Source organism: Oryctolagus cuniculus, unplaced genomic scaffold (genome assembly GCF_964237555.1).
Source record: "Oryctolagus cuniculus unplaced genomic scaffold, mOryCun1.1 SCAFFOLD_40, whole genome shotgun sequence".
NCBI lineage: Eukaryota > Metazoa > Chordata > Mammalia > Lagomorpha > Leporidae > Oryctolagus > Oryctolagus cuniculus.
In genome coordinates this window covers 827,742-971,920 of record NW_027208345.1, presented here as the reverse complement: position 1 = coordinate 971,920, position 144,179 = coordinate 827,742, and positions in this window count along the sequence as shown.

The window sequence follows — 144,179 nt, the reverse complement described above, 5'->3', positions numbered from 1 at the left end:
AAAATGCATTCAAAACCTTAAAGTCCATAGAGAATATCCAGAAAACACAAACACACACAGAGGCTATAGCAAGATCTGGGATTGAGATAGCTACAAATCACCAGATAGTTTTGTTTTCATCCAGGAGTATCTGGACAAATTGTTGTGGATTTCAGGTGAAATTTAACCAAAAATCACCGTGAAAGTGGTTTTGGAGAAAAGCACAATCTTTCTGTTCTGCAAATGTATCCAATGTCATGTTTACAGAAAGAAATATCATGTTTTCTCAGGTTTCTGAAGCTTTCTTCCTAGAAAACTCGAATGTGTGGAGGATTTGAATCCAGGGGGAACCAATTAGCGTTTGCCAGCAGAAAACAAAAACTTACATGCGAAAATGCATTCAAAACCGTAAAGTCCATAGACAATGTCCAGAAAACACAAACACACACAGAGGCTGTAGCAAGATCTGGGATTGAGATAGCTACAACACACCAGATAGTTTTGTTTTCCTCCAGGAGTATCTGGACAAATGGTTGTGGATTTCGGGTGAAATTTAACCAAAAATCACCATGAAAGTGGTTTTGGAGAAAAGCGCAATCTTCCTGTTCGGCAAATGCATCCAATGTAATGTTTACAGAAAGAAATAGCATGTTTTCTCAGGTTTCTGGAGCTTTCTTCCTAGAAAACTCGAATGTGTGGAGTATTTGACTCCAGGTGGAACCAATTAGCGTTCACCAGCAGAAAACAAAAAGGGTCCTGCTAAAATGCACTCAAAACCTTAAAGTCCATAGAGAATATCCAGAAAACACAAACACACACTTAGGCTGTAGCAAGATCTGGGATTGAGATAGCTACAAATCACCAGATAGTTTTGTTTTCATCCAGGAGTATCTGGACAAATTGTTGTGGATTTCGGGTGAAATTTAACCAAAAATCACCATGAAAGTGGTTTTGGAGAAAAGCACAATCTTCCTGTTCGGCAAATGCATCCAATGTAATGTTTACAGAAAGAAATAGCATGTTTTCTCAGGTTTCTGGAGCTTTCTTCCTAGAAAACTCGAATGTGTGGAGTATTTGACTCCAGGTGGAACCAATTAGCGTTTGCCAGCAGAAAACAAAAAGGGTCCTGCTAAAATGCATTCAAAACCTTAAAGTCCATAGAGAATATCCAGAAAACACAAACACACACTTAGGCTGTAGCAAGATCTGGGATTGAGATAGCTACAAATCACCAGATAGTTTTGTTTTCATCCAGGAGTATCTGGACAAATTGTTGTGGATTTCGGGTGAAATTTAACCAAAAATCACCGTGAAAGTGGTTTTGGAGAAAAGCGCAATCTTCCTATTCGGCAAATGCATCCAATGTCATCTTTACAAATAAAAATATCATGTTTTCTCAGGTTTCTGAAGCTTTCTTCCTAGAAAACTCGCATGTGTGGAGGATTTGAATCCCGGTGGAAACAATTAGCGTTTGGCAGCAGAAAAGAAAAAGGGTCCTGCTAAAATGCACTCAAAACCTTAAAGTCCATAGAGAATATCCAGAAAACACAAACAAACACAGAGGCTGTAGCAAGATCTGGTGTTGAGATAGCTACAACACACCAGATAGTTTTGTTTTCATCCATGAGTATCTGGACAAATTGTTGTGGATTTCGGGTGAAATTTAACCAAAAATCACCATGAAAGTGGTTTTGGAGAAAAGCACAATCTTCCTGTTCGGCAAATGTATCCAATGTCATGTTTACAGAAAGAAATATCATGTTTTCTCAGGTTTCTGAAGCTTTCTTCCTAGAAAACTCGAATGTGTGCAGTATTTGACTCCAGGTGGAACCAATTAGCGTTTGTAAGCAGAAAACAAAAAGGGTCCTGCGAAAATGCATTGTAAACCGTAAAGTCCATAGAGAATGTCCAGAAAACACAAACACACACTTAGGCTGTAGCAAGATCTGGGATTGAGATAGCTACAACACACCAGATAGTTTTGTTTTCATCCAGGAGTATCTGGACAAATGGTTGTGGATTTCGGGTGAAATTTAACCAAAAATCACCGTGAAAGTGGTTTTGGAGAAAAGCACAATGTTCCTGTTCAGGAAATGCATCCAATGTCATGTTTACAGAAAGAAATATCATGTTTTCTCAGGTTTCTGAAGCTTTCTTCCTAGAAAACTCGAATGTGTGGAGGATTTGACTCCAGGTGGAACCAATTAGCGTTTGGCAGCAGAAAACAAAAAGGGTCCTGCTAAAATGCATTCAAAAGCTTAAAGTCCATAGAGAATGTCCAGAAAACACAAACACACACAGAGGCTGTAGCAAGATCTGGGATTGAGATAGCTACAAATCACCAGATACTTTGGTTTTCATCCAGGAGTATCTGGACAAATTGTTGTGGATTTCGGGTGAAATTTAACCAAAAATCACTGTGAAAGTGGTTTAAGAAAAGCACAATCTTCCTGTTTGGCAAATGCATCCAATGTCATGTTTACAAATACAAATGTCATGTTTTCTCATGTTTCTGAAGCTTTCTTCCTGGAAAACTCGAATGTTTGGAGGATTTGACTCCAGGTGGAACCAATTAGCGTTTGCCAGCAGAAAACTAAAAGGGTCCTGCTATAATGCATTCAAAACCTTAAAGTCCATAGAGAATGTCCAGAAAACACAAACACACACAGAGGCTGCAGCAAGATCTGGGATTGAGATAGCTACAACACACCAGATAGTTTTGTTTTCATCCAGGAGTACCTGGACAAATTGTTGTGGATTTCGGGTGAAATTTAACCAAAAATCACCGTGAAAGTGGTTTTGGAGAAAAGCACAATCTTTCTGTTCTGCAAATGTATCCAATGTCATGTTTACAGAAAGAAATATCATGTTTTCTCAGGTTTCTGAAGTTTTCTTCCTAGAAAACTCGAATGTGTGGAGGATTTGACTCCAGGTGGAACCAATTAGCGTTTGCCAGCAGAAAACAAAAACTTACATGCTAAAATGCATTCAAAACCGTAAAGTCCATAGAGAATGTCCAGAAAACAAAAACACACACAGAGGCTGTAGCAAGATCTGGGATTGAGATAGCTACAACACACCAGATAGTTTTGTTTTCATCCAGGAGTACCAGGACAAATTGTTGTGGATTTCGGGTGAAATTTAACCAAAAATCACCATGAAAGTGGTTTTAGAGAAAAGCACAATCTTCCTGTTCGGCAAATGCATCCAATGTAATGTTTACAGAAAGAAATATCATGTTTTCTCAGGTTTCTGGAGCTTTCTTCCTAGAAAACTCGAATGTGTGGAGTATTTGACTCCAGGTGGAACCAATTAGCGTTTGCCAGCAGAAAACAAAAAGGGTCCTGCTAAAATGCACTCAAAACCTTAAAGTCCATAGAGAATATCCAGAAAACACAAACACACACTTAGGCTGTAGCAAGATCTGGGATTGAGATAGCTACAAATCACCAGATAGTTTTGTTTTCATCCAGGAGTATCTGGACAAATTGTTGTGGATTTCGGGTGAAATTTAACCAAAAATCACCGTGAAAGTGGTTTTGGAGAAAAGCGCAATCTTCCTATTCGGCAAATGCATCCAATGTCATCTTTACAAATAAAAATATCATGTTTTCTCAGGTTTCTGAAGCTTTCTTCCTAGAAAACTCGCATGTGTGGAGGATTTGAATCCCGGTGGAAACAATTAGCGTTTGGCAGCAGAAAAGAAAAAGGGTCCTGCTAAAATGCACTCAAAAACTTAAAGTCCATAGAGAATATCCAGAAAACACAAACACACACAGAGGCTGTAGCAAGATCTGGGATTGAGATAGCTACAAATCACCAGATAGTTTTGTTTTCATCCAGGAGTATCTGGACAAATGGTTGTGGATTTCGGGTGAAATTTAACCAAAAATCACCATGAAAGTGGTTTTGGAGAAAAGTACAATCTTCCTGTTCGGCAAATGCATCCAATGTAATGTTTACAGAAAGAAATATCATGTTTTCTCAGGTTTCTGGAGCTTTCTTCCTAGAAAACTCGAATGTGTGGAGTATTTGACTCCAGGTGGAACCAATTAGCGTTCGCCAGCAGAAAACAAAAAGGGTCCTGCTAAAATGCACTCAAAACCTTAAAGTCAATAGAGAATATCCAGAAAACACAAACACACACAGAGGCTGTAGCAAGATCTGGGATTGAGATAGCCACAAATCACCAGATAGTTTTGTTTTATTCCAGGAGTATCTGGACAAATTGTTGTGGATTTCGGGTGAAATTTAACCAAAAATCACGGTGGAAGTGGTTTTGGAGAAAAGCACAATCTTCCTGTTTGGCAAATGCATCCAATGTCATGTTTACAGAAAGAAATATCATGTTTTCTCAGGTTTCTGAAGGTTTCTTCCTAGAAAACTCGAATGTGTGGAGTATTTGACTCCAGGAGGAACCAATTAGCGTTTGCCAGCAGAAAACAAAAACTTACATGCTAAAATGCATTGTAAACCTTAAAGTCCATAGAGAATGTCCAGAAAACACAAACACACACAGAGGCTGTAGCAAGATCTGGGATTGAGATAGCCACAAATCATCAGATAGTTTTTTTTTTTTTCATTCAGGAGTATCTGGACAAATTGCTGTGGATTTCAGGTGAAATTTAACCAAAAATCACCGTGAAAGTGGTTTTGGAGAAAAGCACAATTGTCCTGTTCGACAAATGCATCCAATGTCATGTTTACAGAAAGAAATATCATGTTTTCTCAGGTTTCTGAAGCTTTCTTCCTAGAAAACTCGAATGTGTGGAGTATTTGACTCCAGGTGGAACCAATTAGCGTTTGGCAGCAGAAAACAAAAAGGGTCCTCCTAAAATGCATTCAAAACCTTAAAGTCCATAGAGAATATCCAGAAAACACAAACACACACAGAGGCTGTAGCAAGATCTGGGATTGAGATAGCTACAAATCACCAGATAGTTTTGTTTTCATCCAGGAGTATCTGGACAAATTGTTGTGGATTTCGGGTGAAATTTAACCAAAAATCACCGTGAACGTGGTTTTGGAGAAAAGCACAATCTTCCTGTTCGGCAAATGCATCCAATGTCATGTTTACAAATAAAAATATCATGCTTTCTCGGGTTTCTGAAGCTTTCTTCCTGGAAAACTCGAATTTGTGGAGTATTTGAATCCAGGTGGAAACAATTAGCGTTTGGCTGAGGAAACAAAAAGGGTCCTGCTAAAATGCACTCAAAACCTTAAAGTCCATAGAGAATATCCAGAAAACACAAACACACACAGAGGCTGTAGCAAGATCTGGGATTGAGATAGCTACAAATCACCAGATAGTTTTGTTTTCATCCAGGAGTATCTGGACAAATTGTTGTGAATTTCAGGTGAAATTTAACCAAAAATCACCGTGAAAGTGGTTTTGGAGAAAAGCACAATCTTCCTGTTCGGCAAATGCATCCAAGGTCATGTTTACAGAAAGAAATATCATGTTTTCTCAGGTTTCTGAAGCTTTCTTCCTAGAAAACTCGAATGTGTGGAGTATTTGACTCCAGGTGGAACCAATTAGCGTTTGCCAGCAGAAAACAAAAACTTACGTACTAAAATGCATTCAAAACTGTAAAGTCCATAGAGAATGTCCAGAAAACACAAACACACACAGAGGCTGTAGCAAGATCTGGGATTGAGATAGCCACCACAAACCAGATAGTTTTGTTTTCATCCAGGAGTATCTGGACAACTTGTTGTGGATTTCGGGTGAAATTTAACCAAAAATCACCGTGAAAGTGGTTTTGGAGAAAAGCACAATCTTCCTGTTCGGCAAATGCATCCAATGTCATGTTTACAGAAAGAAATAGCATGTTTTCTCAGGTTTCTGGAGCTTTCTTCCTAGAAAACTCGAATGTGTGGAGTATTTGACTCCAGGTGGAACCAATTAGCGTTTGCCAGCAGAAAACAAAAAGGGTCCTGCTAAAATGCATTCAAAACCTTAAAGTCCATAGAGAATATCCAGAAAACACAAACACACACTTAGGCTGTAGCAAGATCTGGGATTGAGATAGCTACAAATCACCAGATAGTTTTGTTTTCATCCAGGAGTATCTGGACAAATTGTTGTGGATTTCGGGTGAAATTTAACCAAAAATCACCGTGAAAGTGGTTTTGGAGAAAAGCGCAATCTTCCTATTCGGCAAATGCATCCAATGTCATCTTTACAAATAAAAATATCATGTTTTCTCAGGTTTCTGAAGCTTTCTTCCTAGAAAACTCGCATGTGTGGAGGATTTGAATCCCGGTGGAAACAATTAGCGTTTGGCAGCAGAAAAGAAAAAGCGTCCTGCTAAAATGCACTCAAAACCTTAAAGTCCATAGAGAATATCCAGAAAACACAAACAAACACAGAGGCTGTAGCAAGATCTGGTGTTGAGATAGCTACAACACACCAGATAGTTTTGTTTTCATCCATGAGTATCTGGACAAATTGTTGTGGATTTCGGGTGAAATTTAACCAAAAATCACCGTGAAAGTGGTTTTGGAGAAAAGCACAATCTTCCTGTTCGGCAAATGTATCCAATGTCATGTTTACAGAAAGAAATATCATGTTTTCTCAGGTTTCTGAAGCTTTCTTCCTAGAAAACTCGAATGTGTGGAGGATTTGACTCCAGGTGGAACCAATTAGCGTTTGTAAGCAGAAAACAAAAAGGGTCCTGCGAAAATGCATTGTAAACCGTAAAGTCCATAGAGAATGTCCAGAAAACACAAACACACACTTAGGCTGTAGCAAGATCTGGGATTGAGATAGCTACAACACACCAGATAGTTTTGTTTTCATCCAGGAGTATCTGGACAAATGGTTGTGGATTTCGGGTGAAATTTAACCAAAAATCACCGTGAAAGTGGTTTTGGAGAAAAGCACAATGTTCCTGTTCAGGAAATGCATCCAATGTCATGTTTACAGAAAGAAATATCATGTTTTCTCAGGTTTCTGAAGCTTTCTTCCTAGAAAACTCGAATGTGTGGAGGATTTGACTCCAGGTGGAACCAATTAGCGTTTGCCAGCAGAAAACAAAAAGGGTCCTGCTAAAATGCATTCAAAAGCTTAAAGTCCATAGAGAATGTCCAGAAAACACAAACACACACAGAGGCTGTAGCAAGATCTGGGATTGAGATAGCTACAAATCACCAGATACTTTGGTTTTCATCCAGGAGTATCTGGACAAATTGTTGTGGATTTCGGGTGAAATTTAACCAAAAATCACTGTGAAAGTGGTTTAAGAAAAGCACAATCTTCCTGTTTGGCAAATGCATCCAATGTCATGTTTACAAATACAAATGTCATGTTTTCTCATGTTTCTGAAGCTTTCTTCCTGGAAAACTCGAATGTTTGGAGGATTTGACTCCAGGTGGAACCAATTAGCGTTTGCCAGCAGAAAACTAAAAGGGTCCTGCTATAATGCATTCAAAACCTTAAAGTCCATAGAGAATGTCCAGAAAACACAAACACACACAGAGGCTGCAGCAAGATCTGGGATTGAGATAGCTACAACACACCAGATAGTTTTGTTTTCATCCAGGAGTACCTGGACAAATTGTTGTGGATTTCGGGTGAAATTTAACCAAAAATCACCATGAAAGTGGTTTTGGAGAAAAGCACAATCTTCCTGTTCGGCAAATGCATCCAATGTAATGTTTACAGAAAGAAATATCATGTTTTCTCAGGTTTCTGGAGCTTTCTTCCTAGAAAACTCGAATGTGTGGAGTATTTGACTCCAGGTGGAACCAATTAGCGTTTGCCAGCAGAAAACAAAAAGGGTCCTGCTAAAATGCACTCAAAACCTTAAAGTCCATAGAGAATATCCAGAAAACACAAACACACACTTAGGCTGTAGCAAGATCTGGGATTGAGATAGCTACAAATCACCAGATAGTTTTGTTTTCATCCAGGAGTATCTGGACAAATTGTTGTGGATTTCGGGTGAAATTTAACCAAAAATCACCGTGAAAGTGGTTTTGGAGAAAAGCGCAATCTTCCTATTCGGCAAATGCATCCAATGTCATCTTTACAAATAAAAATATCATGTTTTCTCAGGTTTCTGAAGCTTTCTTCCTAGAAAACTCGCATGTGTGGAGGATTTGAATCCCGGTGGAAACAATTAGCGTTTGGCAGCAGAAAAGAAAAAGGGTCCTGCTAAAATGCACTCAAAAACTTAAAGTCCATAGAGAATATCCAGAAAACACAAACACACACAGAGGCTGTAGCAAGATCTGGGATTGAGATAGCTACAAATCACCAGATAGTTTTGTTTTCATCCAGGAGTATCTGGACAAATGGTTGTGGATTTCGGGTGAAATTTAACCAAAAATCACCATGAAAGTGGTTTTGGAGAAAAGTACAATCTTCCTGTTCGGCAAATGCATCCAATGTAATGTTTACAGAAAGAAATATCATGTTTTCTCAGGTTTCTGGAGCTTTCTTCCTAGAAAACTCGAATGTGTGGAGGATTTGACTCCAGGTGGAACCAATTAGCGTTCGCCAGCAGAAAACAAAAAGGGTCCTGCTAAAATGCACTCAAAACCTTAAAGTCAATAGAGAATATCCAGAAAACACAAACACACACAGAGGCTGTAGCAAGATCTGGGATTGAGATAGCCACAAATCACCAGATAGTTTTGTTTTCATCCAGGAGTATCTGGACAAATTGTTGTGGATTTCGGGTGAAATTTAACCAAAAATCACGGTGGAAGTGGTTTTGGAGAAAAGCACAATCTTCCTGTTTGGCAAATGCATCCAATGTCATGTTTACAGAAAGAAATATCATGTTTTCTCAGGTTTCTGAAGCTTTCTTCCTAGAAAACTCGAATGTGTGGAGTATTTGACTCCAGGTGGAACCAATTAGCGTTTGCCAGCAGAAAACAAAAACTTACATGCTAAAATGCATTGTAAACCTTAAAGTCCATAGAGAATGTCCAGAAAACACAAACACACACAGAGGCTGTAGCAAGATCTGGGATTGAGATAGCCACAAATCATCAGATAGTTTTTTTTTTTTCATTCAGGAGTATCTGGACAAATTGCTGTGGATTTCAGGTGAAATTTAACCAAAAATCACCGTGAAAGTGGTTTTGGAGAAAAGCACAATTGTCCTGTTCGACAAATGAATCCAATGTCATGTTTACAGAAAGAAATATCATGTTTTCTCAGGTTTCTGAAGCTTTCTTCCTAGAAAACTCGAATGTGTGGAGTATTTGACTCCAGGTGGAACCAATTAGCGTTTGGCAGCAGAAAACAAAAAGGGTCCTCCTAAAATGCATTCAAAACCTTAAAGTCCATAGAGAATATCCAGAAAACACAAACACACACAGAGGCTGTAGCAAGATCTGGGATTGAGATAGCTACAAATCACCAGATAGTTTTGTTTTCATCCAGGAGTATCTGGACAAATTGTTGTGGATTTCGGGTGAAATTTAACCAAAAATCACCGTGAACGTGGTTTTGGAGAAAAGCACAATCTTCCTGTTCGGCAAATGCATCCAATGTCATGTTTACAAATAAAAATATCATGCTTTCTCAGGTTTCTGAAGCTTTCTTCCTGGAAAACTCGAATTTGTGGAGTATTTGAATCCAGGTGGAAACAATTAGCGTTTGGCTGAGGAAACAAAAAGGGTCCTGCTAAAATGCACTCAAAACCTTAAAGTCCATAGAGAATATCCAGAAAACACAAACACACACAGAGGCTGTAGCAAGATCTGGGATTGAGATAGCTACAAATCACCAGATAGTTTTGTTTTCATCCAGGAGTATCTGGACAAATTGTTGTGGATTTCAGGTGAAATTTAACCAAAAATCACCGTGAAAGTGGTTTTGCAGAAAAGCACAATCTTCCTGTTCGGCAAATGCATCCAAGGTCATGTTTACAGAAAGAAATATCATGTTTTCTCAGGTTTCTGAAGCTTTCTTCCTAGAAAACTCGAATGTGTGGAGTATTTGACTCCAGGTGGAACCAATTAGCGTTTGCCAACAGAAAACAAAAACTTACGTACTAAAATGCATTCAAAACTGTAAAGTCCATAGAGAATGTCCAGAAAACACAAACACACACAGAGGCTGTAGCAAGATCTGGGATTGAGATAGCCACCACAAACCAGATAGTTTTGTTTTCATGCAGGAGTATCTGGACAACTTGTTGTGGATTTCGGGTGAAATTTAACCAAAAATCACCGTGAAAGTGGTTTTGGAGAAAAGCACAATCTTCCTGTTCGGCAAATGCATCCAATGTCATGTTTACAGAAAGAAATATCATGTTTTCTCAGGTTTCTGAAGCTTTCTTCCTAGAAAACTCGAATGTGTGGAGTATTTGACTCCAGGTGGAACCAATAAGCATTTGCCAGCAGAAAACAATAAGGGTCCTGCTAAAATGCATTGTAAACCTTAAAGTCCATAGAGAATGTCCAGAAAACACAAACACACACAGAGGCTGTAGCAAGATCTGGGATTGAGATAGCTACAAATCACCAGATAGTTTTGTTTTCATCCAGGAGTATCTGGACAAATTGTTGTGGATTTCGGGTGAAATTTAACCAAAAATCACCGTGAAAGTGGTTTTGCAGAAAAGCACAATCTTCCTGTTCAGCAAATGCATCCAATGTCATGTTTACAGAAAGAAATATCATGTTTTCTCAGGTTTCTGAAGCTTTCTTCCTAGAAAACTCGAATGTGTGGAGGATTTGACTCCAGGTGGAACCAACTAGCGTTTGCCAGCAGAAAACAAAAAGGGTCCTGCTAAAATGCATTCAAAACCTTAAAGTCCATAGAGAATATCCAGAAAACACAAACACACACAGAGGCTGTAGCAAGATCTGGGATTGAGATAGCTACAAATCACCAGATAGTTTTGTTTTCATCCAGGAGTATCTGGACAAATTGTTGTGGATTTCGGGTGAAATTTAACCAAAAATCACCGTGAAAGTGGTTTTGGAGAAAAGCACAATCTTCCTGTTCGGCAAATGCATCCAATGTCATGTTTACATATCCAAATATCATGTTTTCTCAGGTTTCTGGAGCTTTCTTCCTAGAAAACTCGAATGTGAGAGGATTTGACTCCAGGTGGAACCAATTAGCGTTTGCCAACAGAAAACAAAAAGGGTCCTGCTAAAATGCACTCAAAATCTTAAAATCCATAGAGAATATCCAGAAAACACAAACACACACAGAGGCTGTAGCAAGATCTGGGATTGAGATAGCTACAACACACCAGATAGTTTTGTTTTCATCCAGGAGTATCTGGACAAACTGTTGTTTTGAAGTGAAATTTAACCAAAAAATCACCATGAAAGTGGTTTTGGAGAAAAGCACAATCTTCCTGTTCGGGAAATGCATCCAATGTCATGTTTACATATACAAATATCATGTTTTCTCAGGTTTCTGAAGCTTTCTTCCTAGAAAATTCGAATGTTTGGAGGATTTGACTCCAGGGGGAACCAATTAGCGTTTGCCAGCAGAAAACAAAAAGGGTCCTGCTAAAATGCATTCAAAACCTTAAAGTCCATAGAGAATGTCCAGAAAACACAAACACACACTTAGGCTGTAGCAAGATCTGGGATTGAGATAGCTACAACACACCAGATATTTTTGTTTTCATCCAGGAGTACCTGGACAAATTGTTGTGGATTTCGGGTGAAATTTAACCAAAAATCACCGTGTAAGTGGTTATGGAGAAAATCACAATCTTCCTGTTCGGCAAATGCATCCAATGTCATGTTGACAGAAAGAAATATCATGTTTTCTCAGGTTTCTGCAGCTTTCTTCCTAGAAAACTCGAATGTGTGGAGGATTTGACTCCAGGTGGAACCAATTAGCCTCTGGCAGCTAAAAACAAAAACTTACATGCTAAAATGCATTCAAAAACCTTAAAGTCCATAGAGAATGTCCAGAAAACACAAACATACACAGAGGTTGTAGCAAGATCTGGGATTGAGATAGCCACAAATCACCAGATAGTTTTGTTTTCAACCAGGAGTATCTGGACAAATTGTTGTGGATTTCGGGTGAAATTTAACCAAAAATCACTGTGAAAGTGGTTTTGGAGAAAATCACAATCTTCCTGTTCGGCAAATGCATCCAATGTCATGTTTACAGAAAGAAATATCATGTTTTCTCAGGTTTCTGAAGCTTTCTTCCTAGAAAACTCGAATGTGTGGAGGATTTGACTCCAGGTGGAACCAATTAGCGTTTGCCAGCAAAAAACAAAAACTTACGTACTAAAATGCATTCAAAACTGTAAAGTCCATAGAGAATGTCCAGAAAACACAAATACACACTTAGGCTGTAGCAAGATCTGGGATTGAGATAGCCACCACAAACCAGATAGATTTGTTTTCATCCAGGAGTATCTGGACAACTTGTTGTGGATTTCGGGTGAAATTTAACCAAAAATCACCGTGAAAGTGGTTTTGGAGAAAAGCACAATCTTCCTGTTCGGCAAATGCATCCAATGTCATGTTTACAGAAAGAAATATCATGTTTTCTCAGGTTTCTGAAGCTTTCTTCCTAGAAAACTCGAATGTGTGGAGGATTTGACTCCAGGTGGAACCAACTAGCGTTTGCCAGCAGAAAACAAAAAGGGTCCTGCTAACATGCATTCAAAACCTTAAAGTCCATAGAGAATATCCAGAAAACACAAACACACACAGAGGCTGTAGCAAGATCTGGGATTGAGATAGCTACAAATCACCAGATACTTTGGTTTTCATCCAGGAGTATCTGGACAAATTGTTGTGGATTTCGGGTGAAATTTAAGCAAAAATCAACGTGAAAGTGGTTTTGGAGAAAAGCAGAATCTTCCTGTTCGGCAAATGCATCCAGTGTCATGTTTACAAATAAAAATATCATGTTTTCTCAGGTTTCTGAAGCTTTCTTCCTGGAAAACTCGAAAGTGTGGAGGATTTGTCTCCAGGTGGAACCAATTAGCCTCTGGTAGCTAAAAACAAAAAGGGTCCTGCTAAAATGCATTCAAAACCTTAAAGTCCATAGAGAATATCCAGAAAACACAAACACACACAGAGGCTGTAGCAAGATCTGGGATTGAGATAGCCACAACACACCAGATAATTTTTGTTTTCATCCAGGAGTATCTGGACAAATTGTTGTGGATTTCGGGTGAAATTTAACCAAAAATCACCGTGAAAGTGGTTTTGGAGAAAAGCACAATCTTCCTGTTCAGCAAATGCATCCAATGTCATGTTTACAGAAAGAAATATCATGTTTTCTCAGGTTTCTGAAGCTTTCTTGCTAGAAAACTCGAATGTGTGGAGGATTTGACTCCAGGTGGAACCAATTAAATTTGGGAGCAAAAACAAAAACTTACATGCTAAAATGCATTCAAAACCTTAAAGTCCATAGAGAATGTCCAGAAAACACAAACACACACAGAGGTTGTAGCAAGATCTGGGATTGAGATAGCCACAACTCACCAGATAGTTTTGTTTTCATCCAGGAGTATCTGGACAAATTGTTGTGGATTTCGGGTGAAATTTAACCAAAAATCACTGTGAAAGTGGTTTTGGAGAAAATCACAATCTTCCTGTTCGGCAAATGCATCCAATGTCATGTTTACAGAAAGAAATATCATGTTTTCTCAGGTTTCTGAAGCTTTCTTCCTAGAAAACTCGAATGTGTGGAGGATTTGACTCCAGGTGGAACCAATTAGCGTATACCAGCAGAAAACAAAAACTTACGTACTAAAATGCATTCAAAACTGTAAAGTCCATAGAGAATGTCCAGAAAACACAAAGACACACAGAGGCTGTAGCAAGATCTGGGATTGAGATAGCCACCACAAACCAGATAGTTTTGTTTTCATCCAGGAGTATCTGGACAACTTGTTGTGGATTTCGGGTGAAATTTAACCAAAAATCACCGTGAAAGTGGTTTTGGAGAAAAGCACAATCTTCCTGTTCGGCAAATGCATCCAATGTCATGTTTACAGAAAGAAATATCATGTTTTCTCAGGTTTCTGAAGCTTTCTTCCTAGAAAACTCGAATGTGTGGAGTATTTGACTCCAGGTGGAACCAATTAGCGTTTGCCAGCAGAAAACAAAAAGGGTCCTGCTAAAATGCATTGTAAACCTTAAAGTCTATAGAGAATGTCCAGAAAACACAAACACACACAGAGGCTGTAGCAAGATCTGGGATTGAGATAGCTACAAATCACCAGATAGTTTTGTTTTCATCCAGGAATATCTGGACAAATTGTAGTGGATTTGGGGTGAAATTGAACCAGAAATCACCGTGAAAGTGGTTTTGGAGAAAAGCACAATCTTCCTGTTCAGCAAATGCATCCAATGTCATGTTTACAGAAAGAAATATCATGTTTTCTCAGGTTTCTGAAGCTTTCTTCCTAGAAAACTCGAATGTGTGGAGGATTTGACTCCAGGTGGAACCAATTAGCGTTTTCCAGCAGAAAACAAAAAGGGTCCTGCTAAAATGCATTCAAAACCTTAAAGTCCATAGAGAATATCCAGAAAACACAAACACACACAGAGGCTGTAGCAAGATCTGGGATTGAGATAGCTACAAATCACCAGATACTTTGGTTTTCATCCAGGAGTATCTGGACAAATTGTTGTGGATTTCGGGTGAAATTTAACCAAAAATCAACGTGAAAGTGGTTTTGGAGAAAAGCACAATCTTCCTGTTCGGCAAATGCATCCAATGTCATGTTTACAAATAAAAATATCATGTTTTCTCAGGTTTCTGAAGCTTTCTTCCTGGAAAACTCGAAAGTGTGGAGGATTTGTCTCCAGGTGGAACCAATTAGCCTCTGGTAGCTAAAAACAAAAAGGGTCCTGCTAAAATGCATTCAAAACCTTAAAGTCCATAGAGAATATCCAGAAAACACAAACACACACAGAGGCTGTAGCAAGATCTGGGATTGAGATAGCCACAACACACCAGATAATTTTTGTTTTCATCCAGGAGTATCTGGACAAATTGTTGTGGATTTCGGGTGAAATTTAACCAAAAATCACCGTGAAAGTGGTTTTGGAGAAAAGCACAATCTTCCTGTTCAGCAAATGCATCCAATGTCATGTTTACAGAAAGAAATATCATGTTTTCTCAGGTTTCTGAAGCTTTCTTGCTAGAAAACTCGAATGTGTGGAGGATTTGACTCCAGGTGGAACCAATTAGCTGTTGGCAGCTAAAAACAAAAACTTACATGCTAAAATGCATTCAAAACGGTAAAGTCCATAGAGAATGTCCAGAAAACACAAACACACACAGAGGCTGTAGCAAGATCTGGGATTGAGATAGCCACAAGACACCAGACAATTTTGTTTTCATCCAGGAGTATCTGGACAAATTGTTGTGGATTTCGGGTGAAATTTAAGCAAAAATCACCGTGAAAGTGGTTTTGGAGAAAAGCACAATCTTTCTGTTCAGCAAATGAATCCAATGTCATGTTTACAAATACAAATATCATGTTTTCTCAGGTTTCTGGAGCTTTCTTCCTAAAAAACTCGAATGTGTGGAGTATTTGACTCCAGGTGGAACCAATTAGCGTTTGCCAGCAGAAAACAAATGCTAAAGTGCATTCAAAACCTTAAAGTCCATAGAGAATGTCCAGAAAACACAAACACACACAGAGGCTGTAGCAATATCTGGATTTGAGATAGCTACAAATAACCAGATAGTTTTGTTTTCATCCAGGAGTATCTGGAAAATTTGTTGTAGTTTTGAAGTGATATTTAACCAAAAATCACCGTGAAAGTGGTTTTGGAGAAAAGCACTATCTTTCTGTCCAGCAAATGAATCCAATGTCATGTTGAAAAATACAAATATCATGTTTTCTCAGGTTTCTGGAGCTTTCATCCTAGAAAACTCGAATGTGTGGAGGATTTGACTCCGGGTGGAACCAATTAGCGTTTGCCAGCAGAAAATAAATGCTAAAATGCATTCAAAACCATAAAGTCCATAGAGAATGTACAGAAAACACAAACACACACAGAGTCTGTAGCAAGATCTGGGATTGAGATAGCTACAAATCACCAGATAGTTTTGTTTTTATTCATGAGTATCTGGACAAATTGTTGTGGATTTCGGGTGAAATTTAACCAAAAATCAACGTGAAAGTGGTTTTGGAGAAAAGCACAATCTTCCTGTTCGGCAAATACATCCAATGTCATGTTTACAGAAAGAAATATCATGTTTTCTCAGGTTTCTGAAGCTTTCTTCCTAGAAAACTCGAATGTGTGGAGGATTTGACTCCAGGTGGAACCAATTAGCGTTTGCTAGCAGAAAACAAAAAGGGTCCTGCTAAAATGCATTCAAAACCTTAAAGTCCATAGAGAATATCCAGAAAACACAAACACACACAGAGGCTGTAGCAAGATCTGGGATTGAGATAGCTACAAATCACCAGATAGTTTTGTTTTCATCCAGGAGTATCTAGACAAATTGTTGTGGATTTCGGGTGAAATTTAAACAAAAATCACCCTGAAAGTGGTTTTGGAGAAAAGCACAATCTTCCTGTTCGGCAAATGCATCCAATGTCATGTTTACAAATAAAAATATCATGTTTTCTCAGGTTTCTGAAGCTTTCTTCCTAGAAAACTCGAATGTGTGGAGTATTTGACTCCAGGTGGATCCAATTAGCGTTTGCCAGCAGAAAACAAAAAGGGTCCTGCTAAAATGCATTCAAAACCTTAAAGTCCATAGAGAATATCCAGAAAACACAAACACACACAGAGGCTGTAGCAAGATCTGGGATTGAGATAGCTACAAATCACCAGATAGTTTTGTTTTCATCCAGGAGTATCTGGACAACTTGTTGTGGATTTCGGGTGAAATTTAACCAAAAATCACCGTGAAAGTGGTTTTGGAGAAAAGCACAATCTTCCTGTTCGGCAAATGCATCCAATGTCATGTTTACAAATAAAAATATCATGTTTTCTCAGGTTTCTGAAACTTTCTTCCTAGAAAACTCGAATGTGTGGAGTATTTGACTCCAGGTGGAACCAATTAGCTTTTGGCAGCTAAAAACAAAAACTTACATGCTAAAATGCATTGTAAACCTTAAAGTCCATAGAGAATGTCCAGAAAACACAAACACACACAGAGGCTGTAGCAAGATCTGGGATTGAGATAGCTACAAATCACCAGATAGTTTTGTTTTCATCCAGGAGTATCTGGACAAATTGTTGTGGATTTCGGGTGAAATTTAACCAAAAATCACTGTGAAAGTGGTTTTGGAGAAAAGCACAACCTTCCTGTTCGGCAAATGCATCCAATGTCATGTTTACAGAAAGAAATATCATGTTTTCTCAGGTTTCTGTAGCTTTCTTCCTAGAAAACTCGAATGTGTGGAGGATTTGACTCCAGGTGGAACCAATAAGCCTCTGGCAGCTAAAAACAAAAAGGGTCCTGCTAAAATGCATTCAAAACCTTAAAGTCCATAGAGAATGTCCAGAAAACACAAACATACACAGAGGTTGTAGCAAGATCTGGGATTGAGATAGCCACAACACACCAGATAGTTTTGTTTTCAACCAGGAGTATCTGGACAAATTGTTGTGGATTTCGGGTGAAATTTAACCAAACATCACCGTGAAAGTGGTTTTGGAGAAAAGCACAATCTTCCTGTTCAGCAAATGCATCCAATGAGATGTTTACAGAAAGAAATATCATGTTTTCTCAGGTTTCTGAAGCTTTCTTCCTAGAAAACTCGAATGTGTGGAGGATTTGAGTCCAGGTGGAACCAATTAGCGTTTGCCAGCAGAAAACAAAAAGGGTCCTGCTAAAATGCATTCAAAACCTTAAAGTCCATAGAGAATGTCCAGAAAACACAAACACACACAGAGGCTGTAGCAAGATCTGGGATTGAGATAGCTACAAATCACCAGATAGTTTTGTTTTCATCCAGGAGTATCTGGACAAATTGTTGTGGATTTCGGGTGAAATTTAACCAAAAATCACCGTGAACGTGGTTTTGGAGAAAAGCACAATCTTCCTGTTCGGAAAATGCATCCAATGTCATGTTTACAAATAAAAATATCATGTTTTCTCAGGTTTCTGAAACTTTCTTCCTAGAAAACTCGAATGTGTGGAGTATTTGACTCCAGGTGGAACCAATTAGCTTTTGGCAGCTAAAAACAAAAACTTACATGCTAAAATGCATTCAAAACGGTAAAGTCCACAGAGAATGTCCAGAAAACACAAACATACACAGAGGTTGTAGCAAGATCTGGGATTGAGATAGCTACAAATCACCAGATAGTTTTGTTTTCATCCAGGAGTATCTGGACAAATGGTTGTGGATTTCGGGTGAAATTTAACCAAAAATCACTGTGAAAGTGGTTTTGGAGAAAAGCACAACCTTCCTGTTCGGCAAATGCATCCAATGTCATGTTTACAGAAAGAAATATCATGTTTTCTCAGGTTTCTGGAGCTTTCTTCCTAGAAAACTCGAATGTGTGGAGTATTTGACTCCAGGTGGAACCAATAAGCCTCTGGCAGCTAAAAACAAAAAGGGTCCTGCTAAAATGCATTCAAAATCTTAAAGTCCATAGAGAATGTCCAGAAAACACAAACATACACAGAGGTTGTAGCAAGATCTGGGATTGAGATAGCTACAAATCACCAGATAGTTTTGTTTCCAACCAGGAGTATCTGGATATATTGTTGTGGATTTCGGGTGAAATTTAACCAAAAATCACGGTGTAAGTGGTTTTGGAGAAAATCACAATCTTCCTGTTCGGCAAATGCATCCAATGTCATGTTTACAGAAAGAAATATCATGTTTTCTCAGGTTTCTGAAGCTTTCTTCCTAGAAAACTCGAATGTGAGGAGGATTTGACTCCAGGTGGAACCAATTAGCGTTTGCCAGCAGAAAACAAAAAGGGTCCTGCTAAAATGCATTCTAAACCTTAAAGTCCATAGAGAATGTCCAGAAAACACAAACACACACAGAGGCTGTAGCAAGATCTGGGATTGATATAGCTACAAATCACCAGATAGTTTTGTTTTCATCCAGGAGTATCTGGACAAATTGTTGTGGATTTCGGGTGAAATTTAACCAAAAATCACCGTGAAAGTGTTTTTGGAGAAAAGCACAATCTTCCTGTTCAGCAAATGCATCCAATGAGATGTTTACAGAAAGAAATATCATGTTTTCTCAGGTTTCTGAAGCTTTCTTCCTAGAAAACTCGAATGTGTGGAGGATTTGAGTCCAGGTGGAACCAATTAGCGTTTGCCAGCAGAAAACAAAAAGGGTCCTGCTAAAATGCATTCAAAACCTTAAAGTCCATAGAGAATATCCAGAAAACACAAACACACACAGAGGCTGTAGCAAGATCTGGGATTGATATAGCTACAAATCACCAGATAGTTTTGTTTTCATCCAGGAGTATCTGGACAAATTGTTGTGCATTTCGGGTGAAATTTAACCAAAAATCAGCGTGAACGTGGTTTTGGAGAAAAGCACAATCTTTCTGTTCGGCAAATGCATACAATGTCATGTTTACAAATAAAAATATCATGTTTTCTCAGGTTTCTGAAGCTTTCTTCCTAGAAAACTCGAATGTGTGCAGTATTTGACTCCAGGTGGAACCAATTAGCGTTTGTAAGCAGAAAACAAAAACTTACATGCTAAAATGCATTCAAAACGGTAAAGTCCATAGAGAATGTCCAGAAAACACAAACATACACAGAGGCTATAGCAAGATCTGGGATTGAGATAGCTACAAATCACCAGATACTTTGGTTTTCATCCAGGAGTATCTGGACAAATTGTTGTGGATTTCGGGTGAAATTTAACCAAAAATCACCATGAAAGTGGTTTTGGAGAAAAGCACAATCTTCCTGTTCGGCAAATGCATCCAATGTCATGTTTACAGAAAGAAATATCACGTTTTCTCAGGTTTCTGAAGCTTTCTTCCTAGAAAACTCGAATGTGTGGAGCATTTCAGTCCAGGTGGAACCAATTAGCGTTTGCCAGCAGAAAACAAAAAGGGTCCTGCTAAAATGCATTCAAAACCTTAAAGTCCATAGAGAATATCCAGAAAACACAAACACACACAGAGGCTGTAGCAAGATCTGGGATTGAGATTGCTACAACACACCAGATAATTTTGTTTTCATCCAGGATTATCTGGACAAATGGTTGTGGATTTCGGGTGAAATTTAACCAAAAATCAGCGTGAACGTGGTTTTGGAGAAAAGCACAATCTTCTTGTTCGGCAAATGCATCCAATGTCATGTTTACAAATAAAAATATCATGTTTTCTCAGGTTTCTGAAGCTTTCTTCCTAGAAAACTCGCATGTGTGGAGGATTTGAGTCCAGGTGGAACCAATTAGCTTTTGGCAGCTAAAAACAAAAACTTACATGCTAAAATGCATTCAAAACGGTAAAGTCAATAGAGAGTGTCCAGAAAACACAAACATACACAGAGGTTGTAGCAAGATATGGGATTGAGATAGCTACAAATCACCAGATAGTTTTGTTTCCAACCAGGAGTATCTGGATATATTGTTGTGGATTTCGGGTGAAATTTAACCAAAAATCACCGTGTACGTGGTTTTGGAGAAAATCACAATCTTCCTGTTCGGCAAATGCATCCAATGTCATGTTTACAGAAAGAAATATCATGTTTTCTCAGGTTTCTGAAGCTTTCTTCCTAGAAAACTCGAATGTGTGGAGGATTTGAATCCAGGTGGAAACAATTAGCTTTTGGCAGCAGAAAACAAAAACTTACGTACTAAAATGCATTCAAAACTGTAAAGTCCATAGAGAATGTCCAGAAAACACAAACACACACAGAGGCTGTAGCAAGATCTGTGATTGAGATAGACACCACACACCAGATAGTTTTGTATTCATCCAGGAGTATCTGGACAACTTGTTGTGGATTTCGGGTGAAATTTAACCAAAAATCACCGTGAAAGTGGTTTTGGAGAAAAGCACAATGTTCCTGTTCGGCAAATGCATCCAATGTCATGTTTACAGAAAGAAATATCATGTTTTCTCAGGTTTCTGAAGCTTTCTTCCTAGAAAACTCGAATGTGTGGAGTATTTGACTCCAGGTGGAACCAATTAGCGTTTGCCAGCAGAAAACAAAAAGGGTCCTGCTAAAATGCATTGTAAACCTTAAAGTCCATAGAGAATGTCCAGAAAACACAAACACACACAGAGGCTGTAGCAAGATCTGGGATTGAGATAGCTACAAATCACCAGATAGTTTTGTTTTCATCCAGGAGTATCTGGACAAATTGTTGTGGATTTCGGGTGAAATTTAACCAAAAATCACCGTGAACGTGGTTTTGGAGAAAAGCACAATCTTCCTGTTCGGAAAATGCATCCAATGTCATGTTTACAAATAAAAATATCATGTTTTCTCAGGTTTCTGAAACTTTCTTCCTAGAAAACTCGAATGTGTGGAGTATTTGACTCCAGGTGGAACCAATTAGCTTTTAGTAGCTAAAAACAAAAAATTACATGCTAAAATGCATTCAAAACGGTAAAGGCCATAGAGAATGTCCAGAAAACACAAACATACACAGAGGCTATATCAAGATCTGGGATTGAGATAGCTACAAATCACCAGATAGTTTTGTTTTCATCCAGGAGTATCTGGACAAATTGTTGTGGATTTCGGGTGAAATTTAACCAAAAATCACCGTGAACGTGGTTTTGGAGAAAAGCACAATCTTCCTTTTCGGAAAATGCATCCAATGTCATGTTTACAAATAAAAATATCATGTTTTCTCAGGTTTCTGAAACTTTCTTCCTAGAAAACTCGAATGTGTGGAGTATTTGACTCCAGGTGGAACCAATTAGCTTTTGGCAGCTAAAAACAAAAACTTACATGCTAAAATGCATTCAAAACGGTAAAGTCCATAGAGAATGTCCAGAAAACACAAACATACACAGAGGCTATAGCAAGATCTGGGATTGAGATAGCTACAAATCACCAGATAGTTTTGTTTTCATCCAGGAGTATCTGGACAAATTGTTGTGGATTTCGGGTGAAATTTAACCAAAAATCACTGTGAAAGTGGTTTTGGAGAAAAGCACAACCTTCCTGTTCGGCAAATGCATCCAATGTCATGTTTACAGAAAGAAATATCATGTTTTCTCAGGTTTCTGGAGCTTTCTTCCTAGAAAACTCGAATGTGTGGAGGATTTGACTCCAGGTGGAACCAATAAGCCTCTGGCAGCTAAAAACAAAAAGGGTCCTGCTAAAATGCATTCAAAATCTTAAAGTCCATAGAGAATGTCCAGAAAACACAAACATACACAGAGGTTGTAGCAAGATCTGGGATTGAGATAGCTACAAATCACCAGATAGTTTTGTTTCCAACCAGGAGTATCTGGATATATTGTTGTGGATTTCGGGTGAAATTTAACCAAAAATCACGGTGTAAGTGGTTTTGGAGAAAATCACAATCTTCCTGTTCAGCAAATGCATCCAATGAGATGTTTACAGAAAGAAATATCATGTTTTCTCAGGTTTCTGAAGCTTTCTTCCTAGAAAACTCGAATGTGTGGAGGATTTGAGTCCAGGTGGAACCAATTAGCGTTTGCCAGCAGAAAACAAAAAGGGTCCTGCTAAAATGCATTCAAAACCTTAAAGTCCATAGAGAATATCCAGAAAACACAAACACACACAGAGGCTGTAGCAAGATCTGGGATTGATATAGCTACAAATCACCAGATAGTTTTGTTTTCATCCAGGAGTATCTGGACAAATTGTTGTGCATTTCGGGTGAAATTTAACCAAAAATCAGCGTGAACGTGGTTTTGGAGAAAAGCACAATCTTCCTGTTCGGCAAATGCATACAATGTCATGTTTACAAATAAAAATATCATGTTTTCTCAGGTTTCTGAAGCTTTCTTCCTAGAAAACTCAAATGTGTGGAGTATTTGACTCCAGGTGGAACCAATTAGCTTTTGGCATCTAAAAACAAAAACTTACATGCTAAAATGCATTCAAAACGGTAAATCCATAGAGAATGTCCAGAAAACACAAACATACACAGAGGCTATAGCAAGATCTGGGATTGAGATAGCTACAAATCACCAGATAGTTTTGTTTTCATCCAGGAGTATCTGGACAAATTGTTGTGGATTTCGGGTGAAATTTAACCAAAAATCACCATGAAAGTGGTTTTGGAGAAAAGCACAATCTTCCTGTTCGGCAAATGCATCCAATGTCATGTTTACAGAAAGAAATATCACGTTTTCTCAGGTTTCTGAAGCTTTCTTCCTAGAAAACTCGAATGTGTGGAGGATTTGACTCCAGGTGGAACCAATTAGCGTTTGCCAGCAGAAAACAAAAAGGGTCCTGCTAAAATGCATTCAAAACCTTAAAGTCCATAGAGAATATCCAGAAAACACAAACACACACAGAGGCTGTAGCAAGATCTGGGATTGAGATAGCTACAAATCACCAGATACTTTGGTTTTCATCCAGGAGTATCTGGACAAATTGTTGTGGATTTCGGGTGAAATTTAACCAAAAATCACCGTGAAAGTGGTTTTGGATAAAAGCAGAATGTTCCTGTTCGGCAAATGCATCCAATGTCATGTTTACAAATAAAAATATCATGTTTTCTCAGGTTTCTGAAGCTTTCTTCCTGGAAAACTCGAATGTGTGGAGGATTTGACTCCAGGTGGAACCAATTAGCCTCTGGCAGCTAAAAACAAAAAGGGTCCTGCTAAAATGCATTCAAAACCTTAAAGTCCATAGAGAATATCCAGAAAACACAAACACACACAGAGGCTGTAGCAAGATCTGGGATTGAGATTGCTACAACACACCAGATAGTTTTGTTTTCATCCAGGATTATCTGGACAAATGGTTGTGGATTTCTGGTGAAATTTAACCAAAAATCAGCGTGAACGTGGTTTTGGAGAAAAGCACAATCTTCTTGTTCGGCAAATGCATCCAATGTCATGTTTACAAATAAAAATATCATGTTTTCTCAGGTTTCTGAAGCTTTCTTCCTAGAAAACTCGCATGTGTGGAGGATTTGAGTCCAGGTGGAACCAATTAGCTTTTGGCAGCTAAAAACAAAAACTTACATGCTAAAATGCATTCAAAACGGTAAAGTCCATAGAGAGTGTCCAGAAAACACAAACATACACAGAGGTTGTAGCAAGATATGGGATTGAGATAGCTACAAATCACCAGATAGTTTTGTTTCCAACCAGGAGTATCTGGATATATTGTTGTGGATTTCGGGTGAAATTTAACCAAAAATCACCGTGTACGTGGTTTTGGAGAAAATCACAATCTTCCTGTTCGGCAAATGCATCCAATGTCATGTTTACAGAAAGAAATATCATGTTTTCTCAGGTTTCTGAAGCTTCCTTCCTAGAAAACTCGAATGTGTGGAGGATTTGAATCCAGGTGGAACCAATTAGCTTTTGGCAGCAGAAAACAAAAACTTACGTACTAAAATGCATTCAAAACTGTAAAGTCCATAGAGAATGTCCAGAAAACACAAACACACACAGAGGCTGTAGCAAGATCTGGGATTGAGATAGACACCACACACCAGATAGTTTTGTTTTCATCCAGGAGTATCTGGACAACTTGTTGTGGATTTCGGGTGAAATTTAACCAAAAATCACCGTGAAAGTGGTTTTGGAGAAAAGCACAATGTTCCTGTTCGGCAAATGCATCCAATGTCATGTTTACAGAAAGAAATATCATGTTTTCTCAGGTTTCTGAAGCTTTCTTCCTAGAAAACTCGAATGTTTGGAGTATTTGACTCCAGGTGGAACCAATTAGCGTTTGCCAGCAGAAAACAAAAAGGGTCCTGCTAAAATGCATTGTAAACCTTAAAGTCCATAGAGAATGTCCAGAAAACACAAACACACACAGAGGCTGTAGCAAGATCTGGGATTGAGATAGCTACAAATCACCAGATAGTTTTGTTTTCATCCAGGAGTATCTGGACAAATTGTTGTGGATTTCGGGTGAAATTTAACCAAAAATCCCCGTGAACGTGGTTTTGGAGAAAAGCACAATCTTCCTTTTCGGAAAATGCATCCAATGTCATGTTTACAAATAAAAATATCATGTTTTCTCAGGTTTCTGAAACTTTCTTCCTAGAAAACTCGAATGTGTGGAGTATTTGACTCCAGGTGGAACCAATTAGCTTTTGGTAGCTAAAAACAAAAAATTACATGCTAAAATGCATTCAAAACGGTAAAGTCCATAGAGAATGTCCAGAAAACACAAACATACACAGAGGCTATAGCAAGATCTGGGATTGAGATAGCTACAAATCACCAGATAGTTTTGTTTTCATCCAGGAGTATCTGGACAACTTGTTGTGGATTTCTGGTGAAATTTAACCAAAAATCACCGTGAAAGTGGTTTTGGAGAAAAGCACAATGTTCCTGTTCGGCAAATGCATCCAATGTCATGTTTACAGAAAGAAATATCATGTTTTCTCAGGTTTCTGAAGCTTTCTTCCTAGAAAACTCGAATGTGTGGAGGATTTGACTCCAGGTGGAACCAATTAGCGTTTGCCAGCAGAAAACAAAAAGGGTCCTGCTAAAATGCATTGTAAACCTTAAAGTCCATAGAGAATGTCCAGAAAACACAAACACACACAGAGGCTGTAGCAAGATCTGGGATTGAGATAGCTACAAATCACCAGATAGTTTTGTTTTCATCCAGGAGTATCTGGACAAATTGTTGTGGATTTCGGGTGAAATTTAACCAAAAATCACCGTGAACGTGGTTTTGGGGAAAAGCACAATCTTCCTGTTCGGAAAATGCATCCAATGTCATGTTTACAAATAAAAATATCATGTTTTCTCAGGTTTCTGAAACTTTCTTCCTAGAAAACTCGAATGTGTGGAGGATTTGACTCCAGGTGGAACCAATTAGCTTTTGGCAGCTAAAAACAAAAACTTACATGCTAAAATGCATTCAAAACGGTAAAGGCCATAGAGAATGTCCAGAAAACACAAACATACACAGAGGCTATAGCAAGATCTGGGATTGAGATAGCTACAAATCACCAGATAGTTTTGTTTTCATCCAGGAGTATCTGGACAAATTGTTGTAGATTTCGGGTGAAATTTAACCAAAAATCACTGTGAAAGTGGTTTTGGAGAAAAGCACAACCTTCCTGTTCGGCAAATGCATCCAATGTCATGTTTACAAATAAAAATATCATGTTTTCTCAGGTTTCTGGAGCTTTCTTCCTAGAAAACTCGAATGTGTGGAGGATTTGACTCCAGGTGGAACCAATAAGCCTCTGGCAGCTAAAAACAAAAAGGGTCCTGCTAAAATGCATTCAAAATCTTAAAGTCCATAGAGAATGTCCAGAAAACACAAACATACACAGAGGTTGTAGCAAGATCTGGGATTGTGATAGCCACAACACACCAGATAGTTTTGTTTTCATCCAGGAGTATCTGGACAAATTGTTGTGGATTTCGGGTGAAATTTAACCAAACATCACCGTGAAAGTGGTTTTGGAGAAAAGCACAATCTTCCTGTTCGGCAAATGCATCCAATGTCATGTTTACAGAAAGAAATATCATATTTTCTCAGGTTTCTGGAGCTTTCTTCCTAGAAAACTCGAATGTGTGGAGGATTTGACTCCAGGTGGAACCAATTAGCGTTTGCCAGCAGAAAACAAAAACTTACATGCTAAAATGCATTCAAAACCGTAAAGTCCATAGAGAATGTCCAGAAAACACAAACACACACAGAGGCTGTAGCAAGATCTGGGATTGAGATAGCTACAAATCACCAGATAGTTTTGTTTTCATCCAGGAGTATCTGGACAAATTGTTGTGGATTTCGGGTGAAATTTAACCAAAAACCACCGTGAAAGTGGTTTTGGAGAAAAGCACAATCTTTCTGCTCAGCAAATGAATCGAATGTCATGTTTACAAATACAAATATAATGATTTTCAGGTTTCTGAAGCTTTCTTCCTAGAAAACTCGAAGGTGTGGAGGATTTGACTACAGGTGGAACCAATTAGCTTTTGCCAGCAGAAAACAAAAAGGGTCCTGCTAAAATGCATTCAAAACCTTAAAGTCCATAGAGAATGTGCAGAAAACACAAACACACACAGAGGCTGTAGCAAGATCTGAGATTGAGATAGCTACAAATCACCAGATAGTTTTGTTTTCATCCAGGAGTATCTAGACAAATTGTTGTGGATTTCGGGTGAAATTTAACCAAACATCACCGTGAAAGTGGTTTTGGAAAAAAACACAATCTTCCTGTTCGGCAAATGCATCCAATGTCATGTTTACAAATAAAAATATCATGTTTTCTCAGGTTTCTGAAGCTTTCTTCCTAGAAAACTCGAATGTGTGGAGGATTTGACTCCAGGTGGAACCAATTAGCGTTTGCCAGCAGAAAACAAAAAGGGTCCTGCTAAAATGCATTCAAAACCTTAAAGTCCATAGAGACTATCCAGAAAACACAAACACACACAGAGGCTGTAGCAAGATCTGGGATTGAGATAGCCACAACACACGAGATAGTTTTGTTTCCAACCAGGAGTATCTGGATATATTGTTGTGGATTTCGGGTGAAATTTAACCAAAAATCACCGTGAAAGTGGTTTTGGAGAAAATCACAATATTCCTGTTCGGCAAATGCATCCAATGTCATGTTTACAGAAAGAAATATCATGTTTTCTCAGGTTTCTGAAGCTTCCTTCCTAGAAAACTCGAATGTGTGGAGGATTTGAATCCAGGTGGAACCAATTAGCTTTTGGCAGCAGAAAACAAAAACTTACGTACTAAAATGCATTCAAAACTGTAAAGTCCATAGAGAATGTCCAGAAAACACAAACACACACAGAGGCTGTAGCAAGATCTGGGATTGAGATAGCCACCACACACCAGATAGTTTTGTTTTCATCCAGGAGTATCTGGACAAATTGTTGTGGATTTCGGGTGAAATTTAACCAAAAATCACCGTGAAAGGGGTTTTGGAGAAAAGCACAATGTTCCTGTTCGGCAAATGCATCCAATGTCATGTTTACAGAAAGAAATATCATGTTTTCTCAGGTTTCTGAAGCTTTCTTCCTAGAAAACTCGAATGTGTGGAGTATTTGACTCCAGGTGGAACCAATTAGCGTTTGCCAGCAGAAAACAAAAAGGGTCCTGCTAAAATGCATTGTAAACATTAAAGTCCATAGAGAATGTCCAGAAAACACAAACACACACAGAGGCTGTAGCAAGATCTGGGATTGAGATAGCTACAAATCACCAGATTGTTTTGTTTTCATCCAGGAGCATCTGGACAAATTGTTGTGGATTTCAGGTGAAATTTAACCAGAAATCACCGTGAAAGTGGTTTTGGAGAAAAGCAGAATATTCCTGTTCGGCAAATGCATCCAATGTCATGTTTACAGAAAGAAATATCATGTTTTCTCAGGTTTCTGAAGCTTTCTTCCTAGAAAACTCGAATGTGTGGAGGATTTGACTCCAGGTGGAACCAATTAGCTTTTGGCAGCTAAAAACAAAAACTTACATGCTAAAATGCATTCAAAACGATAAAGTCCATAGAGAATGTCCAGAAAACACAAACATACACAGAGGTTGTAGCAAGATCTGGGATTGAGATACCTACAAATCACCAGATAATTTTGTTTTCATCCAGGAGTATCTGGACAAATTGTTGTGGATTTCGGGTGAAATTTAACCAAGCATCACCGTGAAAGTGGTTTTGGAAAAAAACACAATCTTCCTGTTCGGCAAATGCATCCAATGTCATGTTTACAAATAAAAATATCATGTTTTCTCAGGTTTCTGAAGCTTTCTTCCTAGAAAACTCGAATGTGTGGAGGATTTGACTCCAGGTGGAACCAATTAGCGTTTGCCAGCAGAAAACAAAAAGGGTCCTGCTAAAATGCATTCAAAACCTTAAAGTCCATAGAGAATATCCAGAAAACACAAACACACACAGAGGCTGTAGCAAGATCTGGGATTGAGATAGCCACAACACACGAGATAGTTTTGTTTCCAACCAGGAGTATCTGGATATATTGTTGTGGATTTCGGGTGAAATTTAACCAAAAATCACCGTGAAAGTGGTTTTGGAGAAAATCACAATCTTCCTGTTCGGCAAATGCATCCAATGTCATGTTTACAGAAAGAAATATCTTGTTTTCTCAGGTTTCTGAAGCTTCCTTCCTAGAAAACTCGAATGTGTGGAGGATTTGAATCCAGGTGGAACCAATTAGCTTTTGGCAGCAGAAAACAAAAACTTACGTACTAAAATGCATTCAAAACTGTAAAGTCCATAGAGAATGTCCAGAAAACACAAACACACACAGAGGCTGTAGCAAGATCTGGGATTGAGATAGCCACCACACACCAGATAGTTTTGTTTTCATCCAGGAGTATCTGGACAAATTGTTGTGGATTTCGGGTGAAATTTAACCAAGCATCACCGTGAAAGTGGTTTTGGAAAAAAACACAATCTTCCTGTTCGGCAAATGCATCCAATGTCATGTTTACAAATAAAAATATCATGTTTTCTCAGGTTTCTGAAGCTTTCTTCCTAGAAAACTCGAATGTGTGGAGGATTTGACTCCAGGTGGAACCAATTAGCGTTTGCCAGCAGAAAACAAAAAGGGTCCTGCTAAAATGCATTCAAAACCTTAAAGTCCATAGAGAATATCCAGAAAACACAAACACACACAGAGGCTGTAGCAAGATCTGGGATTGAGATAGCCACAACACACGAGATAGTTTTGTTTCCAACCAGGAGTATCTGGATATATTGTTGTGGATTTCGGGTGAAATTTAACCAAAAATCACCGTGAAAGTGGTTTTGGAGAAAATCACAATCTTCCTGTTCGGCAAATGCATCCAATGTCATGTTTACAGAAAGAAATATCTTGTTTTCTCAGGTTTCTGAAGCTTCCTTCCTAGAAAACTCGAATGTGTGGAGGATTTGAATCCAGGTGGAACCAATTAGCTTTTGGCAGCAGAAAACAAAAACTTACGTACTAAAATGCATTCAAAACTGTAAAGTCCATAGAGAATGTCCAGAAAACACAAACACACACAGAGGCTGTAGCAAGATCTGGGATTGAGATAGCCACCACACACCAGATAGTTTTGTTTTCATCCAGGAGTATCTGGACAAATTGTTCTGGATTTCGGGTGAAATTTAACCAAAAATCACCGTGAAAGTGGTTTTGGAGAAAAGCACAATGTTCCTGTTCGGCAAATGCATCCAATGTCATGTTTACAGAAAGAAATATCATGTTTTCTCAGGTTTCTGAAGCTTTCTTCCTAGAAAACTCGAATGTGTGGAGGATTTGAGTCCAGGTGGAACCAATTAGCGTTTGCCAGCAGAAAACAAAAAGGGTCCTGCTAAAATGCATTCAAAACCTTAAAGTCCATAGAGAATATCCAGAGAACACAAACACACACAGAGGCTGTAGCAAGATCTGGGATTGAGATAGCTACAAATCACCAGATAGTTTTGTTTTCATCCAGGAGCATCTGGACAAATTGTTGTGGATTTCAGGTGAAATTTAACCAGAAATCACCGTCAAAGTGGTTTTGGTGAAAAGCAGAATATTCCTGTTCGGCAAATGCATCCAATGACATGTTTACAGAAAGAAATATCATGTTTTCTCAGGTTTCTGAAGCTTTCTTCCTAGAAAACTCGAATGTGTGGAGGATTTGACTCCAGGTGGAACCAATTAGCTTTTGGCAGCTAAAAACAAAAACTTACATGCTAAAATGCATTCAAAACGGTAAAGTCCATAGAGAATGTCCAGAAAACACAAACATACACAGAGGTTGTAGCAAGATCTGGGATTGAGATAGCTACAAATCACCAGATAATTTTGTTTTCATCCAGGAGTATCTGGACAAATTGTTGTGGATTTCGGGTGAAATTTAACCAAAAATCACCGTGAAAGTGGTTTTGGAGAAAAGCACAATCTTCCTGTTCGGCAAATGCATCCAATGTCATGTTTACAGAAAGAAATATCATGTTTTCTCAGGTTTCTGGAGCTTTCTTCCTAGAAAACTCGAATGTGTGGAGGATTTGACTCCAGGTGGAACCAATTAGCTTTTGCCAGCAGAAAACAAAAAGGGTCCTGCTAAAATGCATTCAAAACCTTAAAGACCATAGAGAATATCCAGAAAACACAAACACACACAGAGGCTGTAGCAAGATCTGAGATGGAGATAGCTACAAATCACCAGATAGTTTTGTTTTCATCCAGGATTATCTGGACAAATGGTTGTGGATTTCGGGTGAAATTTAACCAAAAATCACCGTGAACGTGGTTTTGGAGAAAAGCACAATCTTGCTGTTCCGCAAATGCATCCAATGTCATGTTTACAGAAAGAAATATCATGTTTTCTCAGGTTTCTGAAGCTTTCTTCCTAGAAAACTCGAATGTGTGGAGGATTTGACTCCAGGTGGAACCAATTAGCTTTTGGCAGCTAAAAACAAAAACTTACATGCTAAAATGCATTCAAAACGGTAAAGTCCATAGAGAATGTGCAGAAAACACAAACATACACAGAGGTTGTAGCAAGATCTGGGATTGAGATAGCTACAAATCACCAGATAGTTTTGTTTCCAACCAGGAGTATCTGGACAAATAGTTGTGGATTTCGGGTGAAATTTAACCAAAAATCACCCTGTAAGTGGTTTTGGAGAAAATCACAATCTTCCTGTTCGGCAAATGCATCCAATGTCATGTTTACAGAAAGAGATATCATGTTTTCTCAGGTTTCTGAAGCTTTCTTCCTAGAAAACTCGAATGTGTGGAGGATTCGAATCCAGGTGGAACCAATTAGCTTTTGGCAGCTAAAAACAAAAACTTACAAGCTAAAATGCATTCAAAACCATAAAGTCCATAGAGAATGTCCAGAAAACACAAACATACACAGAGGCTATAGCAAGATCTGGGATTGAGATAGCTACAAATCACCAGATAGTTTTGTTTCCAACCAGGAGTATCTGGACAAATTGTTGTGGATTTCGGGTGAAATTTAACCAAAAATCACCGTGAAAGTGGTTTTGGAGAAAAGCAGAATGTTCCTGTTCGGCAAATGTATCCAATGTCATGTTTACAGAAAGAAATATCATGTTTTCTCAGGTTTGTGAAGCTTTCTTACTAGAAAACTCGAATGTGTGGAGTATTTGACTCCAAGTGGAACCAATTAGCGTTTGCCAGCAGAAAACAAATGCTAAAATGCATTCAAAACCGTAAAGTCCATAGAGAATATCCAGAAAACACAAACGCACACAGAGGTTGTAGCAAGATCTGGGATTGAGATAGCTACAAATCACCAGATAGTTTTGACTTCATCCAGGAGTATCTGTACAAATTGTTGTGGATTTCGGGTGAAATTTAAACAAAAATCACCGTGAAAGTGGTTTTGGAGAAAAGCACAATCTTTCTGTTCGGCAAATGAATCCAGTGTCATGTTTACAAATACAAATATAATGTTTTCTCAGGTTACTGGAGCTTTCTTCCAAGAAAACTCGAATGTGTGGAGGATTTGACTCCAGGTGGAACCAAGTAGCGTTTGCCAGCAGAAAACAGAAAGGGTCCTGTTAAAAAGCATTCAAAACCTTAAAGTCCATAGAGAATATCCAGAAAACACAAACACACACAGAGGCTGTAGCAAGATCTGGGATTGAGATAGCTAAAAAAACACCAGATAGTTTTGTTTTTATTCCAGGAGTATCTGGACAAATTGTTGTGGATTTCGGGTGAAATTTAACCAGAAATCACCGTGAAAGTGGTTTTGGAGAAAAGCACAATCTTCCTGTTCAGCAAATTAATCCAATGTCATGTTTACAAATACAAATATCATGTTTTCTCAGGTTTCTGGAGCTTTCTTCCTAGAAAACTCAAATGTGTGGAGGACGTGACAACAGGTGGAACCAGTTAACATTTGCCAGCTGAAAACAAAAACTTACGTGCTAAAATGAATTCAAAACCGTAAAGTTCATAGAGAATGTCCAGAAAACACAGACACAGAGGTTGTAGCAAGATCTGGGATTGACATAGCCACAACACACGAGATAGTTTTGTTTTCATCCAGGATTATGGGACAAATTGTTGTGGATTTCGGGTGAAATTTAACCAAAAATCACCGTGAAAGTGGTTTTGGAGAAAAGCACAATCTTCCTGTTCGGCAAATGCATCCAATGTCATGTTTACAGAAAGAAATATCATGTTTTCTCAGGTTTCTGGAGCTTCCTTCCTAGAAAACTCGAATGTGTGGAGGATTTGACTCCAGGTGGAACCAATTAGCGTTTGCCAGCAGAAAACAAATGCTAAAATGCATTCAAAACCTTAAAGTCCATAGAGAATGTGCAGAAAACACAAACACACACAGAGGCTGTAGCAAGATCTGGGATTGAGATAGCTACAAATCACCAGATAGTTTTTTTGTTTTCATCCAGGAGTATCTGGTCAAATTGTTGTGGATTTCGGGTGAAATTTAACCAAAAATCACCGTGAAAGTGATTTTGGAGAAAAGCACAAACTTCCTGTTCAGCAAATGCATCCAATGTCATGTTTACAGAAAGAAATATCATGTTTTCTCAGGTTTCTGAAGCTTTCTTCCTAGAAAACTCAAATGTGTGGAGTATTTGACTCCAGGTGGAACCAATTAGCGTTTGTCAGCAGAAAACAAATGCTAAAACGCATTCAAAACCTTAAAGTCCATAGAGAATGTCCAGAAAACACAAACGCACACAGAGGCTGTAGCAAGATCTGGGATTAAGATAGCTACAAATCACCAGATAGTTTTGTTTTCATCCAGGAGTATCTGGACAAATTGTTGTGGATTTTGCATGAAATTTAACCAAAAATCCCCGTGAAAGTGGTTTTGGAGAAAAGCACAATCTTCCTGTTCGGCAAATGAATCCAGTGTCATGTTTACAAATAAAATATAATGTTTTCTCAGGTTTCTGGAGCTTTCTTCCTAGAAAACTCGAATGTGTGGAGTATTTGAGTCCAGGTGGAACCGATTAGCGTTTGCCAGCAGAAAACAAAAAGGGTGCTGCTAAAATGCATGCAAAACCTTAAAGTCCATAGAGAATATCCAGAAAACACAAACACACACAGAGGCTGTAGCAAGATCTGGGATTGAGATAGCTACAAATCACCAGATAGTTTTTTGTTTTCATCCAGGTGTATCTGGTCAAATTGTTGTGGATTTCGGGTGAAATTTAACCAAAAATCACCGTGAAAGTGGTTTTGGAGAAAAGCACAATCTTCTTGTTCGGCAAATGTATCCAATGTCATGTTTACAGAAAGAACTATCATGTTTTCTCAGGTTTCTTAAGCGTTCTTCCTAGAAAACTCGAATGTGTGGAGTATTTGACTCCAGGTGGAACCAATAAGCATTTGCCAGCAGAAAACAAAAACTTACATGCTAAAATGTATTGAAAACCTTAAAGTCCATAGAGAATATCCAGAAAACACAAACACACACAGAGGCTGTAGCAAGATCTGGGACTGAGATAGCTACAAATCACCAGTTAGTTTTGTTTTCATCCAGGAGTGTCTGGACAAATTGTTGTGGATTTCGGGTGAAATTTAACCAAAAATCACCGTGAAAGAGATTTTGGAGAAAAGCACAATCTTCCTGTTCGGGAAATGCATCCAATGTCATGTTTACAGAAAGAAATATCATGTTTTCTCAGGTTTCTGAAGCTTTCTTCCTAGAAAACTCAAATGTGTGGAGAATTTGACTCCAGGTGGAACTAATTAGCGTTGGCCAGCTGAAAACAAATCTTACATGCTAAAATGTATTCAAAACCGTAAAGTCCATAGAGAATGTCCAGAAAACACAAACACACACAGAGGCTGTAGCAAGATCTGGGATTGAGATAGCCACAACACACGAGATAGTTTTGTTTTCATCCAGGAGTATCTGGAGAAATTGTTGTGGATTTCGGGTGAAATTTAACCAAAAATCACCGTGAAAGTGGTTTTGGAGAAAAGCGCAATCTTCCTGTTCGGCAAATGTATCCAATGTCATGTTTACAGAAAGAAATATCATGTTTTCTCAGGTTTCTGAAGCTTTCTTCCTAGAAAACTCGAATGTGTGGAGGATTTGACTCCAGGTGGAACCAATTAGCGTTTGCCAGCAGAAAACAAATGCTAAAATGCATTCAAAACCTTAAAGTCCATAGAGAATGTCCAGAAAACACAAACGCACACAGAGGCTGTAGCAAGATCTGGGATTGAGATAGCTACAAATCACCAGTTAGTTTTGTTTTCATCCAGGAGTATCTGGACAAATTGTTGTGGATTTCGGGTGAAATTTAACCAAAAATCACCGTGAAAGTGGTTTTGGAGAAAAGCACAATCTTCCTGTTCGGCAAATGAATCCAGTGTCATATTTACAAATACAAATATAATGTTTTCTAAGATTTCTGGAGCTTTCATCCTAGAAAACTCGAATGTGTGGAGGATTTGACTCCAGGTGGAACCAAGTAGCGTTTGCCAGCAGAAAACAAAAAGGGTCCTCCTAAAATGCATTCAAAACCTTAAAGTCCATAGAGAATATCCAGAAAACACAAACACACACAGAGGCTGTAGCAAGATCTGGGATTGAGATAGCTACAAATCACCAGATAGTTTTGTTTTCATCCAGGAGTATCTGGACAAATTGTTGTGGATTTCGGGAGAAATTTAACCAAAAATCACCGTGAAAGAGATTTTGGAGAAAAGCACAATCTTCCTTTTCAGCAAATGCATCCAATGTCATGTTTACAGAAGGAAATATCATGTTTTCTCAGGTTTCTGAAGCTTTCTTCCTAGAAAACTCAAATGTGTGGAGAATTTGACTCCAGGTGGAACCAATTAGCGTTTGCCAGCTGAAAACAAATCTTACATGATAAAATGTATTCAAAACCGTAAAGTCCATAGAGAATGTCCAGAAAACACAAACAGACACAGAGGCCGTAGCAAGATCTGTGATTGAGATAGCCACAACACACGAGATAGTTTTGTTTTCATCCAGGAGTATCTGGACAAATTGTTGTGGATTTCGGGTGAAATTTAACCAAAAATCACCGTGAAAGTGGTTTTGGAGAAAAGCGCAATCTTCCTGTTCGGCAAATGTATCCAATGACATGTTTACAGAAAGAAATATCATGTTTTCTCAGGTTTCTGAAGCTTTCTTCCTAGAAAACTCGAATGTGTGGAGGATTTGACTCCAGGTGGAACCAATTAGCGTTTGCCAGCAGAAAACAAATTCTAACATGCATTCAAAACCTTAAAGTCCATAGAGAATGTCCAGAAAACACAAACGCACACAGAGGCTGTAGCAAGATCTGGGATTGAGATAGCTACAAATCACCAGTTAGTTTTCTTTTCATCCAGGAGTATCTGGACAATTTGTTGTGGATTTCGGGTGAAATTTAACCAAAAATCACCGTGAAAGTGGTTTTGGAGAAAAGCACAATCTTCCTGTTCGGCAAATGAATCCAGTGTCATATTTACAAATACAAATATAATGTTTTCTAAGATTTCTGGAGCTTTCATCCTAGAAAACTCGAATGTGTGGAGGATTTGACTCCAGGTGGAACCAAGTAGCGTTTGCCAGCAGAAAACAAAAAGGGTCCTCCTAAAATGCATTCAAAACCGTAAAGTCCATAGAGAATATCCAGAAAACACAAACACACACAGAGGCTGTAGCAAGATCTGGGATTGAGATAGCTACAAATCACCAGATAGTTTTGTTTTCATCCAGGAGTATGTGGACAAATTGTTGTGGATTTCGGGTGAAATTTATCCAGAAATCACTGTGAAAGTGGTTTTGGAGAAAAGCACAATCTTCCTGTTCGGCAAATGCATCCAATGTCATGTTTACAGAAAGAAATATCATGTTTTCTCAGGTTTCTGAAGCTTTCTTCCTAGAAAACTCGAATGTGTGGCTGATTTGACTCCAGGTGGAACCAATTAGCATTTGCCAGCAGAAAACAAATGCTAAAATGCATTCAAAACCTTAAAGTCCATAGAGAATGTCCAGAAAACACAAACGCACACAGAGGCTGTAGCAAGATCTGGGATTGAGATAGCTACAAATCACCAGATAGTTTTGATTTCATCCAGGAGTATCTGGACAAATTGTTGTGGATTTCGGGTGAAATTTAACCAAAAATCACCGTGAAAGTGGTTTTGGAGAAAAGCACAATCTTCCTGTTCGGCAAATGAATCCAGTGTCATGTTTACAAATACAAATATAATGTTTTCTCAGGTTACTGGAGCTTTCTTCCAAGAAAACTCGAATGTGTGGAGGATTTGACTCCAGGTGGAACCAAGTAGCGTTTGCCAGCAGAAAACAGAAAGGGTCCTGTTAAAAAGCATTCAAAACCTTAAAGTCCATAGAGAATATCCAGAAAACACAAACACACACAGAGGCTGTAGCAAGATCTGGGATTGAGATAGCTACAAATCACCAGATAGTTTTGTTTTTATTCCAGGAGTATCTGGACAAATTGTTGTGGATTTCGGGTGAAATTTAACCAAAAATCACCGTGAAAGTGGTTTTGGAGAAAAGCACAATCTTCCTGTTCAGCAAATTAATCCAATGTCATGTTTACAAATACAAATATCATTTTTTCTCAGGTTTCTGGAGCTTTCTTCCTAGAAAACTCAAATGTGTGGAGGACGTGACAACAGGTGGAACCAGTTAACATTTGCCAGCTGAAAACAAAAACTTACATGCTAAAATGCATTCAAAACCGTAAAGTCCATAGAGAATGTCCAGAAAACACAAACAAACACAGAGGCTGTAGCAAGATCTGGGATTGACATAGCTATAAATCACCAGAAAGTTTTTTGTTTTCATCCAGGAGTTTCTGGACAAATTGTTGTGGATTTCGGGTGAAATTTAACCAAAAATCACCGTGAAAGTGGTTTTGGAGAAAAGCACAATCTTCCTGTTCGGCAAATGTATCCAATGTCATGTTTACAGAAAGAAATATCATGTTTTCTCAGGTTTCTGGAGCTTCCTTCCTAGAAAACTCGAATGTGTGGAGGATTTGACTCCAGGTGGAACCACTTAGCGTTTGCCAGCAGAAAACAAATGCTAAAATGCATTCAAAACCTTAAAGTCCATAGAGAATATGCAGAAAACACAAACACACACAGAGGCTGTAGCAAGATCTGGGATTGAGATAGCTACAAATCACCAGATAGTTTTTTGTTTTCATCCAGGAGTATCTGGTCAAATTGTTGTGGATTTCGGGTGAAATTTAACCAAAAATCACCGTGAAATTGATTTTGGAGAAAAGCACAAACTTCCTGTTCAGCAAATGCATCCAATGTCATGTTTACGGAAAGAAATATCATGTTTTCTCAGGTTTCTGAAGCTTTCTTCCTAGAAAACTCAAATGTGTGGAGTATTTGAGTCCAGGTGGAACCAATTTGCGTTTGCCAGCAGAAAACAAATGCTAAAACGCATTCAAAACCTTAAAGTCCATAGAGAATGTCCAGAAAACACAAACACACACAGAGGCTGTAGCAAGATCTGGGATTGAGATAGCTACAAATCACCAGATAGTTTTGTTTTCATCCAGGAGTATCTAGACAAATTGTTGTGGATTTTGCGTGAAATTTAACCAAAAATCACCGTGAAAGTGGTTTTGGAGAAAAGCACAATCTTCTTGTTTGGCAAATGAATCCAGTGTCATGTTTACAAATACAAATATAATGTTTTCTCAGGTTTCTGGAGCTTTCTACCTAGAAAACTCGAATGTGTGGAGTATTCGAGTCCAGGTGGAACCAATTAGCATTTGCCAGCAGAAAACAAAAAGGGTGCTGCTAAAATGCATGCAAAACCTTAAAGTCCATAGAGACTATCCAGAAAACACAAACACACACAGAGGCTGTAGCAAGATCTGGGATTGAGATAGCTACAAATCACCAGATAGTTTTTTGTTTTCATCCAGGTGTATCTGGTCAAATTGTTGTGGATTTCGGGTGAAATTTAACCAAAAATCACCGTGAAAGTGGTTTTGGAGAAAAGCACAATCTTCCTGTTCGGCAAATGTATCCAATGTCATGTTTACACAAAGAAATATCATGTTTTCTCAGGTTTCTTAAGCTTTCTTCCTAGAAAACTCGAATGTGTGGAGTATTTGACTCCAGGTGGAACCAATAAGCATTTGCCAGCAGAAAACAAAAACTTACATGCTAAAATGTATTGAAAACCTTAAAGTCCATAGAGAATATCCAGAAAATACAAACACACACAGAGGCTGTAGCAAGATCTGGGATTGAGATAGCTACAAATCACCAGATAGTTTTGTTTTCATCCAGGAGTGTCTGGACAAATTGTTGCGGATTTCGGGTGAAATTTAGCCAAAAATCACCGTGAAAGTGATTTTGGAGAAAAGCACAATCTTCCTGTTCGGGAAATGCATCCAATGTCATGTTTACAGAAAGAAATATCATGTTTTCTCAGGTTTCTGAAGCTTTCTTCCTAGAAAACTCAAATGTGTGGAGTATTTGACTCCAGGTGGAACCAATTAGCGTTTGCCAGCTGAAAACCAAAACTTACATGCTAAAATGTATTCAAAACCGTAAAGTCCATAGAGAATATGCAGAAAACACAAACAGACACAGAGGCTGTAGCAAGATCTGGGATTGAGATAGCCACAACACACGAGATAGTTTTGTTTTCATCAAGGAGTATCTGGACAAATTGTTGCGGATTTCGGGTGAAATTTAACCAAAAATCACCGTGAAAGTGGTTTTGGAGAAAAGCGCAATCTTCCTGTTCGGCAAATGTATCCAATGTCATGTTTACAGAAAGAAATATCATGTTTTCTCAGGTTTCTGAAGCTTTCTTCCTAGAAAACTCGAATGTGTGGAGGATTTGACTCCAGGTGGAACCAATTAGCGTTTGCCAGCAGAAAACAAATGCTAAAATGCATTCAAAACCTTAAAGTCCATAGAGAATATCCAGAAAACACAAACACACACAGAGGCTGTAGCAAGATCTGGGATTGAGATAGCTACAAATCACCAGATAGTTTTTTGTTTTCATCCAGGTGTATCTGGTCAAATTGTTGTGGATTTCGGGTGAAATTTAACCAAAAATCACCGTGAAAGTGGTTTTGGAGAAAAGCACAATCTTCCTGTTCGGCAAATGTATCCAATGTCATGTTTACAGAAAGAAATATCATGTTTTCTCAGGTTTCTGGAGCTTTCTTCCTAGAAAACTCGAATGTGTGGAGGATTTGACTCCAGGTGGAACCAATTAGCGTTTGCCAGCAGAAAACAAATGCTAAAATGCATTCAAAACCTTAAAGTCCATAGAGAGTGTCCAGAAAACACAAACGCACACAGAGGCTGTAGCAAGATCTGGGATTGAGATAGCTACAAATCAGCAGTTAGTTTTCTTTTCATCCAGGAGTATCTGGACAAATTGTTGTGGATTTCGGGTGAAATTTAACCAAAAATCACCGTGAAAGTGGTTTTGGAGAAAAGCACAATCTTCCTGTTTGGCAAATGAATCCAGTGTCATATTTACAAATACAAATATAATGTTTTCTAAGGTTTCTGGAGCTTTCTTCCTAGAAAACTCGAATGTGTGGAGGATTTGACTCCAGGTGGAACCAAATAGCGTTTGCCAGCAGAAAACAAATGCTAAAATGCATTCAAAACGTAAAGTCCATAGAGAGTGTCCAGAAAACACAAACGCACACAGAGGCTGTAGCAAGATCTGGGATTGAGATAGCTACAAATCACCAGATAGTTTTTTGTTTTCATCCAGGAATATCTGGGCAAATTGTTGTGGATTTCCGGTGAAATTCAACCAAAAATCACCGTGAAAGTGGTTTTGGAGAAAAGCACAATCTTCCTGTTTCATAAATGGATCCAATGTCATGTTTACAGAAAGAAATATCATGTTTTCTCAGGTTTCTGGAGCTTTCTTCCTAGAAAACTCGAATGTGTGGAGGATTTGACTCCAGGTGGAACCAATTAGCGTTTGCCAGCAGAAAACAAATGCTAAAATGCATTCAAAACCTTAAAGTCCATAGAGAGTGTCCAGAAAACACAAACGCACACAGAGGCTGTAGCAAGATCTGGGATTGAGATAGCTACAAATCACCAGTTAGTTTTCTTTTCATCCAGGAGTATCTGGACAAATTGTTGTGGATTTCGGGTGAAATTTAACCAAAAATCACCGTGAAAGTGGTTTTGGAGAAAAGCACAATCTTCCTGTTTGGCAAATGAATCCAGTGTCATATTTACAAATACAAATATAATGTTTTCTCAGTTTTCTGGAGCTTTCTTCCTAGAAAACTCGAATGTGTGGAGGATTTGACTCCAGGTGGAACCAAGTAGCGTTTGCCAGCAGAAAACAAAAAGGGTCTTGCTAAATTGCATTCAAAACCTTAAAGTCCATAGAGAATATCCAGAAAACACAAACACACACAGAGGCTGTAGCAAGATCTGGGATTGAGATAGCTACAAATCACCAGATAGTTTTTTGTTTTCATCCAGGAGTATCTGGACAAATTGTTGTGGATTTCGGGTGAAATTTAACCAAAAATCACCGTGAAAGTGGTTTTGGAGAAAAGCACAATCTTCCTGTTCCATAACGGATACAATGTCATGGTTACAGAAAGAAATATCATGTTTTCTCAGGTTTCTGGAGCTTTCTTGCTAGAAAACTCGAATGTGTGGAGTATTTGACTCCAGGTGGAACCAATTAGCTTTTGGCAGCTAAAAACAAAAACTTACATGCTAAAATGCATTCAAAACCGTAAAGTCCATAGAGAATGTCCAGAAAACACAAACACACACAGAGGCTGTAGCAAGATATGGGATTGAGATAGCTATGAATCACCAGATAGTTTTGTTTCCAACCAGGAGTATCTGGACAAATTGTTGTGGATTTCGGGTGAAATTTAAACAAAAATCACTGTGAAAGTGGTTTTGGAGAAAATCACAATCTTCCTGTTCGGCAAATGCATCCAATGTCATGTTTACAGAAAGAAATCCCACGTTTTCTCAGGTTTCTGAAGCTTTCTTCCTAGAAAACTCGAATGTGTGGAGTATTTGAATCCAGGTGGAACCAATTAGCGTTTGCCAGCAGAAAACAAAAAGGGTCCTGCTAAAATGCATTCAAAACCTTAAAGTCCATAGAGAATGTCCAGAAAACACAAACACACACAGAGGCTGTAGCAAGATCTGGGATTGAGATAGCCACAACACACGAGATAGTTTTGTTTTCATCCAGGAGTATCTGGACAAATTGTTGTGGATTTCGGGTGAAATTTAACCAAAAATCACCGTGAAAGTGGTTTTGGAGAAAAGCACAATCTTCCTGTTCGGCAAATGCATCCAATGTCATGTTTACAAATAAAAATAATATGATTTCTCAGGTTTCTGGAGCTTTCTTCCTGGAAAACACGAATGTGTGGAGGATTTGACTCCAGGTGGAACCAATTAGCCTCTGGCAGCTAAAAACAAAAACTTACATGCTAAAATGCATTCAAAACGGTAAAGTCCATAGAGAATGTCCAGAAAACACAAACTTACACAGAGGTTGTAGCAAGATCTGGGATTGAGATAGCTAAAAATCACCAGATAGTTTTGTTTCCAACCAGGAGTATCTGGACATGTTGTTGTGGATTTCGGGTGAAATTTAACCAAAAATCACCGTGAAAGTGGTTTTGGAGAAAAGCACAATCTTCCTGTTCGGCAAATGCATCCAATGTCATGTTTACACAAAGAAATATCATGTTTTCTCAGGTTTCTGAAGCTTTCTTCCTAGAAAACTCGAATGTGTGGAGGATTTGACTCCAGGTGGAACCAATTAGCTTTTCGCAGCTAAAAACAAAAACTTACATGCTAAAATGCATTCAAAACCGTAAAGTCCATAGAGAATATCCAGAAAACACAAACATACACAGAGGATGTAGCAAGATCTGGGATTGTGATAGCCACAACACACCAGATAGTTTTGTTTTCAACCAGGAGTATCTGGACAAATTGTTGTGGATTTCGGGTGAAATTTAACCAAAAATCACTGTGAAAGTGGTTTCGGAGAAAAGCACAATGTTCCTGTTCGGCAAATGCATCCAATGTCATGTTTACAGAAAGAAATATCATGTTTTCTCAGATTTCTGAAGCTTTCTTCCTAGAAAACTCGAATGTGTGGAGGATTTGCCTCCAGGTGGAACCAATTAGCGTTTGCCAGCAGAAAACAAAAAGGGTCCTGCTAAAATGTATTCAAAACCTTAAAGTCCATAGAGAATGTCCAGAAAACACAAACACACACAGAGGCTGTAGCAAGATCTGGGATTGAGATAGCCACCACACACCAGATAGTTTTGTTTTCATCCAGGAGTATTTGGACAAATTGTTGTGGATTTCGGGTGAAATTTAAACAAAAATCACCGTGAAAGTGGTTTTGGAGAAAAGCACAATCTTCCTGTTCGGCAAATGCATCCAATGTCATGTTTACAGAAAGAAATATCATGTTTTCTCAGGTTTCTGAAGCTTTCTTCCTAGAAAACTCGAATGTGTGGAGGATTTGACTCCAGGTGGAACCAATTAGCGTTTGCCAGCAGAAAACAAAAAGGGTCCTGCTAAAATGCATTCAAAACCTTAAAGTCCATAGAGAATGCCCAGAAAACACAAACGCACACAGAGGCTGTAGCAAGATCTGGGATTGAGATAGCCACAAAACACCAGATAGTTTTGTTTTCATCCAGGAGTATCTGGACAAATTGTTGTGGATTTCGGGTGAAATTTAACCAAAAATCACCGTGAAAGTGGTTTTGGAGAAAAGCACAATGTTCCTGCTCGGCAATTGCGTCCAATATCATGTTTACCAATAAAAATATCATGTTTTCTCAGCTTTCTGGAGCTTTCTTCCTAGAAAACTCGAATATGTGGAGTATTTGACTCCAGGTGGAGCGAATTAGCGTTTGCCAGCAGAAAACAAAAAGGGTCCTGCTAAAATGCATTCAAAACCTTAAAGTCCATAGAGAATGTCCAGAAAACACAAACACACACAGAGGCTGTAGCAAGATCTGGGATTGAGATAGCTACAAATCACCAGATAGTTTTGTTTCCAACCAGGAGTATCTGGACATATTGTCGTGGATTGCGGGTGAAATTTAACCAAAAATCACCGTGAAAGTGGTTTTGGAGAAAAGCACAATCTTCCTGTTCAGCAAATGCATCCCATGTCATGTTTACAGAAAGAAATATCATGTTTTCTCAGGTTTCTGGAGCTTTCTTCCTAGAAAACTCGAATGTGTGGAGGAATTTACTCCAGGTGGAACCAATTAGCGTTTGCCAGCAGAAAACAAAAAGGGTCCTGCTAAAATGCATTCAAAACCTTAAAGTCCATAGAGAATGTCCAGAAAACACAAACACACACAGAGGCTGTAGCAAGATCTGCGATTGAGATAGCTACAAATCACCAGATAGTTTTGTTTTCATCCAGGAGTATCTGGACAAATTGTTGCGGATTTCTGGTGAAATTTAACCAAAAATCACCCTGAAAGTGGTTTTGCAGAAAAGCACCATCTTCCTGTTTGGCAAATGCATCCAATGTCATGTTTACAGAAAGAAATATCATGTTTTCTCAGGTTTCTGAAGCGTTCTTCCTAGAAAACTCGAATGTGTGGAGTATTTGACTCCAGGTGGAACCAATTAGCGTTTGCCAGCAGAAAACAAAAAGGGTCCTGCTAAAATGCACTCAAAACCTTAAAGTCCATAGAGAATATCCAGAAAACACAAACACACACAGAGGCTGTAGCAAGATCTGGGATTGAGATAGCTACAAATCACCAGATAGTTTTGTTTTCTTCTAGGAGTATCTGGACAAACTGTTGTTGTTTTGAAGTGAAATTTAACCAAAAAATCACCGTGAAAGTGTTTTTGGAGAAAAGCACAATCTTCCTGTTCGGCAAGTGCATCCAATGTCATGTTTACAGAAGGAAATATGTTTTCTCAGGTTTCTGGATCTGTCTTCCTAGAAAACTCGAATGTGTGGAGGATTTGACTCCAGGTGGAACCAATTAGCGTTTGCCAGCAGAAAACAAAAAGGGTCCTGCTAAAATGCATTGAAAACCTTAAAGTCCATAGAGAATATCCAGAAAACACAAACACACACAGAGGCTGTAGCAAGATCTGGGATTGAGATAGCTACAAATCACCAGATAGTTTTTTGTTTTCATCCAGGAGTATCTGGACAAATTGTTGTAGTTTTGAAGTGAAATTTAACCAAAAATCACCGTGAAAGTGGTTTTGGAGAAAAGCACAATCTTTCTGTTCGGCAAATGAATCCAACGTCATGTTTACAAATACAAATATCATGTTTTCTCAGTTTACTGGAGCTTTCTTCCAAGAAAACTCGAATGTGTGGAGTATTTGACTCCAGGTGGAACCAATTAGCGTTTGCCAGCTGAAAACAAAAACTTACATGCTAAAATGCATTCAAAACCGTAAAGTCCATAGAGAATGTCCAGAAAACACAAACACACACAGAGGCTGTAGCAAGATCTGGGATTGAGATAGCTACAAATCACCAGTTTTTTGTTTTCATCCAGGAGTATCTGGACAAATTGTTGTGGATTTCGGGTGCAATATAACAAAAAATCACCGTGAAAGTGGTTTGGAGAAAAGCACAATCTTCCTGTTTGGGAAATGCATCCAATGTCATGTTTACAGAAAGAAATATCATGTTTTCTCAGCTTTCTGAAGCTTCTTTCCTAGAAAACGCGAATGTGTGGAGTATTTGACTCCAGGTGGAACCAATTAGCGTTTGCCAGCAGAAAACAAATGCTAAAATGTATTTAAACATTAAAGTCCATAGAGAATGTCGAGAAAATACAAGCACACACAGAGGCTGTAGCAAGATCTGGGATTGAGATAGCTACAAATCACCAGATAGTTTTGTTTACATCCAGGAGTACCTGGACAAATTGTTGCAGTTTTGAAGTGAAATTTAACCAAAAAATCACCGTGAAAGTGGTTTTGGAGAAAAGCACAATCTTTCTGTCCAGCAAATGAATCCAATGTGATGTTTACAAATACAAATATCATGTTTTCTCAGGTTTCTGAAGCTTTCTTCCTAGAAAACTCGAATGTGTGGATGATTTGACTCCAGGTGGAACCAATTAGCTTTTGGCAGCTAAAAACAAAACTTACATGCTAAAATGCATTCAAAACCTTAAAGTCCATAGAGAATGTCCAGAAAACACAAACACACACAGAGGCTGTAGCAAGATCTGGGATTGAGATAGCTGCAAATCACCAGATAGTTTTGTTTTCATCCAGGAGTATCTGAACAAATTGTTGCAGATTTCTGGTGAAATTTAACCAAAAATCACCCTGAAAGTGGTTTTGGAGAAAAGCACCATCTTCCTGTTCGGCAAATGCATCCAATGTCATGTTTACAGAAAGAAATATCATGTTTTCTCAGATTTCTGAAGCGTTCTTCCTAGAAAACTCGACTGTGTGGAGGATTTGACTCCAGGGGAACCAATTAGCGTTTGCCAGCAGAAAACAAAAAGGGTCCTGCTAAAATGCACTCAAAACCTTAAAGTCCATAGAGAATATCCAGAAAACACAAACACACACAGAGGCTGTAGCAAGATCTGGGATTGAGATAGCTACAAATCACCAGATAGTTTTGTTTTCTTCTAGGAGTATCTGGACAAACTGTTGTTGTTTTGAAGTGAAATTTAACCAAAAAATCACCGTGAAAGTGTTTTTGGAGAAAAGCACAATCTTCCTGTTTGGCAAGTGCATCCAATGTCATGTTTACAGAAGGAAATATGTTTTCTCAGGTTTCTGGAGCTTTCTTCCTAGAAAACTCTTATGTGTGGAGTATTTGACTCCAGGTGGAACCAATTAGCGTTTGCCAGCAGAAAACAAAAAGGGTCCTGCTAAAATGCATTCAAAACCTTAAAGTCCATAGAGAATATCCAGAAAACACAAACACACACAGAGGCTGTAGCAAGATCTGGGATAGAGATAGCTACAAATCACCAGATAGTTTTGTTTTCATCCAGGAGTATCTTGACAAATTGTTGTGGATTTCGGGTGAAATTTAACCAAAAATCACCGTGAAAGTGGTTTTGGAGAAAAGCACAATCTTCCTGTTCGGCAAATGCATCCAATGTCATGTTTACAGAAAGAAATATCATGTTTTCTCAGGTTTCTGCAGCTTTCTGCCTAGAAAACTCGAATGTGTGGAGTATTTGACTCCAGGTGGAACCAATTAGCGTTTGCCAGCAGAAAACACAATCTTACATGATAAAATGCATTCAAAACCAAAAAGACCATAGAGAATGTCCAGAAAACACAAACACACACAGAGGCTGTAGCAAGATCTGGGATTGAGATAGCTACAAATCACCAGATAGTTTTGTTTTCATCCAGGAGTATCTGAACAAATTGTTGGGGATTTCTGGTGAAACTTAACCAAAAATCACCATGAAAGTGGTTTTGGAGGAAAGCACAATCTTCCTGTTTGGGAAATGTATCCAATGTCATGTTTACAGAAAGAAATATCATGTTTTCTCAGGTTTCTGAAGCTTTCTTCCTAGAAAACTCGAATGTGTGGAGTATTTGACTCCAGGTGGAACCAATTAGTGTTTGCCAGCAGAAAACAAAAACTTACATGCTAAAATGCATTCAAAACCTTAAAGTCCATAGAGAATATCCAGAAAACACAAACACACACAGAGGCTGTAGCAAGATCTGGGATTGAGATAGCTACAAATCACCAGTTAGTTTTGTTTTCATCCAGGAGTATCTGGACAAATTGTTGTGGATTTCGGGTGAAATTTAACCAAAAATCACCGTGAAAGTGTTTTTGGAGAAAAGCACAATCTTCCTGTTCGGCAAATGCATCCAATGTCATGTTTACAAAAAGAAATATCATGTTTTCTCAGGTTTCTGAAGCGTTCTTCCTAGAAAACTCGAATGTGTGGAGTATTTGACTCCAGGTGGAACCAATTATCGTTTGCCAGCACAAAACAAATGCTAAAATGCATTCAAAACCTTAAATTCCATAGAGAATATCCAGAAAACACAAACACACACAGAGGCTGTAGCAAGTTCTGGGACTGAGATAGCTACAAATCACCAGATAGTTTTGTTTTCATCCGGGAGTATCTGGACAAATTGATGTGGATTTCAGGTGAAATTTAACCAAAAATCACCGTGAAAGTGGTTTTGAAGAAAAGCACAATCTTCCTGTTTGGCAAATGCATCCAATGTCATGTTTACAGAAAGAAATATCAAGTTTTCTCAGGTTTCTGAAGCTTTCTTCCTAGAAAACTCGAATGTGTGGAGGATTTGACTGCAGGTGGAACCAATTAGCGTTTGCCAGCAGAAAACAAAAAGCGTCCTGCTAAAATGCATTCAAAACCGTAAAGTCCATAGAGAATGTCCAGAAAACACAAACACACACAGAGGCTGTAGCAAGATCTGGGATTGAGATAGCTACAAATCACCAGATAGTTTTGTTTTCATCCAGGAGTATCTGGACAAATTGTTGTGGATTTCGGGTGAAATTTAACCAAAAATCACCGTGAAAGTGGTTTTGGAGAAAAGCACAATCTTCCTGTTTGGCAAATGTGTCCAGTGTCATGTTTACAGTAAGAAATATCATATTTTCTCAGGTTTCTGAAGCTTTCTTCCTAGAAAACTCGAATGTGTGGAGTATTTGACTCCAGGTGGAACCAATTAACGTTTGCCAGTAGAAAACAAAAAGGGTCCTGCTAAAATGCATTCAAAACCTTAAAGTCAATAGAGAATATCCAGAAAACACAAACACACACAGAGGCTGTAGCAAGATCTGGGATTGAGATAGCTACAAATCACCAGATAGTTTTGTTTTCATCCAGGAGTATCTGGACAAATTGTTGTAGTTTTGAAGCGAAATTTAACCAAAAAATCACCGTAAAAGTGGTTTTGGAGAAAACCACAATCTTTCTGTTGGGCAATGAATGCAATGTCATGTTTACAAATACAAATATCATGTTTTCTCAGGTTTCTGGAGCTTTCTTCCTAAAAAACTCGAATGTGTGGAGTATTTGACTCCAGGTGGAACCAATTAGCGTTTGCCAGCAGAAAACAAATGCTAAAGTGCATTCAAAACCTTAAAGTCCATAGAGAATGTCCAGAAAACACAAACACACACAGAGGCTGTAGCAATATCTGGATTTGAGATAGCTACAAATAACCAGATAGTTTTGTTTTCATCCAGGAGTATCTGGAAAATTTGTTGTAGTTTTGAAGTGATATTTAACCAAAAATCACCGTGAAAGTGGTTTTGGAGGAAAGCACTATCTTTCTGTCCAGCAAATGAATCCAATGTCATGTTGAAAAATACAAATATCATGTTTTCTCAGGTTTCTGGAGCTTTCATCCTAGAAAACTCAAATGTGTGGAGGATTTGACTCCGGGTGGAAGCAATTAGCGTTTGCCAGCAGAAAACAAATGCTAAAATGCATTCAAAACCATAAAGTCCATAGAGAATGTACAGAAAACACAAACACACACAGTGTCTGTAGCAAGATCTGGGATTGAGATAGCTACAAATCACCAGATAGTTTTGTTTTTATTCATGAGTATCTGGACAAATTGTTGTGGATTTCGGGTGAAATTTAACCAAAAATCAACGTGAAAGTGGTTTTGGAGAAAAGCACAATCTTCCTGTTCGGCAAATGCATCCAATGTCATGTTTACAGAAAGAAATATCATGTTTTCTCAGGTTTCTGAAGCTTTCTTCCTAGAAAACTCGAATGTGTGGAGGATTTGACTCCAGGTGGAACCAATTAGCGTTTGCCAGCAGAAAACAAAAAGGGTCCTGCTAAAATGCATTCAAAACCTTAAAGTCCATAGAGAATATCCAGAAAACACAAACACACACAGAGGCTGTAGCAAGATCTGGGATTGAGATAGCTACAAATCACCAGATAGTTTTGTTTTCATCCAGGAGTATCTGGACAAATTGTTGTGGATTTCGGGTGAAATTTAAACAAAAATCACCCTGAAAGTGGTTTTGGAGAAAAGCACAATCTTCCTGTTCGGGAAATGCATCCAATGTCATGTTTACAGAAAGAAATATCATGTTTTCTCAGGTTTCTGAAGCTTTCTTCCTAGAAAACTCGAATGTGTGGAGGATTTGACTCCAGGTGGAACCAATTAGCGTTTGCCAGCAGAAAACAAAAAGGGTCCTGCTAAAATGCATTCAAAACCTTAAAGTCCATAGAGAATGTCCAGAAAACACAAACGCACACAGAGGCTGTAGCAAGATCTGGGATTGAGATAGCTACAAATCACCAGATAGATTTTTGTTTTCATCCAGGAGTATCTGGACAAATTGTTGTGGATTTCAGGTGCAATATAACAAAAAATCACCGTGAAAGTGGTTTGGGAGAAAAGCACAATCTCTCTGTCCAGCAAAGGAATCCAATGTGATGTTTACAAATACAAATATCATGTTTTCTCAGGTTTCTGGAGCTTTCTTCCTAGAAAACTCGAATGTGTGGAGTATTTGACTCCAGGGGGAACCAATTAGCGTTTGCCAGCTGAAAAAAAAACTTACATGCTAAAATGCATTCAAAACCGTAAAGTCCATAGAGAATGTCCAGAAAACACAAACACACACAGAGGCTGTAGCAAGATCTGGGATTGAGATAGCTACAAATCACCAGATAGTTTTGTTTTCATCCAAGAGTATCTGGACAAATTGTTTTGGATTTCGGGTGAAATTTAACCAAAAATCACCGTGAAAGTGGTTTTGGAGAAAAGCACAATCTTCCTGTTCGGCAAATGCATCCAATGTCATGTTTACAGAAAGAAATATCATGTTTTCTCAGGTTTCTGAAGCTTTCTTCCTAGAAAACTCGAATGTGTGGAGTATTTGACTCCAGGTGGAACCAATTAGCTTTTGGCAGCTAAAAACAAATGCTAAAATATATTCAAAACCGTAAACTCCCTAGAGAATGTCCAGAAAACACAAACACACACAGAGGCTGTAGCAGGATCTGGGAATGAGGTAGCTACAAAGCACCACATAGTTTTGTTTTCATCCAGCAGTATCTGGACAAATTGTTGTAGTTTTGAAGTGAAATTTAACCAAAAATCACCGTTAAAGTGGTTTTGGAGAAAAGCACAATCTTTCTGTCCAGCAAATGAATCCAATGTCATGTTTACAAATACAAATATCATGTTTTCTCAGGTTTCTGGAGCTTTCTTCCTAGAAAACTCGAATGTGTTGAGTATTTGACTCCAGGTGGAACCAATTAGCGTTTGCCAGCAGAAAACAAAAACTTACATGCTAAAATGCATTCAAAACATTAAAGTCCATAGAGAATATCCAGAAAACACAAACACACAGAGGCTGTAGCAAGATCTGGAATTGATATAGCTACAAATCACCAGATAGTTTTTTGTTTTCATCCAGGAGTATCTGGACAAATTGTTGTGGATTTCGGGTGAAAATTAACCAAAAATCACCGTGAATGTGGTTTTGGAGAAAAGCACAATCTTCCTGTTCGGGAAATGCATCCAATGTCATGTTTACAGAAAGAAATATCATGTTTTCTCAGGTTTCTGAAGCTTTCTTCCTAGAAAACTCGAATGTGTGGAGTATTTGACTCCATGAGGAATCAATGAGCGTTTGCCAGCAGAAAACAAAAAGGGTCCTGCTAAAATGCATTCAAAACCTTAAAGTCCATAGAGAATATCCAGAAAACACAGACACACAGAGGCTGTAGCAAGATCTGGGATTGAGATAGCTGCAAATCACCAGATAGTTTTTTGTTTTCATCCAGGAGTATCTGCACAAACTGTTGTGGATTTCGGGTGAAATTTAACCAAAAATCACCGTGAAAGTGGTTTTGGAGAAAAGCACAATCTTCCTGTTAGGCAAATTTATCCAATGTTATGTTTACAGAAAGAAATATCATGTGTTCTCAGGTTTCTGAAGCTTTCTTCCTAGAAAACTCGAATGTGTGGAGTATTTGACTCCAGGGGGAACCAATTAGCGTTTGCCAGCAGAAAAGAAATGCTAAAATGCATTCAAAACCGTAAAGTCCATAGAGAATATCCAGAAAAGACAAACACACACAGAGGCTGTAGCAAGATCTGGGATTGAGATAGCTACAAATCACCAGATAATTTTGTTTTCATCCAGGAGTATCTGGACAAACTGTTGTTGTTTTGAAATGAAATTTAATCAAAAATCACCGTGAAAGTGGTTTTGGAGAAAAGCACAATCTTCCTGTTCGGGAAATGCATCCAATGTCATGTTTACAGAAAGAAATATCATGTTTTCGCAGGTTTCTGGAGCTTTCTTCCTAGAAAACTCGAATGTGTGGAGGATTAGACTCCAGGGGGAACCCTTTAGCGTTTGCCAGCAGAAAACAAAAAGGGTCCTGCTAAAATGCATTCAAAACCTTAAAGTCCATAGAGAATATCCAGAAAACACAAACACACACAGAGGCTGTAGCAAGATCTGGGATTGAGATAGCTACAAATCACCAGATAGTTTTGTTTTAATTCATGAGTATCTGGACAAATTGTTGTGGATTTCGGGTGAAATTTAACCAAAAATCAACGTGAAAGTGGTTTTGGAGAAAAGCACAATCTTCCTGTTCGGCAAATGCATCCAATGTCATGTTTACAGAAAGAAATATCATGTTTTCTCAGGTTTCTGCAGCTTTCTTCCTAGAAAACTCGAATGTGTGGAGTATTTGACTCCAGGTGGAACCAATTAGTGTTTGCCAGCAGAAAAGAAAAAGTTACATGCTAAAATGCATTCAAAACCGTAAAGACCATAGAGAATGTCCAGAAAACACAAACGCACACAGAGGCTGTAGCAAGATCTGGGATTGAGATAGCTGCAAATCACCAGATAGTTTTTTTGTTTTCATCCAGGAGTATCTGGACAAATTGTTGTGGATTTCGGGTGAAATTTAACCAAAGATCACCGTGAAAGTGGTTTTGGAGGAAAGCACACTCTTCCTGTTTGTCAAATGTATCCAGTGTCATGTTCACAGTAAGAAATATCATGTTTTCTCAGGTTTCTGGAGCTTTCTTCCTAGAAAACTCGAATGTGTGGAGTATTTGTCTCCAGGAGAACCAATTAGCGTTTGGGAGCAGAAAACAAAAAGGGTCCTGCTAAAATGCATTGAAAACCGCAAAGTCCATAGAGAATATCCAGAAAACACAAACACACACAGAGGCTGTAGCAAGATCTGGGATTGAGATAGCTACAAATCACCAGATAGTTTTTTGTTTTCATCCGGGAGTATCTGGACAACTTGTTGTGGATTTCGGGTGAAATTTAACCAAAAATCACCGTGAAAATGGTTTTGGAGAAAAGCACAATCTTCCTGTTCGGCAAATGCATCCAATGTCATGTTTACAGAAAGAAATATCATGTTTTCTCAGGTTTCTGCAGCTTTCTTCCTAGAAAACTCGAATGTGTGGAGGATTTGACTCCAGGTGGAACCAATTAGCTTTTGGCAGCTAAAAACAAATGCTAAAATATATTCAAAACCGTAAACTCCCTAGAGAATGTCCAGAAAACACAAACACACACAGAGGCTGTAGCAGGATCTGGGAATGAGGTAGCTACAAAGCACCACATAGTTTTGTTTTCATCCAGCAGTATCTGGACAAATTGTTGTAGTTTTGAAGTGAAATTTAACCAAAAATCACCGTTAAAGTGGTTTTGGAGAAAAGCACAATCTTTCTGTCCAGCAAATGAATCCAATGTCATGTTTACAAATACAAATATCATGTTTTCTCAGGTTTCTGGAGCTTTCTTCCTAGAAAACTCGAATGTGTTGAGTATTTGACTCCAGGTGGAACCAATTAGCGTTTGCCAGCAGAAAACAAAAACTTACATGCTAAAATGCATTCAAAACGTTAAAGTCCATAGAGAATATCCAGAAAACACAAACACACAGAGGCTGTAGCAAGATCTGGAATTGATATAGCTACAAATCACCAGATAGTTTTTTGTTTTCATCCAGGAGTATCTGGACAAATTGTTGTGGATTTCGGGTGAAAATTAACCAAAAATCACCGTTAATGTGGTTTTGGAGAAAAGCACAATCTTCCTGTTCGGGAAATGCATCCAATGTCATGTTTACAGAAAGAAATATCATGTTTTCTCAGGTTTCTGAAGCTTTCTTCCTAGAAAACTCGAATGTGTGGAGTATTTGACTCCAGGAGGAATCAATGAGCGTTTGCCAGCAGAAAACAAAAAGGGTCCTGCTAAAATGCATTCAAAACCTTAAAGTCCATAGAGAATATCCAGAAAACACAGACACACAGAGGCTGTAGCAAGATCTGGGATTGAGATAGCTGCAAATCACCAGATAGTTTTTTGTTTTCATCCAGGAGTATCTGCACAAACTGTTGTGGATTTCGGGTGAAATTTAACCAAAAATCACCGTGAAAGTGGTTTTGGAGAAAAGCACAATCTTCCTGTTAGGCAAATTTATCCAATGTTATGTTTACAGAAAGAAATATCATGTGTTCTCAGGTTTCTGAAGCTTTCTTCCTAGAAAACTCGAATGTGTGGAGTATTTGACTCCAGGGGGAACCAATTAGCGTTTGCCAGCAGAAAAGAAATGCTAAAATGCATTCAAAACCGTAAAGTCCATAGAGAATATCCAGAAAAGACAAACACACACAGAGGCTGTAGCAAGATCTGGGATTGAGATAGCTACAAATCACCAGATAATTTTGTTTTCATCCAGGAGTATCTGGACAAACTGTTGTTGTTTTGAAATGAAATTTAATCAAAAATCACCGTGAAAGTGGTTTTGGAGAAAAGCACAATCTTCCTGTTCGGGAAATGCATCCAATGTCATGTTTACAGAAAGAAATATCATGTTTTCGCAGGTTTCTGGAGCTTTCTTCCTAGAAAACTCGAATGTGTGGAGGATTAGACTCCAGGGGGAACTCTTTAGCGTTTGCCAGCAGAAAACAAAAAGGGTCCTGCTAAAATGCATTCAAAACCTTAAAGTCCATAGAGAATATCCAGAAAACACAAACACACACAGAGGCTGTAGCAAGATCTGGGATTGAGATAGCTACAAATCACCAGATAGTTTTGTTTTCATCCAGGAGTATCTGGACAAATTGTTGTGGATTTCGGGTGAAATTTAACCAAAAATCAACGTGAAAGTGGTTTTGGAGAAAAGCACAATCTTCCTGTTCGGCAAATGCATCCAATGTCATGTTTACAGAAAGAAATATCATGTTTTCTCAGGTTTCTGAAGCTTTCTTCCTAGAAAACTCGAATGTGTGGAGTATTTGACTCCAGGGGGAACCAATTAGTGTTTGCCAGCAGAAAAGAAAAAGTTACATGCTAAAATGCATTCAAAACCGTAAAGACCATAGAGAATGTCCAGAAAACACAAACGCACACAGAGGCTGTAGCAAGATCTGGGATTGAGATAGCTGCAAATCACCAGATAGTTTTTTTGTTTTCATCCAGGAGTATCTGGACAAATTGTTGTTGATTTCGGGTGAAATTTAACCAAAGATCACCGTGAAAGTGGTTTTGGAGGAAAGCACACTCTTCCTGTTTGTCAAATGTATCCAGTGTCATGTTCACAGTAAGAAATATCATGTTTTCTCAGGTTTCTGAAGCTTTCTGCCAAGAAAACTCGAATGTGTGGAGTATTTGTCTCCAGGAGAACCAATTAGCGTTTGGGAGCAGAAAACAAAAAGGGTCCTGCTAAAATGCATTGAAAACCGCAAAGTCCATAGAGAATATCCAGAAAACACAAACACACACAGAGGCTGTAGCAAGATCTGGGATTGAGATAGCTACAAATCACCAGATAGTTTTTTGTTTTCATCCAGGAGTATCTGCACAAATTGTTGTGGATTTCGGGTGAAATTTAACCAAAAATCACCGTGAAAATGGTTTTGGAGAAAAGCACAATCTTCCTGTTCGGCAAATGCATCCAATGTCATGTTTACAGAAAGAAATATCATGTTTTCTCAGGTTTCTGCAGCTTTCTTCCTAGAAAACTCGAATGTGTGGAGGATTTGACTCCAGGTGGAACCAATTAGCGTTTGCTAGCAGAAAAGAAATGCTAAAATGCATTCAAAACCGTAAAGTCCATAGAGAATGTCCAGAAAACACAAACGCACACAGCGGCTGTAGCAAGATCTGGGATTGAGATAGCTACAAATCACCAGATAGTTTTGTTTTCATCCAGGAGTATCTGGACAAATTGTTGTGGATTTCGGGTGAAATTTAACCAAAAATCACCCTGAAAGTGGTTTTGGAGAAAACGACAATCTTTCTGTTAGGCAATGAAGGCAATGTCACGTTTACAAATACAAATATCATGTTTTCTCAGGTTTCTTAAGCTTTCTTCCAAGAAAACTCGAATGTGTGTATGATTTGACTCCAGGTGGAACCAATTAGCGTTTGCCAGCTGAAAACAAAAAGGGTCCTGCTAAATGCATTCAAAACCTTAAAGTCTATAGAGAATATCCAGAAAATACAAACACACACAGAGGCTGTAGCAAGATCTGGGATTGAGATAGCTACAAATCACCAGATAGTTTTGTTTTCATTAAGGATTATCTGGACAAATTGTTTTGGATTTCAGGTGAAATTTAACCAAAAATCACCGTGAAAGTGGTTTTGGAGAAAAGCACAATCTCTCTATCCAGCAAATGAATCCAATGTGATGTTTACAAATACAAATATCATGTTTTCTCAGGTTTCTGAAGCTTTCTTCCTAGAAAACTCGAATGTGTGGAGTATTTGAGTCCAGGTGGAACCAATTAGCGTTTGCCAGCTGAAAACAAAAAGGGTCCTGCTAAAATGCATTCAAAACCTTAAAGTCTATAGAGAATATCCAGAAAACACAAACACACACAGAGGCTGTAGCAAGATCTTGGATTGAGATAGCTACAAATCACCAGATAGTTTTGTTTTCATCCAGGAGTATCTGGACAAATTGTTGTGGATTTCGGGTGAAATTTAACCAAAAATCACCGTGAAAGTGGTTTTGGAGAAAAGCACAATCTTCCTGTTCGGCAAGTGCATCCAATGTAGTGTTTACAGAAAGAAATATCATGTTTTCTCAGGTTTCTGCAGCTTTCATCCTAGAAAACTCGAATGTGTGGAGGATTTGACTCCAGGGGGAACCAATTAGCTTTTGCCAGCAGAAAACAAAAACTTACATGCTAAAATGCATTCAAAACCTTAAATTCCATAAGGAATATCCAGAAAACACAAACGCACACAGAGGCTGTAGCAAGATCTGGGATTGAGATAGCTACAAATCACCAGATAGTTTTGTTTTCATCCAGGATATCTGGACAAACTGTTATTGTTTGGAAGTGAAATTTAACCAAAAAAATCACCGTGAAAGTGGTTTTGGAGAAAAGCACAATCTTCCTGTTCGGCAAGTGCATCCAATGTCATGTTTACAGAAAGAAATATCATGTTTTCTCAGGTTTCTGAAGCTTTCTTCCTAGAAAACTCGAATGTTTGGAGTATTTGACTCCAGGTGGAACCAATTAGCGTTTGCTAGCAGAAAAGAAATGCTAAAATGCATTCAAAACCTTAAAGTCCATAGAGAATGTCCAGAAAACACAAACGCACACAGAGGCTGTAGCAAGATCTGGGATTGAGATAGCTACAAATCACCAGATAGTTTTGTTTTCATCCAGGAGTATCTGGACAAACTGCTGTTGTTTTGAAGTGAAATTTGACCAAAAATCACCGTGAAAGTGGTTTTGGAGAAAAGCACAATCTTCCTGTTCGGGAAATGCATCCAATGTCATGTTTACAGAAAGAAATATCATGTTTTCTCAGGTTTCTGGATCTTTCTTCCTAGAAAACTCGAATGTGTGGAGTATTTGACTCCAGGTGGAACCAATTAACGTTTGCCAGCAGAAAACAAAAAGGGTCCTGCTAAAATGCATTCAAAACCTTAAAGTCCATAGAGAATATCCAGAAAACACAAACACACACAGAGGCTGTAGCAAGATCTGGGATTGAGATAGCTACAAATCACCGGATAGTTTTGTTTTCATCCAGGAGTATCTGGACAAATTGTTGTGGATTTCGGGTGAAATTTAACCAAAGATCACCGTGAAAGTGGTTTTGGAAGAAAGCACAATCTTCCTGTTTGTCAAATGTGTCCAGTGTCATGTTCACAGTAAGAAATATCATTTTTTCTCATGTTTCTGAAGCTTTCTTCCAAGAAAACTCGAATGTGTGGAGTATTTGACTCCAGGAGAACCAATTAGCGTTTGCCAGCAGAAAACAAAAAGGGTCCTGCTAAAATGCATTCAACACCTTAAAGTCCATAGAGAATATCCAGAAAACACAAAAACACACACAGGCTGTAGCAAGATCTTGGATTGAGATAGCTACAAATCACCAGATAGTTTTGTTTTCATCCAGGAGGATCTGGACAAATTGTTGTGGATTTCGGGTGAAATTTAACCAAAAATCACCGTGAAAGTGGTTTTGGAGAAAAGCACAATCTTCCTTTTCGGCAAATGCATCCAATGTCATGTTTACAGAAAGAAATATCATGTTTTTTCAGGTTTCTGCAGCTTTCTTCCTAGAAAACTCGAATGTGTGTAGTATTTGACTCCAGGTGGAACCAATTAGCTTTTGCCAGCAGAAAACAAAAACTTACATGCTAAAATGCATTCAAAACCTTAAAGTCCATAAAGAATATCCAGAAAACACAAACACACACAGAGGCTGTAGCAAGATCTGGGATTGAGATAGCTACAAATCACCAGATAGTTTTTTGTTTTCATCCAGGAGCATCTGGACAAATTGTTGTGGATTTCGGGTGCAATATAACAAAAAATTACCGTGAAAGTGGTTTTGGAGAAAAGCACAATCTTCCTGTTTGGCAAATGTGTCCAGTGTCATGTTTACAGAAAGAAATATCATATTTTCTCAGGTTTCTGAAGCTTTCTTCCTTGAAAACGCGAATGTGTGGAGTATTTGACTCCAGGTGGAACCAATTAACGTTTGCCAGCAGAAAACAAATGCTAAAATGCATTAAAAACCATAAAGTCCATAGAGAATGTCCAGAAAACACAAACACACACAGAGGCTGTAGCAAGATCTGGGATTGAGATAGCTACAAATCACCAGATAGTGTTTTGTTGTCATCCAGGAGTTCTGGACAAATTGTTGTGGATTTGGGGTGAAATTTAACAAAAATCACCGTGAAAGTGGTTTTGGAGAAAAGCACAATCTTTCTGTTCAGCAAATGCATCCAATGTCATGTTTACAGAAAGAAATATCAGGTTTCCTCAGGTTTCTGAAGCTTTCTTCCTAGAAAACGCGAAATTGTGGAGTATTTGACTCCAGGTGGAACCAATTAGCTTTTGGCAGCTAAAAACAAATTCTAAAATGTATTCAAAACCGTAAAGTCCATACACAATGTCCTGAAAACACAAACACACAGAGAGGCTGTAGCAGGATCTGGGATTGAGATAGCTACAAATCACCAGATAGTTTTTTGTTTTCATCCAGGAGTATCTGGACAAATTGTTGTAGTTTTGAAGTGAAATTTAACCAAAAAATCACCGTGAAAGTGGTTTTGGAGAAAAGCACAATCTTTCTGTTAGGCAATGAATGCAATGTCATGTTTACAAATACAAATATCATGTTTTCTCAGGTTTCTGGAGCTTTCTTCCTAGAAAACTCGAATGTGTGGAGTATTTGACTCCAGGTGGAACCAATTAGCGTTTGCCAGCAGAAAACAAAGGCTAAAAAGCATTCAAATCCTTAAAGTCCATAGAGAATATCAAGAAAACACAAACACACACAGAGGCTGTAGCAAGATCTGGGATTGAGATAGCTACAAATCACCAGATAGTTTTGTTTTCATCCAGGAGTATCTGGACAAATTGTTGTAGTGTTGACGTGAAATTTAACCAAAAATCACCGTGAAAGTGGTTTTGGAGAAAAGCACAATCTTTCTGTCCAGAAAATGCATCCAACGTCATGTTTACAGAAAGAAATATCATGTTTTCTCAGTGTTCTGAAGCTTTCTTCCTAGAAAACGCGAATGTGTGGAGTATTTGACTCCAGGTGGAACCAATTAACGTTTGCCAGCAGAAAACAAATGCTAAAATGCATTAAAAACCATAAAGTCCATAGAGAATGTCCAGAAAACACAAACACACACAGAGGCTGTAGCAAGATCTGGGATTGAGATAGCTACAAATCACCAGATAGTGTTTTGTTGTCATCCAGGAGTTCTGGACAAATTGTTGTGGATTTGGGGTGAAATTTAACAAAAATCACCGTGAAAGTGGTTTTGGAGAAAAGCACAATCTTTCTGTTCAGCAAATGCATCCAATGTCATGTTTACAGAAAGAAATATCAGGTTTCCTCAGGTTTCTGAAGCTTTCTTCCTAGAAAAATCGAAATTGTGGAGGATTTGACTCCAGGTGGAACCAATTAGCTTTTGGCAGCTAAAAACAAATGCTAAAATGTATTCAAAACCTTAAAGTCCATACACAATGTCCCGAAAATACAAACACACAGAGAGGCTGTAGCAGGATCTGGGATTGAGATTGCTACAAATCACCAGATAGTTTTGTTTTCATCCAGGAGTATCTGGACAAATTGTTGTAGTTTTGAAGTGAAATTTAACCAAAAAATCACCGTGAAAGTGGTTTTGGAGAAAAGCACAATCTTTCTGTTAGGCAATGAATGCAATGTCATGTTTACAAATACAAATATCATGTTTTCTCAGGTTTCGGGAGCTTTCTTCCTAGAAAACTCGAATGTGTGGAGTATTTGACTCCAGGTGGAACCAATTAGCGTTTGCCAGCAGAAAACAAATGCTAAAGTGCATTCAAAACCTTAAAGTCCATAGAGAATGTCCAGAAAACACAAACACACACAGAGGCTGTAGCAAGATCTGGGATTGAGATAGCTACAAATCACCAGATAGTTTTGTTTTCATCCAGGAGTATCTGGACAAATTGTTGTGGATTTCGGGTGAAATTTAACCAAAAATCACCGTGAAAGGGGTTTTGGAGAAAAGCACAATCTTCCTGTTCGGCAAATGCATCCAATGTCATGTTTACAGAAAGAAATATCATGTTTTCTCAGGTTTCTGAAGCTTTCTTCCTAGAAAACTCGAATGTGTGGCGTATTTGACTCCAGGTGGAACCAATTAGCGTTTGCCAGCAGAAAACAAAAAGGGTCCTGTAAAATGCATTCAAAACCTTAAAGTCCATAAAGAATATCCAGAAAACACAAACACACACAGAGGCTGTAGCAAGATCTGGGATTGAGATAGCTACAAATCACCAGATAGTTTTTTGTTTTCATCCAGGAGTATCTGGACAAATTGTTGTGGATTTCGGGTGCAATATAACAAAAAATTACCGTGAAAGTGGTTTTGGAGAAAAGCACAATCTCCTTGTCCAGCAAATGAATCCAATGTGATGTTTACAAATACAAATATCATGTTTTCTCAGGTTTCTGGAGCTTTCTTCCTAGAAAACTCGAATGTGTGGAGTACTTGACTCCAGGGGGAACCAATTAGCGTTTGCCAGCTGAAAACAAAAACTTACATGCTAAAATGCATTCAAAACCGTAGTCCATAGAGAATGTCCAGAAAACACAAACACACACAGAGGCTGTAGCAAGATCTGGGATTGAGTTAGCTACAAATCACCAGATAGTTTTGTTTCCAACCAGGAGTATCTGGACAAATTGTTGTGGATTTCGGGTGAAATTTAACCAAAAATCACCGTGAAAGTGGTTTTGGAGAAAAGCACAATCTTCCTGTTCGGCAAATGCATCCAATGTCATGTTTACAGAAAGAAATATCATGTTTTCTCAGGTTTCTGAAGGTTTCTTCCTAGAAAACTCGAATGTGTGGAGGATTTGACTCCAGGTGGAACCAATTAGCGTTTGCCAGCAGAAAACAAAAAGGGTCCTGCTAAAATGCATTCAAAACCGTAAAGTCCATAGAGAATGTCCAGAAAACACAAACACACACAGAGGCTGTAGCAAGATCTGGGATTGAGATTGCTACAAATCACCAGATAGGTTTTTGTATTCACCCAGGAGTATCTGGACAAATTGTTGTGGATTTCGGGTGAAATTTAACCAAAAATCACCGTGAAAGTGGTTTTGGAGAAAAGCACAATCTTTCTGTTAGGCAATGAATGCAATGTCATGTTTACAGAAAGAAATATCATGTTTTCTCAGGTTTCTGAAGCTTTCTTCCTAGAAAACGCGAATGTGTGGAGGATTTGACTCCAGGTGGAACCAATTAGCGTTTGCCAGCAGAAAACAAAAAGGGTCCTGCTAAAATGCATTCAAAACCTTAAAGTCCATAGAGAATGTCCAGAAAACACAAACACACACAGAGGCTGTAGCAAGATCTGGGACTGAGATAGCTACAAATCACCAGATAGTTTTGTTTTCATCCAGGAGTATCTGGACAGATTGGTGTGGATTTCCTGTGAAATTTAACCAAAAATCACCGTGAAAGTGGTTTTGGAGAAAAGCACAATCATTCTGTCCAGAAAATGCATCCAATGTCATGTTTACAGAAAGAAATATCATGTTTTCTCAGTTTTCTGAAGCTTTCTTCCTAGAAAACTCGAATGTGGAGTATTTGACTCCAGGTGGAACGAACTAACGTTTGCAAGCAGAAAACAAATGCCAAAATGCATTAAAAAACAAAAAGTCCATAGAGAATGTCCAGAAAACACAAACACACACAGAGGCTGTAGCAAGATCTTGGATTGAGATAGCTACAAATCACCAGATAGTTTTGTTTTGATCCAGGAGTATCTGGACCAATTGTTGTGGATTTCGGGTGAAATTTAACCAAAAATCACCGTGAAAGTGGTTTTGGAGAAAAGCACAATCTTCCTGTTCGGCAAATGTATGCTTTGTCATGTTTACAGAAAGAAATATCATGTTTTCTCAGGTTTCTGAAGCTTTCTTCCTAGAAAACTTGCATGTGTGGAGGATTTGACTCCAGGTGGAACCAATTAGCGTTTGCCAGCAGAGAACAAAAAGGGTCCTGCTAAAATGAATTCAAAACCTTAAAGTCCATAGAGAATATCCAGAAAACACAAACACACACAGAGGCTGTAGCAAGATCTGGGATTGAGATAGCTACAAATCACCAGATAGTTTTTTGTTTTCATCCAGGAGTATCTGGACAAATTGTTGTGGATTTCGGGTGAAATTTAACCAAAAATCACTGTGAAAGTGGTTTTGGAGAAAAGCACAATCTTCCTGTTAGGGAAATGCATCCAATGTCATGTTTACAGAAAGAAATATCATGTTTTCTCAGTTTTCTGAAGCTTTCTTCCTAGAAAACGCGAATGTGTGGAGTATTTGACTCCAGGGGGAACCAATTAGCGTTTGCCAGCAGAAAACAAATGCTAAAATGCATTTAAAACTGTAAAGTCCATAGAGAATGTCCAGAAAACACAAACGCACACAGAGGCTGTAGCAAGATCTGGGATTGAGATAGCTACGAATCACCAGATAGTTTTTTGTTTTCATCCAGGAGTATCTGGACAAATTGTTGTGGATTTCGGGTGCAATATAACAAAAAATCACCGTGAAAGTGGTTTTGGAGAAAAGCACAATCTTTCAGTCCAGCAAATGAATCCAATGTGATGTTTACAAATACAAATATCATGTTTTTTCAGGTTTCCGGAGCTTTCCTCCTAGAAAACTCGAATGTGTGGCGTATTTGACTCCAGGTGGAACCAATTAGCGTTTCCCAGCTGAAAACAAATGCTAAAATGCATTCCAAACCGTAAAGTCCATAGAGAATGTCCAGAAAACACAAACACACACAGAGGCTGTAGCAAGATCTGGGATTGAGATAGCTACAAATCACCAGATAGTTTTGTTTTCATCCAGGAGTTTTGGACAAATTGTTGTGGATTTGGGGTGAAATTTAACAAAAATCACCGTGAAAGTGGTTTTGGAGAAAAGCACAATCTTTCTGTTCAGCAAATGCATCCAATGTCATGTTTACAGAAAGAAATATCAGGTTTCCTCAGGTTTCTGAAGCTTTCTTCCTAGAAAAATCGAAATTGTGGAGGATTTGACTCCAGGTGGAACCAATTAGCTTTTGGCAGCTAAAAACAAATGCTAAAATGTATTCAAAACCTTAAAGTCCATACACAATGTCCCGAAAATACAAACACACAGAGAGGCTGTAGCAGGATCTGGGATTGAGATTGCTACAAATCACCAGATAGTTTTGTTTTCATCCAGGAGTATCTGGACAAATTGTTGTAGTTTTGAAGTGAAATTTAACCAAAAAATCACCGTGAAAGTGGTTTTGGAGAAAAGCACAATCTTTCTGTTAGGCAATGAATGCAATGTCATGTTTACAAATACAAATATCATGTTTTCTCAGGTTTCGGGAGCTTTCTTCCTAGAAAACGCGAATGTGTGGAGTATTTGACTCCAGGTGGAACCAATTAGCGTTTGCCAGCAGAAAACAAATGCTAAAGTGCATTCAAAACCTTAAAGTCCATAGAGAATGTCCAGAAAACACAAACACACACAGAGGCTGTAGCAAGATCTGGGATTGAGATAGCTACAAATCACCAGATAGTTTTGTTTTCATCCAGGAGTATCTGGACAAATTGTTGTGGATTTCGGGTGAAATTTAACCAAAAATCACCGTGAAAGTGGTTTTGGAGAAAAGCACAATCTTCCTGTTAGGGAAATGCATCCAATGTCATGTTTACAGAAAGAAATATCATGTTTTCTCAGTTTTCTGAAGCTTTCTTCCTAGAAAACACGAATGTGTGGAGTATTTGACTCCAGGGGGAACCAATTAGCGTTTGCCAGCAGAAAACAAATGCTAAAATGCATTTAAAACTGTAAAGTCCATAGAGAATATCCAGAAAACACAAAGACACACAGAGGCTGTAGCAAGATCTGGGATTGAGATAGCTACAAATCACCAGATAGTTTTTTGTTTTCATCCAGGAGTATCTGGACAAATTGTTGTGGATTTCAGGTGCAATATAACAAAAAATCACCGTGAAAGTGGTTTTGGAGAAAAGCACAATCTTTCAGTCCAGCAAATGAATCCAATGTGATGTTTACAAATACAAATATCATGTTTTTTCAGGTTTCTGGAGCTTTCCTCCTAGAAAACTCGAATGTGTGGCGTATTTGACTCCAGGTGGAACCAATTAGCGTTTCCCAGCTGAAAACAAATGCTAAAATGCATTAAAAACCATAAAGTCCATAGAGAATGTCCAGAAAACACAAACACACACAGAGGCTGTAGCAAGATCTGGGATTGAGATAGCTACAAATCACCAGATAGTTTTGTTTTCATCCAGGAGTTCTGGACAAATTGTTGTGGATTTGGGGTGAAATTTAACCAAAAATCACCGTGAAAGTGGTTTTGGAGAAAAGCACAATCTTTCTGTTCAGCAAATGCATCCAATGTCATGTTTACAGAAAGAAATATCAGGTTTCCTCAGGTTTCTGAAGCTTTCTTCCTAGAAAAATCGAAATTGTGGAGGATTTGACTCCAGGTGGAACCAATTAGCTTTTGGCAGCTAAAAACAAATGCTAAAATGTATTCAAAACCTTAAAGTCCATACACAATGTCCCGAAAATACAAACACACAGAGAGGCTGTAGCAGGATCTGGGATTGAGATTGCTACAAATCACCAGATAGTTTTGTTTTCATCCAGGAGTATCTGGACAAATTGTTGTAGTTTTGAAGTGAAATTTAACCAAAAAATCACCGTGAAAGTGGTTTTGGAGAAAAGCACAATCTTTCTGTTAGGCAATGAATGCAATGTCATGTTTACAAATACAAATATCATGTTTTCTCAGGTTTCGGGAGCTTTCTTCCTAGAAAACTCGAATGTGTGGCGTATTTGACTCCAGGTGGAACCAATTAGCGTTTGCCAGCCGAAAACAAATGGGTCCTGCTAAAATGCATTCAAAACCTTAAAGTCCATAGAGAATGTCCAGAAAACACAAACACACACAGAGGCTGTAGCAAGATCTGGGATTGAGATAGCTACAAATCACCAGATAGTGTTTTGTTTTCATCCAGGAGTATCTGGAAAAATTGTTGTGGATTTCGGGTGCAATATAACTAAAAATCACCGTGAAAGTGGTTTTGGAGAAAAGCACAATCTCCCTGTCCAGCAAATGAATCCAATGTGATGTTTACAAGTACAAATATCATGTTTTCTCAGGTTTCTGGAGCTTTCTTCCTAGAAAACTCGAATGTGTGGAGTATTTGACTCCAGGGGGAACCAATTAGCGTTTGCCAGCTGAAAACAAAAACTTACATGCTAAAATGCATTCAAAACCGTAAAGTCCATAGAGAATGTCCAGAAAACACAAACACACACAGAGGCTGTAGCAAGATCTGGGATTGAGATAGCTAAAAATCACCAGATAGTTTTGTTTTCATCCAGGAGTATCTGGACAAATTGTTGTAGTTTTGACGTGAAATTTAACCAAAAATCACCGTGAAAGTGGTTTTGGAGAAAAGCACAATCTTTCTGTCCAGAAAATGCATCCAACGTCATGTTTACAGAAAGAAATATCATGTTTTCTCAGTGTTCTGAAGCTTTCTTCCTAGAAAACGCGAATGTGTGGAGTATTTGACTCCAGGTGGAACCAATTAACGTTTGCCAGCAGAAAACAAATGCTAAAATGCATTAAAAACCATAAAGTCCATAGAGAATGTCCAGAAAACACAAACACACACAGAGGCTGTAGCAAGATCTGGGATTGAGATAGCTACAAATCACCAGATAGTTTTGTTTTCATCCAGGAGTTCTGGACAAATTGTTGTGGATTTGGGGTGAAATTTAACCAAAAATCACCGTGAAAGTGGTTTTGGAGAAAAGCACAATCTTTCTGTTCAGCAAATGCATCCAATGTCATGTTTACAGAAAGAAATATCAGGTTTCCTCAGGTTTCTGAAGCTTTCTTCCTAGAAAAATCGAAATTGTGGAGGATTTGACTCCAGGTGGAACCAATTAGCTTTTGGCAGCTAAAAACAAATGCTAAAATGTATTCAAAACCTTAAAGTCCATACACAATGTCCCGAAAATACAAACACACAGAGAGGCTGTAGCAGGATCTGGGATTGAGATTGCTACAAATCACCAGATAGTTTTGTTTTCATCCAGGAGTATCTGGACAAATTGTTGTAGTTTTGAAGTGAAATTTAACGAAAAAATCACCGTGAAAGTGGTTTTGGAGAAAAGCACAATCTTTCTGTTAGGCAATGAATGCAATGTCATGTTTACAAATACAAATATCATGTTTTCTCAGGTTTCGGGAGCTTTCTTCCTAGAAAACGCGAATGTGTGGAGTATTTGACTCCAGGTGGAACCAATTAGCGTTTGCCAGCAGAAAACAAATGCTAAAGTGCATTCAAAACCTTAAAGTCCATAGAGAATGTCCAGAAAACACAAACACACACAGAGGCTGTAGCAAGATCTGGGATTGAGATAGCTACAAATCACCAGATAGTTTTGTTTTCATCCAGGAGTATCTGGACAAATTGTTGTGGATTTCGGGTGAAATTTAACCAAAAATCACCGTGAAAGTGGTTTTGGAGAAAAGCACAATCTTCCTGTTAGGGAAATGCATCCAATGTCATGTTTACAGAAAGAAATATCATGTTTTCTCAGTTTTCTGAAGCTTTCTTCCTAGAAAACACGAATGTGTGGAGTATTTGACTCCAGGGGGAACCAATTAGCGTTTGCCAGCAGAAAACAAATGCTAAAATGCATTTAAAACTGTAAAGTCCATAGAGAATATCCAGAAAACACAAAGACACACAGAGGCTGTAGCAAGATCTGGGATTGAGATAGCTACAAATCACCAGATAGTTTTTTGTTTTCATCCAGGAGTATCTGGACAAATTGTTGTGGATTTCAGGTGCAATATAACAAAAAATCACCGTGAAAGTGGTTTTGGAGAAAAGCACAATCTTTCAGTCCAGCAAATGAATCCAATGTGATGTTTACAAATACAAATATCATGTTTTTTCAGGTTTCTGGAGCTTTCCTCCTAGAAAACTCGAATGTGTGGCGTATTTGACTCCAGGTGGAACCAATTAGCGTTTCCCAGCTGAAAACAAATGCTAAAATGCATTAAAAACCATAAAGTCCATAGAGAATGTCCAGAAAACACAAACACACACAGAGGCTGTAGCAAGATCTGGGATTGAGATAGCTACAAATCACCAGATAGTTTTGTTTTCATCCAGGAGTTCTGGACAAATTGTTGTGGATTTGGGGTGAAATTTAACCAAAAATCACCGTGAAAGTGGTTTTGGAGAAAAGCACAATCTTTCTGTTCAGCAAATGCATCCAATGTCATGTTTACAGAAAGAAATATCAGGTTTCCTCAGGTTTCTGAAGCTTTCTTCCTAGAAAAATCGAAATTGTGGAGGATTTGACTCCAGGTGGAACCAATTAGCTTTTGGCAGCTAAAAACAAATGCTAAAATGTATTCAAAACCTTAAAGTCCATACACAATGTCCCGAAAATACAAACACACAGAGAGGCTGTAGCAGGATCTGGGATTGAGATTGCTACAAATCACCAGATAGTTTTGTTTTCATCCAGGAGTATCTGGACAAATTGTTGTAGTTTTGAAGTGAAATTTAACCAAAAAATCACCGTGAAAGTGGTTTTGGAGAAAAGCACAATCTTTCTGTTAGGCAATGAATGCAATGTCATGTTTACAAATACAAATATCATGTTTTCTCAGGTTTCGGGAGCTTTCTTCCTAGAAAACTCGAATGTGTGGCGTATTTGACTCCAGGTGGAACCAATTAGCGTTTGCCAGCCGAAAACAAATGGGTCCTGCTAAAATGCATTCAAAACCTTAAAGTCCATAGAGAATGTCCAGAAAACACAAACACACACAGAGGCTGTAGCAAGATCTGGGATTGAGATAGCTACAAATCACCAGATAGTGTTTTGTTTTCATCCAGGAGTATCTGGAAAAATTGTTGTGGATTTCGGGTGCAATATAACTAAAAATCACCGTGAAAGTGGTTTTGGAGAAAAGCACAATCTCCCTGTCCAGCAAATGAATCCAATGTGATGTTTACAAGTACAAATATCATGTTTTCTCAGGTTTCTGGAGCTTTCTTCCTAGAAAACTCGAATGTGTGGAGTATTTGACTCCAGGGGGAACCAATTAGCGTTTGCCAGCTGAAAACAAAAACTTACATGCTAAAATGCATTCAAAACCGTAAAGTCCATAGAGAATGTCCAGAAAACACAAACACACACAGAGGCTGTAGCAAGATCTGGGATTGAGATAGCTAAAAATCACCAGATAGTTTTGTTTTCATCCAGGAGTATCTGGACAAATTGTTGTAGTTTTGACGTGAAATTTAACCAAAAATCACCGTGAAAGTGGTTTTGGAGAAAAGCACAATCTTTCTGTCCAGAAAATGCATCCAACGTCATGTTTACAGAAAGAAATATCATGTTTTCTCAGTGTTCTGAAGCTTTCTTCCTAGAAAACGCGAATGTGTGGAGTATTTGACTCCAGGTGGAACCAATTAACGTTTGCCAGCAGAAAACAAATGCTAAAATGCATTAAAAACCATAAAGTCCATAGAGAATGTCCAGAAAACACAAACACACACAGAGGCTGTAGCAAGATCTGGGATTGAGATAGCTACAAATCACCAGATAGTTTTGTTTTCATCCAGGAGTTCTGGACAAATTGTTGTGGATTTGGGGTGAAATTTAACCAAAAATCACCGTGAAAGTGGTTTTGGAGAAAAGCACAATCTTTCTGTTCAGCAAATGCATCCAATGTCATGTTTACAGAAAGAAATATCAGGTTTCCTCAGGTTTCTGAAGCTTTCTTCCTAGAAAAATCGAAATTGTGGAGGATTTGACTCCAGGTGGAACCAATTAGCTTTTGGCAGCTAAAAACAAATGCTAAAATGTATTCAAAACCTTAAAGTCCATACACAATGTCCCGAAAATACAAACACACAGAGAGGCTGTAGCAGGATCTGGGATTGAGATTGCTACAAATCACCAGATAGTTTTGTTTTCATCCAGGAGTATCTGGACAAATTGTTGTAGTTTTGAAGTGAAATTTAACGAAAAAATCACCGTGAAAGTGGTTTTGGAGAAAAGCACAATCTTTCTGTTAGGCAATGAATGCAATGTCATGTTTACAAATACAAATATCATGTTTTCTCAGGTTTCGGGAGCTTTCTTCCTAGAAAACTCGAATGTGTGGAGTATTTGACTCCAGGTGGAACCAATTAGCGTTTGCCAGCAGAAAACAAATGCTAAAGTGCATTCAAAACCTTAAAGTCCATAGAGAATGTCCAGAAAACACAAACACACACAGAGGCTGTAGCAAGATCTGGGATTGAGATAGCTACAAATCACCAGATAGTTTTGTTTTCATCCAGGAGTATCTGGACAAATTGTTGTGGATTTCGGGTGAAATTTAACCAAAAATCACCGTGAAAGTGGTTTTGGAGAAAAGCACAATCTTCCTGTTCGGCAAATGCATCCAATGTCATGTTTACAGAAAGAAATATCATGTTTTCTCAGGTTTCTGAAGCTTTCTTCCTAGAAAACTCGAATGTGTGGCGTATTTGACTCCAGGTGGAACCAATTAGCGTTTGCCAGCAGAAAACAAAAAGGGTCCTGCTAAAATGCATTCAAAACCTTAAAGTCCATAGAGAATGTCCAGAAAACACAAACACACACAGAGGCTGTAGCAAGATCTGGGATTGAGATAGCTACAAATCACCAGATAGTGTTTTGTTTTCATCCAGGAGTATCTGGAAAAATTGTTGTGGATTTCGGGTGCAATATAACCAAAAATCACCGTGAAAGTGGTTTTGGAGAAAAGCACAATCTCCCTGTCCAGCAAATGAATCCAATGTGATGTTTACAAATACAAATATCATGTTTTCTCAGGTTTCTGGAGCTTTCTTCCTAGAAAACTCGAATGTGTGGAGTATTTGACTCCAGGGGGAACCAATTAGCGTTTGCCAGCTGAAAACAAAAACTTACATGCTAAAATGCATTCAAAACCGTAAAGTCCATAGAGAATGTCCAGAAAACACAAACACACACAGAGGCTGTAGCAAGATCTGGGATTGAGTTAGCTACAAATCACCAGATAGTTTTGTTTCCAACCAGGAGTATCTGGACAAATTATTGTGGATTTTGGGTGAAATTTAACCAAAAATCACCGTGAAAGTGGTTTTGGAGAAAAGCACAATCTTCCTGTTCGGCAAATGCATCCAATGTCATGTTTACAGAAAGAAATATCATGTTTTCTCAGGTTTCTGAAGGTTTCTTCCTAGAAAACTCGAATGTGTGGAGGATTTGACTCCAGGTGGAACCAATTAGCGTTTGCCAGCAGAAAACAAAAAGGGTCCTGCTAAAATGCATTCAAAACCTTAAAGTCCATAGAGAATATCAAGAAAACACAAACACACACAGAGGCTGTAGCAAGATCTGGGATTGAGATAGCTACAAATCACCAGATAGTTTTGTTTTCATCCAGGAGTATCTGGACAAATTGTTGTAGTGTTGACGTGAAATTTAACCAAAAATCACCGTGAAAGTGGTTTTGGAGAAAAGCACAATCTTTCTGTCCAGAAAATGCATCCAACGTCATGTTTACAGAAAGAAATATCATGTTTTCTCAGTGTTCTGAAGCTTTCTTCCTAGAAAACGCGAATGTGTGGAGTATTTGACTCCAGGTGGAACCAATTAACGTTTGCCAGCAGAAAACAAATGCTAAAATGCATTAAAAACCATAAAGTCCATAGAGAATGTCCAGAAAACACAAACACACACAGAGGCTGTAGCAAGATCTGGGATTGAGATAGCTACAAATCACCAGATAGTTTTGTTTTCATCCAGGAGTTCTGGACAAATTGTTGTGGATTTGGGGTGAAATTTAACCAAAAATCACCGTGAAAGTGGTTTTGGAGAAAAGCACAATCTTTCTGTTCAGCAAATGCATCCAATGTCATGTTTACAGAAAGAAATATCAGGTTTCCTCAGGTTTCTGAAGCTTTCTTCCTAGAAAAATCGAAATTGTGGAGGATTTGACTCCAGGTGGAACCAATTAGCTTTTGGCAGCTAAAAACAAATGCTAAAATGTATTCAAAACCTTAAAGTCCATACACAATGTCCCGAAAATACAAACACACAGAGAGGCTGTAGCAGGATCTGGGATTGAGATTGCTACAAATCACCAGATAGTTTTGTTTTCATCCAGGAGTATCTGGACAAATTGTTGTAGTTTTGAAGTGAAATTTAACCAAAAAATCACCGTGAAAGTGGTTTTGGAGAAAAGCACAATCTTTCTGTTAGGCAATGAATGCAATGTCATGTTTACAAATACAAATATCATGTTTTCTCAGGTTTCGGGAGCTTTCTTCCTAGAAAACTCGAATGTGTGGAGTATTTGACTCCAGGTGGAACCAATTAGCGTTTGCCAGCAGAAAACAAATGCTAAAGTGCATTCAAAACCTTAAAGTCCATAGAGAATGTCCAGAAAACACAAACACACACAGAGGCTGTAGCAAGATCTGGGATTGAGATAGCTACAAATCACCAGATAGTTTTGTTTTCAGCCAGGAGTATCTGGACAAATTGTTGTGGATTTCGGGTGAAATTTAACCAAAAATCACCGTGAAAGTGGTTTTGGAGAAAAGCACAATCTTCCTGTTCGGCAAATGCATCCAATGTCATGTTTACAGAAAGAAATATCATGTTTTCTCAGGTTTCTGAAGCTTTCTTCCTAGAAAACTCGAATGTGTGGCGTATTTGACTCCAGGTGGAACCAATTAGCGTTTGCCAGCAGAAAACAAAAAGGGTCCTGCTAAAATGCATTCAAAACCTTAAAGTCCATAGAGAATGTCCAGAAAACACAAACACACACAGAGGCTGTAGCAAGATCTGGGATTGAGATAGCTACAAATCACCAGATAGTGTTTTGTTTTCATCCAGGAGTATCTGGACAAATTGTTGTGGATTTCGGGTGCAATATAACCAAAAATCACCGTGAAAGTGGTTTTGGAGAAAAGCACAATCTCCCTGTCCAGCAAATGAATCCAATGTGATGTTTACAAATACAAATATCATGTTTTCTCAGGTTTCTGGAGCTTTCTTCCTAGAAAACTCGAATGTGTGGAGTATTTGACTCCAGGGGGAACCAATTAGCGTTTGCCAGGTGAAAACAAAAACTTACATGCTAAAATGCATTCAAAACCGTAAAGTCCATAGAGAATGTCCAGAAAACACAAACACACACAGAGGCTGTAGCAAGATCTGGGATTGAGTTAGCTACAAATCACCAGATAGTTTTGTTTCCAACCAGGAGTATCTGGACAAATTATTGTGGATTTCGGGTGAAATTTAACCAAAAATCACCGTGAAAGTGGTTTTGGAGAAAAGCACAATCTTCCTGTTCGGCAAATGCATCCAATGTCATGTTTACAGAAAGAAATATCATGTTTTCTCAGGTTTCTGAAGGTTTCTTCCTAGAAAACTCGAATGTGTGGAGGATTTGACTCCAGGTGGAACCAATTAGCGTTTGCCAGCAGAAAACAAAAAGGGTCCTGCTAAAATGCATTCAAAACCGTAAAGTCCATAGAGAATGTCCAGAAAACACAAACACACACAGAGGCTGTAGCAAGATCTGGGATTGAGATTGCTACAAATCACCAGATAGGTTTTTGTATTCACCCAGGAGTATCTGGACAAATTGTTGTGGATTTCGGGTGAAATTTAACCAAAAATCACCCTGAAAGTGGTTTTGCAGAAAAGCACAATCTTCCTGTTTGGCAAATGTGTCCAGTGTCATGTTTACAAAAACAAATATCATCTTTTCTGAGGTTTCTGAAGCTTTCTTCCTAGAAAACTCGAATGTGTGGAGGATTTGACTCCAGGTGGAACCAATTAGCGTTTGCCAGCAGAAAACAAAAAGGGTCCTGCTAAAATGCATTCAAAACCTTAAAGTCCATAGAGAATGTCCAGAAAACACAAACACACACAGAGGCTGTAGCAAGATCTGGGACTGAGATAGCTACAAATCACCAGATAGTTTTGTTTTCATCCAGGAGTATCTGGACAAATTGTTGTGGATTTCCTGTGAAATTTAACCAAAAATCACCGTGAAAGTGGTTTTGGAGAAAAGCACAATCATTCTGTCCAGAAAATGCATCCAATGTCATGTTTACAGAAAGAAATATCATATTTTCTCAGTTTTCTGAAGCTTTCTTCCTAGAAAACTCGAATGTGGAGTATTTGACTCCAGGTGGAACGAACTAACGTTTGCAAGCAGAAAACAAATGCCAAAATGCATTAAAAACCAAAAAGTCCATAGAGAATGTCCAGAAAACACAAACACACACAGAGGCTGTAGCAAGATCTTGGATTGAGATAGCTACAAATCACCAGATAGTTTTGTTTTGATCCAGGAGTATCTGGACAAATTGTTGTGGATTTCGGGTGAAATTTAACCAAAAATCACCGTGAAAGTGGTTTTGGAGAAAAGCACAATCTTCCTGTTCGGCAAATGTATGCTTTGTCATGTTTACAGAAAGAAATATCATGTTTTCTCAGGTTTCTGAAGCTTTCTTCCTAGAAAACTTGAATGTGTGGAGGATTTGACTCCAGGTGGAACCAATTAGCGTTTGCCAGCAGAGAACAAAAAGGGTCCTGCTAAAATGAATTCAAAACCTTAAAGTCCATAGAGAATATCCAGAAAACACAAACACACACAGAGGCTGTAGCAAGATCTGGGATTGAGATAGCTACAAATCACCAGCTAGTTTTTTGTTTTCATCCAGGAGTATCTGGACAAATTGTTGTGGATTTCGGGTGAAATTTAACCAAAAATCACCGTGAAAGTGGTTTTGGAGAAAAGCACAATCTTCCTGTTAGGGAAATGCATCCAATGTCATGTTTACAGAAAGAAATATCATGTTTTCTCAGTTTTCTGAAGCTTTCTTCCTAGAAAACGCGAATGTGTGGAGGATTTGACTCCAGGGGGAACCAATTAGCGTTTGCCAGCAGAAAACAAATGCTAAAATGCATTTAAAACTGTAAAGTCCATAGAGAATGTCCAGAAAACACAAAGACACACAGAGGCTGTAGCAAGATCTGGGATTGAGATAGCTACGAATCACCAGATAGTTTTTTGTTTTCATCCAGGAGTATCTGGACAAATTGTTGTGGATTTCGGGTGCAATATAACAAAAAATCACCGTGAAAGTGGTTTTGGAGAAAAGCACAATCTTTCAGTCCAGCAAATGAATCCAATGTGATGTTTACAAATACAAATATCATGTTTTTTCAGGTTTCTGGAGCTTTCCTCCTAGAAAACTCGAATGTGTGGCGTATTTGACTCCAGGTGGAACCAATTAGCGTTTCCCAGCTGAAAACAAATGCTAAAATGCATTCCAAACCGTAAAGTCAATAGAGAATGTCCAGAAAACACAAACACACACAGAGGCTGTAGCAAGATCTGGGATTGAGATAGCTACAAATCACCAGATAGTTTTGTTTTCATCCAGGAGTTCTGGACAAATTGTTGTGGATTTGGGGTGAAATTTAACCAAAAATCACCGTGAAAGTGGTTTTGGAGAAAAGCACAATCTTTCTGTTCAGCAAATGCATCCAATGTCATGTTTACAGAAAGAAATATCAGGTTTCCTCAGGTTTCTGAAGCTTTCTTCCTAGAAAAATCGAAATTGTGGAGGATTTGACTCCAGGTGGAACCAATTAGCTTTTGGCAGCTAAAAACAAATGCTAAAATGTATTCAAAACCTTAAAGTCCATACACAATGTCCCGAAAATACAAACACACAGAGAGGCTGTAGCAGGATCTGGGATTGAGATTGCTACAAATCACCAGATAGTTTTGTTTTCATCCAGGAGTATCTGGACAAATTGTTGTAGTTTTGAAGTGAAATTTAACCAAAAAATCACCGTGAAAGTGGTTTTGGAGAAAAGCACAATCTTTCTGTTAGGCAATGAAAGCAATGTCATGTTTACAAATACAAATATCATGTTTTCTCAGGTTTCGGGAGCTTTCTTCCTAGAAAACTCGAATGTGTGGAGTATTTGACTCCAGGTGGAACCAATTAGCGTTTGCCAGCAGAAAACAAATGCTAAAGTGCATTCAAAACCTTAAAGTCCATAGAGAATGTCCAGAAAACACAAACACACACAGAGGCTGTAGCAAGATCTGGGATTGAGATAGCTACAAATCACCAGATAGTTTTGTTTTCATCCAGGAGTATCTGGACAAATTGTTGTGGATTTCGGGTGAAATTTAACCAAAAATCACCGTGAAAGTGGTTTTGGAGAAAAGCACAATCTTCCTGTTCGGCAAATGCATCCAATGTCATGTTTACAGAAAGAAATATCATGTTTTCTCAGGTTTCTGAAGCTTTCTTCCTAGAAAACTCGAATGTGTGGCGTATTTGACTCCAGGTGGAACCAATTAGCGTTTGCCAGCAGAAAACAAAAAGGGTCCTGCTAAAATGCATTCAAAACCTTAAAGTCCATAGAGAATGTCCAGAAAACACAAACACACACAGAGGCTGTAGCAAGATCTGGGATTGAGATAGCTACAAATCACCAGATAGTGTTTTGTTTTCATCCAGGAGTATCTGGAAAAATTGTTGTGGATTTCGGGTGCAATATAACCAAAAATCACCGTGAAAGTGGTTTTGGAGAAAAGCACAATCTCCCTGCCCAGCAAATGATTCCAATGTGATGTTTACAAATACAAATATCATGTTTTCTCAGGTTTCTGGAGCTTTCTTCCTAGAAAACTCGAATGTGTGGAGTATTTGACTCCAGGGGGAACCAATTAGCGTTTGCCAGCTGAAAACAAAAACTTACATGCTAAAATGCATTCAAAACCGTAAAGTCCATAGAGAATGTCCAGAAAACACAAAGACACACAGAGGCTGTAGCAAGATCTGGGATTGAGATAGCTACAAATCACCAGATAGTTTTGTTTTCATCCAGGAGTATCTGGACAAATTGTTGTGGATTTCGGGTGAAATTTAACCAAAAATCACCGAGAAAGTGGTTTTGGAGAAAAGCACAATCTTTCTGTTAGGCAATGAATGCAATGTCATGTTTACAAATACAAATATCATGTTTTCTCAGGTTTCTGGAGCTTTCTTCCTAGAAAACTCGAATGTGTGGAGTATTTGACTCCAGGTGGAACCAATTAGCGTTTGCCAGCAGAAAACAAATGCTAAAAAGCATTCAAATCCTTAAAGTCCATAGAGAATATCAAGAAAATACAAACACACACAGAGGCTGTAGCAAGATCTGGGATTGAGATAGCTACAAATCACCAGATAGTTTTGTTTTCATCCAGGAGTATCTGGACAAATTGTTGTAGTTTTGACGTGAAATTTAACCAAAAATCAGCGTGAACGTGGTTTTGGAGAAAAGCACAATCTTTCTGTCCAGAAAATGCATCCAACGTCATGTTTACAGAAAGAAATATCATGTTTTCTCAGTGTTCTGAAGCTTTCTTCCTAGAAAACGCGAATGTGTGGAGTATTTGACTCCAGGTGGAACCAATTAACGTTTGCCAGCAGAAAACAAATGCTAAAATGCATTAAAAACCATAAAGTCCATAGAGAATGTCCAGAAAACACAAACACACACAGAGGCTGTAGCAAGATCTGGGATTGAGATAGCTACAAATCACCAGATAGTTTTGTTTTCATCCAGGAGTTCTGGACAAATTGTTGTGGATTTGGGGTGAAATTTAACCAAAAATCACCGTGAAAGTGGTTTTGGAGAAAAGCACAATCTTTCTGTTCAGCAAATGCATCCAATGTCATGTTTACAGAAAGAAATATCAGGTTTCCTCAGGTTTCTGAAGCTTTCTTCCTAGAAAACTCGAATGTGTGGAGGATTTGACTCCAGGTGGAACCAATTAGCTTTTGGCAGCTAAAAACAAATTTTAAAATGTATTCAAAACCTTAAAGTCCATACACAATGTCCCGAAAATACAAACACACAGAGAGGCTGTAGCAGGATCTGGGATTGAGATTGCTACAAATCACCAGATAGTTTTGTTTTCATCCAGGAGTATCTGGACAAATTGTTGTAGTTTTGAAGTGAAATTTAACCAAAAAATCACCGTGAAAGTGGTTTTGGAGAAAAGCACAATCTTTCTGTTAGGCAATGAATGCAATGTCATGTTTACAAATACAAATATCATGTTTTCTCAGGTTTCGGGAGCTTTCTTCCTAGAAAACTCGAATGTGTGGAGTATTTGACTCCAGGTGGAACCAATTAGCGTTTGCCAGCAGAAAACAAATGCTAAAGTGCATTCAAAACCTTAAAGTCCATAGAGAATGTCCAGAAAACACAAACACACACAGAGGCTGTAGCAAGATCTGGGATTGAGATAGCTACAAATCACCAGATAGTTTTGTTTTCATCCAGGAGTATCTGGACAAATTGTTGTGGATTTCGGGTGAAATTTAACCAAAAATCACCGTGAAAGGGGTTTTGGAGAAAAGCACAATCTTCCTGTTCGGCAAATGCATCCAATGTCATGTTTACAGAAAGAAATATCATGTTTTCTCAGGTTTCTGAAGCTTTCTTCCTAGAAAACTCGAATGTGTGGCGTATTTGACTCCAGGTGGAACCAATTAGCGTTTGCCAGCAGAAAACAAAAAGGGTCCTGCTAAAATGCATTCAAAACCTTAAAGTCCATAGAGAATGTCCAGAAAACACAAACACACACAGAGGCTGTAGCAAGATCTGGGATTGAGATAGCTACAAATCACCAGATAGTGTTTTGTTTTCATTCAGGAGTATCTGGAAAAATTGTTGTGGATTTCGGGTGCAATATAACCAAAAATCACCGTGAAAGTGGTTTTGGAGAAAAGCACAATCTCCCTGTCCAGCAAATGAATCCAATGTGATGTTTACAAATACAAATATCATGTTTTCTCAGGTTTCTGAAGCTTTCTTCCTAGAAAACGCGAATGTGTGGAGTATTTGACTCCAGGGGGAACCAATTAGCGTTTGCCAGCAGAAAACAAATGCTAAAATGCATTTAAAACTGTAAAGTCCATAGAGAATGTCCAGAAAACACAAAGACACACAGAGGCTGTAGCAAGATCTGGGATTGAGATAGCTACAATTCACCAGATAGTTTTTTGTTTTCATCCAGGAGTATCTGGACAAATTGTTGTGGATTTCGGGTGAAATTTAACCAAAAATCACCCTGAAAGTGGTTTTGCAGAAAAGCACAATCTTCCTGTTTGGCAAATGTGTCCAGTGTCATGTTTACAAAAACAAATATCATCTTTTCTGAGGTTTCTGAAGCTTTCTTCCTAGAAAACTCGAATGTGTGGAGGATTTGACTCCAGGTGGAACCAATTAGCGTTTGCCAGCAGAAAACAAAAAGGGTCCTGCTAAAATGCATTCAAAACCTTAAAGTCCATAGAGAATGTCCAGAAAACACAAACACACACAGAGGCTGTAGCAAGATCTGGGACTGAGATAGCTACAAATCACCAGATAGTTTTGTTTTCATCCAGGAGTATCTGGACAAATTGTTGTGGATTTCGGGTGAAATTTAACCAAAAATCACCGTGAAAGTGGTTTTGGAGAAAAGCACAATCATTCTGTCCAGAAAATGCATCCAATGTCATGTTTACAGAAAGAAATATCATGTTTTCTCAGTTTTCTGAAGCTTTCTTCCTAGAAAACTCGAATGTGGAGTATTTGACTCCAGTTGGAACGAACTAACGTTTGCAAGCAGAAAACAAATGCCAAAATGCATTAAAAAACAAAAAGTCCATAGAGAATGTCCAGAAAACACAAACACACACAGAGGCTGTAGCAAGATCTGGGATTGAGATAGCTACAAATCACCAGATAGTTTTGTTTTCATCCAGGAGTATCTGGACAAATTGTTGTGGATTTCGGGTGCAATATAACAAAAAATTACCGTGAAAGTGGTTTTGGAGAAAAGCACAATCTTCCTGTTCGGCAAATGCATTCAATGTCATGGTTACAAAAAGAAATATCATCTTTTCTGAGGTTTCTGAAGCTTTCTTCCTAGAAAACTCGAATGTGTGGAGGATTTGACTCCAGGTGGAACCAATTAGCGTTTGCCAACAGAGAACAAAAAGGGTCCTGCTAAAATGAATTCAAAACCTTAAAGTCCATAGAGAATGTCCAGAAAACACAAACGCACACAGAGGCTGTAGCAAGATCTGGGATTGAGATAGCTACAAATCACCAGATAGTTTTGTTTTCATCCAGGAGTATCTGGACAAATTGTTGTGGATTTTGGGTGAAATTTAACCAAAAATCACCGTGAAAGTGGTTTTGGAGAAAAGCACAATCTTCCTGTTAGGGAAATGCATCCAATGTCATGTTTACAGAAAGAAATATCATGTTTTCTCAGTTTTCTGAAGCTTTCTTCCTAGAAAACGCGAATGTGTGGAGTATTTGACTCCAGGGGGAACCAATTAGCGTTTGCCAGCAGAAAACAAATGCTAAAATGCATTTAAAACTGTAAAGTCCATAGAGAATGTCCAGAAAACACAAAGACACACAGAGGCTGTAGCAAGATCTGGGATTGAGATAGCTACAAATCACCAGATAGTTTTTTGTTTTCATCCAGGAGTATCTGGACAAATTGTTGTGGATTTCGGGTGAAATTTAACCAAAAATCACCCTGAAAGTGGTTTTGGAGAAAAGCACAATCTTCCTGTTCGGCAAATGCATCCAATGTCATGTTTACAGAAAGAAATATCATGTTTTCTCAGGTTTCTGAAGGTTTCTTCCTAGAAAACTCGAATGTGTGGAGGATTTGAGTCCAGGTGGAACCAATTAGCGTTTGCCAGCAGAAAACAAAAAGGGTCCTGCTAAAATGCATTCAAAACCGTAAAGTCCATAGAGAATGTCCAGAAAACACAAACACACACAGAGGCTGTAGCAAGATCTGGGATTGAGATTGCTACAAATCACCAGATAGTTTTTTGTATTCACCCAGGAGTATCTGGACAAATTGTTGTGGATTTCGGGTGAAATTTAACCAAAAATCACCCTGAAAGTGGTTTTGCAGAAAAGCACAATCTTCCTGTTTGGCAAATGTGTCCAGTGTCATGTTTACAAAAACAAATATCATATTTTCTCAGGTTTCTGAAGCTTTCTTCCTAGAAAACTTGAATGTGTGGAGGATTTGACTCCAGGTGGAACCAATTAGCTTTTGGCAGCAAAAAACAAAACTTACATGCTAAAATGCATTCAAAACCGTAAAGTCCATAGAGACTGTCCAGAAAACACAAACACACACAGAGGCTGTAGCAAGATCTGGGATTGAGATAGCTACAAATCACCAGATAGTTTTGTTTTCATCCAGGAGTATCTGGAAAAATTGTTGTGGATTTCGGGTGCAATATAACAAAAAATCACCGTGAAAGTGGTTTTGGAGAAAAGCACAATCTCTCTGTCCAGCAAATGATTCCAATGTGATGTTTACAAATACAAATATCATGTATTCTCAGGTTTCTGGAGCTTTCTTCCTAGAAAACTCGAATGTGTGGAGGATTTGACTCCAGGTGGAACCAATTAGCGTTTGCCAGCAGAAAACAAAAAGGGTCCTGCTAAAATGAATTCAAAACCTTAAAGTCCATAGAGAATATCCAGAAAACACAAACACACACAGAGGCTGTAGCAAGATCTGGGATTGAGATAGCTACAAATCACCAGATAGTTTTGTTTTCATCCAGGAGTATCTGGACAAATTGTTGTGGATTTCGGGTGAAATTTAACCAAAAATCACCGTGAAAGTGGTTTTGGAGAAAAGCACAATCTTCCTGTTAGGGAAATGCATCCAATGTCATGTTTACAGAAAGAAATATCATGTTTTCTCAGTTTTCTGAAGCTTTCTTCATATAAAACGCGAATGTGTGGAGTATTTGACTCCAGGGGGAACCAATTAGCGTTTGCCAGCAGAAAACAAATGCTAAAATGCATTTAAAACTGTAAAGTCCATAGAGAATGTCCAGAAAACACGAAGACACACAGAGGCTGTAGCAAGATCTGGGATTGAGATAGCTACAATTCACCAGATAGTTTTTTGTTTTCATCCAGGAGTATCTGGACAAATTGTTGTGGATTTCGGGTGCAATATAACAAAAAATCACCGTGAAAGTGGTTTTGGAGAAAAGCACAATCTTTCAGTCCAGCAAATGAATCCAATGTGATGTTTACAAATACAAATATCATGTTTTTTCAGGTTTCTGGAGCCTTCCTCCTAGAAAACTCGAATGTGTGGCGTATTTGACTCCAGGTGGAACCAATTAGCGTTTCCCAGCTGAAAACAAATGCTAAAATGCATTCCAAACCTTAAAGTCCATAGAGAATGTCCAGAAAACACAAACACACACAGTGGCTGTAGCAGGATCTGGGATTGAGATAGCTACAAATCAACAGATAGTTTTGTTTCCAACCAGGAGTATCTGGACAAATTGTTGTGTATTTCGGGTGAAATTTAACCAAAAATCACCGTGAAAGTGGTTTTGGAGAAAAGCACAATCTTCCTGTTCGGGAAATGCATCCAATGTCATGTTTACAGAAAGAAATATCATGTTTCCTCAGGTTTCTGAAGCTTTCTTCCTAGAAAACTTGAATGTGTGGAGGATTTGACTCCAGGTGGAACCAATTAGCTTTTGGCAGCAAAAAACAAAACTTACATGCTAAAATGCATTCAAAACCGTAAAGTCCATAGAGACTGTCCAGAAAACACAAACACACACAGAGGCTGTAGCAAGATCTGGGATTGAGATAGCTACAAATCACCAGATAGTTTTGTTTTCATCCAGGAGTATCTGGAAAAATTGTTGTGGATTTCGGGTGCAATATAACAAAAACTCACCGTGAAAGTGGTTTTGGAGAAAAGCACAATCTCTCTGTCCAGCAAATGATTCCAATGTGATGTTTACAAATACAAATATCATGTATTCTCAGGTTTCTGGAGCTTTCTTCCTAGAAAACTCGAATGTGTGGAGGATTTGACTCCAGGTGGAACCAATTAGCGTTTGCCAGCAGAAAACAAAAAGGGTCCTGCTAAAATGAATTCAAAACCTTAAAGTCCATAGAGAATATCCAGAAAACACAAACACACACAGAGGCTGTAGCAAGATCTGGGATTGAGATAGCTACAAATCACCAGATAGTTTTGTTTTCATCCAGGAGTATCTGGACAAATTGTTGTGGATTTCGGGTGAAATTTAACCAAAAATCACCGTGAAAGTGGTTTTGGAGAAAAGCACAATCTTCCTGTTAGGGAAATGCATCCAATGTCATGTTTACAGAAAGAAATATCATGTTTTCTCAGTTTTCTGAAGCTTTCTTCATATAAAACGCGAATGTGTGGAGTATTTGACTCCAGGGGGAACCAATTAGCGTTTGCCAGCAGAAAACAAATGCTAAAATGCATTTAAAACTGTAAAGTCCATAGAGAATGTCCAGAAAACACAAAGACACACAGAGGCTGTAGCAAGATCTGGGATTGAGATAGCTACAATTCACCAGATAGTTTTTTGTTTTCATCCAGGAGTATCTGGACAAATTGTTGTGGATTTCGGGTGCAATATAACAAAAAATCACCGTGAAAGTGGTTTTGGAGAAAAGCACAATCTTTCAGTCCAGCAAATGAATCCAATGTGATGTTTACAAATAGAAATATCATGTTTTTTCAGGTTTCTGGAGCCTTCCTCCTAGAAAACTCGAATGTGTGGCGTATTTGACTCCAGGTGGAACCAATTAGCGTTTCCCAGCTGAAAACAAATGCTAAAATGCATTCCAAACCTTAAAGTCCATAGAGAATGTCCAGAAAACACAAACACACACAGAGGCTGTAGCAGGATCTGGGATTGAGATAGCTACAAATCAACAGATAGTTTTGTTTTCATCCAGGAGTATCTGGACAAATTGTTGTGTATTTCGGGTGAAATTTAACCAAAAATCACCGTGAAAGTGGTTTTGGAGAAAAGCACAATCTTCCTGTTCGGGAAATGCATCCAATGTCATGTTTACAGAAAGAAATATCATGTTTCCTCAGGTTTCTGAAGCTTTCTTCCTAGAAAACTTGAATGTGTGGAGGATTTGACTCCAGGTGGAACCAATTAGCTTTTGGCAGCAAAAAACAAAACTTACATGCTAAAATGCATTCAAAACCGTAAAGTCCATAGAGACTGTCCAGAAAACACAAACACACACAGAGGCTGTAGCAAGATCTGGGATTGAGATAGCTACAAATCACCAGATAGTTTTGTTTTCATCCAGGAGTATCTGGAAAAATTGTTGTGGATTTCGGGTGCAATATAACAAAAAATCACCGTGAAAGTGGTTTTGGAGAAAAGCACAATCTCTCTTTCCAGCAAATGATTCCAATGTGATGTTTACAAATACAAATATCATGTATTCTCAGGTTTCTGGAGCTTTCTTCCTAGAAAACTCGAATGTGTGGAGGATTTGACTCCAGGTGGAACCAATTAGCGTTTGCCAGCAGAAAACAAAAAGGGTCCTGCTAAAATGAATTCAAAACCTTAAAGTCCATAGAGAATATCCAGAAAACACAAACACACACAGAGGCTGTAGCAAGATCTGGGATTGAGATAGCTACAAATCACCAGATAGTTTTGTTTTCATCCAGGAGTATCTGGACAAATTGTTGTGGATTTCGGGTGAAATTTAACCAAAAATCACCGTGAAAGTGGTTTTGGAGAAAAGCACAATCTTCCTGTTAGGGAAATGCATCCAATGTCATGTTTACAGAAAGAAATATCATGTTTTCTCAGTTTTCTGAAGCTTTCTTCATATAAAACGCGAATGTGTGGAGTATTTGACTCCAGGGGGAACCAATTAACCTTTGCCAGCAGAAAACAAATGCTAAAATGCATTTAAAACCGTAAAGTCCATAGAGAATGTCCAGAAAACACAAAGACACACAGAGGCTGTAGCAAGATCTGGGATTGAGATAGCTACAAATCACCAGATAGTTTTTTGTTTTCATCCAGGAGTATCTGGACAAATTGTTGTGGATTTCGGGTGAAATTTAACAAAAAATCACCGTGAAAGTGGTTTTGGAGAAAAGCACAATCTTCCTGTTCGGCAAATGCATCCAATGTCACGTTTACAGAAAGAAATATCATGTTTTCTCAGGTTTCTGAAGCTTTCTTCCTAGAAAACTCGAATGTGTGGAGGATTTGACTCCAGGTGGAACCAATTAACGTTTGCCAGCAGAAAACAAATGCTCAGCAGGCGCCGTGGCTCAATAGGCTAATCCTCCACCTTGCGGCGCCGGCACACCGGGTTCTAGTCCCGGTTGGGGCGCCGGATTCTGTCCCGGTTGCCCCTCTTCCAGGCCAGCTCTCTGCTATGGCCAGGGAGTGCAGTGGAGAATGGCCAGGTGCTTGGGCCCTGCACCCCATGGGAGACCAGGAAAAGCACCTGGATCCTGGCTCCTGCCAGGATCAGCGCGGTGCGCCGGCTGCAGCGGCGGCCATTGGAGGGTGAACCAGCGGCAAAGGAAGACCTTTCTCTCTCTGTCTCTCTCTCTCACTGTCCACTCTGCCTGTCAAAAAAAAAAAAAAAAAAAAAAAAAGAAAACAAATGCTAAAATGCATTTAAAACCGTAAAGTCCATAGAGAATGTCCGGAAAACACAAACACACACAGAGGCTGGGATTGAGATAGCTACAAATCACCAGATAGTTTTGTTTTCATCCAGGAGTACCTGGAAAAATTGTTGTAGTTTTGAAGTGAAATTTAACCAAAAAATCACCGTGAAAGTGGTTTTGGAGAAAAGCACAATCTTTCTGTCCAGCAAATGAATCCAATGTGATCTTTACAAATACAAATAGCATGTTTTTTCAGGTTTCTGGAGCTTTCTTCCTAGAAAACTCGAATGTGTGGAGTATTTGACTCCAGGTGGAACCAATTAGCGTTTCCCAGCAGAAAACAAAAAGGGTCCTGCTAAAATGCATTCAAAAACTTAAAGTCCATAGAGAAAGTCCAGAAAACACAAACACACACAGAGGCTGTAGCAAGATCTGGGATTGAGATAGCTACAAATCACCAGATAGTTTTGTTTTCATCCAGGAGTATCTGGACAAATTGTTGTGGATTTCGGGTGAAATTTAACCAAAAATCACCGTGAAAGTGGTTTTGGAGAAAAGCACAATCTCTCTGTCCAGCAAATGAATCCAATGTGAAGTTTACAAATACAAATATCATGTTTTCTCAGGTTTCTGAAGCTTTCTTCCTAGAAAACTCGAATGTATGGATGATTTGACTCCAGGTGGAACTAATTAGCTTTTGGCAGCAAAAAACAAAACTTACATGCTAAAATGCATTCAAAACCGTAAAGTCCATCGAGAATGTCCAGAAAACACAAAGACACACAGAGGCTGCAGCAAGATCTGGGATTGAGATAGCTACAAATCACCAGATAGTTTTGTTTTCATCCAGGAGTACCTGGAAAAATTGTTGTAGTTTTGAAGTGAAATTTAACCAAAAAATCACCGTGAAAGTGGTTTTGGAGAAAAACACAATCTTTCTGTCCAGCAAATGAATCCAATGTGATCTTTACAAATACAAATAGCATGTTTTTTCAGGTTTCTGGAGCTTTCTTCCTAGAAAACTCGAATGTGTGGAGTATTTGACTCCAGGTGGAACCAATTAGCGTTTCCCAGCAGAAAACAAAAAGGGTCCTGCTAAAATGCATTCAAATCTTAAAGTCCATAGAGAAAGTCCAGAAAACACAAACACACACAGAGGCTGTAGCAAGATCTGGGATTGAGATAGCTACAAATCACCAGATAGTTTTGTTTTCATCCAGGAGTATCTGGACAAATTGTTGTGGATTTCGGGTGAAATTTAACCAAAAATCACCGTGAAAGTGGTTTTGGAGAAAAGCACAATCTCTCTGTCCAGCAAAGGAATCCAATGTGAAGTTTGCAAATACAAATATCATGTTTTCTCAGGTTTCTGAAGCTTTCTTCCTAGAAAACTCGAATGTATGGATGATTTGACTCCAGGTGGAACTAATTAGCTTTTGGCAGGAAAAACAAAACTTACATGCTAAAATGCATTCAAAACCGTAAAGTCCATCGAGAATGTCCAGAAAACACAAACACACACAGAGGCTGTAGCAAGATCTGGGATTGAGATAGCTACAAATCACCAGATAGTTTTGTTTTCATCCAGGAGTATCTGGACAAATTGTTGTGGATTTCGGGTGAAATTTAACCAAATATCACCGTGAAAGTGGTTTTGGAGAAAAGCACAATCTTCCTGTTCGGCAAATGCATCCAATGTCATGTTTACAGAAAGAAATATCATGTTTTCTCAGGTTTCTGGAGCTTTCTTCCTAGAAAACTCGAATGTGTGGAGGATTTGACTCCAGGTGGAACCAATTAGCGTTTTCCAGCAGAAAACAAAAAGGGTCCTGCTAAAATGCATTCAAAACCTTAAAGTCCTTAGAGAATGTCCAGAAAACACAAACACACACAGAGGCTGTAGCAAGATCTAGGATTGAGATAGCTACAAATCACCAGATAGTGTTTTGTTTTCATCCAGGAGTATCTGGAAAAATTGTTGTGGATTTCGGGTGCAATATAACAAAAAATCACCGTGAAAGTGGTTTTGGAGAAAAGCACAATCTCTCTGTCCAGCAAATGATTCCAATGTGATGTTTACAAATACAAATATCATGTTTTCTCAGGTTTCTGGAGCTTTCTTCCTAGAAAACACGAATGTGTGGAGTATTTGACTCCAGGAGGAACCAATTAGCATTTGCCAGCTGAAAACAAAAACTTACATGCTAAAATGCATTCAAAACCGTAAAGTCCATAGAGAATGTCCAGAAAACACAAACACACACAGAGGCTGTAGCAAGATCTGGGATTGAGATAGCTACAAATCACCAGATAGTTTTGTTTTGATCCAGGAGTATCTGGACCAATTGTTGTGGATTTCAGGTGAAATTTAACCAAAAATCACCGTGAAAGTGGTTTTGGAGAAAAGCACAATCTTCCTGTTCGGCAAATGCATCCAATGTCATGTTTACAGAAAGAAATATCATGTTTTCTCAGCTTTCTGGAGCTTTCTTCCTAGAAAACTCGAATGTGTGGAGTATTTGACTCCAGGTGGAACCAATTAGCGTTTCCCAGCAGAAAACAAAAAGGGTCCTGCTAAAATGCATTCAAAAACTTAAAGTCCATAGAGAAAGTCCAGAAAACACAAACACACACAGAGGCTGTAGCAAGATCTGGGATTGAGATAGCTACAAATCACCAGATAGTTTTGTTTTCATCCAGGAGTATCTGGACAAATTGTTGTGGATTTCGGGTGAAATTTAACCAAAAATCACCGTGAAAGTGGTTTTGGAGAAAAGCACAATCTCTCTGTCCAGCAAATGAATCCAATGTGATGTTTACAAATACAAATATCATGTTTTCTCAGGTTTCTGAAGCTTTCTTCCTAGAAAACTCGAATGTATGGATGATTTGACTCCAGGTGGAACTAATTAGCTTTTGGCAGCAAAAAACAAAACTTGCATGCTAAAATGCATTCAAAACCGTAAAGTCCATAGAGAATGTCCAGAAAATACAAACACACACAGAGGCTGTAGCAAGATCTGGGATTGAGATAGCTACAAATCACCAGATAGTTTTGTTTTCATCCAGGAGTATCTGGACAAATTGTTGTGGATTTCGGGTGACATTTAACCAAAAATCACCGTGAAAGTGGTTTTGGAGAAAAGCACAATCTTCCTGTTCGGCAAATGCATCCAATGTCATGTTTACAGAAAGAAATATCATGTTTTCTCAGGTTTCTGAAGCTTTCTTCCTAGAAAACTCGAATGTGTGGCGTATTTGACTCCAGGTGGAACCAATTAGCGTTTGCCAGCAGAAAACAAAAAGGGTCCTGCTAAAATGCATTCAAAACCTTAAAGTCCATAGAGAATGTCCAGAAAACACAAACACACACAGAGGCTGTAGCAAGATCTGGGATTGAGATAGCTACAAATCACCAGATAGTGTTTTGTTTTCATCCAGGAGTATCTGGAAAAATTGTTGTGGATTTCGGGTGCAATATAACCAAAAATCACCGTGAAAGTGGTTTTGGAGAAAAGCACAATCTCCCTGTCCAGCAAATGAATCCAATGTGATGTTTACAAATACAAATATCATGTTTTCTCAGGTTTCTGGAGCTTTCTTCCTAGAAAACACGAATGTGTGGAGTATTTGACTCCAGGGGGAACCAATTAGCATTTGCCAGCTGAAAACAAAAACTTACATGCTAAAATGCATTCAAAACCGAAAAGTCCATAGAGAATGTCCAGAAAACACAAACACACACAGAGGCTGTAGCAAGATCTGGGATTGAGATAGCTACAAATCACCAGATAGTTTTGTTTTCATCCAGGAGTATCTGGACAAATTGTTGTGGATTTCGGGTGAAATTTAACCAAAAATCACCGTGAAAGTGGTTTTGGAGAAAAGCACAATCTTTCTGTCCAGAAAATGCATCCAATGTCATGTTTACAGAAAGAAATATCATGTTTTCTCAGTTTTCTGAAGCTTTCTTCCTAGAAAACTCGAATGTGTGGAGTATTTGACTCCAGGTGGAACGAACTAACGTTTGTCAGCAGAAAACAAATGCTAAAATGCATTTAAAACCGTAAAGTCCATAGAGAATGTCCAGAAAACACAAAGACACACAGAGGCTGTAGCAAGATCTGGGATTGAGATAGCTACAAATCACCAGATAGTTTTTTGTTTTCATCCAGGAGTATCTGGACCAATTGTTGTGGATTTCGGGTGCAATATAACAAAAAATCACCGTGAAAGTGATTTTGGAGAAAAGCTCAATCTTTCAGTCCAGCAAATGAATGCAATGTGATGTTTACAAATACAAATATCATGTTTTTTCAGGTTTCTGGAGCTTTCCTCCTAGAAAACTCGAATGTGTGGAGTATTTGACTCCAGGTGGAACCAATTAGCGTTTACCAGCTGAAAACAAATGCTAAAATGCATTCAAAACCGTAAAGTCCATAGAGAATGTCCAGAAAACACAAACACACACAGAGGCTGTAGCAGGATCTGGGATTGAGATAGCTACAAATCAACAGATAGTTTTGTTTTCATCCAGGAGTATCTGGACAAATTGTTGTGGATTTCGGGTGAAATTTAACCAAAAATCACCGTGAAAGTGGTTTTGGAGAAAAGCACAATGTTCCTGTTCGGCAAATGCATCCAATGTCATGTTTACAGAAAGAAATATCATGTGTTCTCAGGTTTCTGAAGCTTTCTTCCTAGAAAACTCGAATGTGTGGAGGATTTGACTCCAGGTGGAACCAATTAGCGTTTGCCAGCAGAAAACAAAAAGGGTCCTGCTAAAATGCATTCAAAACCTTAAAGTCCATAGAGAATGTCCAGAAAACACAAACACACACAGAGGCTGTAGCAAGATCTGGGATTGAGATAGCTACAAATCACCAGATAGTTTTGTTTTCATCCAGGAGTATCTGGACAAATTGTTGTGGATTTCGGGTGAAATTTAACCAAATATCACCGTGAAAGTGGTTTTGGAGAAAAGCACAATCTTCCTGTTCGGCAAATGCATCCAATGTCATGTTTACAGAAAGAAATATCATGTTTTCTCAGGTTTCTGAAGCTTTCTTCCTAGAAAACTCGAATGTGTGGAGGATTTGACTCCAGGTGGAACCAATTAGTGTTTGCCAGCAGAAAACAAAAAGGGTCCTGCTAAAATGCATTGACAACCTTAAAGTCCTTAGAGAATGTCCAGAAAACACAAACACACACAGAGGCTGTAGCAAGATCTAGGATTGAGATAGCTACAAATCACCAGATAGTGTTTTGTTTTCATCCAGGAGTATCTGGAAAAATTGTTGTGGATTTCGGGTGCAATATAACAAAAAATCACCCGGAAAGTGGTTTTGGAGAAAAGCACAATCTCTCTTTCCAGCAAATGATTCCAATGTGATGTTTACAAATACAAATATCATGTTTTCTCAGGTTTCTGGAGCTTTCTTCCTAGAAAACACGAAAGTGTGGAGTATTTGACTCCAGGTGGAACCAATTAGCATTTGCCAGCTGAAAACAAAAAGGGTCCTGCTAAAATGCATTCAAACCGTAAAGTCCATAGAGAATGTCCAGAAAACACAAACACACACAGAGGCTGTAGCAAGATCTGGGATTGAGATTGCTACAAATCACCAGATAGTTTTGTTTTCATCCAGGAGTATCTGGACAAATTGTTGTGGATTTCGGGTGAAATTTAACCAAAAATCACCGTGAAAGTGGTTTTGGAGAAAAGCACAATCTTCCTGTTTGGAAAATGTGTCCAGTGTAATGTTTACAAAAACAAATATCATATTTTCTCAGGTTTCTGAAGCTTTCTTCCTAGAAAACTCGAATGTGTGGAGGATTTGACTCCAGGTGGAACCAATTAGCGTTTGCCAGCAGAAAACAAAAAGGGTCCTGCTAAAATGCATTCAAAACCGTAAAGTCCCTAGAGAATATCCAGAAAACACAAACACACACAGAGGCTGTAGCATGATCTGGGACTGAGATAGCTACAAATCACCCGATAGTTTTGTTTTCATCCAGGAGTATCTGGACAAATTGTTGTGGATTTCCTGTGAAATTTAACCAAAAATCACCGTGAAAGTGGTTTTGGAGAAAAGCACAATCTTTCTGTTCGGCAAATGCATCCAATGTCATGTTTACAGAAAGAAATATCATGTTTTCTCAGTTTTCTGAAGCTTTCTTCCTAGAAAACTCGAATGTGTGGAGTATTTGACTCCAGGTGGAACGAACTAAAGTTTGCCAGCAGAAAACAAATGCCAAAATGCATTAAAAACCATAAAGTCCATAGAGAATGTCCAGAAAACACAAACACACACAGAGGCTGTAGCAAGATCTGGGATTGAGATAGCTACAAATCACCAGATAGTTTTGTTTTCATCCAGGAGTATCTGGACAAATTGTTGTGGATTTCGGGTGAAATTTAACAAAAAATCACCGTGAAAGTGGTTTTGGAGAAAAGCACAATCTTCCTGTTCGGCAAATGCATTCAATGTCATGTTTACAGAAAGAAATATCATGTTTTCTGAGGTTTCTGAAGCTTTCTTCCAAGAAAACTCGAATGTGTGGAGGATTTGACTCCAGGTGGAACCAATTAGCTTTTGGCAGCTAAAAACAAAAACTTACATGCTAAAAATCATTCAAAACTGTAAAGTCCATAGAGAATGTCCGGAAAACACAAACACACACAGAGGCTGTATCAAGATCTGGGATTGAGATAGCTACAAATCACCAGTTAGTTTTGTTTTCATCCAGGAGGATCTGGACAAATTGTTGTGGATTTCGGGTGAAATTTAACCAAAAATCACCGGGAAAGTGGTTTTGGAGAAAAGCACAATCTTCCTGTTCGGCAAATGCATTCAATGTCATGTTTACAGAAAGAAATATCATGTTTTCTCAGGTTTCTGAAGCTTTCTTCCTAGAAAACTTGAATGTGTGGAGGATTTGACTCCAGGTGGAACCAATTAGCTTTTGGCAGCTAAAAACAAAAACTTACATGTTAAAATGCATTCAAAACCGTAAAGTCCGTAGAGAATGTCCAGAAAACACAAACACAGAGGCTGAGCAAGATCTGGGATTGAGATAGCTACAAATCACCAGATAGTGTTTTGTTTTCATCCAGGAGTATCTGGAAAAATTGTTGTGGATTTCGGGTGAAATTTAACCAAAAATCACCGTGAAAGTGGTTTTGGAGAAAAGCACAATCTTCCTGTTCGGCAAATGAATCCAAGGTCATGTTAACAAATACAACTATCATGTTTTCTCCGGTTTCTGGAGCTTTCTTCCTAGAAAACTCGAATGTGTGGAGGATTTGACTCCAGTTGGAACCAATTAGCGTTTGCCAGCAGAAAACAAAAAGGGTCCTGCTAAAATGCATTCAAAACCTTAAAGTCCATCGAGAATATCCAGAAACCAAAAACACACACAGAGGCTGTAGCAAGATCTGTGATTGAGATAGCTAAAAATCACCAGATAATTTTTTATTTCATCAAGGAGTATCTGGACAAATTGTTGTGGATTTCGGGTGAAATTTAACCAAAAATCACCCTGAAAGTGGTTTTGCAGAAGAGCACAATCTTCCTGCTCAGCAAATGCATCGAATGTCATGTTTATAAATACAAATATCATGTTTTCTCAGGTTTCTGAAGCTTTCTTCCTAGAAAACTCGAATGTGTGGAGGATTTGACTCCAGGTGGAACCAATTAGCGTTTGCCAGTAGAAAACAAAAAGGGTCCTGCTAAAATGCATTCAAAACCGTAAACGCCATCGAGAATGTCCAGAAAAGACAAACACACACAGAGGCTGTAGCAAGATCTGGGATTCAGATAGCTACAAATCACCAGATAGTTTTGTTTTCATCCAGGAGTATCTGGACAAATTGTTGTAGTTTTGACGTGAAATTTAACCAAAAAAGCACCGTGAAAGTGGTTTTTGAGAAAAGCACAATCTTCCTGTTCAGCAAATGAATCCAATTTCATGTTTACAAACACAAATACCATGTTTTCTCAGGTTTCTGAAGCTTTCTTCCTAGAAAACTGGTATGTCTGGAGTATTTGACTATAGCTGGAACCAATTAGCGTTTGCCAGCAGAAAACAAAAAGGGTCCTGCTAAAATGCATTCAAAACCTTCAAGTCCATAGAGAATATCCAGAAAACACAAACACACACAGAGGCTGTAGCAAGATCTGGGATTGAGATAGCTACAAATCACCAGATAGTTTTGTTTTCATCCAGGAGTATCTGGACAAATTGTTGTGGATGTTGGGTGAAATTTAACCAAAAATCACCCTGAAAGTGGTTTTGCAGAAAAGCACAATCTTCCTGTTCAGCAAGTGTATCCAATGTCATGTATACAAATACAAATATCATGTTTTCTCAGGTTTCTGAAGCTTTCTTCCTAGAAAACTTGAATGTGTGGAGTATTTGACTCCAGGTGGAACCAATTAGCGTTTGCCAGGAGAAAACAAAAAGGGTCCTGCTGAAATGCATTCAAAACCTTAAAGTCCATAGAGAATATCCAGAAAACACAAACACACACAGAGGCTGTAGCAAGATCTGGGATTGAGATAGCTACAAATCACCAGATAGTTTTGTTTTCATCCAGGAGTATCTGGATAAATTGTTTTGTATTTCGGGTGAAATTTAACCAAATATCATCGTGAAAGTGGTTTTGGAGAAAAGCACAATCTTCCTGTTCGGCAAATGAATCCAAGGTCATGTATACAAATACAAATATCATGTTTTCTCAGGTTTCTGAAGCTTTCTTCCTAGAAAACTCGAATGTGTGGAGTATTTGACTCCAGGTGGAACCAATTATCATTTGCCAGCAGAAAACAAAAACTTACATTCTAAAATGCAATCAAAACCTTAAAGTCCATCGAGAAAATCCAGAAACAACAAACACACACAGAGGCTGTAGCAAGATCAGGAATTGAGATAGCTACAAATCACCAGATAGTGTTGTTTTCATCCAGGAGTATCTGGACAAATTGTTGTAGTTTTGAAGTGAAATTTTACCAAAAATCACAGTGAATGTGGTTTTGGGGAAAGCACAATCTTTCTGTTCTGCAAATTAATCCAATGTCATGTTTACAAATACAAATATTATGTTTTCTCAGGTTTCTGAAGATTTCTTCCTAGAAAACTGGTATGTGTGGAGTATTTGACTCCAGGTGGAACCAATTAGTGTTTGCCAGCAGAAAACAAAAAGGGTCCTGCTAAAATGCATTCAAAACCTTAAAGTCCATAGAGAATATCCAGAAAACACAAACACACACAGAGGCTGAAGCAAGATCTGGGATTGAGATAGCTACAAATCACCAGTTAGTTTTTTGTTTTCATCCAGGAGTATCTGGACAAATTGTGGATTTCGGGTGAAATTTAACCAAAAATCACCCTGAAAGTGGTTTTGGAGAAAAGCACAATCTTCCTGTTCGGCAAGTGTATCCAATGTCATGTTTACAAATACAAATATCATGTTTTCTCAGGTTTCTGAAGCTTTCTTCCTAAAAAACTCGAATGTGTGGAGTATTTGAATCCAGGTGGAACCAATTAGCGTTTGCCAGCAGAAAACAAAAACTTACATGCTAAAATGCATTCAAAACCGTAAACTCCATCGAGAATATCCAGAAAACACAAACACAACAGAGGCTGTAGCAAGATCTGGGATTGAGATAGCTACAAATCACCAGATAGTGTTGTTTTCATCCAGGAGTATCTGGACAAATTGTTTTCTATTTCGGGTGAAACTTAACCAAAAATCACCGTGAAAGTGGTTTTGGAGAAAAGCACAATCTTCATGTTTGGCAAATGTATCTAATGTCATGTTTACAAATACAAATATCTTGTTTTCTCGGGTTTCTGAAGCTTTCTTCCTAGAAAACTCGAATGTGTGGAGGATTTGACTCCAGGTGGAACCAATTGGCGTTTGCCAGCAGAAAACAAAAAGGGTCCTGCTAAAATGCATTCAAAACCTTAAAGTCCATCGAGAATATCCAGAAAACACAAACACACACAGAGGCTGTAGCAAGATCTGGGATTGAGATAGCTACAAATCACCAGGTAGTTTTTTGTTTTCATCCAGGAGTATCTGGACAAATTGTTGTGGATTTCGGGTGAAATTTAACCAAAAATCACCCTGAAAGTGGTTTTGCAGAAAAGCACAATCTTTCTGTTCGGCAAATGCATCCAATGTCATGTTTACAGAAAGAAATATCATGTTTTCTCAGGTTTCTGAAGCTTTCTTCCTAGAAAATTTGAATGTGTGGAGTATTTGACTGCAGGTGGCACCAGTTAGTGTTTGCCAGCAGAAAACAAAAAGGGTCCTGCTAAAATGCATTCAAAACCTTAAAGTCCGTAGAGAATGTCCAGAAAACACAAACACACACAGAGGCTGTAGCAAGATCTGGGATTGAGATAGCTACAAATCACCAGATAGTTTTGTTTTCATCCAGGAGTATCTGGACAAATTGTTGTGGATTTCGGGTGAAATTTAACCAAAAATCACCCTGAAAGTGGTTTTGCAGAAAAGCACAATCTTCCTGTTTGGCAAATGCATCCAATGTCATGTTTACAGAAAGAAATATCATGTTTTCTCAGGTTTCTGAAGCTTTCTTCCTAGAAAACTCGAATGTGTGGAGGATTTGACTCCAGGTGGAACCATTTGGCGTTTGCCAGCAGAAAACAGAAAGGGTCCTGCTAAAATGCATTCAAAACCTTGAAGTCCATAGAGAATATCCAGAAAACACAAACACACACAGAGGCTGTAGCAAGATCTGGGATTGAGATAGCTACAAATCACCAGATAGTTTTGTTTTCATCCAGGAGTATCTGGACAAATTGTTGTGGATTTCGGGTGAAATTTAACCAAAAATCACCGTGAAAGTGGTTTTGGAGAAAAGCACAATCTTCCTGTTTGGCAAATTTATCCAATGTCATGTTTACAAATACAAATATCATGTTTTCTCAGGTTTCTGAAGCTTTCTTCCTAGAAAACTCAAATGTGTGGAGGATTTGACTCCAGGTGGAACCAATTAGCATTTGCCAGCAGAAAACAAAAAGGGTCCTGCTAAAATGCATTCAAAAACTTAAAGTCCATAGAGAATGTCCAGCAAACACAAACACACACAGAGGCTGTAGCAAGATCTGGGATTGAGATAGCTACAAATCACCAGATAGTTGTGTTTTCATCCAGGAGTATCTGGACAAATTGGTGTGGATTTTGGGTGAAATTTAACCAAAAATCACCGGGAAAGTGGTTTTGGAGAAAAGCACAATCTTCCTGTTCATAAATGTATCCAATGTCATGTTTACACATACAAATATCATGTTTTCTCAGGTTTCTGAAGCTTTCTTCCTAGAAAACTCGAATGTGTGGAGTATTTGACTCCAGGTAGAACCAATTAGCGTTTGCCAGCAGAAAACAAAAAGGGTCCTGCTAAAATGCATTCAAAACCTTAAAGTCCATAGAGAATATCCAGAAAACACAAACACACACAGAGGCTGTAGCAAGATCTGGGATTGAGATAGCTACAAATCACCAGATAGTTTTGTTTTCATCCAAGAGTATCTGGACAAATTGTTGTAGTTTTGAAGTGAAATTTAACCAAAAAATCACCGTGAAATTGGTTTTGGAGAAAAGCACAATCTTTCTGTTCAGCAAATGAATCCAATGTCATGTTTACAAACACAAATACCATGTTTTCTCACAATTCTGGAGCTTTCTTCCTAGAAAACTCGAATGTGTGGAGTATTTGACTCCAGGTGGAACCAATTAGCATGTGCCAGCAGAAAACAAAAAGGGTCCTGCTAAAATGCATTCAAAACCGTAAAGTCCATAGAGAATATCCAGAAAACACAAACACACACAGAGGCTGTAGCAAGATCTGGGATTGAGATAGCTACAAATCACCAGTTAGTTTTCTTTTCATCCAAGAGTATCTGGACAAATTGTTGTGGATTTCGGGTGAAATTTAACCAAAAATCACCGTGAAAGTGGTTTTGGAGAAAAGCACAATCTTTCTGTTCAGCAAATGAATCGAATGTCAGGTTTACAGAAAGAAATATCATGTTTTCTCAGGTTTCTGAAGCTTTCTTCCTAGAAAACTCGAATGTGTGGAGGATTTGACTCCAGGTGGAACCAATTAGCGTTTGCCAGCAGAAAACAAAAAGGGTCCTGCTAAAATGCATTCAAAACCTTAAAGTCCATAGAGAATATCCAGAAAACACAAACACACACAGAGGCTGTAGCAAGATCTGGGATTGAGATAGCTACAAATCACCAGTTAGTTTTGATTTCATCCAGGAGTATCTGGACAAATTGCTGTGAATTTCGGGTGAAATTTAACCAAAAATCACCGTGAAAGTGGTTTTGGAAAAAAGCACAATCTTCCTGTTCCGCAAATGTATCCAAAGTCATGTTTACAAATACAAATATCATGATTTCTCAGCTTTCTGAAGCTTTCTTCCTAGAAAACTCGAATGTGTGGAGTATTTGACTCCAGGTGGAACCAATTAGCGTTTGCCATCAGAAAACAAAAATGGTCCTGCGAAAATGCATTGACAACCTTAAAGTCCATAGACAATGTCCAGAAAACACAAACACACACAGAGGCTGTAGCAAGATCTGGGATTGAGATAGCTACAAATCACCAGATAGTTTTGTTTTCATCCAGGAGTATCTGGACAAATTGTTGTGGATTTCGGGTGAAATTTAACCAAAAATCCCCGTGAAAGTGGTTTTGGAGAAAAGCACAATCTTCCTGTTCGGCCAATGTATCCAATGTCATGTTTACAAATACAAATATCATGTTTTCTCAGGTTTCTGAAGCTTTCTTCCTAGAAAACTCGAATGTGTGGAGTACTTGACTCCAGGTGTAACCAATTAGCTTTTGGCAGCTAAAAACATAAACTTACATGCTAAAATGCATTCAAAACCGTAAAGTCCATAGAGAATGTCCAGAAAACACAAACACACACAGAGGCTGTAGCAAGATCTGGGATTGAGATAGCTACAAATCACCAGTTAGTTTTGTTTTCATCCAGGAGTATCTGGACAAATTGTTGTGGATTTCAGGTGAAATTTAACCAAAAATCACCGTGAAAGTGGTTTTGGAGAAAAGCACAATCTTCATGTTCGGCAAATGTAACCAATGTCATGTTTACACATACAAATATCATGTTTTCTCAGGTTTCTGAAGCTTTCTTCCTAGAAAACTCGAATGTGTGGAGTATTTGACTCCAGGTGGAACCAATTAGCGTTTGCCAGCAGAAAACAAAAATGGTCCTGCTAAAATGCATTCAAAACCTTAAAGTCCATAGAGAATGTCCAGAAAACACAAACACACAAAGAGGCTGTAGCAAGATCTGGGATTGAGATAGCTACAAATCACCAGTTAGTTTTGTTTTCATCCAGGAATATCTGGACAAATTCTTGTGGATTTGGGGTGAAATTTAACCAAAAAATCACCGTGGAAGTGGTTTTGGAGAAAAGCACAATCTTCCTGTTCGGCCAATGTATCCAATGTCATGTTTACAAATACAAATATCATGTTTTCTCAGGTTTCTGAAGCTTTCTTCCTAGAAAACTAGAATGTGTGGAGTATTTTACTCCAGGTGGAACCAATTAGCGTTTGCCAACAGAAAACAAAAACTTACATGCTAAAATGCATTCAAAACCGTAAAGTCCCTAGAGAATATCCAGAACACACAAACACACACAGAGGCTGTAGCAAGATCTGGGATTGAGATAGCTACAAATCACCAGATAGTTTTGTTTTCATCCAGGAGTATCTGGACAAATTGTTGTGGATTTCGGGTGAAATTTAAGCAAAAAATAACCGTGAAAGTGGTTTTGGAGAAAAGCACAATCTTTCTGTTCAGCAAATGAATCCAATGTCATGTATACAGAAAGAAATATCATGTTTTCTCAGGTTTCTGAAGCTTTCTTCCTAGAAAACTCGAATGTGTGGAGTATTTGACTCCAGGTGGAACCAATTGGCGTTTGCCAGCAGAAAACAAAAAGGGTCCTGCTAAAATGCATTCGAAACCTTAAAGTCCATAGAGAATATCCAGAAAACACAAACACACACAGAGGCTGTAGCAAGATCTGGGATTGAGATAGCTACAAATCACCAGTTAGTTTTGTTTTCATCCAGTAATATCTGGACAAATTGCTGTGATATCGGTTGAAATTTAACCAAATATCACCGTGAAAGTGGTTTTGGAGAAAAGCACAATCTTCCTGTTCGGCCAATATATCCAATGTCATGTTTACAAATACAAATATCATGTTTTCTCAGGTTTCTGAAGCTTTCTTCCTAGAAAACTCGAATGTGTGGAGTATTTGACTCCAGGTGGAACCAATTAGCTTTTGGCAGCAGAAAACAAAAACTTACATGCTAAAATGCATTCAAAACCTTAAAGTCCATAGAGAATGTCCACAAAACACAAACACACACAGAGGCTGTAGCAAGATCTGGTATTGAGATTGCTACAAATCACCAGATAGTTTTGTTTTCATCCAGGAGTATCTGGACAAATTGTTGTGGATTTTCGGTGAAATTTAACAAAAAATCCCCGTGAAAGTGGTTTTGGAGAAAAGCACAATCTTCCTGTTCGGCCAATGTATCCAATGTCATGTTTACAAATAGAAATATCATGTTTTCTCAGGTTTCTGAAGCTTTCTTCCTAGAAAACTCGAATGTGTGGAGGATTTGAGTCCAGGTGGAACCAATTAGCGTTTGCCAGCAGAAAACAAAAAGGGTCCTGCTAAAATGCATTCAAAACCTTAAAGTCCATAGAGAATATCCAGAAAACACAAACACACACAGAGGCTGTAGCAAGATCTGGGATTGAGATAGCTACAAATCACCAGATAGTTTGGTTTTCATCCAGGAGTATCTGGACAAATTGTTGTGGATTTCGGGTGAAATTTAACCAAAAATCACCGTGAAAGTGGTTTTGGAGAAAAGCACAATCTTCCTGTTCGGCAAATGTATCCAATGTCATGTTTACAGAAAGAAATATCATGTTTTCTCAGGTTTCTGAAGCTTTCTTCCTAGAAAACTAGAATGTGTGGAGGATTTTACTCCAGGTGGAACCAATTAGCGTTTGCCAACAGAAAACAAAAACTTACATGCTAAAATGCATTCAAAACCGTAAAGTCCCTAGAGAATATCCAGAGAACACAAACACACACAGAGGCTGTAGCAAGATCTGGGATTGAGATAGCTACAAATCACCAGATAGTTTGGTTTTCATCCAGGAGTATCTGGACAAATTGTTGTGGATTTCGGGTGAAATTTAAGCAAAAATCACCGTGAAAGTGGTTTTGGAGAAAAGCACAATCTTCCTGTTCGGGAAATGCATCCAATGTCATGTTTACAGAAAGAAATATCATGTTTTCTCTGGTTTCTGAAGCTTTCTTCCTAGAAAACTCGCATGTGTGGAGGATTTGACTCCAGGTGGAACCAATTAGCGTTTGCCAGCAGAAAACAAAAATGGTCCTGCTAAAATGCATTCAAAACCTTAATGTCCATAGAGAATATCCAGAAAACACAAACACACACAGAGGCTGTAGCAAGATCTGGGATAGAGATAGCGACAAATCACCAGATAGTTTGGTTTTCATCCAGGAGTATCTGGACAAATTGTTGTGGATTTCGGGTGAAATTTAAGCAAAAATCACCGTGAAAGTGGTTTTGGAGAAAAGCACAATCTTCCTGTTCGGCAAATGTATCCAATGTGATGTTTACAGAAAGAAATATCATGTTTTCTCAGGTTTCTGAAGCTTTCTTCCTAGAAAACTCGAATGTGTGGAGTATTTGACTCCAGGTGGAACCAATTAGCGTTTGCCAGCAGAAAACAAAAAGGGTCCTGCTGAAATACATTCAAAACCTTAAAGTCCATCGAGAATGTCCAGAAAACACAAACACACACAGAGGCTGTAGCAAGATCTGGGATTGAGATAGCTAAAAATCACCAGATACTTTTGTTTTCATCCAGGAGTATCTGGACAAATTGTTGTGGATTTTGGGTGAAATTTAACCAAAAATCACCGTGAAAGTGGTTTTGGAGAAAAGCACAATGTTCCTGTTCGGCAAATGAATCCAAGGTCATGTGAACAAATACAAATATCATGTTTTCTCAGGTTTCTGAAGTTTTCTTCCTAGAAAACTCGAATGTGTGGAGGATTTGACTCCAGGTGGAACCAATTAGCGTTTGCCAGCAGAAAACAAAAACTTACATGCTGAAATGCATTCAAAACCTTAAAGTCCACAGAGAATATCCAGAAAACACAAACACACACAGAGGCTGTAGCAAGATCTGGGATTGAGATAGCTACAAATCACCAGACAGTTTTGTTTTGATCCAGGAGTATCTGGACAAATTGTTGTAGTTTTGAAGTGAAATTTAACCAAAACAATACCGTGAAGGTGGTTTTGGAGAAAAGCACAATCTTTCTGTTCGGCAAATGCATCCAATGTCATGTTTACAAATACAAATATCATGTTTTCTCAGGTTTCTGGAGCTTTCTTCCTAGAAAACTCGAATGTGTGGAGGATTTGACTCCAGGTGGAACCAATTAGCGTTTGCCAGCAGAAAACAAAAAGGGTCCTGCTAAAATGTATTCCAAAACTTAAAGTCCACAGAGAATATCCAGAAAACACAAACACACACAGAGGCTGCAGGAAGATCTGGGATTGAGATAGCTACAAATCACCACATAGTTTTGCTTTCATCCAGGAGTATCTGGACCAATTGTTGTGGATTTTGGGTGAAATTTAATCAAAAATCACCATGAAAGTGGTTTTGGAGAAAAGCACAATCTTCCTGTTCGGCAGATGTATCCAATGTCATGTTTACAGAAAGAAATATCATGTTTTCTCAGGTTTCTGAAGCTTTCTTCCTAGAAAACTCGCATGTGTGGAGGATTTGACTCCAGGTGGAACCAATTAGCGTTTGCCAGCAGAAAACAAAAAGGGTCCTGCTAAAATGCATTCAAAACCTTAAAGTCCATAGAGAATATCCAGAAAACACAAACACACACAGAGGCTGTAGCAAGATCTGGGATTGAGATAGCTACAAATCACCAGATAGTTTTGTTTTCATCCAGGAGTATCTGGACAAATTGTTGTGGATTTCGGGTGAAATTTAACCAAAAATCACCGTGAAAGTGGTTCTCGAGAAAAGCACAATCTTTCTGTTCAGCAAATGAATCCAATGTCATGTTTACACATACAAATATCATGTTTTCTCAGGTTTCTTGAGCTTTCTTCCTAGAAAACTCGAATGTGTTGAGTATTTGACTCCAGGTGGAACCAATTAGCGTTTGCCAGCAGAAAACATAAAGGGTCCTGCTAAAATGCATTCCAAACCTTAAAGTCCATAGAGAATATCCAGAAAACACAAACACACACAGAGGCTGTAGCAAGATCTGGGATTGAGATAGCTACAAATCACCAGACAGTTTTGTTTTCATCCAGGAGTATCTGGACAAATTGTTGTAGTTTTGAAGTGAAATTTTACCAAAACAATACCGTGAAGGTGGTTTTGGAGAAAAGCCCTATCTTTCTGTTCAGCAAATGCATCCAATGTCATGTTTACAAATACAAATATCATGATTTCTCAGGTTTCTGGAGCTTTCTTCCTAGAAAAGTCGAATGTGTGGAGGATTTGACTCCAGGTGCAACCAATTATCGTTTGCCAGCAGAAAACAAAAAGGGTCCTGCTAAAATGCATTCAAAAACTTAAAGTCCACAGAGAATATCCAGAAAACACAAACACACACAGAGGCTGTAGGAAGATCTGGGATTGAGATAGCTACAAATCACCAGATAGTTTTGTTTTCATCCAGGAGTATCTGGACAAATTGTTGTGGATTACGGGTGAAATTTAACCAAAAATCACCGAGAAAGAGGTTTTGGAGAAAAGCACAATCTTCCTGTTCGGCAAATGTATCCAATGTCATGTTTACAGAAAGAAATATCATGTTTTCTCAGGTTTCTGAAGCTTTCTTCCTAGAAAACTCGAATGTGTGGCGTATTTGACTCCAGGTGGAACCAATTAGCGTTTGCCAGCAGAAAACAAAAACGGTCCTGCTAAAATGCATTCAAAACCTTAAAGTCCATAGAGAATATCCAGGAAACACAAACACACACAGAGGCTATAGCAAGATCTGGGATTGAGATAGCTACAAATCACCAGATAGTTTTGATTTCATCCAGGAGTATCTGGACAAATTGTTGTGGATTTCGGGTGAAATTTAAGCAAAAATCACCGTGAAAGTGGTTTTGGAGAAAAGCACAATCTTCCTGTTCGGCAAATGTATCCAATGTGATGTTTACAGAAAGAAATATCATGTTTTCTCAGGTTTCTGAAGCTTTCTTCCTAGAAAACTCGAATGTGTGGAGTATTTGACTCCAGGTGGAACCAATTAGCGTTTGCCAGCAGAAAACAAAAAGGGTCCTGCTGAAATACATTCAAAACCTTAAAGTCCATCGAGAATGTCCAGAAAACACAAACACACACAGAGGCTGTAGCAAGATCTGGGATTGAGATAGCTAAAAATCACCAGATACTTTTGTTTTCATCCAGGAGTATCTGGACAAATTGTTGTGGATTTTGGGTGAAATTTAACCAAAAATCACCGTGAAAGTGGTTTTGGAGAAAAGCACAATGTTCCTGTTCGGCAAATGAATCCAAGGTCATGTGAACAAATACAAATATCATGTTTTCTCAGGTTTCTGAAGTTTTCTTCCTAGAAAACTCGAATGTGTGGAGGATTTGACTCCAGGTGGAACCAATTAGCGTTTGCCAGCAGAAAACAAAAACTTACATGCTAAAATGCATTCAAAACCTTAAAGTCCACAGAGAATATCCAGAAAACACAAACACACACAGAGGCTGTAGCAAGATCTGGGATTGAGATAGCTACAAATCACCAGACAGTTTTGTTTTGATCCAGGAGTATCTGGACAAATTGTTGTAGTTTTGAAGTGAAATTTAACCAAAACAATACCGTGAAGGTGGTTTTGGAGAAAAGCACAATCTTTCTGTTCGGCAAATGCATCCAATGTCATGTTTACAAATACAAATATCATGATTTCTCAGGTTTCTGGAGCTTTCTTCCTAGAAAACTCGAATGTGTGGAGGATTTGACTCCAGGTGGAACCAATTAGCGTTTGCCAGCAGAAAACAAAAAGGGTCCTGCTAAAATGTATTCCAAAACTTAAAGTCCACAGAGAATATCCAGAAAACACAAACACACACAGAGGCTGTAGGAAGATCTGGGATTGAGATAGCTACAAATCACCAGATAGTTTTGTTTTCATCCAGGAGTATCTGGACAAATTGTTGTAGTTTTGAAGTGAAATTTTACCAAAACAATACCGTGAAGGTGGTTTTGGAGAAAAGCCCTATCTTTCTGTTCAGCAAATGCATCCAATGTCATGTTTACAAATACAAATATCATGATTTCTCAGGTTTCTGGAGCTTTCTTCCTAGAAAAGTCGAATGTGTGGAGGATTTGACTCCAGGTGGAACCAATTAGCGTTTGCCAGCAGAAAACAAAAAGGGTCCTGCTAAAATGCATTCAAAAACTTAAAGTCCACAGAGAATATCCAGAAAACACAAACACACACAGAGGCTGTAGGAAGATCTGGGATTGAGATAGCTACAAATCACCAGATAGTTTTGTTTTCATCCAGGAGTATCTGGACAAATTGTTGTGGATTACGGGTGAAATTTAACCAAAAATCACTGTGAATGTGGTTTTGGAGAAAAGCACAATCTTCCTGTTCGGCAAATGTATCCAATGTCATGTTTACAGAAAGAAATATCATGTTTTCTCAGGTTTCTGGAGCTTTCTTCCTAGAAAACTCGAATGTGTGGCGTATTTGACTCCAGGTGGAACCAATTAGCGTTTGCCAGCAGAAAACAAAAACGGTCCTGCTAAAATGCATTCAAAACCTTAAAGTCCATAGAGAATATCCAGGAAACACAAACACACACAGAGGCTGTAGCAAGATCTGGGATTGAGATAGCTACAAATCACCAGATAGTTTTGTTTTCATCCAGGAGTATCTGGACAAATTGTTGTGGATTTCGGGTGAAATTTAACCAAAAATCACCGTGAAAGTGGTTCTCGAGAAAAGCACAATCTTTCTGTTCAGCAAATGAATCCAATGTCATGTTTATAAATACAAATATCATGTTTTCTCAGGTTTCTTGAGCTTTCTTCCTAGAAAACTCGAATGTGTTGAGTATTTGACTCCAGGTGGAACCAATTAGCGTTTGCCAGCAGAAAACATAAAGGGTCCTGCTAAAATGCATTCCAAACCTTAAAGTCCATAGAGAATATCCAGAAAACACAAACACACACAGAGGCTGTAGCAAGATCTGGGATTGAGATAGCTACAAATCACCAGACAGTTTTGTTTTCATCCAGGAGTATCTGGACAAATTGTTGTAGTTTTGAAGTGAAATTTTACCAAAACAATACCGTGAAGGTGGTTTTGGAGAAAAGCCCTATCTTTCTGTTCAGCAAATGCATCCAATGTCATGTTTACAAATACAAATATCATGATTTCTCAGGTTTCTGGAGCTTTCTTCCTAGAAAAGTCGAATGTGTGGAGGATTTGACTCCAGGTGGAACCAATTATCGTTTGCCAGCAGAAAACAAAAAGGGTCCTGCTAAAATGCATTCAAAAACTTAAAGTCCACAGAGAATATCCAGAAAACACAAACACACACAGAGGCTGTAGGAAGATCTGGGATTGAGATAGCTACAAATCACCAGATAGTTTTGTTTTCATCCAGGAGTATCTGGACAAATTGTTGTGGATTACGGGTGAAATTTAACCAAAAATCACCGAGAAAGAGGTTTTGGAGAAAAGCACAATCTTCCTGTTCGGCAAATGTATCCAATGTCATGTTTACAGAAAGAAATATCATGTTTTCTCAGGTTTCTGAAGCTTTCTTCCTAGAAAACTCGAATGTGTGGCGTATTTGACTCCAGGTGGAACCAATTAGCGTTTGCCAGCAGAAAACAAAAACGGTCCTGCTAAAATGCATTCAAAACCTTAAAGTCCATAGAGAATATCCAGGAAACACAAACACACACAGAGGCTATAGCAAGATCTGGGATTGAGATAGCTACAAATCACCAGATAGTTTTGATTTCATCCAGGAGTATCTGGACAAATTGTTGTGGATTTCGGGTGAAATTTAAGCAAAAATCACCGTGAAAGTGGTTTTGGAGAAAAGCACAATCTTCCTGTTCGGCAAATGTATCCAATGTGATGTTTACAGAAAGAAATATCATGTTTTCTCAGGTTTCTGAAGCTTTCTTCCTAGAAAACTCGAATGTGTGGAGTATTTGACTCCAGGTGGAACCAATTAGCGTTTGCCAGCAGAAAACAAAAAGGGTCCTGCTGAAATACATTCAAAACCTTAAAGTCCATCGAGAATGTCCAGAAAACACAAACACACACAGAGGCTGTAGCAAGATCTGGGATTGAGATAGCTAAAAATCACCAGATAGTTTTGTTTTCATCCAGGAGTATCTGGACAAATTGTTGTGGATTTTGGGTGAAATTTAACCAAAAATCACCGTGAAAGTGGTTTTGGAGAAAAGCACAATGTTCCTGTTCGGCAAATGAATCCAAGGTCATGTGAACAAATACAAATATCATGTTTTCTCAGGTTTCTGAAGTTTTCTTCCTAGAAAACTCGAATGTGTGGAGGATTTGACTCCAGGTGGAACCAATTAGCGTTTGCCAGCAGAAAACAAAAACTTACATGCTAAAATGCATTCAAAACCTTAAAGTCCACAGAGAATATCCAGAAAACACAAACACACACAGAGGCTGTAGCAAGATCTGGGATTGAGATAGCTACAAATCACCAGACAGTTTTGTTTTGATCCAGGAGTATCTGGACAAATTGTTGTAGTTTTGAAGTGAAATTTAACCAAAACAATACCGTGAAGGTGGTTTTGGAGAAAAGCACAATCTTTCTGTTCGGCAAATGCATCCAATGTCATGTTTACAAATACAAATATCATGATTTCTCAGGTTTCTGGAGCTTTCTTCCTAGAAAACTCGAATGTGTTGAGTATTTGACTCCAGGTGGAACCAATTAGCGTTTGCCAGCAGAAAACATAAAGGGTCCTGCTAAAATGTATTCCAAAACTTAAAGTCCACAGAGAATATCCAGAAAACACAAACACACACAGAGGCTGTAGGAAGATCTGGGATTGAGATAGCTACAAATCACCAGATAGTTTTGTTTTCATCCAGGAGTATCTGGACAAATTGTTGTAGTTTTGAAGTGAAATTTTACCAAAACAATACCGTGAAGGTGGTTTTGGAGAAAAGCCCTATCTTTCTGTTCAGCAAATGCATCCAATGTCATGTTTACAAATACAAATATCATGATTTCTCAGGTTTCTGGAGCTTTCTTCCTAGAAAAGTCGAATGTGTGGAGGATTTGACTCCAGGTGGAACCAATTAGCGTTTGCCAGCAGAAAACAAAAAGGGTCCTGCTAAAATGCATTCAAAAACTTAAAGTCCACAGAGAATATCCAGAAAACACAAACACACACAGAGGCTGTAGGAAGATCTGGGATTGAGATAGCTACAAATCACCAGATAGTTTTGTGTTCATCCAGGAGTATCTGGACAAATTGTTGTGGATTACGGGTGAAATTTAACCAAAAATCACCGAGAAAGAGGTTTTGGAGAAAAGCACAATCTTCCTGTTCGGCAAATGTATCCAATGTCATGTTTACAGAAAGAAATATCATGTTTTCTCAGGTTTCTGGAGCTTTCTTCCTAGAAAACTCGAATGTGTGTCGTATTTGACTCCAGGTGGAACCAATTAGCGTTTGCCAGCAGAAAACAAAAACGGTCCTGCTAAAATGCATTCAAAACCTTAAAGTCCATAGAGAATATCCAGGAAACACAAACACACACAGAGGCTGTAGCAAGATCTGGGATTGAGATAGCTACAAATCACCAGATAGTTTTGATTTCATCCAGGAGTATCTGGACAAATTGTTGTGGATTTCGGGTGAAATTTAAGCAAAAATCACCGTGAAAGTGGTTTTGGAGAAAAGCACAATCTTCCTGTTCGGCAAATGTATCCAATGTGATGTTTACAGAAAGAAATATCATGTTTTCTCAGGTTTCTGAAGCTTTCTTCCTAGAAAACTCGAATGTGTGGAGGATTTGACTCCAGGTGGAACCAATTAGCGTTTGCCAGCAGAAAACAAAAACTTACATGCTAAAATGCATTCAAAACCTTAAAGTCCACAGAGAATATCCAGAAAACACAAACACACACAGAGGCTGTAGCAAGATCTGGGATTGAGATAGCTACAAATCACCAGACAGTTTTGTTTTGATCCAGGAGTATCTGGACAAATTGTTGTAGTTTTGAAGTGAAATTTAACGAAAACAATACCGTGAAGGTGGTTTTGGAGAAAAGCACAATCTTTCTGTTCGGCAAATGCATCCAATGTCATGTTTACAAATACAAATATCATGATTTCTCAGGTTTCTGTAGCTTTCTTCCTAGAAAACTCGAATGTGTGGAGGATTTGACTCCAGGTGGAACCAATTAGCGTTTGCCAGCAGAAAACAAAAAGGGTCCTGCTAAAATGTATTCCAAAACTTAAAGTCCACAGAGAATATCCAGAAAACACAAACACACACAGAGGCTGTAGCAAGATCTGGGATTGAGATAGCTACAAATCACCACATAGTTTTGCTTTCATCCAGGAGTATCTGGACCAATTGTTGTGGATTTTGGGTGAAATTTAATCAAAAATCACCGAGAAAGAGGTTTTGGAGAAAAGCACAATCTTCCTGTTCGGCAAATGTATCCAATGTCATGTTTACAGAAAGAAATATCATGTTTTCTCAGGTTTCTGAAGCTTTCTTCCTAGAAAACTCGCATGTGTGGAGGATTTGACTCCAGGTGGAACCAATTAGCGTTTGCCAGCAGAAAACAAAAAGGGTCCTGCTAAAATGCATTCAAAACCTTAAAGTCCATAGAGAATATCCAGAAAACACAAACACACACAGAGGCTGTAGCAAGATCTGGGATTGAGATAGCTACAAATCACCAGATAGTTTTGTTTTCATCCAGGAGTATCTGGACAAATTGTTGTGGATTTCGGGTGAAATTTAACCAAAAATCACCGTGAAAGTGGTTCTCGAGAAAAGCACAATCTTTCTGTTCAGCAAATGAATCCAATGTCATGTTTACACATACAGATATCATGTTTTCTCAGGTTTCTGGAGCTTTCTTCCTAGAAAACTCGAATGTGTTGAGTATTTGACTCCAGGTGGAACCAATTAGCGTTTGCCAGCAGAAAACATAAAGGGTCCTGCTAAAATGCATTCCAAACCTTAAAGTCCATAGAGAATATCCAGAAAACACAAACACACACAGAGGCTGTAGCAAGATCTGGGATTGAGATAGCTACAAATCACCAGACAGTTTTGTTTTCATCCAGGAGTATCTGGACAAATTGTTGTAGTTTTGAAGTGAAATTTTACCAAAACAATACCGTGAAGGTGGTTTTGGAGAAAAGCCCTATCTTTCTGTTCAGCAAATGCATCCAATGTCATGTTTACAAATACAAATATCATGATTTCTCAGGTTTCTGGAGCTTTCTTCCTAGAAAAGTCGAATGTGTGGAGGATTTGACTCCAGGTGGAACCAATTAGCATTTGCCAGCAGAAAACAAAAAGGGTCCTGCTAAAATGCATTCAAAAACTTAAAGTCCACAGAGAATATCCAGAAAACACAAACACACACAGAGGCTGTAGCAAGATCTGGGATTGAGATAGCTACAAATCACCAGATAGTTTTGATTTCATCCAGGAGTATCTGGACAAATTGTTGTGGATTTCGGGTGAAATTTAACCAAAAATCACCGTGAAAGTGGTTCTCGAGAAAAGCACAATCTTACTGTTCAGCAAATGAATCCAATGTCATGTTTACAAATACAAATATCATGTTTTCTCAGGTTTCTGAAGCTTTCTTCCTAGAAAACTCGAATGTGTGGAGTATTTGACCCCAGGTGGAACCAATTAGCGTTTGCCAGCAGAAAACAAAAAGGGTCCTGCTAAAATGCATTCAAAACCTTCAAGTCCAGAGAGAATATCCAGAAAACACAAACACACACAGAGGCTGTAGCAAGATCTGGGATTGAGATAGCTACAAATCACCAGATAGTTTTGATTTCATCCAGGAGTATCTGTACAAATTGTTGTGGATTTCGGGTGAAATTTAACCAAAAATCACCCTGAAAGTGGTTTTGGAGAAAAGCACAATCTTCCTGTTCAGCAAATGTATCCAATGTCATGTTTACAAATACAAATATCATGTTTTCTCAGGTTTCTGGAGCTTTCTTCCTAGAAAACTCGAATGTGTGGAGTATTTGACTCCAGGTGGAACCAATTGGCGTTTGCCAGCAGAAAACAAAAAGGGTCCTGCTAAAATGCATTCCAAACCTTAAAGTCCATAGAGAATATCCAGGAAACACAAACACACACAGAGGCTGTAGCAAGATCTGGGATTGAGATAGCTACAAATCACCAGATAGTTTTGTTTTCATCCAGGAGTATCTGGACAAATTGTTGTAGTTTTGAAGTGAAATTTTACGAGAACATCACCGTGAAAGTGGTTTTTGAGAAAAGCACAATCTTTCTGTTCAGCAAATGAATCCAATGTCATGTTTACAAATACAAATATCATGTTTTCTCAGGTTTCTGAAGCTTTCTTCCTAGAAAACTCGAATGTGTTGGGTTTTTGACTCCAGGTGGAACCAATTAGCGTTTGCCAGCAGAAAACAAAAACTTATATGTAAAATGCATTCAAAACCTTAAAGTCCACAGAGAATATCCAGAAAACACAAACACACACAGAGGCTGTAGCAAGATCCGGGATTGAGATAGCTACAAATCACCAGATAGTTTTGTTTTCATCCAGGAGTATCTGGACAAATTGTTGTGGATTTCGGGTGAAATTTAAGCAAAAATCACCCTGAAAGTGGTTTTGGAGAAAAGCACAATCTTCCTGTTCGGCAAATGTATCCAATGTCATGTTTACAGAAAGAAATATCATGTTTTCTCAGGTTTCTGAAGCTTTCTTCCTAGAAAACTCGAATGTGTGGAGGATTTGACTCCAGGTGGAACCAATTAGCGTTTGCCAGCAGAAAACAAAAAGGGTCCTGCTAAAATGCATTCAAAACTTTAAGTCCACAGAGAATATCCAGAAAACACAAACACACACAGAGGCTGTAGCAAGATCTGGGATTGAGATAGCTACAAATCACCAGAGAGTTTTGTTTTCATCCAGGAGTATCTGGACAAATTGAAGTGGATTGTGGGTGAAATTTAAGCAAAAATCACCGTGAAAGTGGTTTTGGAGAAAAGCACAATCTTCCTGTTCGGCAAATGTATCCAATGTCATGTTTACAGAAAGAAATATCATGTTTTCTCAGGTTTCTGAAGCTTTCTTCCTAGAAAACTCGAATGTGAGGAGTATTTGACTCCAGGTAGAAACAATTAGCATTGGCCAGCAGAAAACAAAAAGGGTCCTGCTAAAATGCATTCAAAACGTTAGAGTCCACAGAGAATATCCAGAAAACACAAACAGACACAGTGGCTGTAGCAAGATCCGGGACTGAGCTAGCTGAAAATCACCAGATAGTTTTGTTTTCATCCAGGAGTATCTGGACGAATTGTTCTAGTTTTGAAGTGAAATTTAACCAAAAAATCACCGTGATAGTGGTTTTGGAGAAAAGCACAATCTTCCTGTTCAGCAAATGAATCCAATGCCATGTTTACAAATACAAATATCATGTTTTCTCAGGTTTCTGGAGCTTTCTTCCTAGAAAACTCGAATGTGTGGAGTGTTTGACTCCAGGTGGAACCTATTAGCATTTGCCAGCAGAAAACAAAAAGGGTCCTGCTAAAATGCATTCAAAACCTTAAAGTCCATAGAGAATATCCAGAAAACACAAACACACACAGAGGCTGTAGCAAGATCTGGGATTGAGATAGCTAAAAATCACCAGATAGTTTTGTTTTAATCCAGGAGTATCTGGACAAATTGTTGTAGTTTTGAAGTGAAATTTAAGCAAAAAATCACCGTGAAAGTGGTTTGGACAAAAGCACAATCTTTCTGTTCAGCAAATGAATCCAATGTCATGTTTACAGATACAAATATCATGTTTTCTCAGGTTTCTGGAGCTTTCTTCCTAGAAAACTCGAATGTGTGGAGTATTTGACTCCAGGTGGTACCAATTAGCATTTGCCACCAGAAAACAGAAAGGGTCCTGCTAAAATGCATTGAAAACCTTAAAGTCCACAGAGAATATCCAGAAAACACAAACACACACAGAGGCTGTAGCAAGATCTGGGATTGAGATAGCTACAAATCACCAGATAGTTTTGTTTTCATCCAGGAGTATCTGGACAAATTGTTGTGGATTTCGGGTGAAATTTAACCAAAAATCACCGTGAAAGTGGTTTTGGAGAAAAGCACAATCTTCCTGTTCCGCAAATGTATCCAATGTCATGTTTACAGAAAGAAATATCATGTTTTCTCAGGTTTCTGAAGCTTTCTTCCTAGAAAACTCGAATGTGTGGAGTATTTGGCTCCAGGTGGAACCAATTAGCGTTTGCCAGCAGAAAACAAAAAGGGTCCTGCTAAAATGCATTCAAAACCATGAAGTCCACAGAGATTATCCATAAAACACAAACTCACACAGAGGCTGAGCGAGATCTGGGATTGAGATAGCTACAAATCACCAGATAGTTTTGTTTTGATCCAGGAGTATCTGGACAAATTGTTGTGGATTTCGGGTGAAATTTAACCAAAAATCACGGTGAAATTGGTTTTGGAGAAAAGCACAATCTTTCTGTTCAGCAAATGAATCCACTGTCATGTCTACAAATAGAAATATCATGTTTTCTCAGGTTTCTGAAGTTTTCTTCCTAGAAAACTCGAATGTGTGGAGGATTTGACTCCAGGTGGAACCAATTAGCGTTTGCCAGCAGATAACAAAAACTTACATGCTAAAATGAATTCAAAACCTTAAAGTCCATAGAGAATATCCAGAAAACACAAACACACACAGAGGCTGTAGCAAGTTCTGGGATTGAGATAGCTAAAAATCACCAGATAGTTTTGTTTTCATCCAGGAGTTTCTGGACAAATTGTTGTAGTTTTGAAGTGAAATTTAACCAAAAAATCACCGTGAAAGTGGTTTTGGAGAAAAGCACAATCTTTCTGTTCGGCAAATGTATCCAATGTCATGTTTACAAATACAAATATCATGTTTTCTCAGGTTTCTGGAGCTTTCTTCCTAGAAAACTCGAATGTGTGGAGTATTTGATCCAGGTGGAACCAATTGGCGTTTGCCAGCAGAAAACAAAAAGGGTCCTGCTAAAATGCATTCCAAACCTTAAAGTCCATAGAGAATATCCAGAAAACACAAACACACACAGAGGCTGTAGCAAGATCTGGGATTGAGATAGCTACAAATCACCAGACAGTTTTGTTTTCATCCAGGAGTATCTGGACAAATTGTTGTAGTTTTGAAGTGAAAATTTACCAAAACAACACCGTGAAGGTGGTTTTGGAGAAATGCACAATCTTTCTGTTCAGCAAATGAATCCAATGTCATGTTTACAAATACAAATATCATGATTTCTCAGGTTTCTGGAGCTTTTTTCCTAGAAAACTCGAATGTGTGGAGTATTTGACTCCAGGTGGAACCAATTAGCGTTTGCCAGCAGAAAACAAAAAGGGTCCTGCTAAAATGTATTCAAAAACTTAAAGTCCACAGAGAATATCCAGAAAACACAAACACACACAGAGGCTGTAGCAAGATCTGGGATTGAGATAGCTACAAATCACCAGAGAGTTTTGTTTTCATCCAGGAGTATCTGGACAAATTGTTGTAGTTTTGAAGTGAAATTTTATGAGAACATCACCGTGAAAGTGGTTTTTGAGAAAAGCACAATGTTTCTGTTCAGCAAATGAATCCAATGTCATGTTTACAAATACAAATATCATGTTTTCTCAGGTTTCTGAAGCTTTCTTCCTAGAAAACTCGAATGTGTGGCGTATTTGACTCCAGGTGGAACCAATTAGCGTTTGCCCGCAGAAAACAAAAAGGGTCCTGCTAAAATGCATTCAAAACCTTAAAGTCCACAGAGAATATCCAGAAAACACAAACACACACAGAGGCTGTAGCAAGATCTGGGATTGAGATAGCTACAAATCACCAGATAGTTTTGTTTTCATCCAGGAGTATCTGGACGAATTGTTCTAGTTTTGAAGTGAAATTTAACCAAAAAATCACCGTGATAGTGGTTTTGGAGAAAAGCACAATCTTCCTGTTCAGCAAATGAATCCAATGTCATGTTTACAAATACAAATATCATGTTTTCTCAGGTTTCTGGAGCTTTCTTCCTAGAAAACTCGAATGTGTGGAGTGTTTGACTCCAGGTGGAACCAATTAGCATTTGCCAGCAGAAAACAAAAAGGGTCCTGCTACAATGCATTCAAAATCTTAAAGTCCATAGAGAATATCCAGAAAACACGAACACACCAGAGGCTGTAGCAAGATCTGGGATTGAAATAGCTACAAATTAACAGATAGTTTTGTTTTCATCCAGGAGTATCTGGACAAATTGTTGTAGTTTTGAAGTGAAATTTTATGAGAACATCACCGTGAAAGTGGTTTGGACAAAAGCACAATCTTTCTGTTCAGCAAATGAATCCAATGTCATGTTTACAGATACAAATATCATGTTTTCTCAGGTTTCTGGAGCTTTCTTCCTAGAAAACTCGAATGTGTGGAGTATTTGACTCCAGGTGGTACCAATTAGCATTTGCCACCAGAAAACAGAAAGGGTCCTGCTAAAATGCATTGAAAACCTTAAAGTCCACAGAGAATATCCAGAAAACACAAACACACACAGAGGCTGTAGCAAGATCTGGGATTGAGATAGCTACAAATCACCAGATAGTTTTGTTTTCATCCAGGAGTATCTGGACAAATTGTTGTGGATTTCGGGTGAAATTTAACCAAAAATCACCGTGAAAGTGGTTTTGGAGAAAAGCACAATCTTCCTGTTCCGCAAATGTATCCAATGTCATGTTTACAGAAAGAAATATCATGTTTTCTCAGGTTTCTGAAGCTTTCTTCCTAGAAAACTCGAATGTGTGGAGTATTTGGCTCCAGGTGGAACCAATTAGCGTTTGCCAGCAGAAAACAAAAAGGGTCCTGCTAAAATGCATTCAAAACCATGAAGTCCACAGAGATTATCCATAAAACACAAACTCACACAGAGGCTGAGCGAGATCTGGGATTGAGATAGCTACAAATCACCAGATAGTTTTGTTTTGATCCAGGAGTATCTGGACAAATTGTTGTGGATTTCGGGTGAAATTTAACCAAAAATCACGGTGAAATTGGTTTTGGAGAAAAGCACAATCTTTCTGTTCAGCAAATGAATCCACTGTCATGTCTACAAATAGAAATATCATGTTTTCTCAGGTTTCTGAAGTTTTCTTCCTAGAAAACTCGAATGTGTGGAGGATTTGACTCCAGGTGGAACCAATTAGCGTTTGCCAGCAGATAACAAAAACTTACATGCTAAAATGAATTCAAAACCTTAAAGTCCATAGAGAATATCCAGAAAACACAAACACACACAGAGGCTGTAGCAAGTTCTGGGATTGAGATAGCTAAAAATCACCAGATAGTTTTGTTTTCATCCAGGAGTTTCTGGACAAATTGTTGTAGTTTTGAAGTGAAATTTAACCAAAAAATCACCGGGAAAGTGGTTTTGGAGAAAAGCACAATCTTTCTGTTCGGCAAATGTATCCAATGTCATGTTTACAAATACAAATATCATGTTTTCTCAGGTTTCTGGAGCTTTCTTCCTAGAAAACTCGAATGTGTGGAGTATTTGATCCAGGTGGAACCAATTGGCGTTTGCCAGCAGAAAACAAAAAGGGTCCTGCTAAAATGCATTCCAAACCTTAAAGTCCATAGAGAATATCCAGAAAACACAAACACACACAGAGGCTGTAGCAAGATCTGGGATTGAGATAGCTACAAATCACCAGACAGTTTTGTTTTCATCCAGGAGTATCTGGACAAATTGTTGTAGTTTTGAAGTGAAAATTTACCAAAACAACACCGTGAAGGTGGTTTTGGAGAAATGCACAATCTTTCTGTTCAGCAAATGAATCCAATGTCATGTTTACAAATACAAATATCATGATTTCTCAGGTTTCTGGAGCTTTTTTCCTAGAAAACTCGAATGTGTGGAGTATTTGACTCCAGGTGGAACCAATTAGCGTTTGCCAGCAGAAAACAAAAAGGGTCCTGCTAAAATGTATTCAAAAACTTAAAGTCCACAGAGAATATCCAGAAAACACAAACACACACAGAGGCTGTAGCAAGATCTGGGATTGAGATAGCTACAAATCACCAGAGAGTTTTGTTTTCATCCAGGAGTATCTGGACAAATTGTTGTAGTTTTGAAGTGAAATTTTATGAGAACATCACCGTGAAAGTGGTTTTTGAGAAAAGCACAATGTTTCTGTTCAGCAAATGAATCCAATGTCATGTTTACAAATACAAATATCATGTTTTCTCAGGTTTCTGAAGCTTTCTTCCTAGAAAACTCGAATGTGTGGCGTATTTGACTCCAGGTGGAACCAATTAGCGTTTGCCCGCAGAAAACAAAAAGGGTCCTGCTAAAATGCATTCAAAACCTTAAAGTCCACAGAGAATATCCAGAAAACACAAACACACACAGAGGCTGTAGCAAGATCTGGGATTGAGATAGCTACAAATCACCAGATAGTTTTGTTTTCATCCAGGAGTATCTGGACGAATTGTTCTAGTTTTGAAGTGAAATTTAACCAAAAAATCACCGTGATAGTGGTTTTGGAGAAAAGCACAATCTTCCTGTTCAGCAAATGAATCCAATGTCATGTTTACAAATACAAATATCATGTTTTCTCAGGTTTCTGGAGCTTTCTTCCTAGAAAACTCGAATGTGTGGAGTGTTTGACTCCAGGTGGAACCAATTAGCATTTGCCAGCAGAAAACAAAAAGGGTCCTGCTACAATGCATTCAAAACCTTAAAGTCCATAGAGAATATCCAGAAAACACGAACACACCAGAGGCTGTAGCAAGATCTGGGATTGAAATAGCTACAAATTAACAGATAGTTTTGTTTTCATCCAGGAGTATCTGGACAAATTGTTGTAGTTTTGAAGTGAAATTTTATGAGAACATCACCGTGAAAGTGGTTTTTGAGAAAAGCACAATCTTTCTGTTCAGCAAATGAATCCAATGTCATGTTTACAGATACAAATATCATGTTTTCTCAGGTTTCTGGAGCTTTCTTCCTAGAAAACTCGAATGTGTGGAGTATTTGACTCAGGGTGTTACCAATTAGCGTTTGCCACCAGAAAACAGAAAGGGTTCTGCTAAAATGCATTCAAAACCTTAAAGTCCACAGAGAATATCCAGAAAACTCAAACACACACAGAGGATGTAGCAAGATCTGGGATTGAGATAGCTACAAATCACCAGATAGTTTTGTTTTCATCCAGGAGTATCTGGACAAATTGTTGTGGATTTCGGGTGAAATTTAACCAAAAATCACTGTGAAAGTGGTTTTGGAGAAAAGCACAATCTTCCTGTTCGGCAAATGCATTCAATGTCATGTTTACAGAAAGAAATATCATGTTTTCTGAGGTTTCTGAAGCTTTCTTCCTAGAAAACTCGAATGTGTGGAGTATTTGGCTCCAGGTGGAACCAATTAGCGTTTGCCAGCAGAAAACAACAAGGGTCCTGCTAAAATGCATTCAAAACCATGAAGTCCAAAGAGATTATCAATAAAACACAAACTCACACAGAGGCTGAGCAAGATCTGGGATTGAGATAGCGACAAATCACCAGATAGTTTTGTTTTGATCCAGGATTATCTGGACAAATTGTTGTGGATTTCGGGTGAAATTTAACCAAAAATCACCGTGAAAGTGGTTCTCGAGAAAAGCACAATCTTTCTGTTCAGCAAATGAATCCAATGTCATGTTTACACATACAAATATCATGTTTTCTCAGGTTTCTGAAGCTTTCTTCCTAGAAAACTCGAATGTGTTGGGTATTTGACTCCAGGTGGAACCAATTAGCGTTTGCCAGCAGAAAACAAAAAGGGTCCTGCTAAAATGCATTCAAAACCTTAAAGTCCATAGAGAATATCCAGAAAACACAAACACACACAGAGGCTGTAGCAAGATCTGGGATTGAGATAGCTACAAATCACCAGATAGTTTTGTTTTCATCCAGGAGTATCTGGACAAATTGTTGTAGTTTTGAAGTGAAATTTAACCAAAAATCACTGTGAAAGTGGTTTTGGAGAAAAGCACAATCTTCTTGTTCGAAAAATATACCCAATCATTGTTACAGAAAGAAATATCATGTTTTCTCAGGTTTCTGAAGCTTTCTTCCTAGAAAACTCGAATGTGTGTTGTATTTCACTCCAGGTGGAACCAATTAGCGTTTGCCAGTAGAAAACAAAAAGGGTCCTGCTAAAATGAATTGAAAACCATAAAGTCCATAGAGAATATCCAGAAAACACAAACACACACAGAGGCTGTAGCAAGATCTGGGATTGAGATAGCTACAAATCACCAGATAGTTTTGTTTTCATCCAGGAGTATCTGGACAAATTGTTGTGGATTTCGGGTGAAATTTTACCAAAAATCACCGGGAAAGTGTTTTGGGAGAAAAGCGCAATCTTCCTGTTCGGCAAATGCATCGAATGTCATGTTTACAGAAAGAGATATCATGTTTTCTCAGGTTTCTGAAGCTTTCTTCCTAGAAAACTCGAATGTGTGGAGGATTTGACTCCAGGTGGAACCAATTAGCGTTTGCCAGCAGAAAACAAAAAGGGTCCTGCTAAAATGCATTGAAAACCGCAAAGTCCATAGAGAATATCCAGAAAACACAAACACACACAGAGGCTGTAGCAAGATCTGGGATTGAGATAGCTACAAATCACCAGATAGTTTTTTGTTTCCATGCAGGAGTATCTGGCCAAATTGTTGTGGATTTCGGGTGAAATTTAACCAAAAATCACCGTGAAAGTGGTTTTGGAGAAAAGCACAATCTTCCTATTCGGCAAATGCTTCCAATGTCATGTTTACAGAAAGAAAAATCATGTTTTCTCAGGTTTCTGAAGCTTTCTTCCTAGAAAACTCAAATGTGTGGAGGATTTGACTCCAGGTGGAACCAATTAGCGTTTGCCAGCAGAAAACAAAAAGCGTCCTGCTAAAATGCATTCAAAACCTGAAAGTCCATAGAGAATGTCCAGAAAACACAAACACACACAGAGGCTGTAGCAAGATCTGGGATTGAGATAGCTACAAATCACCAGATAGTTTTGTTTTCATCCAGGTGTATCTGGACAAATTGATGTGGATTTTGGGTGAAATTTAAACAAAAATCACCGTGAAAGTGGTTTTGGAGAAAAGCACAATCTTCCTGTTCGGCAAATGTATCCAATGTCATGTTTACAGAAAGAAATATCATGTTTTCTCAGGTTTCTGAAGCTTTCTTCCTAGAAAACTCGAATGTGGGGAGTATTTGACTCCAGGTAGAAACAATTAGCATTGGCCAGCAGAAATCAAAAAGGGTCCTGCTAAAATGCATTCAAAACGTTAGAGTCCACAGAGAATATCCAGAAAACACAAACAGACACAGTGGCTGTAGCAAGATCCGGGACTGAGCTAGCTGAAAATCACCAGATAGTTTTGTTTTCATCCAGGAGTATCTGGACGAATTGTTCTAGTTTTGAAGTGAAATTTAACCAAAAAATCACCGTGATAGTGGTTTTGGAGAAAAGCACAATCTTCCTGTTCAGCAAATGAATCCAATGTCATGTTTACAAATACAAATATCATGTTTTCTCAGGTTTCTGGAGCTTTCTTCCTAGAAAACTCGAATGTGTGGAGTGTTTGACTCCAGGTGGAACCTATTAGCATTTGCCAGCAGAAAACAAAAAGGGTCCTGCTAAAATGCATTCAAAACCTTAAAGTCCATAGAGAATATCCAGAAAACACAAACACACACAGAGGCTGTAGCAAGATCTGGGATTGAGATAGCTAAAAATCACCAGATAGTTTTGTTTTAATCCAGGAGTATCTGGACAAATTGTTGTAGTTTTGAAGTGAAATTTAAGCAAAAAATCACCGTGAAAGTGGTTTGGACAAAAGCACAATCTTTCTGTTCAGCAAATGAATCCAATGTCATGTTTACAGATACAAATATCATGTTTTCTCAGGTTTCTGGAGCTTTCTTCCTAGAAAACTCGAATGTGTGGAGTATTTGACTCCAGGTGGTACCAATTAGCATTTGCCACCAGAAAACAGAAAGGGTCCTGCTAAAATGCATTGAAAACCTTAAAGTCCACAAAGAATATCCAGAAAACACAAACACACACAGAGGCTGTAGCAAGATCTGGGATTGAGATAGCTACAAATCACCAGATAGTTTTGTTTTCATCCAGGAGTATCTGGACAAATTGTTGTGGATTTCGGGTGAAATTTAACCAAAAATCACCGTGAAAGTGGTTTTGGAGAAAAGCACAATCTTCCTGTTCCGCAAATGTATCCAATGTCATGTTTACAGAAAGAAATATCATGTTTTCTCAGGTTTCTGAAGCTTTCTTCCTAGAAAACTCGAATGTGTGGAGTATTTGGCTCCAGGTGGAACCAATTAGCGTTTGCCAGCAGAAAACAAAAAGGGTCCTGCTAAAATGCATTCAAAACCATGAAGTCCACAGAGATTATCCATAAAACACAAACTCACACAGAGGCTGAGCGAGATCTGGGATTGAGATAGCTACAAATCACCAGATAGTTTTGTTTTGATCCAGGAGTATCTGGACAAATTGTTGTGGATTTCGGGTGAAATTTAACCAAAAATCACGGTGAAATTGGTTTTGGAGAAAAGCACAATCTTTCTGTTCAGCAAATGAATCCACTGTCATGTCTACAAATAGAAATATCATGTTTTCTCAGGTTTCTGAAGTTTTCTTCCTAGAAAACTCGAATGTGTGGAGGATTTGACTCCAGGTGGAACCAATTAGCGTTTGCCAGCAGATAACAAAAACTTACATGCTAAAATGAATTCAAAACCTTAAAGTCCATAGAGAATATCCAGAAAACACAAACACACACAGAGGCTGTAGCAAGTTCTGGGATTGAGATAGCTACAAATCACCAGACAGTTTTGTTTTCATCCAGGAGTATCTGGACAAATTGTTGTAGTTTTGAAGTGAAAATTTACCAAAACAACACCGTGAAGGTGGTTTTGGAGAAATGCACAATCTTTCTGTTCAGCAAATGAATCCAATGTCATGTTTACAAATACAAATATCATGATTTCTCAGGTTTCTGGAGCTTTTTTCCTAGAAAACTCGAATGTGTGGAGTATTTGACTCCAGGTGGAACCAATTAGCGTTTGCCAGCAGAAAACAAAAAGGGTCCTGCTAAAATGTATTCAAAAACTTAAAGTCCATAGAGAATATCCAGAAAACACAAACACACACAGAGGCTGTAGCAAGATCTGGGATTGAGATAGCTACAAATCACCAGAGAGTTTTGTTTTCATCCAGGAGTATCTGGACAAATTGTTGTAGTTTTGAAGTGAAATTTTACGAGAACATCACCGTGAAAGTGGTTTTTGAGAAAAGCACAATGTTTCTGTTCAGCAAATGAATCCAATGTCATGTTTACAAATACAAATATCATGTTTTCTCAGGTTTCTGAAGCTTTCTTCCTAGAAAACTCGAATGTGTGGCGTATTTGACTCCAGGTGGAACCAATTAGCGTTTGCCCGCAGAAAACAAAAAGGGTCCTGCTAAAATGCATTCAAAACCTTAAAGTCCACAGAGAATATCCAGAAAACACAAACACACACAGAGGCTGTAGCAAGATCTGGGATTGAGATAGCTACAAATCACCAGATAGTTTTGTTTTCATCCAGGAGTATCTGGACGAATTGTTGTAGTTTTGAAGTGAAATTTAACCAAAAAATCACCGTGATAGTGGTTTTGGAGAAAAGCACAATCTTCCTGTTCAGCAAATGAATCCAATGTCATGTTTACAAATACAAATATCATGTTTTCTCAGGTTTCTGGAGCTTTCTTCCTAGAAAACTCGAATGTGTGCAGTATTTCACTCCAGGTGGAACCAATTAGCATTTGCCAGCAGAAAACAAAAAGGGTCCTGCTAAAATGCATTCAAAACCTTAAAGTCCATAGAGAATATCCAGAAAACACAAACACACCAGAGGCTGTAGCAAGATCTGGGATTGAAATAGCTACAAATTAACAGATAGTTTTGTTTTCATCCAGGAGTATCTGGACAAATTGTTGTAGTTTTGAAGTGAAATTTTATGAGAACATCACCGTGAAAGTGGTTTTTGAGAAAAGCACAATCTTTCTGTTCAGCAAATGAATCCAATGTCATGTTTACAGATACAAATATCATGTTTTCTCAGGTTTCTGGAGCTTTCTTCCTAGAAAACTCGAATGTGTGGAGTATTTGACTCCAGGTGGTACCAATTAGCGTTTGCCACCAGAAAACAGAAAGGGTTCTGCTAAAATGCATTCAAAACCTTAAAGTCCACAGAGAATATCCAGAAAACTCAAACACACACAGAGGCTGTAGCAAGATCTGGGATTGAGATAGCTACAAATCACCAGATAGTTTTGTTTTCATCCAGGAGTATCTGGACAAATTGTTGTAGTTTTGAAGTGAAATTTAACCAAAAATCACTGTGAAAGTGGTTTTGGAGAAAAGCACAATCTTCCTGTTCGGCAAATGCATTCAATGTCATGTTTACAGAAAGAAATATCATGTTTTCTGAGGTTTCTGAAGCTTTCTTCCTAGAAAACTCGAATGTGTGGAGTATTTGGCTCCAGGTGGAACCAATTAGCGTTTGCCAGCAGAAAACAAAAAGCGTCCTGCTAAAATGCATTCAAAACCATGAAGTCCACAGAGATTATCAATAAAACACAAACTCACACAGAGGTTGAGCAAGATCTGGGATTGAGATAGCGACAAATCACCAGATAGTTTTGTTTTGATCCAGGAGTATCTGGACAAATTGTTGTGGATTTCGGGTGAAATTTAACCAAAAATCACCGTGAAAGTGGTTCTCGAGAAAAGCACAATCTTTCTGTTCAGCAAATGAATCCAATGTCATGTTTACAAATACAAATATCATGTTTTCTCAGGTTTCTGAAGCTTTCTTCCTAGAAAACTCGAATGTGTTGGGTATTTGACTCCAGGTGGAACCAATTAGCGTTTGCCAGCAGAAAACAAAAAGGGTCCTGCTAAAATGCATTCAAAACCTTAAAGTCCATAGAGAATATCCAGAAAACACAAACACACACAGAGGCTGTAGCAAGATCTGGGATTGAGATAGCTACAAATCACCAGATAGTTTTGTTTTCATCCAGGTGTATCTGGACAAATTGATGTGGATTTTGGGTGAAATTTAAACAAAAATCACCGTGAAAGTGGTTTTGGAGAAAAGCACAATCTTCCTATTCGGCAAATGCTTCCAATGTCATGTTTACAGAAAGAAAAATCATGTTTTCTCAGGTTTCTGAAGCTTTCTTCCTAGAAAACTCAAATGTGTGGAGGATTTGACTCCAGGTGGAACCAATTAGCGTTTGCCAGCAGAAAACAAAAAGGGTCCTGCTAAAATGCATTCAAAACCTTAAAGTCCATAAAGAATATCCAGAAAACACAAACACACACAGAGGCTGTAGCAAGATCTTGGATTGAGATAGCTACAAATCACCAGATAGTTTTGTTTTCATCCAGGAGTATCTGGACAAATTGTTGTAGTTTTGACGTGAAATTTAACCAAAAATCACCGTGAAAGTGGTTTTGGAGAAAAGCACAATCTTCCTGTTCGGCAAATGCCTCCAATGTCATGTTTACAGAAAGAAATATCATGTTTTCTCAGGTTTCTGAAGCTTTCTTCCTAGAAAACTCGAATGTGTGGAGGATTTGACTCCAGGTGGAACCAATTAGCGTTTGCCAGCAGAAAACAAAAAGGGTCCTGCTAAAATGCATTCAAAACCTGAAAGTCCATATAGAACATCCAGAAAACACAAACACACACAGAGGCTGTAGCAAGATCTGGTCTTGAGATAGCTACAAATCACCAGATAGTTTTGTTTTCATCCAGGAGTATCTGGACAAATTGTTGTAGTTTTGAAGTGAAATTTAACCAAAAATCACTGTGAAAGTGGTTTTGGAGAAAAGCACAATCTTCTTGTTCGAAAAATATACCCAATCATTGTTACAGAAAGAAATATCATGTTTTCTCAGGTTTCTGAAGCTTTCTTCCTAGAAAACTCGAATGTGTGTTGTATTTCACTCCAGGTGGAACCAATTAGCGTTTGCCAGTAGAAAACAAAAAGGGTCCTGCTAAAATGAATTGAAAACCATAAAGTCCATAGAGAATATCCAGAAAACACAAACACACACAGAGGCTGTAGCAAGATCTGGGATTGAGATAGCTACAAATCACCAGATAGTTTTGTTTTCATCCAGGAGTATCTGGACAAATTGTTGTGGATTTCGGGTGAAATTTTACCAAAAATCACCGGGAAAGTGTTTTGGGAGAAAAGCGCAATCTTCCTGTTCGGCAAATGCATCGAATGTCATGTTTACAGAAAGAGATATCATGTTTTCTCAGGTTTCTGAAGCTTTCTTCCTAGAAAACTCGAATGTGTGGAGGATTTGACTCCAGGTGGAACCAATTAGCGTTTGCCAGCAGAAAACAAAAAGGGTCCTGCTAAAATGCATTGAAAACCGCAAAGTCCATAGAGAATATCCAGAAAACACAAACACACACAGAGGCTGTAGCAAGATCTGGGATTGAGATAGCTACAAATCACCAGATAGTTTTTTGTTTCCATGCAGGAGTATCTGGCCAAATTGTTGTGGATTTCGGGTGAAATTTAACCAAAAATCACCGTGAAAGTGGTTTTGGAGAAAAGCACAATCTTCCTATTCGGCAAATGCTTCCAATGTCATGTTTACAGAAAGAAAAATCATGTTTTCTCAGGTTTCTGAAGCTTTCTTCCTAGAAAACTCAAATGTGTGGAGGATTTGACTCCAGGTGGAACCAATTAGCGTTTGCCAGCAGAAAACAAAAAGGGTCCTGCTAAAATGCATTCAAAACCTGAAAGTCCATAGAGAATGTCCAGAAAACACAAACACACACAGAGGCTGTAGCAAGATCTGGGATTGAGATAGCTACAAATCACCAGATAGTTTTGTTTTCATCCAGGTGTATCTGGACAAATTGATGTGGATTTTGGGTGAAATTTAAACAAAAATCACCGTGAAAGTGGTTTTGGAGAAAAGCACAATCTTCCTGTTCGGCAAATGTATCCAATGTCATGTTTACAGAAAGAAATATCATGTTTTCTCAGGTTTCTGAAGCTTTCTTCCTAGAAAACTCGAATGTGGGGAGTATTTGACTCCAGGTAGAAACAATTAGCATTGGCCAGCAGAAAACAAAAAGGGTCCTGCTAAAATGCATTCAAAACCTTAGAGTCCACAGAGAATATCCAGAAAACACAAACAGACACAGAGGCTGTAGCAAGATCCGGGACTGAGCTAGCTGAAAATCACCAGATAATTTTGTTTTCATCCAGGAGAATCTGGACGAATTGTTGTAGTTTTGAAGTGAAATTTAACCAAAAAATCACCGTGATAGTGGTTTTGGAGAAAAGCACAATCTTCCTGTTCAGCAAATGAATCCAATGTCATGTTTACAAATACAAATATCATGTTTTCTCAGGTTTCTGGAGCTTTCTTCCTAGAAAACTCGAATGTGTGGAGTGTTTGACTCCAGGTGGAACCAATTAGCATTTGCCAGCAGAAAATAAAAAGGGTCCTGCTAAAATGCATTCAAAACCTTAAAGTCCATAAAGAATATGCAGAAAACACAAACACACACAGAGGCTGTAGCAAGATCTTGGATTGAGATAGCTACAAATCACCAGATAGTTTTGTTTTCATCCAGGAGTATCTGGACAAATTGTTGTAGTTTTGACGTGAAATTTAACCAAAAATCACCGTGAAAGTGGTTTTGGAGAAAAGCACAATCTTCCTGTTCGGCAAATGCCTCCAATGTCATGTTTACAGAAAGAAATATCATGTTTTCTCAGGTTTCTGAAGCTTTCTTCCTAGAAAACTCGAATGTGTGGAGGATTTGACTCCAGGTGGAACCAATTAGCGTTTGCCAGCAGAAAACAAAAAGGGTCCTGCTAAAATGCATTCAAAACCTGAAAGTCCATATAGAACATCTAGAAAACACAAACACACACAGAGGCTGTAGCAAGATCTGGGATTGAGATAGCTACAAATCACCAGATAGTTTTGTTTTCATCCAGGAGTATCTGGACAAATTGTTGTGGATTTTGGGTGAAATTTAACCAAAAAATCACCGTGAAAGTGGTTTGGGAGAAAAGCGCAATCTTCCTGTTCGGCAAATGCATCGAATGTCATGTTTACAGAAAGAGATATCATGTTTTCTCAGGTTTCTGAAGCTTTCTTCCTAGAAAACTCGAATGTGTGGAGGATTTGACTCCAGGTGGAACCAATTAGCGTTTGCCAGCAGAAAACAAAAAGGGTCCTGCTAAAATGCATTGAAAACCGCAAAGTCCATAGAGAATATCCAGAAAACACAAACACACACAGAGGCTGTAGCAAGATCTGGGATTGAGATAGCTACAAATCACCAGATAGTTTTTTATTTCCATGCAGGAGTATCTGGACAAATTGTTGTGGATTTCGGGTGAAATTTAACCAAAAATCACCGTGAAAGTGGTTTTGGGGAAAAGCACAATCTTTCTGTTCGGCAAATGCATCCAATGTCATGTTTACAGAAAGAAATATCATGTTTTCTCAGGTTTCTGAAGCTTTCTTCCTAGAAAACTCAAATGTGTGGAGGATTTGACTCCAGGTGGAACCAATTAGCGTTTGCCAGCAGAAAACAAAAAGGGTCCTGCTAAAATGCATTCAAAACCTGAAAGTCCATAGAGAATGTCCAGAAAACACAAACACACACAGAGGCTGTAGCAAGATCTGGGATTGAGATAGCTACAAATCACCAGAGAGTTGTTTGTTTTCATCTAGGAGCATCTGGACAAATTGTTGTGGATTTCGGGTGAAATTTAACCAAAAATCACCGTGAAAGTGGTTTTGGTGATAAGCACAATCTTCCTGTTCGGCAAATGAATCCAATGTCATGTTTACAAATACAAATATCATGTTTTCTCAGGTTTCTGGAGCTTTCTTCCTAGAAAACTCGCATGTGTGGAGGATTTGACTCCAGGTGGAACCATTTAGCTTTTACCAGCAGAAAACAAAAAGGGTCCTGCTAAAATGCATTCGAAACCTTAAAGTCCATAGAGAAGATCCAGAAAACATTAACACACACAGACGCTGTAGCAAGATCTGGGATTGAGATAGCTACAAATCACCAGATAGTTTTGTTTCCATCCAGGAGTATCTGGACAAATTGTTGTTGATTTCGGGTGAAATTTTCACCAAAAAATCACCGTGAAAGTAGTTTTGGAGAAAAGCACCATTTTCCTGTTCGGCAAATATATCCAATGTCATTGTTACAGAAAGAAATATCATGTTTTCTCAGGTTTCTGAAGCTTTCTTCCTAGAAAACTCGAATGTGTGGAGGGTTTGACTCCAGGTGGAACCAATTAGCGTTTGCCAGCAGAAAACAAAAAGGATCCTGCTAAAATGCATTCAAAACCTGAAAGTCCATAGAGAATGTCCAGAAAAGACAAACACACAGAGAGACTGTAGCAAGATCTGGGATTGAGATAGCTACAAATCACCAGATAGTTTTGTTTTCATCCAGGAGTATCTGGACAAATTGTTGTAGTTTTGAAATGAAATTTAACCAAAAAATCACCGTGAAAGTGGTTTTGGAGATAAGCACAATCTTCCTTTCGGCAAATGATTCCAATGTCATGTTTACAAATACAAATATCATGTTTTCTCAGGTTTCTGGAGCTTTCTTGCTAGACAACTCGAATGTGTGCAGTATTTCACTCCAGGTGGAACCAATTAGCGTTTGCCAGTAGAAAACAAAAAGGGTCCTGCTAAAATGCATTCAAAACCTGAAAGTCCATAGAGAATGTCCAGAAAAGACAAACACACACAGAGGCTGTAGCAAGATCTGGGATTGAGATAGCTACAAATCACCAGATAGTTTTGTTTTCATCCAGGAGTATCTGGACAAATTGTTGTGGATTTCGGGTGAAATTTTACCAAAAATCACCGTGAAAGTGGTTTTGGAGAAAAGCACAATCTTCCTGTTCGGCAAATGCTTCCAATGTCATGTTTACAGAAAGAAAAATCATGTTTTCTCAGGTTTCTGAAGCTTTCTTCCTAGAAAACTCGAATGTGTGGAGGATTTGACTCCAGGTGGAACCGATTAGCGTTTGCCAGCAGAAAACAAAAAGGGTCCTGCTAAAATGCATTCAAAACCTTAAAGTCCATAGAGAATGTCCTGAAAACACAAACACACACAGAGTCTGTAGCAAGATCTGGGATTGAGATAGCTACAAATCACCAGATAGTTTTGTTTTCATCCAGGAGTATCTGGACAAATTGTTGTGGATTTCGGGTGAAATTTAACCACAAATCACCGTGAAAGTGTTTTTGGAGAAAAGCACAATCTTCCTGTTCGGCAAATGTATCCAATGTCATGTTTACAAATACAAATATCATGTTTTCTCAGGTTTCTGAAGCTTTCTTCCTTGAAAACTCAAATGTGTGGAGGATTTGACTCCAGGTGGAACCAATTAGCGCTTGCCAGCAGAAAACAAAAAGGGTCCTGCTAAAATGCATTGAAAACCGCAAAGTCCATAGAGAATATCCTGAAAACACAAACACACACAGAGGCTGTAGCAAGATCTGGGATTGAGATAGCTACAAATCACCAGATAGTTTTGTTTTCATCCAGGAGTATCTGGACAAATTGTTGTAGTTTTGAAGTGAAATTTAACCAAAAATCATTGTGAAAGTGGTTTTGGAGGAAAGCACAATCTTCCTGTTCGGCAAACGCATCCAATGTCATGTTTACAGAAAGAAAAATCATGTTTTCTCAGGTTTCTGAAGCTTTCTTCCTAGAAAACTCTTATGTGTGGAGGATTTGACTCCAGGTGGAACCGATTAGCGTTTGCCAGCAGAAAACAAAAAGGGTCCTGCTAAAATGCATTCAAAACCTGAAAGTCCATAGAGAATGTCCAGAAAACACAAACACACACAGAGGCTGTAGCAAGATCTGGGATTGAGATAGCTACAAATCACCAGATAGTTGTTTGTTTTCCTCTAGGAGTATCTGGACAAATTGTTGTGGATTTCGGATGAAATTTAACCAAAAATCACCGTGAAAGTGGTTTTGGTGATAAGCACAATCTTCCTGTTCGGCAAATGAATCCAATGTCATGTTTACAAATACAAATATCATGTTTTCTCAGGTTTCTGGAGCTTTCTTCCTAGAAAACTCGAATGTGTGGAGGATTTAACTCCAGGTGGAACCAATTAGCATTTGCCAGCAGAAAACAAAAAGGGTCCTGCTAAAATGCATTGAAAACCTTAAAGTCCATAGAGAATATCCAGAAAACACAAACACACACAGAGGCTGTAGCAAGATCTGGGATTGAGATAGCTACAAATCACCAGATAGTTTTGTTTTCATCCAGGAGTATCTGGACAAATTGTTGTAGTTTTGAAGTGAAATTTAAGCAAAAATCATTGTGAAAGTGGTTTTGGAGGAAAGCACAATCTTCCTGTTCGGCAAACGCTTCCAATGTCATGTTTACAGAAAGAAAAATCATGTTTTCTCAGGTTTCTGAAGCTTTCTTCCTAGAAAACTCTTATGTGTGGAGGATTTGACTCCAGGTGGAACCGATTAGCGTTTGCCAGCAGAAAACAAAAAGGGTCCTGCTAAAATGCATTCAAAACCTGAAAGTCCATAGAGAATGTCCAGAAAACACAAACACACACAGAGGCTGTAGCAAGATCTGGGATTGAGATAGCTACAAATCACCAGATAGTTGTTTGTTTTCCTCTAGGAGTATCTGGACAAATTGTTGTGGATTTCGGATGAAATTTAACCAAAAATCACCGTGAAAGTGGTTTTGGTGATAAGCACAATCTTCCTGTTCGGCAAATGAATCCAATGTCATGTTTACAAATACAAATATCATGTTTTCTCAGGTTTCTGGAGCTTTCTTCCTAGAAAACTCGAATGTGTGGAGGATTTAACTCCAGGTGGAACCAATTAGCATTTGCCAGCAGAAAACAAAAAGGGTCCTGCTAAAATGCATTGAAAACCTTAAAGTCCATAGAGAATATCCAGAAAACACAAACACACACAGAGGCTGTAGCAAGATCTGGGATTGAGATAGCTACAAATCACCAGATAGTTTTGTTTTCATCCAGGAGTATCTGGACAAATTGTTGTAGTTTTGAAGTGAAATTTAACCAAAAATCATTGTGAAAGTGGTTTTGGAGGAAAGCACAATCTTCCTGTTCGGCAAACGCTTCCAATGTCATGTTTACAGAAAGAAAAATCATGTTTTCTCAGGTTTCTGAAGCTTTCTTCCTAGAAAACTCTTATGTGTGGAGGATTTGACTCCAGGTGGAACCGATTAGCGTTTGCCAGCAGAAAACAAAAAGGGTCCTGCTAAAATGCATTCAAAACCTGAAAGTCCATAGAGAATGTCCAGAAAACACAAACACACACAGAGGCTGTAGCAAGATCTGGGATTGAGATAGCTACAAATCACCAGATAGTTGTTTGTTTTCCTCTAGGAGTATCTGGACAAATTGTTGTGGATTTCGGATGAAATTTAACCAAAAATCACCGTGAAAGTGGTTTTGGTGATAAGCACAATCTTCCTGTTCGGCAAATGAATCCAATGTCATGTTTACAGAAAGAAATATCATGTTTTCAAAGGTTTCTGAAGCTTTCTTCCTAGAAAACTCTTATGTGTGGAGGATTTGACTCCAGGTGGAACCGATTAGCGTTTGCCAGCAGAAAACAAAAAGGGTCCTGCTAAAATGCATTCAAAACCTGAAAGTCCATAGAGAATGTCCAGAAAACACAAACACACACAGAGGCTGTAGCAAGATCTGGGATTGAGATAGCTACAAATCACCAGATAGTTGTTTGTTTTCCTCTAGGAGTATCTGGACAAATTGTTGTGGATTTCGGATGAAATTTAACCAAAAATCACCGTGAAAGTGGTTTTGGTGATAAGCACAATCTTCCTGTTCGGCAAATGAATCCAATGTCATGTTTACAAATACAAATATCATGTTTTCTCAGGTTTCTGGAGCTTTCTTCCTAGAAAACTCGAATGTGTGGAGGATTTAACTCCAGGTGGAACCAATTAGCATTTGCCAGCAGAAAACAAAAAGGGTCCTGCTAAAATGCATTGAAAACCTTAAAGTCCATAGAGAATATCCAGAAAACACAAACACACACAGAGGCTGTAGCAAGATCTGGGATTGAGATAGCTACAAATCACCAGATAGTTTTGTTTTCATCCAGGAGTATCTGGACAAATTGTTGTAGTTTTGAAGTGAAATTTAACCAAAAATCACTGTGAATGTGGTTTTGGAGAAAAGCACAATCTTCCTGTTCGGCAAATGTATCCAATGTCATGTTTACAGAAAGAAATATCATGTTTTCAAAGGTTTCTGAAGCTTTCTTCCTAGAAAACTCTTATGTGTGGAGTATTTGACTCCATGTGGAACCAATTAGCATTTGCCAGCAGAAAACAAAAAGGGTCCTGCTAAAATGCATTCAAAACCTAAAAGTCCATAGAGAATGTCCAGAAAAGACAAACACACACAGAGGCTGTAGCAAGATCTGGGATTGAGATAGCTACAAATCACCAGATAGTTTTGTTTTCATCCAGGAGTATCTGGACAAATTGTTGTGGATTTCGGGTGAAATTTTACCAAAAATCACTGTGAAAGTGGTTTTGGAGAAAAGCACAATCTTCTTGTTCGAAAAATATACCCAATCATTGTTACAGAAAGAAATATCATGTTTTCTCAGGTTTCTGAAGCTTTCTTCCTAGAAAACTCGAATGTGTGTTGTATTTCACTCCAGGTGGAACCAATTAGCGTTTGCCAGTAGAAAACAAAAAGGGTCCTGCTAAAATGAATTGAAAACCATAAAGTCCATAGAGAATATCCAGAAAACACAAACACACACAGAGGCTGTAGCAAGATCTGGGATTGAGATAGCTACAAATCACCAGATAGTTTTTTGTTTCCATGCAGGAGTATCTGGCCAAATTGTTGTGGATTTCGGGTGAAATTTAACCAAAAATCACCGTGAAAGTGGTTTTGGAGAAAAGCACAATCTTCCTATTCGGCAAATGCTTCCAATGTCATGTTTACAGAAAGAAAAATCATGTTTTCTCAGGTTTCTGAAGCTTTCTTCCTAGAAAACTCAAATGTGTGGAGGATTTGACTCCAGGTGGAACCAATTAGCGTTTGCCAGCAGAAAACAAAAAGGGTCCTGCTAAAATGCATTCAAAACCTGAAAGTCCATAGAGAATGTCCAGAAAACACAAACACACACAGAGGCTGTAGCAAGATCTGGGATTGAGATAGCTACAAATCACCAGATAGTTTTGTTTTCATCCAGGTGTATCTGGACAAATTGATGTGGATTTTGGGTGAAATTTAAACAAAAATCACCGTGAAAGTGGTTTTGGAGAAAAGCACAATCTTCCTGTTCGGCAAATGTATCCAATGTCATGTTTACAGAAAGAAATATCATGTTTTCTCAGGTTTCTGAAGCTTTCTTCCTAGAAAACTCGAATGTGGGGAGTATTTGACTCCAGGTAGAAACAATTAGCATTGGCCAGCAGAAAACAAAAAGGGTCCTGCTAAAATGCATTCAAAACCTTAGAGTCCACAGAGAATATCCAGAAAACACAAACAGACACAGAGGCTGTAGCAAGATCCGGGACTGAGCTAGCAGAAAATCACCAGATAATTTTGTTTTCATCCAGGAGAATCTGGACGAATTGTTGTAGTTTTGAAGTGAAATTTAACCAAAAAATCACCGTGATAGTGGTTTTGGAGAAAAGCACAATCTTCCTGTTCAGCAAATGAATCCAATGTCATGTTTACAAATACAAATATCATGTTTTCTCAGGTTTCTGGAGCTTTCTTCCTAGAAAACTCGAATGTGTGGAGGATTTGACTCCAGGTGGAACCAATTAGCGTTTGCCAGCAGAAAACAAAAAGGGTCCTGCTAAAATGCATTCAAAACCTGAAAGTCCATATAGAACATCCAGAAAACACAAACACACACAGAGGCTGTAGCAAGATCTGGTCTTGAGATAGCTACAAATCACCAGATAGTTTTGTTTTCATCCAGGAGTATCTGGACAAATTGTTGTAGTTTTGAAGTGAAATTTAACCAAAAATCACTGTGAAAGTGGTTTTGGAGAAAAGCACAATCTTCTTGTTCGAAAAATATACCCAATCATTGTTACAGAAAGAAATATCATGTTTTCTCAGGTTTCTGAAGCTTTCTTCCTAGAAAACTCGAATGTGTGTTGTATTTCACTCCAGGTGGAACCAATTAGCGTTTGCCAGTAGAAAACAAAAAGGGTCCTGCTAAAATGAATTGAAAACCATAAAGTCCATAGAGAATATCCAGAAAACACAAACACACACAGAGGCTGTAGCAAGATCTGGGATTGAGATAGCTACAAATCACCAGATAGTTTTGTTTTCATCCAGGAGTATCTGGACAAATTGTTGTGGATTTCGGGTGAAATTTTACCAAAAATCACCGGGAAAGTGGTTTGGGAGAAAAGCGCAATCTTCCTGTTCGGCAAATGCATCGAATGTCATGTTTACAGAAAGAGATATCATGTTTTCTCAGGTTTCTGAAGCTTTCTTCCTAGAAAACTCGAATGTGTGGAGGATTTGACTCCAGGTGGAACCAATTAGCGTTTGCCAGCAGAAAACAAAAAGGGTCCTGCTAAAATGCATTTAAAACCTTAAAGTCCATAGAGAATATCCAGAAAACACAAACACACACAGAGGCTGTAGCAAGATCTGGGATTGAGATAGCTACAAATCACCAGATAGTTTTTTGTTTCCATGCAGGAGTATCTGGACAAATTGTTGTGGATTTCGGGTGAAATTTAACCAAAAATCACCGTGAAAGTGGTTTTGGAGAAAAGCACAATCTTCCTATTCGGCAAATGCTTCCAATGTCATGTTTACAGAAAGAAAAATCATGTTTTCTCAGGTTTCTGAAGCTTTCTTCCTAGAAAACTCAAATGTGTGGAGGATTTGACTCCAGGTGGAACCAATTAGCGTTTGCCAGCAGAAAACAAAAAGGGTCCTGCTAAAATGCATTCAAAACCTGAAAGTCCATAGAGAATGTCCAGAAAACACAAACACACACAGAGGCTGTAGCAAGATCTGGGATTGAGATAGCTACAAATCACCAGAGAGTTGTTTGTTTTCATCTAGGAGCATCTGGACAAATTGTTGTGGATTTCGGGTGAAATTTAACGAAAAATCACCGTGAAAGTGGTTTTGGTGATAAGCACAATCTTCCTGTTCGGCAAATGAATCCAATGTCATGTTTACAAATACAAATATCATGTTTTCTCAGGTTTCTGGAGCTTTCTTCCTAGAAAACTCGCATGTGTGGAGGATTTGACTCCAGGTGGAACCATTTAGCTTTTACCAGCAGAAAACAAAAAGGGTCCTGCTAAAATGCATTCGAAACCTTAAAGTCCATAGAGAAGATCCAGAAAACATTAACACACACAGACGCTGTAGCAAGATCTGGGATTGAGATAGCTACAAATCACCAGATAGTTTTGTTTCCATCCAGGAGTATCTGGACAAATTGTTGTTGATTTCGGGTGAAATTTTCACCAAAAAATCACCGTGAAAGTAGTTTTGGAGAAAAGCACCATTTTCCTGTTCGGCAAATATATCCAATGTCATTGTTACAGAAAGAAATATCATGTTTTCTCAGGTTTCTGAAGCTTTCTTCCTAGAAAACTCGAATGTGTGGAGGGTTTGACTCCAGGTGGAACCAATTAGCGTTTGCCAGCAGAAAACAAAAAGGATCCTGCTAAAATGCATTCAAAACCTGAAAGTCCATAGAGAATGTCCAGAAAAGACAAACACACAGAGAGACTGTAGCAAGATCTGGGATTGAGATAGCTACAAATCACCAGATAGTTTTGTTTTCATCCAGGAGTATCTGGACAAATTGTTGTAGTTTTGAAATGAAATTTAACCAAAAAATCACCGTGAATGTGGTTTTGGAGATAAGCACAATCTTCCTTTCGGCAAATGCTTCCAATGTCATGTTTACAGAAAGAAAAATCATGTTTTCTCAGGTTTCTGAAGCTTTCTTCCTAGAAAACTCGAATGTGTGGAGGATTTGACTCCAGGTGGAACTGATTAGCGTTTGCCAGCAGAAAACAAAAAGGGTCCTGCTAAAATGCATTCAAAACCTTAAAGTCCATAGAGAATGTCCTGAAAACACAAACACACACAGAGTCTGTAGCAAGATCTGGGATTGAGATAGCTACAAATCACCAGATAGTTTTGTTTTCATCCAGGAGTATCTGGACAAATTGTTGTGGATTTCGGGTGAAATTTAACCACAAATCACCGTGAAAGTGGTTTTGGAGAAAAGCACAATCTTCCTGTTCGGCAAATGTATCCAATGTCATGTTTACAAATACAAATATCATGTTTTCTCAGGTTTCTGAAGCTTTCTTCCTTGAAAACTCAAATGTGTGGAGGATTTGACTCCAGGTGGAACCAATTAGCGTTTGCCAGCAGAAAACAAAAAGGGTCCTGCTAAAATGCATTGAAAACCGCAAAGTCCATAGAGAATATCCTGAAAACACAAACACACACAGAGGCTGTAGCAAGATCTGGGATTGAGATAGCTACAAATCACCAGATAGTTTTTTGTTTCCATGCAGGAGTATCTGGACAAATTGTTGTGGATTTCGGGTGAAATTTAACCAAAAATCACCGTGAAAGTGGTTTTGGAGAAAAGCACAATCTTCCTATTCGGCAAATGCTTCCAATGTCATGTTTACAGAAAGAAAAATCATGTTTTCTCAGGTTTCTGAAGCTTTCTTCCTAGAAAACTCAAATGTGTGGAGGATTTGACTCCAGGTGGAACCAATTAGCGTTTGCCAGCAGAAAACAAAAAGGGTCCTGCTAAAATGCATTCAAAACCTGAAAGTCCATAGAGAATGTCCAGAAAACACAAACACACACAGAGGCTGTAGCAAGATCTGGGATTGAGATAGCTACAAATCACCAGAGAGTTGTTTGTTTTCATCTAGGAGCATCTGGACAAATTGTTGTGGATTTCGGGTGAAATTTAACGAAAAATCACCGTGAAAGTGGTTTTGGTGATAAGCACAATCTTCCTGTTCGGCAAATGAATCCAATGTCATGTTTACAAATACAAATATCATGTTTTCTCAGGTTTCTGGAGCTTTCTTCCTAGAAAACTCGCATGTGTGGAGGATTTGACTCCAGGTGGAACCATTTAGCTTTTACCAGCAGAAAACAAAAAGGGTCCTGCTAAAATGCATTCGAAACCTGAAAGTCCATAGAGAAGATCCAGAAAACATTAACACACACAGACGCTGTAGCAAGATCTGGGATTGAGATAGCTACAAATCACCAGATAGTTTTGTTTCCATCCAGGAGTATCTGGACAAATTGTTGTTGATTTCGGGTGAAATTTTCACCAAAAAATCACCGTGAAAGTAGTTTTGGAGAAAAGCACCATTTTCCTGTTCGGCAATTATATCCAATGTCATTGTTACAGAAAGAAATATCATGTTTTCTCAGGTTTCTGAAGCTTTCTTCCTAGAAAACTCGAATGTGTGGAGGGTTTGACTCCAGGTGGAACCAATTAGCGTTTGCCAGCAGAAAACAAAAAGGATCCTGCTAAAATGCATTCAAAACCTGAAAGTCCATAGAGAATGTCCAGAAAAGACAAACACACAGAGAGACTGTAGCAAGATCTGGGATTGAGATAGCTACAAATCACCAGATAGTTTTGTTTTCATCCAGGAGTATCTGGACAAATTGTTGTAGTTTTGAAATGAAATTTAACCAAAAAATCACCGTGAAAGTGGTTTTGGAGATAAGCACAATCTTCCTTTCGGCAAATGATTCCAATGTCATGTTTACAAATACAAATATCATGTTTTCTCAGGTTTCTGGAGCTTTCTTGCTAGAAAACTCGAATGTGTGCAGTATTTCACTCCAGGTGGAACCAATTAGCGTTTGCCAGTAGAAAACAAAAAGGGTCCTGCTAAAATGCATTCAAAACCTAAAAGTCCATAGAGAATGTCCAGAAAAGACAAACACACACAGAGGCTGTAGCAAGATCTGGGATTGAGATAGCTACAAATCACCAGATAGTTTTGTTTTCATCCAGGAGTATCTGGACAAATTGTTGTGGATTTCGGGTGAAATTTTACCAAAAATCACCGTGAAAGTGGTTTTGGAGAAAAGCACAATCTTCCTGTTCGGCAAATGCTTCCAATGTCATGTTTACAGAAAGAAAAATCATGTTTTCTCAGGTTTCTGAAGCTTTCTTCCTAGAAAACTCGAATGTGTGGAGGATTTGACTCCAGGTGGAACCAATTAGCGCTTGCCAGCAGAAAACAAAAAGGGTCCTGCTAAAATGCATTGAAAACCGCAAAGTCCATAGAGAATATCCTGAAAACACAAACACACACAGAGGCTGTAGCAAGATCTGGGATTGAGATAGCTACAAATCACCAGATAGTTTTGTTTTCATCCAGGAGTATCTGGACAAATTGTTGTAGTTTTGAAGTGAAATTTAACCAAAAATCATTGTGAAAGTGGTTTTGGAGGAAAGCACAATCTTCCTGTTCGGCAAACGCTTCCAATGTCATGTTTACAGAAAGAAAAATCATGTTTTCTCAGGTTTCTGAAGCTTTCTTCCTAGAAAACTCTTATGTGTGGAGGATTTGACTCCAGGTGGAACCGATTAGCGTTTGCCAGCAGAAAACAAAAAGGGTCCTGCTAAAATGCATTCAAAACCTGAAAGTCCATAGAGAATGTCCAGAAAACACAAACACACACAGAGGCTGTAGCAAGATCTGGGATTGAGATAGCTACAAATCACCAGATAGTTGTTTGTTTTCCTCTAGGAGTATCTGGACAAATTGTTGTGGATTTCGGATGAAATTTAACCAAAAATCACCGTGAAAGTGGTTTTGGTGATAAGCACAATCTTCCTGTTCGGCAAATGAATCCAATGTCATGTTTACAAATACAAATATCATGTTTTCTCAGGTTTCTGGAGCTTTCTTCCTAGAAAAGTCGAATGTGTGGAGGATTTAACTCCAGGTGGAACCAATTAGCATTTGCCAGCAGAAAACAAAAAGGGTCCTGCTAAAATGCATTGAAAACCTTAAAGTCCATAGAGAATATCCAGAAAACACAAACACACACAGAGGCTGTAGCAAGATCTGGGATTGAGATAGCTACAAATCACCAGATAGTTTTGTTTTCATCCAGGAGTATCTGGACAAATTGTTGTAGTTTTGAAGTGAAATTTAACCAAAAATCACTGTGAATGTGGTTTTGGAGAAAAGCACAATCTTCTTGTTCGGCAAATGTATCCAATGTCATGTTTACAGAAAGAAATATCATGTTTTCAAAGGTTTCTGAAGCTTTCTTCCTAGAAAACTCTTATGTGTGGAGTATTTGACTCCATGTGGAACCAGTTAGCATTTGCCAGCAGAAAACAAAAAGGGTCCTGCTAAAATGCATTCAAAACCTAAAAGTCCATAGAGAATGTCCAGAAAAGACAAACACACACAGAGGCTGTAGCAAGATCTGGGATTGAGATAGCTACAAATCACCAGATAGTTTTGTTTTCATCCAGGAGTATCTGGACAAATTGTTGTGGATTTCGGGTGAAATTTTACCAAAAATCACCGTGAAAGTGGTTTTGGAGAAAAGCACAATCTTCCTGTTCGGCAAATGCTTCCAATGTCATGTTTACAGAAAGAAAAATCATGTTTTCTCAGGTTTCTGAAGCTTTCTTCCTAGAAAACTCGAATGTGTGGAGGATTTGACTCCAGGTGGAACCGATTAGCGTTTGCCAGCAGAAAACAAAAAGGGTCCTGCTAAAATGCATTCAAAACCTTAAAGTCCATAGAGAATGTCCTGAAAACACAAACACACACAGAGTCTGTAGTAAGATCTGGGATTGAGATAGCTACAAATCACCAGATAGTTTTGTTTTCATCCAGGAGTATCTGGACAAATTGTTGTGGATTTCGGGTGAAATTTAACCACAAATCACCGTGAAAGTGGTTTTGGAGAAAAGCACAATCTTCCTGTTCGGCAAATGTATCCAATGTCATGTTTACAAATACAAATATCATGTTTTCTCAGGTTTCTGAAGCTTTCTTCCTTGAAAACTCAAATGTGTGGAGGATTTGACTCCAGGTGGAACCAATTAGCGTTTGCCAGCAGAAAACAAAAAGGGTCCTGCTAAAATGCATTGAAAACCGCAAAGTCCATAGAGAATATCCTGAAAACACAAACACACACAGAGGCTGTAGCAAGATCTGGGATTGAGATAGCTACAAATCACCAGATAGTTTTGTTTTCATCCAGGAGTATCTGGACAAATTGTTGTAGATTTGAAGTGAAATTTAACCAAAAATCATTGTGAAAGTGGTTTTGGAGGAAAGCACAATCTTCCTGTTCGGCAAACGCTTCCAATGTCATGTTTACAGAAAGAAAAATCATGTTTTCTCAGGTTTCTGAAGCTTTCTTCCTAGAAAACTCTTATGTGTGGAGGATTTGACTCCAGGTGGAACCGATTAGCATTTGCCAGCAGAAAACAAAAAGGGTCCTGCTAAAATGCATTCAAAACCTGAAAGTCCATAGAGAATGTCCAGAAAACACAAACACACACAGAGGCTGTAGCAAGATCTGGGATTGAGATAGCTACAAATCACCAGATAGTTGTTTGTTTTCCTCTAGGAGTATCTGGACAAATTGTTGTGGATTTCGGGTGAAATTTAACCAAAAATCACCGTGAAAGTGGTTTTGGTGATAAGCACAATCTTCCTGTTCGGCAAATGAATCCAATGTCATGTTTACAAATACAAATATCATGTTTTCTCAGGTTTCTGGAGCTTTCTTCCTAGAAAACTCGAATGTGTGGAGGATTTAACTCCAGGTGGAACCAATTAGCATTTGCCAGCAGAAAACAAAAAGGGTCCTGCTAAAATGCATTGAAAACCTTAAAGTCCATAGAGAATATCCAGAAAACACAAACACACACATAGGCTGTAGCAAGATCTGGGATTGAGATAGCTACAAATCACCAGATAGTTTTGTTTTCATCCAGGAGTATCTGGACAAATTGTTGTAGTTTTGAAGTGAAATTTAACCAAAAATCACTGTGAATGTGGTTTTGGAGAAAAGCACAATCTTCCTGTTCGGCAAATGTATCCAATGTCATGTTTACAGAAAGAAATATCATGTTTTCAAAGGTTTCTGAAGCTTTCTTCCTAGAAAACTCTTATGTGTGGAGTATTTGACTCCATGTGGAACCAATTAGCATTTGCCAGCAGAAAACAAAAAGGGTCCTGCTAAAATGCATTCAAAACCTAAAAGTCCATAGAGAATGTCCAGAAAAGACAAACACACACAGAGGCTGTAGCAAGATCTGGGATTGAGATAGCTACAAATCACCAGATAGTTTTGTTTTCATCCAGGAGTATCTGGACAAATTGTTGTGGATTTCGGGTGAAATTTTACCAAAAATCACTGTGAAAGTGGTTTTGGAGAAAAGCACAATCTTCTTGTTCGAAAAATATACCCAATCATTGTTACAGAAAGAAATATCATGTTTTCTCAGGTTTCTGAAGCTTTCTTCCTAGAAAACTCGAATGTGTGTTGTATTTCACTCCAGGTGGAACCAATTAGCGTTTGCCAGTAGAAAACAAAAAGGGTCCTGCTAAAATGAATTGAAAACCATAAAGTCCATAGAGAATATCCAGAAAACACAAACACACACAGAGGCTGTAGCAAGATCTGGGATTGAGATAGCTACAAATCACCAGATAGTTTTGTTTTCATCCAGGAGTATCTGGACAAATTGTTGTGGATTTCGGGTGAAATTTTACCAAAAATCACCGGGAAAGTGGTTTGGGAGAAAAGCGCAATCTTCCTGTTCGGCAAATGCATCGAATGTCATGTTTACAGAAAGAGATATCATGTTTTCTCAGGTTTCTGAAGCTTTCTTCCTAGAAAACTCGAATGTGTGGAGGATTTGACTCCAGGTGGAACCAATTAGCGTTTGCCAGCAGAAAACAAAAAGGGTCCTGCTAAAATGCATTGAAAACCGCAAAGTCCATAGAGAATATCCAGAAAACACAAACACACACAGAGGCTGTAGCAAGATCTGGGATTGAGATAGCTACAAATCACCAGATAGTTTTTTGTTTCCATGCAGGAGTATCTGGCCAAATTGTTGTGGATTTCGGGTGAAATTTAACCAAAAATCACCGTGAAAGTGGTTTTGGAGAAAAGCACAATCTTCCTATTCGGCAAATGCTTCCAATGTCATGTTTACAGAAAGAAAAATCATGTTTTCTCAGGTTTCTGAAGCTTTCTTCCTAGAAAACTCAAATGTGTGGAGGATTTGACTCCAGGTGGAACCAATTAGCGTTTGCCAGCAGAAAACAAAAAGGGTCCTGCTAAAATGCATTCAAAACCTGAAAGTCCATAGAGAATGTCCAGAAAACACAAACACACACAGAGGCTGTAGCAAGATCTGGGATTGAGATAGCTACAAATCACCAGATAGTTTTGTTTTCATCCAGGTGTATCTGGACAAATTGATGTGGATTTTGGGTGAAATTTAAACAAAAATCACCGTGAAAGTGGTTTTGGAGAAAAGCACAATCTTCCTGTTCGGCAAATGTATCCAATGTCATGTTTACAGAAAGAAATATCATGTTTTCTCAGGTTTCTGAAGCTTTCTTCCTAGAAAACTCGAATGTGGGGAGTATTTGACTCCAGGTAGAAACAATTAGCATTGGCCAGCAGAAAACAAAAAGGGTCCTGCTAAAATGCATTCAAAACCTTAGAGTCCACAGAGAATATCCAGAAAACACAAACAGACACAGAGGCTGTAGCAAGATCCGGGACTGAGCTAGCAGAAAATCACCAGATAATTTTGTTTTCATCCAGGAGAATCTGGACGAATTGTTGTAGTTTTGAAGTGAAATTTAACCAAAAAATCACCGTGATAGTGGTTTTGGAGAAAAGCACAATCTTCCTGTTCAGCAAATGAATCCAATGTCATGTTTACAAATACAAATATCATGTTTTCTCAGGTTTCTGGAGCTTTCTTCCTAGAAAACTCGAATGTGTGGAGGATTTGACTCCAGGTGGAACCAATTAGCGTTTGCCAGCAGAAAACAAAAAGGGTCCTGCTAAAATGCATTCAAAACCTGAAAGTCCATATAGAACATCCAGAAAACACAAACACACACAGAGGCTGTAGCAAGATCTGGTCTTGAGATAGCTACAAATCACCAGATAGTTTTGTTTTCATCCAGGAGTATCTGGACAAATTGTTGTAGTTTTGAAGTGAAATTTAACCAAAAATCACTGTGAAAGTGGTTTTGGAGAAAAGCACAATCTTCTTGTTCGAAAAATATACCCAATCATTGTTACAGAAAGAAATATCATGTTTTCTCAGGTTTCTGAAGCTTTCTTCCTAGAAAACTCGAATGTGTGTTGTATTTCACTCCAGGTGGAACCAATTAGCGTTTGCCAGTAGAAAACTAAAAGGGTCCTGCTAAAATGAATTGAAAACCATAAAGTCCATAGAGAATATCCAGAAAACACAAACACACACAGAGGCTGTAGCAAGATCTGGGATTGAGATAGCTACAAATCACCAGATAGTTTTGTTTTCATCCAGGAGTATCTGGACAAATTGTTGTGGATTTCGGGTGAAATTTTACCAAAAATCACCGGGAAAGTGGTTTGGGAGAAAAGCGCAATCTTCCTGTTCGGCAAATGCATCGAATGTCATGTTTACAGAAAGAGATATCATGTTTTCTCAGGTTTCTGAAGCTTTCTTCCTAGAAAACTCGAATGTGTGGAGGATTTGACTCCAGGTGGAACCAATTAGCGTTTGCCAGCAGAAAACAAAAAGGGTCCTGCTAAAATGCATTGAAAACCGCAAAG